Source organism: Melopsittacus undulatus, chromosome 15, assembly GCF_012275295.1.
Source record: "Melopsittacus undulatus isolate bMelUnd1 chromosome 15, bMelUnd1.mat.Z, whole genome shotgun sequence".
Taxonomy (NCBI): Eukaryota; Metazoa; Chordata; class Aves; order Psittaciformes; family Psittaculidae; genus Melopsittacus; species Melopsittacus undulatus.
The window spans coordinates 413,715-557,166 of NC_047541.1; the positions used below are offsets into that span (position 1 = coordinate 413,715).

Sequence of the window (143,452 nt, forward strand, 5' to 3'; positions counted from 1 at the left end):
ATAAAACAGAAACAATGGACTTGCACCACACTGTCTCCTTCAGCAGGGGTTTTCCCTCTTTTCCTAGGGTACAAAGGAATATGGTGTTGTGTGGAGACTCTTTTGCCATTTCTTTGGAGACCAATGCAGTCTGAAGGAGAAGAGAGGCAAAGAGAACCAAGGTATTCCTAAGCTTAACACAGGTGCTGACACAAGTCAAACTACTGCTTGAATTTATGCTTTTCTTGCTTTTTCCCTTTCTAAGGAGGGTTTTTCCTTTTCCTTCATTGGAAAGCACATTAAAACCCTTTGTGGCTGTGATTCAAAGCTGCACAAGGCAACTAGTTTCTCTGTAACACTGCAGTCTATATCTCTGCCTTCCTCTTCCTTATCAAAGCATCATCCCTCCAGCCACAGGCAGCACAGAAAACCACCTGCATCGTGTTCCCTGCCTCCTCTGGAAAAGGGCCCCTTATGTGTTTGAAGATCTGACCATATTTCACTTCTCATTTATATTCTTAGATCTGTCTGAACGTACACCAGGTGAAGGCTCCCAATCAAATCTACTTTAATTGCAGGCAGCATCCTGCTATTACAGGCAAGCAAATAGGGAAGTGTCTCATGGACTTTTCCTTGTTTTTTCTCCATGGTCAGTGATGTTGGGTTGATTCTAGGACGTCAGAGACCCTTGGATTTTCCAGCACCTCATCACCTTTCCAAACGGAGTGACCCAAGATGTGTTTGTCAGACTCCAAGTTTCCCCTGCCAAGGTGAATGTGTTGGTTGTGGCTTCAGTTCAGCTCAGAGCACACCCAATTTCCCACTCTGTGGTAAACAGAAAGTACCTTAAGGTATAGTGAGAGGAAAACAAGAGAGAGAAACACATTATCTGAACCAAGACACGTAGCACTCGAGTCCGTTGCTGTAAGGAAATGACTGGCTGAATTCCCTAGAGACTGGCAGAGGAAATGTGAATCCAAATTACTCTGAGAAGGGTTTCATCAGTCAAGACCAAAAGGATGGTACTGGAAAAGTTGTGTTTAATGCTCTAAGGCTGTGTCTGTAGTGCCTTGATCCTCTGGGAATGAGAGTGCTCCATGCACTAGCACGTATGAAAGCCATACTGGCCATTTCAGCTTGGCCAAGAAACACAGCAGTGCCCTTCATCCACACCGCATCCAGGCGAGCAGAGCCAGGTCACCTGGGTGATACAACAGCCTCTCAACCCAGTGTAGAACCACGTCCCAGCAGGAAACTACCTGCCCACATGGTGTGGCCATTTCCCACCTCAGAGACAATAACCTCGTCCTGTGACCAGCTACCATGCTGTCTCCACAAAGCACATAGTGGCAATGTGCACCAGGGAAGCAGGGGAAGAGGGAGGGATGGGTCTCCAAGGGTGTGCTGTATGCCATGCAGGGATCCATGCACATGGCATCATCCTCATGCAGTGCTATATTGCCTAACTGAAGTATGAACATCTCTCTTACATACAGATCTATTTATTAGCCTGCAGGGAATCCCTGAGGTAGTGTGAACACAGATGTGCTTCTCCATGGAGAAAGAGGGACAAGCAGGGTGAGTCTTGAGGCTGCTTTGGATGGTGGGAACACAGAAAGTGCATAGAACAACTATAGCTGTTTAGATTTAGAGATACAAAAATAAAATGGTGCCTCAGTCCATGTGGCACAGCAGGAGCTGGGCTGGAAGCATCCAGTGCAGTATTCATACCTCCTCTTATGGGGAGGGTTTCATCTTCTTGCTAGTTTCACTTCTTATTCGTGCAGGTAGCACTGACATGTTTATTGGTGTATAGGCAACAGGATAATGGTGTGGTTCCCATCTCTCCCTCCCACATGTACTTTGCTCAAACATCTTCATGGTTTCCAGAGTGATACTGAGTGTGCAATGTCTGCAGACTGCCAAACACCCAACCTGGACAAAGGAAAGTAAATGCCCATTCGCCAAGAAGGCATATCCCTTGTTCAGAACTGTCCCAGCTGTCATCTCTTCTATGCCATACCTGGGTGAAACAGATGAAAGCTATCCTTGAAGCCAAGCTCTCAGACAGGATGCTAATGCCTTTTTCTCCTCTTCTTTGCTTTTATACACATTTAAGTGTGCATCTATATTTATTTTTACTCTAATACAAGTGAACACAAATGTGATGTGGAGATGAGTTCCATTCTTTAAAACACTTTGTGGTCACAGGAATAGACACGTTTGCATTTACACACTCACACACATTCCAGTATCAAAAGAGTTGTAGTCCCAAGACCAAGATGCTTTAGAAAAAGTTAAAAGGCCAGATTCTGCTCTTGGCTTTTATCCTTCATTAACAGCAAGAGGATTACCTGAAATTGTGATTTATTCTTTATATTCTGCCTGAGTTCATTCTGAAATTCCAATCAACAGATGCAAGGAAGAGAGGGGGAAATGCTAGTGGGGGGTCACATTAGGCTTTGAAAAGGAAAATTAGAGAGAATGTTTTCCTTCCTATATTTTTTCCCTTTGGGTTTTGGGTTATAGGACGGTTATTTAAAGGATGCTTTCTCCAAATGTGTTGGTTTCAAAATATATCCCCATGCCATCTGGATTTAAAAGAGCCAATCCAAGATATTGGGAGTGGGAGCAGGAGGAAAAAGGGAGAGAAACAAAACCCCTAAACCAAGACCTTTTCTCTATTCTTAGGTTGGTTTTGAGCATCTTTCATTATAAGCATCTTACTATTTGGTTCAGCAATCTTGGCTGTCTAGCTCTTTGCAACAGGGATTTCCTATCCCCACTGCCAAGGGGGAAACAAATTCCTGCAAGGGAGGGGGAAAAGCCCTGCTACAGCCTCAGATCTAGCACTGGCTGTGCTGTAAAACTTCACATGGGCTGTGAAGAATCCACACCCAGCTACTCTGGTGCAAACAGTGCAGAGATTGGCACAAGGGAACCTACGAACATTTAATCAGGTTGGGCACATCCCATCCAACACAGGGCAGCTGTCACCCACATACACATGCACGCACAGAGCTAGCTTGATACAAGAGGGCCAGGATGAGAAAAGAAAGATGCAAGTACTGAATGAGATGTGGGCGATGGCAGAGTGGTCCCTTGAGCATAAGCAAGCCAGGCAGATAATTAACCTAACCATGTCAATTACAATCGCACCCCAATTTCCAATTCCATAAATAAAACAAGCAATGGCAAAGGAGGGATCTAAAAGGCCTTGGTTGTTGAGCAACTGGCCCAGGAGAAGTGAGAAACATTAGCTTCTTCATTTTGCAGTGTTGATGCTTTAAACATACTGTTCCTTAGGACAGATGTAAGGAGCCCGGGAGCCAGGAGGTGGGCAGCAGAAGGAGATGTTGGGATGATGAGGATAAAGATCTTGTGGAAGATCTGACATAGGGGTGTAAACGTGAGGGATCTTCTCCAGGTATCGATCTTCATGTGAGTAGCAGCGCGTCAGGTAATCACTCGCATTCGATACCTCTGAGTGACACTTTCCAAAGTTCTGGAAGTAGAGACAAAAGTCAATGGGTGAGAACTCTGGCATCAGTGGCCGTACAACACACAACTCTTCACTTGCTGAGACACATTGAACAAGAAGGATGGAAAGTTAAACAGTTCTGCTTACAGCTGCAGACAAACAGAAACCCAGGTGATAATTCCTCACATTCCAAAATCATCATCTCACTTCCTGAAATATCCATCCTGCTGATGAATATGGATAGTGTTTGTGTGGTTTGCCCCTTGTCTGTAAACGTACAAATGTCTCTGTACAAAGCAAGACTTGGCCAAGCAAGGACAGTTTCTTTTCAAGCTTCCTAACTCTTTCACAGCTGAGCTTTGAAAAAGCAGTGCTTGTATGCATCATTAATCTGATTCAGGTTCATGTTCTTTTATTTATAGGGCACATGTATCTGCCCAGGGACTTTGGAGGCAAAATAGGTTATAGTGTGTAATGTTTACCTAGTAGATAGGAGTGCATGTGCTAAGCTTTACCTGTGTGAGCAATCCCACTAAAAGCCTTGGGGCCAGTTTTGTAAGTCAAATCAACTACAGAGAATGCAAAGCGCTCTCAAGATTGAGACTGCTCTGTGGTCCCACGATCTTTGGTCTGATGGAGTGCATTCTTATGGATGCTTTGCAAAATCTGAGTCTTCTTAAAGTGCCGAATGAAATAAGCCCCTCTCGGAGTCCAGAATGCTTTGATTTCCATTGAGGTCATTTTGCAGAGGCAATACTGAAGAAAAGCTGCTTGTTCAAGTGCAAGTATTGCAGAGACCCTTTCTGTCCATGCAAACAGCAGCACCAGGACACAGACACCCCCTGCTACCCGCCTGTATAAGCTCAGAGGAGCGCAGAGCTTTCCCATAGCCCAGGACTCGGGCTCCCCAGAGGGTGGCAGCAGATGGGAAGGATTCCTCCCTGCTCCCAGCCCCTTCACTCCCGTTTGGAGCCCTACAAGATGACCCAAGCAGGAGGGACATCTAGCGAGGACAGCGCTTTTGGTCTTTAAAACAACCCACATTCAGTTGCTCTCACCAAGGGCTAATCTGTTCTCTAAGAGAGAGCAAATGCACTAGCAATCACCTTTTATGCCTGTGGTTTGACCAGGGGCTGGTTGAAGCAAGTAACTTGCCCTTGAGTCCTTCCTTGTTCTCTTTCAAAATCCCAGAAACAGTCAGTTCAGTGGATGTGATCCTCAGGAGGAAACGCCTGAAGGACCAGAACAATCTACCCTGCTCGTCTCCTGCCAGCTCCTGGATGAATACTTCACCAGGGTGCTTAAAAAATCGGGTAGAAAATGAAGTGTGGACAATAATTTATTGATGCTCCAGCCTGCTCGAAGAGGCTACAGGTGAGGCAGAGGGCTGCACGGCTAGAGCAACGTCAGGGACAGCCTCACTGAGAGCAATGAAGGCTGCTAAAGGATAGAAAGTTTGTCCAAGCACCAGGAAAACTGCAGCAATGCCAAGGCCAAACTGATGTTCATTTATTTCCCCTTTCCTCGGCAAAACTCTATGTTCCATCACTTAAGCTGTTAAAAGACAGTGATCTTGACCTGGCCACATAATGAAGGACAAAAGGCTCTTGGCCCCTTCTGTTTAGAATTGCTGCATGGGTATATGAAGTTTAGGTGGGCCATTCCCACAGGTACCTCATGAGGGTTTCATCCGCTTCTGGCTTTTAAATGCCAAGCGAACACGTGGAGAGGTGCTGTGCAGCATTACAGCTGTTAAACTGGAGGAACCCAAGCCAGGGGACACGAGGAAGCTTCACTAACTCCACCTTAACCCCTACAATCTCTTCCTGCTGCTTTAAGGTACCCTTCCAAGTGGCAGCTATACTTACAGAGGACGTTTAGGCCTCTACAGAGTCAGATTTACTCTGTACACATACAACCCCGTGGCTAGAAAGCTAGGTAGGCTGTAGCAACACATACTTCAAGCCTAGAGACCGTTATCTTCATACAAATTCTATAGCATTACCAGGGATTCATATCATAAGGGTAGCAGAGAACAAAGAACAGCTGTTTGCTATTCTTCTGGTTGAGCCAGCTGATAAAAAGGGATAAAGAGGTTAACAGGTTAGGGAGAGTGTTGGCTAGCAGAGAATGGATAAATGGTTTCTCCATGCTTAATCTACTCTTAAGGAGTCTCAAATATAACAGAGATTCCTTCCATGCCTCCAAGGGGGAGAAATTATTAGCAGTGCTCTCTTCCTGCATTATTATAGAGGTAAGTCATTAACTGATTGCTCAACCACCTGAATAGAGCTAACCTGAAAGGGAAGTTGTCTTAATGATTGAAACTTAGATGTAGCAGGCAAGAAGGGTCTTTTAGGAAGGCTAATAGTTTTTTATCAGTTAAACGATAAGGTGGGTTTGTGTGATTTTTGAGCATGCAACAGAAAAGCATAGGGCTTCATACTAGCATGTGCACTCAGAATGTCTAATAGACAGAAAGGTCCAACAGGAAAGATGAGTTAACGTAAGGAGATAACTTGTGTAAATTAAGTTGGGTAGTAGCATCTAACACTGAAAGAAGCAGAAGGGGTCATGAGATACTGTTTCATGGGCTGCCTATTGACAATATGCTGTATTAGTAAAGCATATTTCTTTCTGCTTATCTATCAGTTAATGTGGGCATGAAACAAGCATCTGTGAAGCAGGACTAGAGCAAATAAGTGACGTCTTGTCAGTACTTCTGTTTGGCCAGGTGAGTACATGAGCAGCTTCTTTCCTTTCTTCACTCTGCATGGGTTGGAGTGTGGCCAGAGCAGGGCAGCTGGAGAACATCAGCATCAGGGTCAAAGAAAGAGAGTTCCCTGTCTCTTTTCACCTTCCTGCAGCATGTGAAGCCAGGAGCCACATTGCTTCATTTGCTCCCTGATCTCATTTCTAACCGGCAAAAGTGAAGAGAGCGAGATCAGCCTGATGTTTTTTAACATATTTAGCAGCTGGTGCCCTTTGACTTCCCTCCCCATTCCCACTGTGACTTTTCCCAAATCTAATTTATCTTCAACAAAAGTTTGAAATTAAATTAGGGATAATGAACTAATTAAATCGAACTGGCACACAATTCTGCCACCTTCCCCCACCTGACTTCTCCCACTTGTCTGTGTTTCCTGCATGATTCCATACAATTCTTCATTATCTGGGTTACATCCTCCCCTCTCAGTTTTATTTTCAAGGGCTTGGTTAAAGGGGATGTCAGTCATCTATCCATTTCAGACGGCCTGGTAGATTAGCTTTAAACAGTCTTTATTTGATTGAATTAGCTTTTGTTTCTGCCACCCTCAACCCTTCTTCATCCCCTATACAACTTTTCTTCTCTATCTCTTTGGTAAGACCAGGTGTGCTGCAGGCAGCTTTCCCTGTGATCTGACCATATCCTATACCTTGAATCATCCCAAAATAACAAGTTCCTGCTGGTCCAAAAGTGAAAAAACTCCTTCTTGGGATCCTGAGGATTCCTTCAGGAGAACCTGAAGACTCTGCTAACATGGGAGAGTTGGAAAGATACCACTACAGGGAACTGGGTTTCTTTTATTGCTCAAAAGCTCAAGAGCCAATTAATATCCTCTCATGCAGTTTAAACTTGTCTTTAGTCTTGCAGCATGGCTCACAAACAGAAGTAGGCTGTTTTTATTCTGCTTGGCCAAAATCAGGCAAACACAGTGCATATTCATGCACTGATCTGATGTATCAGCTTGTTCCAAGGCTGGGAAAAATCCCTGCAGTTCAAAACTACTCAGACTTTGGGCTGCCACTATCCTGACCCTCTCTGAGTTGGGTTTGAATTCTGGGATGGACAGAAAGAAGCAGTTCTGTAGAGTGACAGCAACTGAAGACAGTTGTTGTAGTGTGGACCAGTCTGTGGAAAGGATGTGGATGTTGGAAGATAGAAAATATAATGGGGACCAAAAATAAGAAGCAGTTAAGTGTGGTGCTGGGAGCCTCACATCCTCCTTGAATAATCAGTGTCTGGAGTAAAGAATAAACATCAACGTATTGGGGATGAGCAGGAACCAGTGGCCCTGAGCTTGCTTTTGGGAATGTCCTCCTTTTTGACAGGACAAAACAGAGAGCAAGTGGGACAGAGGGGCTAGAGAAAAGGTGAGTGTGAGGAAGGCTGAATTTCCCACAATATAGGGCAAGGACCTATGATGAGCAATGCACCCACAGACACATGCAAGTGTTACTTACACAGAAAGCTTGCACTTAAAGTTGCATTCTTTCTTACAGCATGCTTTGAACATTCTCTTGCTGTCTACAGTACGTACCTGTTGTGCATTCCTATAGGATCTTAGACCAACAATAACCTTAAATGTTTCCCTCTTTGCTGTTTCTCTCCTGAGTCCTTCTGTCTACCCTTTTGGAATCAGAGCAGGGCTGTCATCCCCATGTACAAATGGGAAACTAGCAAGGAGCCACCTGAGTTCTTTGCTTTGTTTCTCCTGAAAGCTGAAAAGCGGGCTCCTGACCTGGGTGTTGCTCGGAAGGAAGTGTGTGAACTGGGAATTGAGTCAGGTCTGCTATGTTAGATGGTTAAGACATCATTGAAAAAGCATAAAACCATCTCCCTGCTCTATGGCGTCTGAGGAGGGAGGTTTTGTGGCGGTGAGATTACACCTTCAAAGCACCATATGACTGGCTTTATTTTTACTTCAGAGAAAGTGGGAGGATTTCCCAGTTTGGATTTGGAGGATTACTGTCCTTTTGCTGACAATAAAATCCCCCACCCCAGGGAGGACAAGGCAGGACCTCCCAAGATGGATTAGGGAGCGTTTGTCTTGTTACAGTAGGAGTGGTCCTCCAGTGTGGGCCAAGAAGCCGCTGGGAATTGGAGGTGCTGCTTCCAACCACATCTTGCTCTGGGCTGGCATCCCCATCCTCTCCCTGTATGCAAGAGGCTGGTGGTGCTGCTGCCTGGGAGCGATCAGCACCTGTCTCCAGTGACAAACACATCCCACAACCAGATGGAGAAAGACAAACCAAACCAATCCAGCACTTACTGTCCGCTCTCGCTCGTTACGTCTACGAAGACCTTGATCCTCATTCTGGGAGCAGGGGTGGGTGAGACACCGCAAGAGAAAGAGGTTACCGTTCTGGTCCGGGCCAGGCCTGCTGCAGACACTTACCTAGGAAGGCTTTTGCTACAGCAAGGGAACTACAGGGCTGCTTCTGACACAGGAACACCAGGGACCACAGGGATAAAGGCAGACTGAGCTAACCCACTGCACTTCATCTACCCTGGTCTTTGTGCTCCACCTTCACCCACCTCTTAGCATGGATGTTCCTAGCCTTCAAGGAGGCACTAATCAGCATGTGTCCAGTGGGACACCACTCTCCTGCACAGAGCTATTCCCCTCCTTCTTAAGGATGCAAGTCCCTTGCCCTTTACGTTTTCTAAACCACCTTTCTCCATTCCCAAGCTACTCTGTGCCCTCTATGATCTGCCCTATGTGAATGGGAGGGATTCAAAGAGCTGCAAAGCACCTTATCTCTTTCTTTGCTTTCTTCCTTGTCTCCCCATCTCCTCACTGAGTACCCCTGCGTGGCTGTAGCCCCATTAAATCTACAGCCTCTTCCTCCCATTTAAAAGGGAGTGAAATATAAGGGAAGGAGCTGCAGTTGCCAAACTCTGGGAATACCCAGGAGCAAGGGAGAGTTGTATCCAAGGAGGGGGCTGCTAATGAAATTTCCTTAGCCAACAGCTCTTCGTATCACCCAGCAAATATCTCCCAGGGGGTGGGAGAGGAAAGTTGCCTCCCTTTCAGATAGAAACCTGCTGGGTTTAATAACTGAGAAAAGGGTATGATTATGGGAAAAGGCAATAAGAAGCACTGAAGACATTGCAAACACTATTCCCTTTCAAAGGGTCACTGGTAGCTAGGGGTAGTCCAGAACAACCACTTGAAGGTTTATAGGCAAGCTGAGTCCTAATCAGCCCCTGCTGCAAGACCTGAGCTTGATGACACTTAAAGTGGTCAGAAAAGCATAAGAAAAGGGAACAGTGAGGTCTGGGATCCAATTTTGAGACAGAAAGCTCCAAAGAAAACAATCTTTCTCCCTCTCTTTCAGACATTGAAATGCGCTGTCTGCACCAACCCCGCACAATACAAGCTCTTTTATTTTAACATCCGTGGTTCCTCTCTGTCTGTCTCTTATTCACTGACTCTTTTAGATGCAGAAACCTTTATGTGTTCCCATATCCTCTCACATCCTCTCCCACCTTGTTCTTTCACACATGCACATATGCTCCATCTTATCTATAGTTGCTTCCATTCACACAAAGCTCCTTGTTTTGCTTTTCCTTTCAGTAAGGCCCCTTTCCTTTCTCTCCTCTTGTATTTGACTAGCTTGGGAAGGCCCTCTTAACATCCCCACGAGGTTTTAGGCTTCTGCACATCCTGATACTGCTGCTCTGCTTCGTGCTGTTGAGCCCCATAGAAATCCCTGAGACCAAATCCCACCCCAAGAGCTGTACCCCTCAAACCCACCTCATTCCTCCCTGTGTCTCCAGCCACACTGACTGCAGAGGCAGCAGACCCCTGCTCTGAAACAAAGCCATTAACCCTTTCCCCTTCCCACGTGCCTTGCCTCACCGTACAAAGCAAAGGAAAACACTGCAGAGCATGCACTGAAGCAAGACAAGGCAAAGGCATTCCTGTCAGTGCCCCCAGAAACAAGTGCAGCAAAGGGACCGGCCATTGTGGGCAGCGTGCAGGAGATGGAGGGAGGAGGATGAGGATGGACTCGATGCATATGAGCCACTCCACAGAAGGGAAGGAGATGCAGGGTGAGGGCACTGACTTTAAAGGGGGGCAGTGAGGGAGGCAGAGTGTGATCATGTACCTGGAGGCCAGAATCTGAGGGGGAAAGGGCCTAGAGTGACATGCGCTAGCGTAAGTTGGGCTGGATAGTTGCATACTCGACTAGGTCTCCGCCAGCATGGATGGAGGTCCGAGGACTGGGTGACGAGGCCAGAGCGGAAGTGTCCAGCTCTGCATAGTGGACATCACAGTCCTTGTTGCCAGAGTTCTGGAGAGAAGAGAGCAGCAAGGCGGTGGGGACACAAGAGGGAGGAGTCGGGGTTGAAGTGGGGAGGAATGGGGGTGAGAACACAGGAACCATGCAGAAGGTGGGGGGTGAGTGAAGGAGACAGGAGAGGGTGTGTGGAGGGAGAAAGAAGAAAAGGGGGAGAGGGGGGAGGAAGAAAAAAAAACCAGTTAAAAAGAGGGAGGTGAGGAGGTGATGAACAGTCAGTCAGGTAAAATCCCAATGGCACTGCTCCCTCCACCACTGAGCTGAGTAACACAGCCCAGCTTGGTCACATCTACCCCAAGCAGCATCTCGCTGCTCTTGTCCTCCCATGAACCTTGCTAGAATCAGCATTTTTCTTAGCTGGGGTGGTTCAGTGAATTCAAACCCTGTCAGATATCTGCGCTGTCAGGTTTGACCCAGGAATGTGGGGTTTGTTGCAGCACACTGGATGTAAATGCGGTGTTGGGGACATGAGTGAAAATCATGGCCTTTGGGTGTCAAGAAGGAGATTTCTAGAGGCAGTGGCATCAAAGACACAAGTGGGTTTGCAGATGCGTTACCATAGGGAAATGACACTGCTATGTAGTATGATATTGTCATTGTAATAATGTCTAATAGATGCTAAAAGCATCCTTCTTTGCCATGAAAATATTTATGGGTATTCCTTTACTAAGTGGGCTTATCAGCAAGAACTGATGAATGGAGTATTATCCAATTTGAGCAGGAATGATCAGACATCTTTCATGCCTTGCAAATAATAATGATTGGAGAACCCTGAAAGGCAGGATGCCCTGGAAACTTCACTGCTTAATGGGGAGAATTAGTCACCAGGAGGAGTCCTGGTGTCAGTATTGAAGGTGGGAGGGGATACCCTGGCTCCTTGCCCTATGGAGTTTCTTTAATAGTTGCTTTTGAGCCTGGTTTCTTCTTCCAGCATTAGCCAAGTATCTGCTAAACCTCTCTGAGAAGAGTTGTCTCTTCCAAATGAAAACACTTCCCAGTTTCTCCCTCCATTCTCCAAAATGGCTGCATCACTTGGCAATTATGCAAAAGGTGTTTAATTTGAAAATGGTTCTCTTCCCATTGTTGGGAAGCATCCTCAGCCACATACCAGCTGTGGCAGAGCCGTTCTCAGACGTTTATAGCCCTATAACGAGCTGTTTCAGTTCTTGTTGCTGGAAGGGGTTATTCAGTCAGTGATCATCTCTGCTGTGCTCTTCCCTGACAAGGTTTGGTTTCCTGACAGTGCCCCTCAGCCACAGGGATGAGGGGAAAGGGGAGCACTGCTGCAGTGGCATTTCCAGTGTCCAGTTCCCCTGTGGTGCTCAGCACGGCTGCGTGCTGGAGGATCCCAGGAGACTCCATTGGGGAGGTGACCAGACAGCAGTGACAAGATGCTGTGTATCCTATGGCCTTTCTGCTTCGTGTCTATGGATGTTTGGAAAAGGAAGCGATGCCAACTCCATTCCTAAACCTAAACCTATGTCCTGTAGAACTTTCCCCCTGAACTTTGTGTCTCAGTGCCTCTTCTAGTCCCAGAGAAAGGCAGACTAAGTCTTTACCTCCCACATTTGTATTCTGGCTGTTTTGCCTCACTTCTCTCCCAAAGAGTGCATCTTTCCTACTGGATGTGTTTTCTCCATGGACATCCCCTGCTTTCTGCCACTCTCAGGCTTGCTCCTGCTTTGTGCTGCTTGTTTGGAGCAAAAATTATAGCAATATCAATAATGTGACTTGTATACAAGGCCTAGCAGTGCCACATGCAAGTGCTCAGTGTAAATCATCAGCATCGGCACCCTGGTAATTGCCCTGTAAACCCATAGGTATTATTTTGCTGTCTATAGCAATGGGACTTTCCTTTCTACCTGTGCAAATGGGTACTGCTGACATGGACACCAATCATACTTCTGCTCCTACATGCACGAGTGCTTCCACGTCTCTCGCTCATGCTCCCTCTCACACACATACCCACAGGATCTACATGACACGCAGGCACTGCCATGCACACGCAGCACACTCGTTACTCTGTGCACTGACACACATGGGTACCAGCACTCTGGCATGCATGGTCTCTGTAGCTGTTACCTGAAACACGCACTTGCCTTTCCATCCCATTCACTCCTGCTTAGATGTCCCCACATAAATCACAGCTCAGAGACAAATGCTGCAAGCAACCCCATCACCCTTATGCTATCCTATACTATCCTTGTGTGTTTCTGTGCTGTTAGCCTCATGCTATGTTTCCCCCAGTTTACAACACACAAACACACGTATTCACTTACAGCCATTGAGCCCATCCCTGCTCCTTTGTGCAGTATCTTGTCCCTGCAGACATGCCCCAGCCTGTCCCCTTCCCCTGGTACCCTGCCAGCATGCATCTGCACATGTCCACATGTACCCGCACACCCTCTTTGTCCATTCCTCCTCCACTTGCCTTCATATCTCCTGGCACCTCTTCCATTTCCCCTTCCCTCGCTCTTTGCCACCTCTAATCACTTTCTGACTCCCATTCTAGTGCTGTGAAATAGTCAACCACAGGCAGTGGCTTTAATGCCGCCTTGTGATGAATCTGGTTTATCCCAAATTACAAGGGTTTGCACAATTCATTGAAAGCTAAATGCACCTGCCCCATTTTCCTGCAGAATCCATTCCCTTCAACTCTCATCTTCTTCACTACCCTCCCAAGCCAAATCTCCAGATGAAGTACATGCAGAACAAGAATAGCCTGCCTTTCTTTAGTGCCTTCCCCTCTAAAGGATCCCAGAACCACATATATAGCAGAGCAGCTGCCTACATCTGCATCTGAGCACAGTGAGAGAGGGGCTGTATCAAAGTGAGGTTGGCAGAGAACCAGTGAAGCTGAAGGATATGTTTCCCTCCTCATCCTCCAACTGATCTAGCTCTCGGGCAAAAAGGACTGAGCAGGTCTAGCTTGCATTGGTCAGTCCCTTAGCATGTTGTTGGAGTGTGATAACTGGGATTGAGCCAGGCATGCTGGTATTGGTTTTGGTAACCACCACTATCCCTGGTGGTTTCCATGCAAGCATTATCCCAGCCAGACACTCATCAGCATCCCCTCTGCATGGAAGAGAATGTGTGTGGTATGAACAAGAAGCCTCTGCCATGCTTTAGGGGTGATGCCTGTGAGTGGTCCTGCAGAGAGTAAGGCAAGAGCTGGCTCCCTGCACATGGGCAATGTGATGCACACCTGGTGCTGGCTGTGGCAGTGCATACTGCCTGTGTTATCTGGGCAGAATCCAGCAAAACCAGCGCTCTTTGGCAGCAAACCCACACCCTCCTTCCCCTTGCCAGTCACTAACCTGAATAGCCTGCTGTCTGCCCAAAGGATGCAGTGATTTAGCAAGAAATGGGAGCGAGCCTCATCTTGTTCCTGGGGCAAGAAGCCAAAGCGTGGTGTGTGGACGTGATGGGGGAGCCTGATGCCACTCGGAGGGACTGCCAGCCAAGCTGACCAGGGGACAGGTCCAATGCACAGCTGTGCTAGTCTTGTGCCAAGAGCGGGCAGAGCGGTGGCTGAGTCACCCAGACACCACATCCCTACTGCACAGGGAGTTCCTTCATGGGCCAAATGAAACGAGGGCTCCACAGTCCATCACCTCTTGGATAAAGCCATGGGTAAGGAGCAGCAAGTGCCAAGCATGGGACAGAGAAATGCATCTTCTCAGACCAGAACTGAGAGCAGCAAACTCGGTTCCCATGGTTACGGAGCAGCTACCCATCAGGCCCCATCTCACATCACTAACTCTGCCACTTAATTAACTGACTGCTCGTTATTTCCTGAAATGAGCTCCTCTATCCTCCTGCTTGCCTGGGTTTTGGCTCTCAGATGCTCCCCACAAAGCCGTCCATCTCAGTCTAGCATCCTGTGCCTCATTTAAAGCTCAGCTACCACTCAGCAAGGATTAGAAAGAGCTAGAGACAAGCCCCGGGACTGAGGGAGGACTCCAAAGGGAAGCTTTTCTTTAGGGACATCAGTCAGGTTCAGCTAGAGTGAAGTAAATAGGATCACATCAAGACAGCTCAGTACAGAGCTGTGCCTTTTTCTTTCCAGTACCCTCAGAATCTGCCTTGCTGCAGACTTCTTCTAGCTAAAGGTCACTGGGTCCTGTCCTTCTACTACCTGCACAGGAATATGCATTAAAGGGTCTCACCAGGATGAGCTGGAGGGAGGGTTATAATTACTTAGGTTCATAAAATATTACTCCACTGTGAGCTGATATTTATACTTGATATTCTGAGGCAAATGGATTCACATTGTTGAGACCTGGAAGCAGCACTCTTGGTGTGTAGCACTGTGAATCAGACCTCCTGGAGGAAGAATCTGAGAGAGACCTGCAGCATCTACATGGGGATCCCATGTTTCCCATGCAGGATGGGGGGAGCAGCCCTATGCTACAGGGTGAGGGAAGGAAAGGATATTGTCCAAGGTCTGGGAGGAGGAAGGTTTTCTGTTTTCTCCTCAGGGGAGGACTCTCTGCTTGTTTTCCTCTTCCCTTGACTTTGCCCTTTGAATGTAGTATTTCCTCCTTCAGCATCAGCCATTGAAAACCAGCCTATCCTGCATGGCTGCTAGTAACCCTCTGCTGCTGCTGCCTCACATTAGCATCTCCCTATCTGGGCCTGAGTAAATCCACACAGATAAAGGGGGTTTAAAGAAGTGGTTGTCAACTGAGAGTCAAACACAGGCATGCTCAGCCCTGTGGATAATTACAGGGTATTTTATAGAGGAATGACCCATAAGGCACAGCTCTAGGACCCATAGAAACCAACAGCAAAGGGGGCCAGTACTGAATTAGCATCAGTGGTGCTTGAGAGGTGGGCTCAGATCAGAGTGTGGAGGTTGCCTTGCTTCAGGGGGGGATACTCCTATATTGGGAAGGCTGTTTGTTCACCCCTGTGGATGGTGGGGCTCTTTTGCTGTTTAGGGTGAAAGGCAGCACTATTAGCACCCTGATCTCCTTACCAGTTTGTCAGTGTAGGGAGAGGGCTCAGTGGCTGCCATGTCATAGTATGGAGTCTGCAGAGGGAGTTTCTGGATCTCCTCCTCGTGTTTCATGTTGTCTAAGTGAACAACCTATAACAGAAGAGAGAGAAGAGGGATGAGAAGAGCAAGTACTGTTCTGTCACAGCTCAGGGCCACATCTGCACCACCACCAGGCATCACCATGGAAGGCAGTGCATCTTACCTTCTCCCTTCCTCCAACCATATGATTTGCCTCCCATTCTCTTTCATTCTCATACCCCTCACTACCCCCCATGACATTCAGAATGGTGGGCATGCTCAAAAGTCCTCTCACCTGAACACCACCTCATTTAGAACTCAATGCCCACAAAAGTAAGCCGGATCCCAATTATAGCTTCCAAATAGTGACAATCTTTGGGAATTCTGGGCAGACAACTCCTCACTTTCTGACCCCCAAACTTAGGCCATGGATGATTTTGCTCTTGCAAACCCAGTGTTCCAACTGCAGACACTGCAGTTTTCCTTGCCAGAGGAAGGAGCTTGCAGCTGGGGTAAGGAGCCATACCTGGATGTCTTCTGCAGTCAGGTGGCTTTTCACCTCCTGTTTCCTCTTTGGTGGAGGGGCAGGTTTGTGGGATGGAGGCAAGTCGATTCTGCAGATAAAGAAGTGGTTAGAGAGGAAAAGGGTCTGCTTGCTTTGGTGTATGTGACAAGCCTCATCCTGCATGCACCAAAGACTGGGTTGTGTTTGGCATCAAACTGCCAATAGAACCATATACATTGTTCTCTGTAACCCCTCTGTGCCCTCCTTCTCACCCCGATTAGAATTGTTAATAGAAATCAGCATTCTGTTCCTAACTCCAAGCAAATCCCCATGTCGGATGGCAGATCCTGAGGTGCAGCTGGGATACCTGTCTCCCAGCACTGTTTTGGGATGGCTCCAAACCATCCCATGGGAGGAGGATTATTCAGTTTATAGCTGTAGGGTACCAGGAAGTGTCTGGCAGTGGCCACTGCAAATCAACAGGGTAATGTCACCCCCAGTTCAGGAGCTGGAATGGCAACCCCTGCCACAGGCTTCCCAGTAGGACTTTGAGTCTTCCTTGTAGACGTGCTATGCCATGCAGGCATGTTTATCCCTGACCCCAGTCAGGGGATCAGCTTTTGCCCCAGAGCAGAAGGATTGGCAGCCATTATAATCCCAGCCTAGAGGCTGTCTCTGCACATTCTGTTCACATGCATAGATGTGTCTAATCCTTTTACAAAACTTATTAAAACCCATCCACTAATTGCCTGGCCCCCCTCCCTTCTCTCTACAATCTTCACCAGGATCTTCTGACAGAGATGGGTGACTTTCCTTGGCAACCCAAAGGATTCCAGCGTGGGATCAGAGTGTAGGGGTGAGTGGGAAGGTAAAATGGGTCCCCAAGGCTCTGCAAAGCATTGACGTGATGGCTTGAAAGGAAAGAAATGCTATTACCTTTTGGAGGCTTTGGAGCAGGCTCTGCAATAGAGGCAGCACCTCTGCAGACCAGGGCACCATTGTGTTTCTATTCTCAGTTAAAGTGGCTCTTCACTGTGCCTGTGTGGAGGGCCATTGTGGGAAGTGGATTGTCTGAATGCATCTCTAGCGTAGGGCTGATGCTGTTGATGCAATTTCACCTTGTGGTGCTACAGTTTTGTTTGTGTGCCTTTCTGTTCCTCATCCTGCTTTCCCTGTTCTCTTCCCTCCCCCTCTCCAGTTATCCTCCAATGCCCTCTCTCAAATGGGATTAAATGGAGCACAAAATGTGGCCAAGATGTATCAACAATGAGGATGGGTGTTGTGGAAGATAAAAGCAACTTCTGGCCTTTGGGCTTTCTGCGCCTCCCCTATGAAGTGGGGAGGAAGGGAGGGGATGCTCTTGTGAAAAGGCAGTTACAAGATAGAGCTTTTCAGGAAGAGGCCAGGATAAACAGTTCTGAAGAGGGCTCTGCTCATGCTGCATAGCCTGAGCTCCACATCACCGAATTCCCTGCCTGGCATCCGTGCTGCACAGCCTAGGGCAGAGCAAAGCAAGTACCTGCTAAAGAGGAGCCCTTTGCCCTGCCCTCATATTGCCAGAGGTCAGGTCTTCAGGCTGGCACTGCATGACCAAAACAGGCACGTGGAGTGCCTGTGGCTGGATTCCTTGGGATATCCAAGGTGCTCAGGCTCTATCAGAGGCCCGTCTCTGAGTCAAAGGAGTGAGCCAGGGGGTGGCAGAGAGGGAGAAACAGCAGGAAAGCCAGTTTGCTGACCAGCTTTTCTACATGCAGGTAGTGAAGGGCCCATGGTGCTCTCTGTAGCCCCATCCATCCTGTACCCCCAGCGTGCTGTACTTCAAGCATGGGGCTACTTACAGGTCATTGTCTGTTTCAGTGCGGTTCTTCTGCTGCCTCCTGTAGACGATAATTACGGTGACAGCCACGCCAATGATGAGGACTGCTGCGATGACACCTCCCACGATCCCAATAATGCCTCCTGGGGCACCCTGAGGTAGTGGCTTATCTGCAACACACAGGGAAGCACAGGAAAGAGGGTCAGGGTATCAGACAACACAAGCCTAAGGTGCTAAGAGCAAAGCTCATCCTGGAACGTAGTTCTTGGAGCTCAAAAGGAACAGAACCCTGTAGCTGCAATTGCAGCCCATGTGTTTCCAAGTGCTAAGCAGTTCCTTATTCCATTCTGCAATTCCCCGTTGAATTAGGTGGTTATTCCTGGGCCTGTTGTTCTGCTTTTGTGCTGTCCTCAAAGAAAGAAGGGCTTAGGGACTAAAGGTGCTTCCAAGATGATACCCCATGTGGTGCAGTGGGACTCATATGGACTTGCTGCTTGAGAGAATAATATCAATAACTATCCCAAAAGCCTTCTGCAGGGCCTTATCACAGTGCACTGCTGAAATGAAGGAGAGCTTTGCTAGGTTACCTTAGAATACCTGAGGACCAAAGCTCAGTTTATCGATGTGGAGTAGAGCTATGTACACCCCTAAACCATACCCAAAAGAAGACCTGCATGGAGGATTGAGGGGCGAGGGGAAGATGTATCACATCTTACATTTCATTTCCTCTTTGCCTCATGGCCAGAGAGCTCGGTGACTTGGGCCAGCTCCTCTGTGGCTAACACGGACCTCATTCAAAGGGAATCTATCCCATGGGCCTGACAGGAAAGAGCTTTGAAACATAGGATAAAAGGATTTAATTTGCTCTACCTTCTAACCTAATTAAACTTGAAAACTAGCTAATTGGTACTTTGTACTTACAGCTCCGGCAGTGATGAAAGAAGGAGATAATTGGAATGGAGGAAGAAGGAGGAGGAGGAGGAGGAGAAGGAAAAGGAATTCAGGGGAGGGGAGCGAGACAGGGATGAGGGAGCAAGGTGTTTTGTAGAACTTGTCTGTCACATCTAATTCTCGTGCTTAATGCCCTGGCTGCTGTTAGAGACTAGATACTGGACTATATGGACCTCATTCTGCAACAGTTGGCTTTGGGTATCATAGTGGTAGCCTGTACCTCCACTAAACCCAATGTCTCAAAATTACACCCACCTCACATGTGTGCATGGTTATAAAACACCCGCACACATTCCCAAATCACACAGGATAACTTACACAGGACATTTCAGGGTGAAAATCTGCCATGTACTCCCACCTCATATCCTTGGATTCATCGCTTGCTTAGCTTGAAGGCTGGGCTCCATGAAATCACATACACCAGGTGCAATTGCAGAGCTGTGCTGCTAAGAGCCTATTCCCAGATCTCACCTCTTCACCTTTCCTGTCATCCAGAAGTGAACTGAGATGTATAAACCTTTCCCAGGGAAAACCCCTCTCTGGTCAATACTGACAAATGGCACAGCAGAGAACTGGCATGTTTACTGCATTGGTACAAAACACTTGAACTGCCAGCACCATGCTGAGAACATTGCTACCACTGAGGTGTTTTTCCTTGGGAAGTGTCTTGACACAGATCCCTCATTCCTTTCCATGCAAACCTGGTTTTCTCTTGCCTCCATCAGTCAGCATCCCACACCCCACCTTTCCCTGTTCATTAAGAGCTTAGAGCTGCGTGTCTTCGAGTGATGCTGTAGCCATCAGCATGTGAGGCTCCGCTCCCCACCATCCTCAGCAGTGGCAGTCACTTTGCTTTCTCTTCCTTTCTCCATAAGCCACATTATCTTGTAAATAATATTTCAGCCTTGAGACAGCTCACTTAGAGCCATGCTCAGGCTGACGTGTTACAATCCAAACCCCAGGACAGCATTCGAGATAGGGGCAGGGACAGCGACTGTAAAGCATCTTCCAGTCACTTTTGCTGGGGCATTTCCATGATGAATTGGCCCCTAATGGCTCTCTGGATGGCAGGTAGTGAGCAGAGAACATCAGCCTCCTGCTGCAGCTGTAAATCAGCAATGTGTATATGTGTGTGGGGGAAAGGGATGGAAGGAGGAAGAGGGAAAGGGAAATAAATAAAGCTAAAATGAATCTCCAGGAACTTGAACAGGGCTGTGCACTAGTGGAAAAGGGCTAGGAAAATATAAAGAGGGGGAAATACAGCCATCAGTTTGCAGAAGAGAAATACAGGGCACTGGGTAAAGAAACTAAGGGGATGAGGAGATGGAAAGAACAAAGGAGCACTGTGAATGCTTTGGGGTGTCTAACAGTGTACTTCCTTCTTGCCAAGCTAAGGTATGGACATTCTGGTGCAGGTACCCATTACAGCTGCCTAAGATGGGGCTGTGTTGTTTCCACAGAATGGCAAATACCAAACAATGACACTATCCTACAGTAACAAGTCCTGCCCTTCATGTGCAGGTCTCTTTCCTGAGGACAGGCTGAGCCCGCCTGCAGAGGTGGTGGTGACATCTTTGCAGGAATCCAGCTAGGAAGCTGTGAAAGGCAATGGGATCATTGCTGTCAATGAGAGGAAACACCAAGAGACAAGGGAGATGAATGACAGATCATGAAAGTGCAGAGGAGGGGAAAAGAAATGGGAAAGGTAGAGAGAGACCTTCCTTTCTGCTGGCTCTTCCCTCTCTCCCCCCTTTTGTTTTGATTTTTTCCTATTCTAAACCTTCTTCCATCAGCATCCCTGCCTATTTCCTCAACCTCCCCTTCCTGGGGAAGAGATATGGCTAACATAGTTTGGAGGCATCACCTGCAACCCAGCCTATGCCCTTCCTTCCTTCCTCTGTGGGCACTGCCTCCTTGACAGGTGAAGTCAGAGGCACCAGCAGGGCTTGTCTGGAGGGCAGGGGGGCTGCTGTAAGTGAAGTAGGACACGAGGAAAGCCTCAGGAGAAGGTAAGAACGGGGAGATGAGGATTCAGTTACATTGACAGGGCTTTCGGGCAGCCCTGGGAAGGTGTTTGCAAGGCTTGCGGATCAGGATCGGAATACATTGACAGGGCAGCTCAGGGGCCTCCAGACTGGAGTGGGAAAAGGCTTTAGCAATTAAGAATGCAAAACCCCTTGCTCTGTGTCACGCTTGGATAAATTAAACTCTCCAAAAAGTTAGTGTGAAGCAGTTGGCAGTGAGCTTGGTACCAGAGAACCCAAAGGGGTTGAATGAAGAGCTCAGCCTTATCTGGATGCCTAAGGGCTGCTGGGAACTTCTCGCTCCTGCTGGAAACGGAATTAATTCAGTGTTACAATTAAGGAGAAAAGAAGGACACTCCACCCCCAGTCTCTTTCAGAGCAGTTTCCTTCATTACATTGTTCTCCCATGGCTGTTCTGGAGATGGAAGACACAGGAAAGGAAGACAAGTGGTTATCTATCCATAAAGCATCCTGCCCACTCACCCCATAGTGTGTGTGTCAAGGTTTCCAAAAGTAACTGGTAACAGATAAAGACCTTTCTATGTCAATTAAAACATGGTGTGAGGTGCTGATAGTGCAGTTCACCAGTCCCTGTGCTCAGTTAAATCACACCCAGAAGTTCAATGCTGTCTGTTGTTCCCATTTCCCAAACAAATGAAGAATGTCCACTGGACAAGAATGTCCTTCCTGGAGAGATGCATTGGCCACAATCACAGTGCTCAACTGATGCATAGCTTCATAGCACCGGCTGTGGAAAAACCCTTGTCCAAACAGCCGCAGGGCTCTGTCTGGATGGACAGAGCCATGGCTCAGATTTACTGCACGCAGCCATGGTAGCATTTCAAAGCACAGAGACAAACGGACAGGGCTGTCCACACGTGCTATGCCCACGGGGTGAAATAGTGCAGCTGCAGAGCACAGTAGTAAATAATAATAGAGGAACAATGAAGGCTTTGAAGAAGCAGCTTGCAGGAGAGCAAGAGAGATGTTCCCAAAGGGAACTTGAAGTGAGGCAAAGAGGGATAAACTGGAAAGCTTCCAGAGGAGGGTATTCCAGAGCAGAGGAAATGACTCAGTAGCTCTTGGTGGAGGGTGATGTGAAGGACTTTCCAAAAGGAAAGGAAGGAAGAGACAGAGGAGTGTCTGTCACTCTTTTGAAAGGAAGGTGTCTTTCCTTACAGCTACTCGTGTGGCTGGGCCATCTGCATCATGAAGCAGCCTGGCTGTCGCTGGGATCAAAGCATGTGAGTGGGATACATTACATCCCCACCAAGGGCCTGTGCCTCTATGGGACTGACTTTATGTAAAGCTGGGATTGGCCAGACAGTTCTGTGCTTGCTGCAGTTTGGGTTTCACACCTTTAATGTCTTCTTTCTATCCTGTCTGCCACGTATTCAGCTGCCCCAGGAGGGCCTAAGCCCCATCTAATTGCTGATGCACTAACCCGAATCTCCCAGGTAAATGTGGAAGCTGAGTCAGTCTCTGGGCCCAGCTCACTGCAGCTCTTTGAGCTCTGTGCTTTATTTGAGCACCACTTTGCTCAGATAGAGCTGCACACTCTTCTCCTGTCTTTGCCTCCTCCTAACTTCAACCTGATCCCTCAGTGCTTCGTAGAAAACCAGCACGACAACATACACCTCTTCTGATAAGCCATTTGCTCAAAGATCTGCCTGCATCTGTAACCAATTGCAAAGCAGGGTTCCCTTTCTGTTTATCACCTCCCCACACAAAACAAATCCCCATCTATTTCAAGGCTGGCTGGCCAAGGCACTCAGCAACGTGCTGCCTCGCTCACAGACAACTTGCAAATCAATAGGATGGAATCGTGATTCTTTTCTTTATGCTGGCAGCTTTGAAGCTCTTCTAACTGCCAGGCTTGCTGGAGTTAATGTTACCTTGGTACTCAACTGCATCCGTGTTCGCAGGCATGTACAGCTTGCAGATATAAAGCAGCCTGTCCTGGTACAACGCCAGCTCAAAGTAAGCCTGTCTGTGACCTGGATTGTCACCCTGCTCCAGTGGAAGGGGTTAGCACTTGCTGGACTCTTTCTGCTGCTGAACCTTTGAGCAAGGCGCTGAGATCAGATGATGCATATTTATAATGCACCCCACCTGACACATTCCAGGGAGCCTGAGACACGGCAAGTTCACAGTGCTAAATTAAACTGAGTTGAAAAGCTTGGCAGAACAAATACATCTCCAGTTTGGTTTAAAAGGCAAGAGCAGGACTGGCTAATTTGAGACACGCTCCAATAGCATACACATCCCCAGGCACAAACAGGTCCAGAGCTCCTGATGCTTTGTGTTTGTAAAGGGTTAATGAACTGCTGTTCTCAGGGGAGCGGAGATGTGAGCTGGTAGAGTTGATGGGCTAAAGGGTAAAACGAACAGCAGGGCTTGCAAGTCAGTGGAGGTTTTAAAGGGATCTGAAGTATGAGGGAGGAGAGATGAGGTAGGTTTCTCTGGGGGTAGTTCCCTTCACTGTGTATGTGAAGTGAATCCTTCGCAGGGACAGCTAAGCATCCAGAGGATAAAAGGGATTAAGAAGGAAAAGACGCTGAGCCAATGGCAGCAGACCATTAGCGTGAGGTTGCAATTCCATCCTACCCCCACCCAGCAGCAGCATTTGCTTCACCCATCCCAGCTGGGTCCCGAATCTTTGTGCCCTTTCCTTTTGTCCTGGCCTCAAATGGAGAGGAGAAGGGGAACACAACATCTCAGTATTCATCCAGAACCAGCTCTGCTACCAAGCCCTCTATGATATATCCTCCCTCTAATTCCGCTCTCTTGAAGTTCTGGGTATTCTCGGGGTCCCAAGTGCATTCGGAGCATGGGTATCCCACTGCCGAGGTACTAATAGCAGCATCCTTTTAAGATCCCTGCCCACTTTGCTTTCCCCTGTAATTTTTACCAGCCCAACTTTGCCCGTCTCTGATGAGGTTTGGGGAGAGTTTGGCAGTGTGGTGTGTGGATCCAGCCCTCTGGGGGTGCCTGCTTTGAAGAGCATGCCCAATTGCAAGTGGACACATGGATCTGCTTGATGTTAGTAGAGATTTCACACACATTCCAGCAAAGGCAATTGCTTTGCCATTCACCAAGGGTGGAGGCATCTCTGTTCTCTCCAGTAATGATCAGCTTTCCCCCTTTCCTGCAGGAGAAGCAGCAGAGTCATCCTTGGTTAAGTAGCATCTGGTTAAGTAGCTGCTGGCTGCAAAAACATGTCTGGAATGTGGCTTTAACCCCTGGTGACCTTCCCTTGCAATGCTTCCCAGTGGCCACTTAAGAGGCTGGGGTTTGGATAGCAGCAATAGGAGCAGTGTGTTAACCCCATGGGATCCAGCAGAGAGGAGGACTGACTCTTGCAGCTCCCCTGCAGACACCTCTTCCTGAGTTGGTTTTCCTTCCCCTCCTGGAGCAAAGGTGTTAAACAGCACCTGGAAACACGGTTTGGGAGCTTAGGAAGGAAGGCCTGTTCTCTATGTGAAAGGACAGAGCTTAGCAAGGACATCACTGTGCAACAGAAAGGCCAGATGTGCAGAGGGTGCAGCAGCAAGCAGCCATGTGCAGCAGTGTCCACCCTTAGAAACTGAGCTCTGTCTGTGCACATCCCTGTGCTTTCCACTTAGCCAATGTCTGCATTAGCTCCAGATTCTAGGATATCCCTGTCTCTCCATGCCACTGGAGAGGGGCCAGACACGACCTTGTCTCTAACCCATCTGTCCAAATCCCTGCCCTCTCTCCATCCTGCTTGTCCATCTCCTTGCTTTGCCAGAACCAGGGGTTTCACAGCTCAATGCAGCAATATGGAGAGTGCCCAAACCTGTTTTGGGGGAGAAGATGGGGCCTGGAGAAGATGGAAAATGTTATCTGACATTTCTTCTGCCTCCCAGCCCTTAATTTTAGTTCTGCTTCGTTTCCTTGCAACTCAGCAGAGTAATGAACAATCAAATCCCTTTAGCAGTTTATTTCTTCTGCTGTACAGTTTCAAGGAGGTGATGACACTTTAAATTGCCTCTCCTGGAGGAGGAAGGGGCCAGATCCTGAACCCCATTACACTGGAGCGTGTCTCTCTTGATCTTAGCAGGCTGCCCAGAGCACAGTGTGGTCCCAAATCCATGTTTAGTCAGAAATGCAGCCTCGCTCCCTTGATGAGTCCATTAAGGTCATGCTATTACAAGCAGCCACCAGATGAATTGTGTCAGATAGAAGGTACAGGCACTGCAGCTCAGACTCTCATCATTTGCGTTAATAGAGTTAATTTGCTCCACAATCTTCAGCAGGACTCCTGGGTACATCTCACTCTGCTTGGCCACGTGCCCTGGGTCTTATTTGTCTCCTGTTGCCTCCTGGATGCTTACAGCACAGGGCAGCTGTATCTTGGATGTCCCCAGAGGATGAGATCAGTTCCCTGTTTATGCAGAGAGAGGTGCAGACACAGGGCAAGGAGGAGCTGCTCTGCTTCTGTGTCATCAGGCCAAAAGGGCATGAACAGTTGTGCAAATGGAAAGGTGGACAGGGCTACAGTTCTCTCACCTCCCCTGATAACTGCTGCCTCCTCTCCTGCTCCTCACATGCATCTTCCTAACAGTGGTGCTGAGGGTGAGATCTGCTTCTCCCAAGCTGTAACTGTGCCTGTGCTGATTTAGTAATAACATCCCCAGCTGCTTCTATTCAATCCTGCTCCAGAGAGAGACAATGGGGCAGAAAGCAACTCAGACTTGATGCTTCTGACCCTTTTCCTGCTTTCTACCTTCTGTTAATAGCAATGGAAACTCCTAACACACCTTCCCTCCTAACTTCTCAAACACCTTGCAAGCTTTGCGGGACAGTGTCTGCCTTAGCGTGGAATTTAAATCAATGCTTAGCCATGTGGACTTAATTCAGCTGGGTGCTTCTTAGCTGGTGCATAGGGAACTTCCCTCAAGTCCAGTACAGATCAAATGCAAAAGCTGGGAAGAGCATGATGAGTCAGTATGAAAGAGAAGCTGTGAAGGACAGGCGATGGATACAAAAGTGAGGGTTACCCTGGGGAATACAACAGGAACAAACAGAATCTCTGCAGTGCTCTATAGTCACTTTACCAGATGGATATGGTCAAGAGGGCAGCAACGACTGGGAAAAGGCAGGAGATCTGAATAACTATTCAGGATCTCTCTCTGGAGACCAACATTTGTTTGTTGCTTCTAAGAGGACAAAACAATTGGCGCATGTTTGAGGATGACAAGAGCAAGGAGCTTGCTGGACACCATCTCCTTGGATACTCCACTTACTATAAGCAAACAGATAGGTTGAAAGTCTTAGCTGAGGAGATCCCTAACGGAGTCCTGTTAGTTTTTACTATATGTGAAAACAGTTGCATTCTAGAAGGTTAAATTCTAGCAGGCTGGAAGAGGACACAGAGAATGCTATAGGGTGAATTGTGGGCATCAAAGAGAAAAGCTCACAGAGATTCCAGTTAATAAAGAATTAATAAAAGGCAGGCATAAAATCAGTGCCAATCTACCTGGTTCACAGGAAATAGCTCTTGTCAGTCAAACACAATGTCATCTTTTGCCTCCTAAACCAGTCATCTCGTCAACGTAAGCATAGAGGTGGAATGGATAATAGATGAAGACTGGCTAGCTGACAGGTCTCAGAAGGAGTTGTCAAGAGGGAATCACTGTCAGCCGGCACATGTCTACATAGTCTGCAAGAAGGGGTGGTGGTTCTGATGCCACTCAATGCTTTCATAGGGCTGCTGGAAATAATGACCACCTCAGTGCCTTAGCAATCCCTGGAGGAGACAGAGGTTGGTGGAGTTGTATAAAGACCATTAATACACTCAGAACATTGTAATTCAGCCATTGCAATGCTCTGGGAAGAGGACCGAGAAGGGAAGCATGCAGAAGATGCTGGAGTATAGCTTTACAGTAAGTGTATTGAAACTGGACCTGAAGCAATGCTCCTTAACACCTCCCTGGCAAGAAAGGAACCGGTGCCAACCTGCAGCAGGGAAACAGGGAACAAGCAAGAGCTGAACATGGAATCACAGAGGCTGCCAGCACCTATCAGTCACAAGGCGATGCTGTAAACCACAGACAAACCTTCCCCATCTCTACATCTCTTTCTCCCCACCTAATCCTCTGCTGTGTGTCAGCCTTTTTGGCTCAGCAGTCAGCTGAATGCTGAGAGAGGGGAGGTGACCCCCTCTCTGACACAGGGAATGTTACTGGCTTTGAGGAAAGAGCTTCCTAGGGAGAGGAGAAGGGTCTCAAAGCCTCTGTGGATGGTGCAGAACTCCCTGCACGCATTCCTCCGTGCAGGGACCGGCTTCACACATCCTCCTCTTCATCTCCCCCTATTCTGTTGCTCAGGTAACACTTTCAATGCAGGTCCTCCAAGGAAATTTTTAGGTCAGTTATAATTGGGAAACCTCGTGTGGAGCTATAAAGCATCAGTTAATATGCTGGAACTATCCAGTTAAATGCCAATTATAAAACCCCATAAGCTCCTCAACTCAAATATATTAATAACATAATTAGACATTTATTGCTTATGCAAATTAAAAGTTAAGTTAATCGGACATCAACAAAACCCCAGGAAGTGACCATTTAAGTAAGTAATTTCTATTTAATTATGATTTCTTCCTATTATAAAGCCCCCATGCCATTATTTCTCGACTGCTCCGCAGTGTTTACCCATTCACACTTAGCATTCCCACTCTGGTATCCATTCATAATACCAGACAGCTGCAGCATTCATACCAACAGCCATAGACCTCGCACAGCTGGCAGCAGCTGGACTGGTTGCCCCTCCTACTTGTTGCTCCTTCTCCTACCTTTTCCTTGTCTAAGTTATTAGGAAGGACACAGCCAGTATTAAATGTCCTCCAGGTTCTGTAGATTAAGAGGGGGTAGAGGATGGGGTATGCACCAGACCCATGGAAAAGCACCTGCTGGGGACGGTGACAGTGAGCATATGTTTGTACACATCCCATAGGCAGAAGTGTGCTCTCATGAGCAAGATAAGGATTTAGCTCTCCTAAGTCCAACCCTGAGCCCTCTCCTCTGGTTCCCTGCACACCTTCACTGAATTCATTTCTCTTCTCTCTACCACCCCCCCAGGAAAAGGGGAAAAATGATGGACCTCAGGGGATGAGTGTTTCATGATCAGATCAGCTCCTTGGGCGGACAAAACTGTGTGCCAGCAGAAAGCTACTGTTCATTATGACTGTAAGGCAGTAATTGAAAGGGCTGGGAGCTACAGCAGGACAATAAGATGAGGCCGGGAGATGGAAAATGAAGCAGTTTGTTCCTTGAGGGATGGAGACATTTCCCTGGTGAGCCAAGGCCATATGGATGGACTCCCTCCCTCCAAGCAACAGGCAATCAGTTAAACCTGACAGGTGTGAAGTTGGCAATTTTCTTTTCAAAACAGTGAGATAAACAGGCTGCCAGGAGGAGCAGAGAGATAAGGGAGGAATGGAAACATCCAGGTGCCCTCTCCCCATGGGGCTAGCGGGGGCTCACAGGCAGATGGATGGAGGAAGGAGTTCACTTTGCAAAGGTCCTGATACACCAGGGGCACGGGTGCAAGGCTAGAAATAGGCTTGGCACAAATGAAAGAGAGAAACCTTTCCTCCCCCCCACAGCTCCTCAAAGGGCGCTTCCTTTGATCTGGTAACATTTGATCCCTATTAATCTCCAGGGATTAAGCCAGCACTGAACTGTTCCTCCTGATCTCCCTGGCAAACTATGGGACAATGCTCTCAGCAAAGAGCATTTAGTGCCTCTTTGCATGCATTTTCTTCCCGGTTCAGGCAGAAACCTCTGCCTGCTTCCTACAAGGATCTGGGTTTGGTTCAGCAGTTGTAAACCCACAGAGGAGGGATTGTCCCTAACTCACCTTGCGCTGGGCTTAGTCAGATGAGGTGAAGGGAGCAGCTCCAATGGCTGGTATCCATAAATCACTGCCTTTCAATAACTCAGCCCCTGAGGTGTGATACAACATTTTTAACCTACATTTTAATAGCGGACACAGTTATCTTGCTGTGCCCTTGCATGGCCATGCCTGTGCAACATGGATCCGGTTGGGTTTCAAACAGGCTGATCCTCATCCTGTTCATCATCTGGCAAATCCTACATAAGTGAGCGAGCCTTCATCTAAACACATCGGGAACGGCTGTGAAATGCATTGTTTGGAGGAGGAACAAAGCAGCTCCCCTTGCCTTCTGCCAGGCACCACTGAGAGCATCAACAGTGTCACAGGTCCCCCAGCTGGAGTACATTTGCATAAAGCAATTTCCTCTAACAAATACATTCATACAAATCGAACTCGGGATTGCAAACACTGAAACCATGAAAACAGCCTCATCATACATATTTGTTACTACAAGTGATTCACCCAGCGCTGCTCTAAACTGACAAGTTTCCCTTAGCTCCACTTTTCCAGCACTAACTCAAAGAGATTTAATGGTACGTGTGACCTTGAGTGCTTTGCCTTGAACTGAAGCACAGATTGCCTCTTACCTCACAATGAAGTTTGGACGGATGGTGACGTGTTTCTGGACTGGTCTCCTGTGGCCTGACCTGCCTCCAGTGCCCCTCAAGCTCCCACCCCTGCACATCCAGCCTGGTTTAACATCTCCCAGTTACACTGCCTTTCTCTCTGCCTGTTGCAGCCCTTTGTGCTTCCAGTTCTGAGTGTGCCATGAATGTGGTTTTGAGTGTTGTGCAAGACATTAATCCCAGTATGGGAGGGACATCTTCCCAGGAGCCAGTGCCCAAGGGTATTGGGCAGGTTGCCTTCTAATTCCCTGATTACACTGGACTGTATCTCACACTCACTATATATCTTGCTTAGGCCACATACATTTCCATGGGTGGAAATAAGCATAACTCCATTATAGGCAGAAAGGTTGAATATGCAGGAACCTGGCTCTGTCTCTCCACCATGGACATTTCAGCCCTGCATTCCATGCACATCTCCCAGGTCCAGGGAGGTAAATCTCGTGACATTTGCTCTGGTTCAGACTGGCTTTCTGCTGCAGCACCATGCTCAGCAGTGGGCAAACAGCCTATGAGCAAACACAAGCCTCTTGCTCATCTCCTCCTGCCCTGATCCAGCTCCTCCCCTGCCTCTGCTGGCACCTCTGCTGATTGTCAGGGCTCTGAAGTTGCTGTTGGGGCCAGCAGCGCTCGCCTGCAGAGATGTGGCTTTGAGAAGGGATCCAAGCCACGCTGCCATTTTTCCATGGGCTACATGCATTGCTGGCATTCCCAACCCCAACGTGTTTCTGTTTTGTTCCAGAGAAACACAATACTGAGGGGCACTGCATGGGAGTCCTTTCCCGCTGTGCTCAGCTCTCTGCAACCTGAGCTGCTAAGAAGAGGCCCCATGCAATGGGTTTTATCCATCATCGCTTAACTGTAAGACATGGCCTGGGAAACCAGCACAGCATTTCCCAGGGGCTCATCGCAGCAGGACCATGGGCAAAGATCGCCCCTCCTATCCCTCTTTCCATCCAACAGCCCCATCCCAGCTCCCCAGTGTTCCTCTTCTTTCTCCTTTATTTCCCTACCCCCAAACTTGGCTGATGCGGATGAGCCAGCTGCTGGGGATCCAGTTCTATAGATTCCTGCCTCTCTGCATCTGTCGTGGTTGGTCCTAGGGCTACTGACCTGAACCACTGCAGCTGAAGCAAAGCTACGCTCCCAGCATCTTGTCACGACTAAGAGGAGCTGCAGACAGGGGAAAATGAGGAGTAAAATATGTGGGCATATAGATACAGGCCAGATAGTGGTCACAACTGCCTTGGTCATGCTGAAGCCTGATAACAAGAGTGTTTCTGCCTATCACTCTCTTTGCATCTGAGGAGAGGCTTCCTAAGGCTTTAACTTCAGCCCCTTCCAAAGTGAGGTCCCCACTGTCCTTTATCAGCAGAATGGCTGAGCACCGGTCCCTTTAATGGCATGGGGTTTTGAGGGAGCCTGTTTGCTAAGCAGCACACAATGCACTGATCATCAAGCCTTGTATCAGAGACTCCTGCTGCTCTGGCTCCTGCTCCATGCCTGCTTTGCTGCTGACAGGGAATGAAGAGTCTGCACCAAACCACTCCTTTCCAGCCTAATCCTGAACACTTCCTGCTCCGTCCAACCCATCTCTTCACAATGGAGACCAGTTCAGTTCAGATCTGGGTCAGGATCCATCCCTCTGTGATGGGATGTGCTGGGGTTTGGCTCAGATCTCCAGCACATCATTCATGTGCTGAAGCTGGGTGCAAAATTCCTTTCCCAGGGAGTATTCCGCTCTCTAGGCCAGAGCCATGGCAAAATGCCTGTTGATTTCACTGCAAGGAAGAGCATGGACATTTTCTCTCATCTCTTGCTTGCTTTGTCTCTCCCTCCCTTGCAAAAGTCTGGGTCTTGCAGAGTTGTCTGCCTTGATCTTTGGGAACAAGGCTTTCTTTGTAGTGTATATTCACAGTCAGGAGGCTGAAAAGCAAGGGGAAAGACAAACTGTTCTTCCCGATGCAGAGATCAGTAATGGAGATGCAGGGATGCAGTTTGATCCTGCCTCTCAATGGACCTTTAGCATCCCTATAGCATTTAGATGCTTTCAATGCGCTATAGGAATACCCTACTGTGTCAAATCAAAGGTTGGCCCGGTATCCTGGCCCTGACTGCACCTAATTAACAGTGCCTAGAGAAAACGTAAGAAGAGAGCAAGTGTGTATTGACATATTTCCAATAGCCTGTCCCATCTGATAGAGCTAACAGCAACTGAAGAACTTCCTAAGCTAGAGACAGTGTCATAACTGTTAATAGCTTTTGATGGATTTTTCTTCCCTAGGTTCTTTTAGGGAAGAACTCTTTAGCTCAGGTTAACTTTAGACATCAGCAGCATCCTTTAACAAGGAATTTCACTGCTTACATTCATAAGGGGAAACACTCCCACCTCCTTTTGTCTATCTGTGAAGAATCTCATGTAATACAACCTACAGTCAGTGGCAAACCCAGTAATCCCCTGTCCACCTTCTCCAGGCCACCCATTGCTTGGCACATCTCTTAACCCTCACCCTTGAGCCTTCATCTGCAAGCAACTCCCATTACAACATACCACATATCATGGGAACAGCCCCAGGTCATTGGAAAGCAGATGTCATTCCTGCTACTGTGACTGCAAGGATGCAGCTTCAGTCCCAGGTTGTGAATCGACGCGGTCACAGATGCACAAAGAAAAGGCAAATGTCTCTTTTTCTTTTAAAATTCTTTATTTATAAAAAAGTACATTTTTTGTTTTTCCACAGCTGAGCCACTATTGGGTTTTATACAAGTAAAAGGAAGGGTGATGCAACACCCTGCCCACACAAATTATAACCATGAAAATGCCTCCCTGGACCCCAAACAAACAAATTACAAAGGATGGAAAACGAAACGAAACAAAACCCAAACAAAAAATCATAAAAGTCCATTACATTATTATTATTATTTTTATTTTTTATTTTTTACAAAAGCACAACACAGATTACAAAAAGAAAAAACCAAAAGAAAGAAAGAAAGAAGTGGGGTTGGGGTTGTTTGTCTGTCTCTAGTCTTTATTCCACAATTTCATTACAGCAAGAGGAGGAAGAAAGAGAGATCAAATCACTGAAGTTAAGGAATTATGCTTAAAAAACAGAAAGGCAAAAGAAAAGAAAAATGAGATCCTCAGTATGAGAGTACCTCCACCAATACCAGTTTATGCTAGCGGAGGATCGGACTCCATAGGCTTCTTACATTCACCTCCAGGTAAATGCCATATGAAAGTCACACTGGTCCAAAGTACAAACTCACTCCCTTCTCTAAGGCTTGGGTTTCCTGCCCTTGCTGGTGGACTGAATCCTCCCCTTAGCCCCATTGCAGAAGGCAGCACCCTCTGCTCCAGCACCCCAGCCCTGGCTGTGCTCTGCTATTGTAAGCCCAGCAGAATGAAGAACAGGCATCAGTACACATGATGCTGGCAGCATCACTTCTCACTGGGTCCTAGCAGAGCAAACAGACCCCAAAACTTCAATGGGCCTGGGATACCCCCCTTATTTCCACAGTATGAAACCCCCCAGCTTTGTGCAGCCAACAGGCACAACACAGTGGGCTGGGCAATGGGGTTTCCCTTCCACTCTTGAGCATGACTGGTGTCTGAAGCTCCAAAAAGCTGTGTGTGTGCGTCTGTGCTTGTGTGCTTATGCATGGGAAAGAGTCACAGCAAAGGAGAGCAGCAGCTCCTGTTCTAATTTCATTCCCTCCTCTAATTGCTTGAAGATCAATCTCTTGAATCTCTCTCTCTAACCCTCAGTGATTCCTGCTGAACAGTTGTTGTGTTCCCTTTTTGACTCAACATCAGGAAAATGGCTCCTTTGTCCCTTATGTCTTTGCAATCAATTTGGTGCTACCGTTTGGTTTGATTTTTTTATCTTTGCTCAGAAATCTTCAGGGTTTTGGGTTTTTTGTGTTTTTTTTATTCCTTTTCTTTTTTTTCCCCCTGGCTGAATGAAAATGTTTAACAACAGGGGTGGGGTGGAGGAATCTGGCAATTAAAGAAGGGAAAATAACATCACCAGGGTGAATGGCGATGAATAATCTCAGAGCTAAGCCCCAGCAGGAAAACAGCTGGGGTGTCTGTACATAAACTACAGGCTTGTTTTGGGTTGTGACATCGATGCGTCTGCATCAGTACCACTCCCTGAATGCACACAGGGGCTTGGCCCTAATTCAGCTGCATTTGCTTTGTTGAGATGTGGGTGAGACCCAGAGTGATGTACCACAGGGCTCAGGCTGACCCCCCCTCATCTGCCTGTTCAGCTTTTCCATAGGCACATCTTACATCTTGAGGTACCACAAGTTTTGCCTCAAGTTGCCATTCAGGATCAGGGCTTGGGAAGGGAAAAGCACCATGTTGATAGGTCTCTTCACTGGCAAGAACCCAGCAAAGGAATGTGGACAATGATACCTTCAAATGGAGGTAGGGCAACCGGCCATGCCTCCAAGGCAGCTTCCATCTCCCACATGGAAGCTCTTCTGCTTGTTCTTTGCAGCGTCCCACAGGGACATTTTACATCTCTTTAGCACCTCTGATGAAACGGGGGTAGAGAAGCAGGGGAGTTTTCACTTGAGGTAGCCTGAGGGTCCCTGGGAGAGGTGGCTCAGCTGGGCCAGCCTGTGGGAAGTGCATCACCACTGAAAACCAGCAGCTTGACTCCAGCCGGCCAGAATCTGGACCATTGCAAGAAACTGAGGCACAAAGGGACAAGTGACACAGTCCCCCAAGGTAAGAAGATTGCCCCTCTGCCTTCCCTCGCAGCCCTAGGGGCCATCAGGAGGCAGATTGTCCCTGCAGGATGAGTACTGCACGGTCCCCATCACTCTGCTCCCCTGCAGAACCTCCCAGGATACACATGGTCTCGGATTTGGCATCTCTACTGAGTTCACCCTTGCATTCGAATAGAAACAGGTACCACTTTCTTCCTGACGCTGCTGGAAAACCTGATCTAATTTCCTTCAATGGCCCCCTCAGAGCAATTCAACCCGGAGAAGGGAGTGATGCTATTACTGGATCAAAACAGCTCTCGGACGCAACATCAATCTGATTTCTTTTCCTGCACACTTCTTTTTTCTTCTACCTTGCTTCAGTTTAATGGCTAATCATTTGGCTAATTACCACCCCAAGAGTCCCTAGGCCAATTAGCTGACCTTGCAAGGGACAGCAAGAAGTGAATCACTGCACAGAGGTGGCATTTCCCTATGGCTGTGCGGATAATTGCACCAATGCAGGAATGCCGAAGGATGACGAGGAATGTGCTACTGAACCTTGAGCTACCTGAACCTTGCAGGGTACCTCACTGTTGTGCAATACTGTCTGAGGATCTTCCACTCCAGGCTTGCCCAGGTTCTGGATGAGGAATAAGCATCTGATCCCCTTTCTAAACCATTCTGATGAGCTAAATGGCTGAGCTCTTTGTTATGCTTCTGCTGGTGGGAAACAGAAAGTGGGATGTGGCAGAAAGAGAACTGTATATAGGCTTGTGGTGGTTTAACCCCAGCTGACAACTAAGCACCACACAACACCTGGAAGCACCATATTGCTTCACTATCTCCTCTCCTTTCTCTCAGTCCCACTGTTTTTCTGAGCTATGTGGACTGTGTATGAACGGGCAATGAAGAAGCCAAGGAGGCTACACATCACAGAATGACACCTCTAAGTGCAAGGCTAACAGCTACCAAAGCGTGTTTCTTAGAGCTCCTTGCTCATACTTCCTGCAAGCCACACGTTATCTCAGGAGCACTCACACTGGTCTGCTCCCTCCCAGGTCTGTCTGCTTTGTTTGCAAGGCTTTGTACCTTTGGTCTTCAGGAGACAGCTTCACTGTGGGCTGGGACCCTGGGGGATGTGGAGTCAGTGCAATGTGAATTTGCCAATGAGCTCAGTGGTCCCTGCCTGTGACTGGTGCAGAACATGAAAGAATCACTGCTGGACCCTGCGGGCTTTATAAAGGGTTGTTTTCCTCCAACTCCATTTCCTCGTGGAACGTATCTGTCCTGGGGGAAATGTGCAGAGGAGGGGCTGTGCCACTGATTCCCACTCCGCACTTGGTCATGGACCACCCGGAGTTTGATGTTGGTGATGTTGTCACAACCCTTTTTAGATCCCTGTTGTGAAAGTCAGATCTAAAGGATGATTCACTTGAGAAACAGACTTTGTGGAGAATCATCTCTGAACCACAAACAGCGCAGGCTCTGAAGCCCATCCCCTGTTACATTAAAGTAAGCTGTGGCTAAGGTACAGTGCTCAGCAATGCTGCTCTGTCCTGATCCAGATTATAGGTTCAATCCCAACAGATCCCGAGGGAATCTCTGTCTGCCCTGCTTTGAGTGGACATAAAGCAGCCTTCCTGTGGCATTTGGCTGTTCTGCCAGAAGCCAGGAAGCCTGAAGGGCTGGCAGGAACAACAGAAAGATTACAGGGTAACAATTGGATTTCCCATTCCCTTACACCGCTAACGCAATAAGAGCAAGCTACAAAGTGGGGATGGCTCAGGCTGAGCCTCAGTTGTCTGGACCAAGCACCACATGCAAAGGAAAGCATTGGAAGCTGCCTGGATGAGAGATCTGACCTTCACTCATCCGTGTGGGTCTCACTCTCCACCCTCCCTTTTGCAGCAGGATAGCTACTGGATGCTATGGAACAAAACCCAGTGGGTAAGGCAGGAGGAGAATTAGTCCTGCTATTTTTAGATGTGCATGATAACACAGCTCAGAAAACTGGGGATTTCTTTTCAAACAAAACATTTATTTGTACATCAACTTAAAAAAAAAAGAAAATGAAAACAACCCACAAGAAAGAAAATAAGCCCCAACCCAGTGAATCTGATCTGGATATGGTCAGTGTCAGAGGGGCCCTGAAGTCTGGAATCACACTTATCCACAGAGCAGCGATAGCAGCAATCCAAGCCTTCCCATCACAACACAGTGGCTCAAGGGAAGGAGGACAAGATCAATACCCCAGGCTCACTCAATCCTGCCCTGTCTACCAAGGCTCTGCTTAGAAGAGGGATGTGATATTGAAAAAGGGACAATCAATGCAGACTAATGGATATAAAGGCTGGGGTTGTTGCTAGGAGAGTTAAAGAGAAGTACCCCCATGCTCTGACACCCCCTCCTCGTGTAAACACATGACAATTAAGTCTTAGTGGTATAATAAAACTTAGGGGCCTGATCCTGTGCTGAAGCCCTCAAAGACACTGGATGGTACACTGGGAGAGCTGCCCTGCCAGGGCCGGGCAGTGGGCTTGTGGAAGAAGCAAAGTGGTATCAGTTAGTCCCCTTCCCCAGGTGTGTGCATGACCATAGTGCCAGAGTTAACTGCTCTGTGGCTGGTACGGGCAACAACAACAGCAACAAGAACAAAAAGAGCCAGTATTTCTCTGAGCCATCACAGGGGGGAAATGTCAGCAATAAATACTCCTTTCCTTTCTTTTAAAAGAACACTCAAACAAAGACAGAAAATGAAAAGCCAGGAAATAATAAATTGGAGGAGGAAAACGGCAGCTGTTTCCCTGCCCTGCTATCAGCCCATGCACCTGGGGTTTGGTCTAAGGGCTTTTTCTCCCCCCTTGCTTCTAATTCTCCTGGTTTGTTTTGGAGTCATTAGAAAGGAGGAGCGGATCTCCCCAGGCATGCAGTGGGCAATGGGATACCCAGACCCCACTGAAAACAAAGTGATTGGGGAAAAAGAGTCAATCAGTTCACCTTATAATGGCACCTACGTTTCCATTGCCATAATCATCCCTGGCCTCTGTCCTTCTATGGACAGCCCACAGGACCCCCTCCCAAGGTTAAAAAACAACAGAGAAGACAACATACAAACAAATTCCAGTGTTTCAGGGGTGCGGAAGTGGGAGGAGGAACCTCGGGGAGGGAAGTGGGGCCGAAGGGCACTCTGAGACATGAAGACACAAACAAGAGTGTAATATACAGGCTGGGCAACAGTCGTTAAAGCAAATAGTAACACCTAAGCCACCGACCAATACAAACACCACAGAAGGGGACGAAAATTCATCGAGGGAAATTAAAAAGCAAAAACCAAAAGAACGGAGAAAATAATTACCCAACCTCCCACCTCCCACCCGTCCCCCCCAAATGATCTGTAAGCAAAGCTGCCCTCCTGCCACTGCTGGCAGCATCCAAAGTCTCTGCTCGAGCGCCTGGGGCAGGCGTGCGTGTGCAGGGGGGTGAGCACTGTGCGTGCAAGTGTGTGTGTGAGCGGCCGCGCACGCTCGGCTCCGCTCGGCTGGGATGCGGGGCAGTGGGAGGGCATCACTCGTGGTGCGTGTGTATGGATGTGGATGTGTGTGGGTGTGATGTGGAGCGATGCGGTGCCGAGCTACACGTACCACTCCTTTTTGGAAATGAAGGATCCGTCGTTCTGTGAGACCATGTTCTCCGCGATGTCGAGCTGCTCCGGGTCGTATTGGAAGCCGAGTGTCCTTTCGTCATAAGGTTCGGGGTGCGCTTCCCCTTCGTCTACCGTGAAGTAAGGCCGCTTAGCATCCTCCTCGTATTTGTTGGGGCCACCCAGCTTGCGCTCGCCTCCTGCATCCTCATCCTCATCTTCATACGTGCTGCCGCCCAGCTGGCCCGGCTTCTTCTCGTCGTCCGAGTCATCGGGGTACTGGAGGTTTTGGGCCATGGGGGGGTGATGCTGCGGGATGCCGGCCTTGCTGTAGCCATTGCCGTACACGTGCTTCTTTGTGCTGTAGTCACCCTTGAAGGTGTGACGCCGGCGCCGGAGTACCACAAAGAGCACCACGGCCACCACCAGGACCAGCGAGACTCCTCCCACTATGCCCCCAATCACCGGTGTGGGGATGTTCGGCTGCACCATGGATTTGCGATCATCGATTGGAGACGGGGTGTAGGGAAATTCTGGGTAGGAAAAGACAGATGGAAGGGGGAACAGTGTCAAACCATGCGGAAACGCGCCCTCCCTCCATGCTTTCATTGCCATTTTTGTGGGGTGAGGGGGTGGGAAGATGAGGGTAAGGAACAGGGAAGGGAAAAAGTAGGGAAAGGGGAAGAGGGTGCATCCTCAGAGGGAACAGCGCACGGGAGCTCTGCTTAGCAAGGGGAACGCAGCGTGCTGTGCCAAGCTCGCCAAGCCTCATGCAGGAACAGGCTGGAAGCAGTGTTTCCCTTCCCACCCCACCTGGTTTCTCCAGACGAGCTCAGATCCCACAAGCCCAGTGCCTTGAGTCCAGACGCTTGCCATTTTACTGGGTGAATTTCAGGTCCAGTTTAGCAGAGCACACCGACAGCCCCGGAGTGCTCCTGCTGGGGAGCAAGACCCAGACCCCGTTCAACTGTGGCCAAGGAGCTTCCATGGCTGCTCCTATAGATGCCATCCTAGATCTGCCACCTCTGCAGCCCCCTTCTTGGCATCCCAGCTTGGCTGACCCCAACCAGTGCAGGGCAGGGCAGAAGGCAGCAGCACTTTGTGATCTGCCCTCCCATCCGCCCCACAAGTGATGTGCTCAAGGCCATGGCTGGCTCCTGGACCGGCTTCCTGCTGCAACACAGGGGTACAGCCCTCCCACTGTTTCTTCTGCTACCATGGTGGCCAGCTGAATGGCACTGCTCATGCTAATCTTGTTCCTACAGTTACCCTGACCTATTTAAAAGAGCCATAAATCACTCAGAGAAAGAAAAGACATCACAAAGAAACTCTTCTCTTTCAGTTCAACACCTACACTTTGGCACAGATAAAGTTTGATCCAGGACTTACATCAATCTTCCTAACACTCCCTGGGCACAGTTACAGCCCCTGGTCAAACTCAGCTTTCACACACTGCCTGTTGAGCATCTCTGTCCGTGAGGCATGAAGAACCAAATGGCTCTCTTGGTACTTTGACTGCCTCTGCATTTAGACAGCAGGCTCCTGGTTCATCCCCTTCCAGCCTTGCCCTCCCACACCATGCTCAGACCCCTCACACTGCTTTTTCCACCCCCACGGCCTGTCTGCAGTCCTTGTTTGCTGCTCTGGAGCCTCCTGGCCCTCATATTTTCACCTGGCAGCCAAGGAGAGGTGCAGAACAACCAGCAATCTCAGCACAGCCTCCCAGAACAGCAGCTGGGATAGGGTGATGGGGAAGGAAGGGCCCAAAGGCAGCACATGTAAAAGGGATATGAGGCAGAGTCTGCTTCTTGGCCCCTCTTCATGTACCTGTGGATCTGCCTGCTGCTGGAAGTCACTTCCCTGTGTTAGAACAAGGAGGAGCTGGGCAGGGAGTGGGTTTCCCTGCAGCACAGCTTAGCCCAGCTGCTAAAGGAAGAGGGTAGAACAGAGCATCCCCAGGGTAGAGGCAGCTCCTGAAACAGCTGCAGAGTTTGGACAAGGGAACTGAACTCGAGCAATTGCTGGCCTGATCCTTGTGGCATAAATGCTTTGCTTGTGCCTGAGAGCTGTTTCGTGCCTGCCTTTCCTGAGACATCATCCCAACAACAGCATCTTGGTTTCTGCAGTGCTGACTTGCCTCGAGCAGACCCTCACGAGCCCGAAACCACACAGAGAGCAGCACACTGAGCAAGAATGGGCTGGAACACAGGCAGATGGAGGGGCTCCTGCTGCAGGCAGAATGAGGAGCAAGACACTGTGCAGGCAGGAGCCAGCATCCCTGTCCAAAGCCAGCCTTCAGAGCAGGAGCGAGGGCATGTCTTTCAGCACGGGGCTGGTTTCTGGAAAGCCAAAGCCCCACATTGCATCAACAACACATGGCTTGTCATAGCCAGCTGGTTCATACCAAACCTCTCTGCAGAGACAGTAAGACATGTCACATCCACCCCCTGCTAACCCTGGCTGCTGAGGGCTCAGCTTCAACCACACAAGCATCCATACAGCTCTTTGTGCCCTCACCCATAGCACCTCCTCAGGCCTGCTCTTTGCCATCACAGCCTCATCCACCCCACAGCTCCAGTCTGAAGCCTCTTCCTACCCAGAGCAAGGCATGGGACCCAGACATGGTAAAGCCATCCTGATCCCCTCTGCCTACCAGTGCTGGAGCACAGACACATCTGAGAGCAGAAATCTGTGTCTGTGCACGATTTCCAAAGGAGTTTGGCCCACTTTTCTATTAAAAGCCTCATGAACATCCCAGGCTGGACGCAGGAAGCAAAAGGACGAATGTTTTTCTACCTATTTTTTCCCTGCCCTTTGTGCTGCCCACCCCTAAGATAGCACTCTCTCCTACATGCCACCCCCTGCCACTGCCAACGCCGTGGACACGAACGCTAACACGCTGCTGTGTTGGATTTCACACGTTGTGCAGGGAACAAACTATTTTCTGCTCTGATCCCATCCCCATCCTCCTCGCAGTGGCCCAGTTCCCATGCCAGGGAAAACCAAATCAAACTGTGGGAAGAGAGGGAGAAGAAAGACGGGAAGATCGCAAGCCAGCAGCCGACACCATCCCCTCCCTACCCACACAGCTCCACCCGCTCGTCCACCCACCGCACTCCCCCCGGAGCCTGGAAAACCGAGTGGGGATGCGGATGCGGAACGCGATGGACGGGTACAAGAGAGGAGGAGGAGGAGGGGGACCGGCTGCTCGGGAGCAGGGCAGGGCACAGGCCCCACACCGCCGCTGGATGGCGGTACAGACCGCGCTGCCTCCGCCGCCCATCACCGTGGCCGCTGGGCTGCAGCGAGAGGCCAGGCCGGGCTAAGCCGGTAAGGGATGGGGATCCGCGGGTTGGGGCAGTGTTTCTGCCTCGCAACAAGGTGCAGGCTCCTGCTATGGTTCAACACCCAGGTAACCTGTACTGATGGATGGTTGTTCCTTCATCAGTTACAGGTTACCCAGGTAACTAGAAATGCATGACCTGGGACAGGTCCGGTTCTCAGCGGGTGCTGCTGCACACACAGCCGCTGCTGTCAGCCCCACAAAGGCGGATTTACCCCTCTGCCCACCGAGCTTCGTGCCTGGGGTGCACAAGAGAGCCTGGGGAGAGAGGGCAAAGTGTGGGAAAAGGATCCCCCTTTTTGTGTCCAAGGGGGGCGTGAAATCTCTGGAAAGCCGTGCGATGCCTGAGCGTGCCGGGGGCCCCACGTGAGAAATCCATTAGGAAGAGTCTGCAGAGAATTAAAGCCGCTGTGAAAAGCGGACTGGAGAAACAGGAGACAGCAGAGCAGAGGGAGGGGGAACAAGCCAGGCTTTAATGCCAGCATAAAAAGCCTCCCCATCTCCTGCTTCCCCCCCCATAAAAGAGGGAGTGCTGTGTGAATAGGAATTAGAGCAGCAACACTATCTGCCCGCTGCCCAGCTCTGCCAGCTGTTGCATTCAGCCCTGCTTCCTGTCCCCGTGCCAGGAGCCGGACCTCTGGGGCGGCAGCTGGGAGCGCAGGGAGATGGCCCAAGCCCATAGGTTCTCCTTATCCCTCCATGCAAGGCTCCGAGCATCCCCCTGCCCCGGCTCCTGCCTGCTGCCATCAGTACCCAGTGACAAACCAGGCCTTCCCCATCACAAAATACATGGTTTAAAAACCACATCTTTCTTCTAATGGCTGGTTTCCAATGAAAATGAGACGCATGCAAATCATCCTGCCTGTCCATCATCCTGCCTTATCTACTGCTTTTTGAACCTGCTGGACAATTTCAGTGCTATCTGACAGAATGAGCCCAAATTATCCTATCATAAAGCTCTTGGAGAGAGCTGGAGTAGGATCCTTGGTAGAGGTGAGAGCTAAACCTCATTAGACATCAGAGAACCCACGGGGACAAGAGGCTGCTCCCAAGGGCAGGAAGGGCCCAGATCAGAAAAAGCTTATTTTTAGACATCAAGTAATTCTTCTAGGATATGCAGATCCACAGGAAACCAGCTTTCAAAAGCCCTTCTGCTTATCACACTGCTTAGATATTTGAAAAGATACCATTTCCTATGGTCACATTGCTTCTTGAAGTTACATTTCCATCCTTCTTCCTTCAATCGTAAGCGCCAAGGAAAGACCCAGCACCAGCCAAGGTTCTCACTGTAGCCATGGGCATTGAGGACAACGTCAAACTCCATAAGAAGTCACTTTCTTGACGTGTATCAGCCCAAGCTGCTCCTTGCGTGAAGCTCTTCCAGAGGACTCTGGATTGGATTTCCTCCTGCCTTGCAAAACCAAACACCCACCGCAATGAGAAGCAGAAGGGGGCATAGCCAGGGTGAACAGCAGCTCCGGGAACCTTAATGCCAATGGGGCTTCCCAGTTCCTAGCTGGTCGCAGCAAACACAGCAGGGATCCTGTGGGGCTTGTTAAGAGACAGCTTGCTGATGGCAAAGCTTCCCTTGCCACTCCAGTCCATGCCAAATTATCCCAGGGCTGCAATGTGAGAAACCTGTAGCACTATCTTCTTTCCTTCACAACAGCCCTTGCAGTGATGCATGCCCATCTCTGGCTTCAAGGGATCCTGCTTTTCCTTTCCCTACCAGGGATTTCTGTGCTCCTGTGGAGCAGAGTCACGGGGAGAGGAGGCAGTGGGGATGGAAAAACCACTGGCAGCTAATGCAGAAGTTCAGCAGCTGCCGCTGGCATTTCAGAGTGTGACGGCTTTCAGGCCAGATGCCAAACGTGTCTTAGGTTCTAATCTCTCTGTCAGGTCACCTATCGCTTGTCAATCAAGCACCGCTCCCCCAGGGGCCTGCTGGCACAGACACCATCAGACAGGATGCAGCAGGCACTCCTACCGCCATCCATGCATCCCGAAGATTAGCATCAGTCAGACCCCCAGGCTTGCTCCTCTGTAGCCCCTGGCCCTATGTCCCCCCATCTAAAGCAGCCATGAGCAAACACTCGCTGGTGCAGTATCTGGGCTTCAGGTGCACTTGCATTTAACTCTCCCCAGAACGAGCATCCTCTTCAGCTCTGAGCCTCTGAAAAGGGCTGGGGCTGCATGGCAGAGAGCTCCAGCGAGCCCCATGGGCTGTTTGCAGTGACCTTGCTGGGATGAGATCACTGGGGGTGTGCTAATAACTCCCTGATGCAAGCCAAGCAAATGGGGCGGCCATCAGCCCCTGCCTGCATGTTGCACATCCAAGGCCAAGTCTGCAAAGCTTGGCCCTGGGCAGGGAACAGCACAGAGTGTTCCTAAGCCTGCTGTATCCTGGAAGAAAGGACCCCTTCCTGGCCTTGGGAAGCAGGTGGGAGCCTGTTTTAACCTCTTTCTCCTTCTGCTTCCGCTGGCTAAAGCCAGAACACAAGCGCATGAACGTCCCCCTGCAGACACACAGATGTATATGTACACACATGCATTGCTGCACGCAAGCCCATAGAGCAAAACACACGTTCATTAACACATGCATATTCATACATGCCAATGTGATGCTCTTGCACCCTGCATGCATACATGACTGCAGGCATGGAGGACTGGGAGGCCCATTTGCATGCCATGATACAGACTGGGGTCACACATACGTGTATGTACATGACCAGCTCCCTGTGCATGTGTGTGCAGGCATGCAGGGGCACACACGCAGGTTATAACCACAGCCCTTCATAAGTCACCTAACTGCCTGCAATAAATAGTTACATGTCACACTACATGGCTTGGCCGCAACTGACAAAGGTCCTGCAAGGCAGGAGAAGCTATTATGGGAACAGATTGCTGGAATAAAATATTGAATTTCCCCTTATCAATCTCTTTAATGTGCTATAACTCTAATAGATGTGCTCAGCCTTCTCCCTGCGAACAAATCGCCCTCCCCAGGAAGGGGCTGAACTATCCCTGCACTCCTATCTGGAGCCAGGGCTGGGAGGAAGGATGCTGTGCGGCAGGAGGGGGAGGTCTGTACCCAGGGAGACAGGAGGGGGAAAAGCTGCTGCAGGGTTTTCTCTGCATCAGCCTTCTGTTTTTCCTCCTCCCAAGGCTGGCTGCTCCCTAGATTGAACTCCATTTATTGCATGCAGCTCTTGAAAGAGGTTTCGTGGTCCACTGACAATCCCTAAATTGCCTGCAAGACCCAAACAAATGTACCTGTAATAGCTGAGCGAGGACGGCTGAGCCCTCCCCAGCACTGGCCTAATCGGTCCTTAGGGAGAGCTGGATAAACATATTCAGATCCCATGAATTATTAAAGGCGTTTTTCTATGTGGTGGAGGCCTGGCTTGACAGATTGCCTGGTAATCCCTCCTAGCCAGGCAGCTGCAGGACTGCCCTTCCTTCCCTCTCATTTAACCTCAAACCCACTGCTTTGGGAATAAACTGAGATTACAGGCAGGCAGACATCAACCCGACATCATTCCCCTAAAACCTTGCCAGTCCCCACTTCCACATGAGAATGATGCTCTACCATTCTCCTAAAGAAACACCAGGAAGGGAGACACTTCCTAAAGCCCAGAGGGGGAACCCACAGGCTCCTGTCCCTAAAGAAGCCCGTGCCTATGAAGGCAAGTCAGGCTGCGATGCTATTGTGCTGAGACAGATAAGATGCTGGCAGGTGGCAGATGGAAATATGAGGACAAGGCTGTATCTGGTGTTTTGGATCCTGTGCCCTGACACTGACCCTGATGGAAAGAACGACAGCAAGAAATGGACAGTCTATGCAGAAATGGAAAACGAGTCATGGTGAAGAGAGCCCATTCCTCTAAGTCATCTGCAATATCCATCTCACCTCCTCCTCTGTGACTCTGGACTGAGATAGGAAGCTTGTTCCCCCCAGTTATTGTTTCCAGTGTGACTCCAGGTGCTTTTTACTGTGTGGGATTGTTTTCTGTTGCTGATGGGAAGCAAGTCTGATACCTTATACCAGGCACTTGCCTTCACTGTCCCAGAAACACAGCGCCTTTGGAGGCAACTGCCATTAAATGGCCAGTGGCTGAATGGATTTTGACCTTCCCCCCAGCTTCAGGTGGCTGGGCAGGGATGGAAAGGGTGCTGAGCCACATCTGTCCTGAACAAAGAGCTGTGCTCTTCTCGTGCCTTTCACTGGCTAATGAAATATCCCCCAGAGAAAAGCATACACCAGCAGGCAAGGATCCAGGACAGGAGGTGTGAATTAAAGGCTTGCTACAGTTGATAATGATCATAAATAAATACTTGGTAATTAGCATCTAATTAGCACATCCCATCCACTGACCTCCAAGCACTTGGATACAAGAAGATTAGCCTTATTTACCCATGTTGCGGAAGAGGTGGCGAGGGTGCCAAACACAGTGTTATTGCTGATTTCAGGGGGTCAGCTGCCCAGGCCCCCTCTTTATGCTTGCCCAGCACTTACCACTATAGGGAGTGGGTGAAGAGAGCAGCAGCTTGGCCCCCCGATAAACCCATTTCATCATTCCAAGGTCAGACCACTCCTCCAGGACTGGTGTGGCCTGCTACCAGGTCTGGTTTGCCTCAGGTAGGGGTAACATCAGGTAGGGGTAACAACCCCAGACACCTTTCCTGTATTTCCCATGCCTTGGGAAGACCCCAGTGCCCCTCATTCCCCATCCGGTTCACAGGCACCAATGCTGCCTGTGGTATCTGCAGGATGCAGGCTGCTCCAATACCGCATGGTCCTTGCTGTGAGCCCGGCTGGAAAAGTGGCCATGTGCCCTGGTTTGTGCTGCCTGCCCACCTTGTCTGCATCCTGGGATGTTACTCCTTTCTGCAGCCCAGACAATGCTACTCAAGTGCTACCCACAGCATCTTGGTCATGGGTGGCAGTCAGATGAGCCAGTGCACAGACCAACAGGGCCTTGGAAGGAGCATTGCCGAACATCAGGAACACCAAACATCATCCTGAACAACTGCCTCATCCATCTCATGCTTTACTGTCTCATCCTACTCCTTCTTCTACCTTCTAACAAGCATCTCCCCGTGGTGCCTTCTCTTCTAACTTATCCAATAAATTCTCTGAATCCAAAGCAGAAGACCAGGGGGAAACAAACTGAATGTATCTTGGTTTAAGAAAGGAAAAGACAACGAGCGGAAAGGAGAAAGACTCCAAGCCAAAACCAGTGCAAAACCAGGGCAAAGCAAAGAACTTCACTGCTCCCTTCCCATCATGAAACTTGCACCCCTGTGAGGGGACACTGGTGATTGAGGCAGTCATTACCAGACATAACTGGTAGCTGCCAACCACTTGTACCCTTCTCTCCCCACCTCCTCCTCCTCTTCTGTCTTTCAAAGCACACCAAGTGTTTTCCTACCTGTGACATTGACTTCCACCAACCCCGACCGGGTACCGATGGCGTTGGAGGCCTCACAGACATAGGTGCCAGCCACGCTGTAGGAGACGGGCCCTTTAAAGTAGATGGTGTTGTTCTGGATTTCCACGCTCCCTGGCAGAGTCCCATTTGGCCTAGAGGAAACAAAGAGGGTAAATCCATTGAATGATGAGAATCAGGTTCTTTATATGGATTGTTTGGGGTTTTTGTTCCCCTTTTCTCTGTGATTACAAGGGAGATTGGACATATCTGGGTCACCTCCAGCCCTGACTTTGCATTTGATGGAATACACAGGAATGGGACACCAGCCTGACCCTGTTTTACTCCAGTTTCCTGCCCATGGAAGCCTCCTGGGCAGCTTATCAGCCAGTGCTAACTGGAGCTCAGCTTGAGTAAAGCAGTGTTGATTTAGAGCCCTGCCACCTATGAGCTGCCCATGTCAGAAGAGGTGTGAAAGTGGCATAATGCAGAACTAGATCTAGAGATACCCAGAATAAATGAACAAAAGCAGGCAAAAAATAAACCCAAACCCCCTGTGTGTTAGGAAAAGACACACATGGCCTGGTTATTCTTAATTACTGAAGCAAAGGAAAGTAATTACTTCTCTTAGGCAATTAAAAATTACTCCAGTCATTTGTTCCCCTCCTCCCACCAAAAATGTGCACATATTGTCAGCAATTTGTAAGAAACAAAAGGGAATAATGGGGGTATAATTAGGTCTGTAAAGAAGTGCCTAAATGCACATGCACATATTTTGCATGTCTACATGTACACATAGGCACATATGTGTAGCAAACACTTCAAGTCTTTCTCAGCTACATCAGGCCAATGATCCCAAAGCTGTTAGAAGAACATGATAGCCTAACATTGATCCTCTGCCTATAGGGCCCTGAACAAAAGAGCGCATCTAAAATCTGTGGTGTGTGATGCTAAAGAAGGCTATTGCTTCCTCTAACAGCTCCCCTGACTGCTGCTCTTCAGGGATGGCTGGCTTTTACATTCCAAGCAGGAACCAAACATCCTTTCTTCCTTTGTTTCCCCAGTCTCACTTGCTTTCTCTGTTTTCCTCTTCTTCCACCTCCATTGTCCTTATCTTCAGCTGCGTTCCATCTTTCCTTTCCATCCTCTCAGGTCAATAATCCTATACTCTGTCCTAACAGCCCCATCAAGTGTGCAAGAGAGACTGGGGAATCAGGCTGAAGCACTGTCAGGCTTTGAAACCCATAACTCTGTAGCTCCTTGCCTTCTCTCTCCATTATTCTTCCCACAGTTCCTTCTCAAAGCAAAGTATTGATGCTCCCAGCTGTAAGTCAAGAAACCCTTGCAGGCTAAAGACAGACAAATGGACATATGCCCAGCTCACAGAGAATCCAATAGGAAAACAACTCTTCCCAGCGTTGAAAAAAAAGGCATCAATCAGATAAGCACATGGGGAACAACTCAGTGCCTGGCTCACAGAGATGCTGCTCCCAAGAATCCATTTCTGCCAGAGCTGACTTTATTACCCACACAGTGTATAAACCAGGTGTGCAAATGACACATAATAGTCATGCAGTTCCATGCTCAACCCTAACACCTGCATCCCCTGTTGCGTTTGAACCCCGTTGGTACCTAAACCTCTTTCTTGCCCAGGGCTGCAGAAACATCACCTGGCTGGGACGTTTGGCACCTGGTGATGCTGTGCTTCAGCATCACTATCATAGCAGGAGCAGACTGCTCCAACAGAGACCAGGGTCTGTGACAGAGCCCCTGCTGCAGAAAGCCTGATGCCCAGGAGCCCAGCATGCATTCAACCTCCAGCCTAGATGTGAGCAATAGCAGAACAAAGGGATGAAATGACTTGCCCAAAACCAGAGCAAACCCCTTCCTGTTGTCCCCAGCTCCATCTCACAAGGCTTGCTTCAGCTCATTTCATTGGTCTGGCTGGACAGAGATAGCCTAAACTGCCTTGGGTGCCACAAGGAGCATCTTTGCCTTTAATGCTTTCCTGGCAATGTTGTGAGAAACTCAGAGAGCCCCTTGGAGTTTAACTGGCAGAACCAACGGAGCAAGAGAAAGGAGAACAAGAAGTAGAAAGAAGGCAAGAAAAACAATCCTCTTCAGCCTTTCACTGTGAGCAGTTTGATCTGGGAAGCAGAGTAAGAGTGAATATGCCTAACTCCTTACAAAGCCATTTTGAGAGCCTCTTTCCTGATGACAAATGCCAGCTGAAAAGAAGAAAGGATCCATTTGATCTTTCTTTTTTAAAGCTACATGAGTGCCTCTAGAAAGGAAAGAGGGAGAGAAGAACCACATCAGGTTGCATCAATTCCCATACGAGTCCCCAGACACCCCTCACTCACTCTTCAAGCCCTTTAGTGTGTTCAGCCAAAGCTGAAACCCTGAAGGATAGGGAATTGTTTCTGTTTAATGTCAGTCACAGGAGGATGAGTGTTCCAAGGGGGAGCTCCTGCTCACTGCTGGGGCAGATTCCAGGGAAAGGCTTTTGGACATGGAGATAATTTTGGTGCTATTTGTGCCCCTTTAAGGAAGGGAAGTCTCGGGCTCTTTTTCAGCTCTCCTACTGACTCACTCAATTGGTGCTGGGCAAATTATTCACCTTGTCATATCTCAGCTGCTTCACAGCACCAGAGCAGAATGGGATTCCAGTGGAGTGAGAATAGGAAGTTATCCAGGGTATTGAGGCTGCAACTCTCCCCTCACATACACAGGTTTTGCCTTGGACATTATCACTGACAGTGATGTGACCAGGCCCTAACTGACCAGAGAGTGACTGAGGTTTCTATGGGTTTCCTTGTCCCTGTTTGAAGATCCTATGTGCTGCTGAGAGCAGTAGCACTGTAGACACTTACAGCTTCCATTCATAGGTGTGAGCTGGGGGGTTGGCATCAGATTTGCATATCAGCTTCACATCCTTCCGGTTGAGGAACCAGTTGCCATCAAAGCCCTCGATAGTGACTTCTGGCTCATCTGCAAGGGGGTGAAAAAGATAGAAGAGCAAGATGGAAAAGGAAAGAATTATGGAAAAAGAAAAGGGAGAACATTAAGTAGGAAGAGATGAGGGGGCAGAGGTGACAGAAGGAGACAGATTGGAAGGTGGGAAAGATGATGGGACAAGGAATGTGAGAGAGGATGAATGAAGAAGAGAGAGAGAAGGGGAGGAACAAAGGGACATGGCAGAGGCAGAGAGGGAAAGAAGAGAAAGCATATGATTATTCCAGGCATCACTTCATCTTTCACTCCCCAGAAGGAGAGAGCAGCCCCTACTTCAACCCTTGCATCAGGCCAGCATCTTGCATTCAGAACAATCCCTTTTTGGCCAGGTTTATCCCCATCCCAGGGCCTGTCCATGGATGGTTTATCCCCATCTCCAGCCCTGCCCATGCTCACTTACACTGCACGTTGAGGGTCATGCTGTCGGTAAAGCGGTCCAGCTGGTAATTGACCACACACATGAGCTGCTGGCGATGGGCTTCCCGGCTCGGCACCAGCCGGTACCGGCTGATCACGGTGATGGTGCCATTGCTATTCCGGATCTCCTCGAACTCCGCTTCCCCTTTGAGCTTGGTGTCCCAGGTGACAGTGCTGGGGGGCTTCCCATTAGAGGAGGTGCAGGTAGCTACCAAGATCTTTTCTGTCCTGCCAGACTTAGCAATAAGTGGCCGCTTGGTGCCCTCCATCCAATTTGTGGGCTTGGCTGCAAGGAATTGCAAAAAGGAGGAGAAGAAAAGGGTTAGGAAAGCAATGCTCCCCTCTTTATACAGCCCGAGGGATATCTAGCACCCCTGAGCCTGCTGCTGAAAACTGCCAGCAGCCTACTCTGCAGACAGAGTGCTGGAGGTCCCTTAGAGGCACAGATACACCATGGAAGGTCAGTCCTTTCCTGCCATAGGTTTTCAGCACTATGCTTGAATAAGAAACCAAAACTGGAGAGCAAATGAATCATGTACACTACGGATGGGGTCTATTCACTCACAACCCAAGCTCCATGGACAAGCTCTACTTGTGCCCAGGATCTTTCTGTTGTCTTTTCTCTGTCCACTTGACAGCCACTGGCTCGCTACAACTCAGCACTCCCTTAGGGAACGGGTCCCTGTTCCTGCTCCTGCATTTAAGAAACAGGCGAACTGAGGCCTGGAAAGAGGAAGAGGCATTCCTGTGAGAGCTCAGTGAACCACCTACCCTGAGTTCCCTGCTCTTCTCCTCTTTGCAGTCAACTTGAAAGATCATCATAGGTGTAATTCACACCCAAGATTCACCTTTGCCCTAAGCTCCCAGGAAATGAGTCTCAGGCTCCTCCAGATCTGTTTAACTGCAGGCAATGGTTCACACGACTCTTACCCAGCACAGTGAGGTTGAGCTGACTTTCCCGGTTGCCGGCTGGGAAGGTGGCAAACTCACAGATGTAAACTCCCTCATCGTCCAGCTCTAGCCGGGAGAGCTGAATGGTGCCGTCTTTGAAGGAAGGATTCCGGAAAGTCACCCGCTCTTTGTAGGGTGAGAGGATGGAGACCCCCATGGCAGGGTTGTAGATGGCCACATTCTGCTTGGTGCCATTGGTGGCTTTCTGCCATGTCACTTGCGTGATCTTCACATTGGGGAGTGGATTGGTGAAGCTGCAGTGCAGGACCACGTCTGTTCCGATAAAGCCCGAGACTGTGTCATTGACTAAGACAGTCTGAGCTTGCAGCCCTGCAATGAAATGGAAAGACATGAATGTGCTTCTCAGAGAAAGTGAGAAAAACAACAGTTCTTGGACATCACACCCATGAATTCCTTCATTTATTCATTTTTCTGATTCTTGGCATGGCTGATATGAGGCCAGTCTATGGCTACAGGCACCCATTATCTTCTGCAACTACCTGTGTCCACCCCATCTCCTGCGGCTTCATTCCTGTTCATAAACACCCTCCTGTCCACAATCGGTGTTTACACTTCACTACAACCAGCCCTAATGCTCTGCAGCCTAGGGTTCATGGTCACCAAAAGGCATGAGGTTGGATCAATAATAATTTCCTTCCTTTTGTCTTCAAATTTGGACGACATTTGATCAGTTGCTGTAAATATACAGAGCATGCGTACCTGGAGGCTCACAAACGCACTGATACTTATCAGCAAATCCTAACATATGCTAACACACATTCAGACGTCCAATTTAATCCTATTGCAAATGCATCAGTAATTAAGCGAGCTGCTAAGAGTCAGCCCTGATTTTGGAGTGGCAATAGCTCCCATCTAAGAACAGATTTACAGCAGCGCCCATACACCTTGCATGATCTAGCTGCATAATCTAGATTGTTTCTGTGGCCTTTTATTAACCCCAGAAGTGGCTGCATTTAGGAACCTCCCACCTTTATGGTGCGGAGTAAAGATGAAAGGTGCTTGGGCAAAGTGGTGGCTGGTGTTCATGAGTGCTATTCTGTTTCAGCTGATCCCTCCCCTACCAGCTGGAGCACAAGGTCTCCCATCAGACTGACCCTGAAATTCATCTTTGACTGCCACTGTGTCTTCCCCTAATCTGTATGTTTTAGAGATAATGCTCTGGTAATTATACAGCCGGTATTTATATGATAAACGCAATACAGAAGCAAGGTGGTAAGAACAAGAAAAGCGGGTTTTGCTCATTGCTTCTGGCAGAATCTGAAATTGGAGGTATTCTGGGAGACTGAGAGTAAAGGAAAAGAAAGGGGTAATAAAAAAGAAAGATGTGCAAAGAGTGAAGAACATGAAAGGGTAATGAAAGAGACAAAGTCTGGGCAAAGAAAAAAACTATAGCAAGAGAAACAGGGCAGCATCTCCTAAGTGAGGGGACAGAGCACTTCAGAATGCTCTGTTCTTCCAGGGGACAAACAGGTTCCTCATGTAAGTCCAAGATGAATTCCTCAGTCTTAACCCCCCCAGACTCCTGGTGGATGTACCCTGTGATGTACACATGAACCTGAGCAAGGTCTCCCTCCTGCACCTTCACACGCACACAAGTGCAGGCACACAAGTCTCACCCACAAGCATCACCTCTACCCTCCCCGCAGCATGCTCCCATGTTGTCCTCTCACACCATGCCTGTAGCACTCCGCCTCATCCCAGTCCCCACATCTCATCTCTAAGCCTCTTCTTTCTCCCCTTCTCCTTCCCATCACGCCAAGCCTATGACCCCGAGGACAAGCCTCAACAATCCATCCCGGCCATGAGACGCCATCAGCTGACCACAGGCATCAGCACTTAAGACCGAAACTCAGTCTCTAGAGCTTTGTGTGAACTTGCCCCCTTCCCTGAGTCAAGTGCTGGTTTGCCCCACACCCTAGCATCGAGGCTGGGTGCTCAGGAATGTCTTTCAGTGCTGCTTACAGCCACAGCAAAGCGCTGGTGCCCTCATGTGCCTGCATGCATGAAGACTATTCCAACACCAAACCATCCCATGACATATGGGACCCCAACACACATCAGCCTTCCTGATGGAATGAGAGCACTGGATGCAGATAACGCTGTGCTGGGATGCGAGGAAGATGGATGGTGAGAGGGGAGGTGTCTCCAACATGCTTTGCAGCATATGCTGCTCCTTCTCCCCTGCAGGTGAGAGTCTCTTGCAGAAGTGCCCACACCCGCGGAGGTGAGCAACACAATTTGCCAAGCAGTCTGGCTCGGAAGCCTTCAGAGCTTCACAAAGCGTGTGGGAGCTTGCCGGGGAGCAAAAGCAATCACGTAGCAAGGGCCCTGGGAACAACCTGCTGCTCATCTCATGCAGTAGGTGTGCTCAGCACTCCCTCTTTCTCCCAAGGCTGGAGCAGAGCGGATTCATCAGCACCGGTCCCCACCTCTTTCATGAAGGGCCCATGCCCTGGAGCAGGACCTGCCCACGGCTGGGGCGATGGCGCAGCTGGCTGCGCTCCCACACAAGCTGCCTGACCCCCCACAGGCCCCAGCGCTTCCCTTTGAACCCAGCTTTCCACATCCCAATAAGAGAGGCCCCGTTCGCGACAGCAGGAAGTCGTGGCCCGGTGCCTCCTCCCTTGCCAGCAAAGCAAGGGATGAGCCGAACCCCAGAGAGGATGGATAGGAAGCTACCAGCATCTCCCCAGAGCTCCCATGGAGGGCAGCAGCCTGGTCTCTCCCTAACAAGGGTTGTGGATAGGCACTGCATGCAGAAGACTATGGCAGGATGCAGGCTACTGCTGCCCAAGGATGGGTACCTAAGATGTGCCTCTTAAACAAGGATATTGCGATACACATCACAAGAGAGAGGCCAATCCAGCCCTGACTTATCATTACTATGTCCTTCCTTAAAGCAATGATTTCCCTGCAAATCAATGAATGATCCTTAAAAAAATCAAGTGACTTTTCTTGACTTTAAGCAGTGGAAACAATTCCCAGTCCTGCTCTCCCCCTTCTACCCTACCACTGCCATGGGGTGCATGCATCAGTGCAGACTGCTTGCACAGGAACTGGAGAACAAGCAGACTTTGGTGCTGACAAACCAGACCCCAGAACGGTCCTTGCAGAACCCTCTGCCCAGGTGTAGCAAACTTTTGGCTAGGGAAAAAGCTGGTGCCAGTTCAGGACTGCCTGCCAGCAACACCACACTGCCAAAGCTGGGAGTCAGGCTCCTACATGTAGCAGCCTTAACAAAAACACATTCCAAACTTTCTAAAGGCTGCAGGGGAAAACGGGAGAGAATAAAAACAGCACAGGAACAAAACAAATCAAACAAAAAATACCCCCAAAAAACCCCAAACACCGTGCGGAAATCGCGTTTCCTTTCCAGGTGACTGAACAACTCATGGCTCTTTTGCAAGAGAGGGTGAACTCTTTCTGTTGTGCTCCTCGAAGCCTCCCGTCAGGAAAACAGCTCACCCATTGTTCGGCTCCACACCAGGGCAACAATACGATGATGAGGAAAGGGGACTGGTGGAGTAAAGGGGTTTTCAAGTTGCTGGATTAGCCTTCCATGCTCCCAAACTAAAGCAGAAGCCAGAGGGCAAACTAGCGGCTGTCATGCTCTGGGGAGCAGTTGTTTGCAAGGTGACTGAGCTGGGACGGCAGGTCTTCCCTCGGCCCGTTACACACTCAATAATTCATCAGGGCAAAGGCATAGATAATTGATGGTAATGAGGGTGCAAGGCAGGGAGAGGAGGAGAAAATAAAATCACTAATCAACCTCTGCAGGGCCTTGAACATATTAAGCAGGATGTGCGCATGTGTGGATGTGCAGCACTGGGGGTTCGCCTTGCTGCTGCTTTGCTGAAGGATCTGTGTGGTCGGTGTGGCAGGGAAAAGGCTTGGATACACCCTGCCATTTGGGGTGCCTATGCCAGATCTCCCAGTGCCCACCAATCCACTCGGATACCTCCCAGGGGCAGCCAACACACATGGAAGCGTTAGGTGTATAGGTTGAAGCTTGCCGAGTTGTGTTTTACTCGTTGGTTTTTTGGTGTTAGCTTTTGTTCAGGACCAAAAGCAATAAAAAAGACCCAGCTGAGTGCCAAGGACATGTTGGTGCCAAGACCTCATTAGTGGAGACCTCTGGGATCCTACTCCTCCACCTTGGCCTCTGAAGTGGTTTGTGCTGATGCCTTTCCCCACGATCCCAAACCCAGATATTTACTGGGTCACACAAGGCCTTGGGGGCACCATGCAGAACCTCAAGGTGCCCTGCGGCACAGGCAGTGGGCTGGGAAGGGAGGTCTGAACTCTTTGGGTGTGAGGGGCGCTGGGGAGGGAGCAGATGAAGTGCCAGCTTGTGGCTCTTGAACCTGAAAACCCTTTCTCCTAAAAGCCCGCAAGGTGCTGGTATTACATCAAGGCTCCCACACTTGTAAATCTGGTTCTTGCTCCCCCATATAGAAAGCTCTGGAAATGATCTCCAGGCACTGGTGAGCTCTGTCACAACAGCGAGCCTCCAATCAATGCCTCTTTGTTAAGAACCATGTGAACTCCATGCTGCTTTGCACAACCTTGCCTCGGCTGAGCCTCTCACCAATTCCTCTCCCTCCTGTTCCCTGATACTCATCTCACCCCAAGGGCATTGAAACAGCCCTTGGCAGCAAATGTGATGAGCCACCCTTCAGTGTGGCAATATCATGGCTGATGCAAAACTCTGAGGGATCAGTACTGATAGTCTTTGCATCCCTTATATAACTAAACTGAAGGTCACGGCAGCTGGACCTTACAAAACCATTTATTGGCATTTCTGAATTCACCTTCCAAGTCTTCCTTACTCTTACGTGCAAACCAAGGTCTGAAACACAACCCTTGTGGAGCAGAACACAACCAGATTCCAACAGCCCAGAGGAATGCCACAGGTGTGTTAGGCAGGGTGGGAAATGGGAAAGAAGATCCTAAATCCCAGCAGGGGAATTTCAGGTGGCAAGAAGCAAAGGTTTGAGCTGGTGCTGCGCCAAGATGTTGGGGTTAACACCTGTCCTCTTGCCAGAGAGACTTTGTATTGATTGCCAGGCATTCAAATCAGCACTCTGCTGCTCTTCCAGAAGAGCACAGTGCTTGCCTCACCCTGCTTAGTCAATGCTTGCAGCCGACTGCAACAAAGGAGTGGTCTCCAGTGATTCACCAACATGCAGTTCCTGCAGCAGCAGACTTTCACTGGAGGTCTCACTGTCATGCACTGATTCAGTTCTGCCCCACTTACTGTGGAGCTTGTACACCAAAGGGATTAGAAGAGGAAGACTGAGTTTCCAACACAAGGGCCATAGAAGGAACATGAATGTAAAAGATGTGGCAAGCTTATAGCTCCAGGTGACATGGCTGCACATGAAAGTGAAAGGCCTGAGATAACACTGTGATCAGGTAGGGGCACACCAAGAGAAACTGCAAGCCCAAGCATCCCTTCCCCAAGCTGAGAGCTGGGAGCTTTATGGGAGCTGAATGGGAAATGGCAGTGTATACACTGGCCCGTCTGGCTTTCATCCAAATCCCTCTCAAAAAAGAACCAACGGGCTTGGCTTTGGCTTGCAAATGGGAAACACAGAGCCTTTTACTCTCGGTCACTGGTTCATATTCAGAACCAGCAGATAGTAGCAACAGCAGAGATGTTATTGTCTGAGGTCCGGTCAATGGCTTGTATTGAGTGAGGTCCCTAAGTCAGTCCTTCGTTGGCTGTCTGCTGGGACAGGGCAGCGGAGATGCCTTTGGGATACAGCAGGGTTGCCTTCTGCCTATGCGGTATTTCCTCTTAGGATAAATGGAGCACAAAGTAGCCTCAGGATCCTCTTCAATGAAAGATCTTCCCCAAAAGGCCTGATCCATTGATGCTCCACTTGTTCTCTGTTAAGGTGTGGAAGGTCTATTCATTGAGCCACCACTGGGATTCACACAAAGGCCCCAGATAACACCGAGGCCATGTTTGTCCCAGGCGTTCTTCACAGAAATAGATGAAAGAAAAGCAGACGCCAGGATGAGCCTGGCCACAGATCAAACACAGTGGAAGGCAGAGATGAACACCAGGCTGGACCATTAGTTCTTGCTGTCTGTGCTTCTGCTTTGCGAACAGTCTCAGTTGCAGCCAACCTTCTAGTTCTCTAGGAAAAGGGCTGCCAACCAGAGGAATGGGAAGGGAACAACGATGCCTGCCTTTGCTCCTGGCTTCCACTCTGTGCTGTACCTCTCCTGGCTTTCACACAGCTGCTTTGCTTCCCCCCCGCAAGTCAAGGAGGGGAACATGCCCCATGGCGAACACAGGAGGGCTGGCAGAGCAGGGCTGCTGCTGAAAGAGCTGACACAGCACTGGGAAAGGCCTTCCTGCAATAAAGCTGTGAAACCCCATGCTCAGCAACAAAGCACAAAGGCTCCTCAGTCACCACGGAGGAGCCGGCTCCGCTGCCCGCCCCACCCCGCAAGCATGTCGGCTAATCCTTGGGCAAGAGCTGCCAGTTCCCACACACCTGAGCAGCGAACCTGGCTGCCCCCAGCCTCCACCTGACGCGCACCAGCACTGGGACCACTTTCCCATCCATGCAGCCTTTCCCTTCAGCTCTTTTCCCACTGTGAGCTCTTACTCATACCTGTCCAGTGCCTGGCTTCACAAGACCGTCATCGCCTTTCCCCTGTGGCCTTGTGCAACTTAACTATAGCTAACTCACAGCTCCCTCTTCCCCTACTGCATGTCTCAGGTAGGGGATTGCCTCTCAGCTTGGTCTCCAATGCTTGTTTCTTTGACTTGCTTTCCTTTTTTACAACAGTTCCTACCCCTTTTTTGTCTCTCCAACATCACTTGCACCTTCTCATCCCTAGCCACTATTCCCTCTGGAAGGGCATCGGTGAATATGTCCAGGATCACAATTCTCCACTAGGAAAAGCAGGCAGCAGGCCACGAAAATACAAGGATGGACAAAGAACAAAACAAATCAAAGACCCTTCTCTCAAGAGCCTGCCAGCAAGGGAAAAGCCAGAGTCTTCTTGCTTACCCACTCTGAGCTGTAAACAAGAGGGAAGACTGGGAAAGAGGACCACAGTCAGAGCCAATGCTTATTTGGTGGTTGGGTGGGGAAGCAAAGGCAGGAAAAAACCGCACAGCTGGAAAATCAAGTGTGGAGGAGGGGGAATGCTGAAGCATTAAGCAGGGGTAAGCTAATTAAGCTGAGACTGTCCTGAGACCTTATCTTGATGGGCTGAGTCCCCACATGTACATGAGTATTTTCTCTGCCCTGCCTCCTTCTTGGACTTCCTTGTTGCCTTGGATGGCGTTCAAGGAGTCCTGGTCCAGGGCTATGTATTCTCCCTATTAGAGCTCTCCAGGTGCTAAGGAGGAGGGATTTAATGAAGAGCTGTGAAGAGGGGATCAAGATAGTAACCCATAGAGCATCTCATTTCGGAAAGGGAGGAACTTGAGACTGAAGAGATTCCACACAAACAAAAATGAACTCGATGGCACAGAAAGAGGGAATATCAGATCCTTCCTTCCCTCCCTGGGCTGACAGCGCAGAGCAGGAAGCTGGGGAGCTCTCAGGGCTCGGCCGGTCATGACTCATTCGCCTCCACAATGGGAACGCGACAAAGCCGAAACTCTGCTGACTCAGGCGTGACTTCAGCGCCAGGGTTAATAGCTGGCAGCCCTATGCTGGCTGCCCCCACCAGCCCCTGGTTCTCTCTGCCCTCACTCAAATCAGGCCTCTTTTATCAGGGGGGTGGATGCCAGGTCATGAGATACTACCAAAGGACACAAACCCTCTGGTCTTCTGTCTGAGACATGGTGAAAAACGCACCCCTGCCTGCCAAACCATGCTGGTGTCGACCAGACCTGCAATTTCTGTGAAGAAGATCAAAAGTCCCACTTTCCTATAGTTTAAAGGCATGCTAACCAGTCACGGCTTTGTGACTGTGGTCTTGCTTTCCTCCTGTCTTTCTTCCCATTATCCTTTTAGTCTATAATCTCCTTAAGTTAAAGGCAAATGTTTCCTACTCTTGCAAGTGGGAATGCTGCACTCTGTTCTACTATAATTTGTTTGGAGGCAGAAACAACACAATTTTTATGTGACCAGAAGAATGTGATCCATGTTCTGCAGGCTCATGACCCATCAGAGCTGACAATTAGGCAAAAGCTTTGCAAACAACATAAGTGCAAACATGGTACCAAACAGATGCAATGGACAGACCCCCTTTGCCAGCTGAGTGTCTCTCTCTTAGTGGGTGGAAGGTGTCCCTGCCCATAGCAGGGGGTCTGGAACAAGATGATCTTTATGGTCCCTTCTAACCCCAAACCATTCAATATTTCTATGATGATCTTGTGCTAAGAAAAGTGAAAGAGACTCAGACCTCCCAACTTTGACCTGTTTAAGGCCTCCTGCCCATGAATAACAGGCTGTAAAGAACAGTGTGTACATATAAACCCTATCTCAGTGCCCTGCCTTATTTCCAGCCTGCTGCTGTTCAGCTTTCTTATCACCAAGTCCTTGTGCAGGGAACTAATTTAACCTCTTCCCAGATCTATGATCTCCACAGTGCAGAGGGACAGACACCAGCTTTAGTCCTACCTGGGCCCCATCTGTAGGCACAATTCTGCATCTTTATGAAAAGCTTCGCATCTTCAAAAGGCTTTTCAAACAGTAACTAATTAATCTTCCAACATCCTGAGAGTCAGAAAGTATCATTACCCCTGCTTGCAGGGATGGGGAAATCAGAGGTGTTGAATGACAAAGGAGATGTGCCCAAGGCCACCCAGGCAATCACAGGCAATCTCACTTGAATAGCTCGGTTTAGATGTGGGTATCTGCATATTATGGTGACAGTTCTCACCTAAGGAAGCAGGTATGGAGGCATCTGTGGTGAGGCCTCACAGCCCCACCCACCGCTCATGCAAACAGAAGAGGTCACCCTCACTTTTATGGCTGAGGAAACCAACCAAGGCACAGGGAGATGAAGTGGAAAACTTCACTCTGCTGACAGCGCCTGGGAGCAAAACTTAAACATTATCCACATCAACAGAGAGACTAAAGGCTCCCAAAATGCAGCTCATGTTTTTCTCAACGAGCAGACTGGCTGCAACCAAATCCATGTCATTTTATGTAAGAACATGCCAGAAACTATGAGAGACATTGAGGCTGACGGTGAGTGTCCCGTTTAACCTCTGCGCAAAGCCAGCTCCATGATTCCATTCCCCACTGCCCCAAGGAGCACTCCAGATTTGCTCCATCTCTTGCTTGCTTAAAGTGGCTGCTGTGATCCTCCTAGCCCAGGTTTAGCCCTGGCACAGCCCGCTACAGCTCAGCAGCAATGCCACATCAGTGAGAAGAGACACGTGAACAGGACAGATTTGGGTGCATGGGAGTCCCGTTGACTCCAGACCTCGCAGCAGATGGTGGGGTTGAGTGGAGGGCGGCTGGCAGAGATACAGACTGTGCAGGATGGAGATGCATCACTCTATCTATTAAGGTCACAGCCTCCATCCAGCCTGTCTGGGGAGCGATTGCTGAGCTTCAGAACGCCTGCGCAGGTGGGGGCTTAGGGGAGCCTGCTGAGCTTGTAAGGCTCAGAACTGTAAACAAGTGACAAGACCACCCATTAAAGGCAGCCTGGTCTGGCCCCAGTGATGAGCATCAGGAGGGGGGGAGGAAGGCAGCGAGGAGGCCTCCCACAGGGGTTAATGCTCCTGCCTGCTACACAGCTCTGGGACATGGGGCAGCGGCTTTGCTCTTCTGGGAATGGCAAGGGAGAGCAACACGGTTTTATCCACTCTTGCCTGCACAGAGAGGTGAGGGCAGTCAGCAAGAGCTCACTGCACTGTGAAGACATTTAGCAGTTAGCCCAGAGCAGAGGGCAAGTTGGGAGGATGAGGAGTTTAAAGAGACTTCTGTAGAAAGAAGATGATTTGTCCTGCAGAGAGCTTATAAAATAGTGACCACACAGCATCTCCCTTTGGATACCTCAATGGGAGCAAGGCTTGGTCTTTCTGGTGGGGTAAGCAGGGGTACCTGGGGACTTCGAGTTAATGAGGGCTTCTTGGTGCCTTATTATCCCCTCCTCAAACAGCTTTGTGCTTCCAGGTAGCCCCAGGGAGGAGGTGGGTTGTGATATAACATTCAGGGGAATTTGATGACAAATGGCACTCAGAAGGAGGAATGACACCCTGTGCTGAGTGACTCATTGGGCCTCCTATGCCCAGGTATAGAGATGTCCTTTTATACACATCCTGTGAGACATTTCTGCTATGCAGCACCCAGAGTCTGATGGATGCATCAGCATCTATATTGGGTTTCTGCTGTTTGGGATGGTTTTTGGGGTCTCTCTCTGTATGTGTCACTTTTTCCCCCATGTGGGGATGCCTGACTAGGAATGCTGTGATACCAACAACTGTAATGGGAGCTGCAGGTCTGAATCCCAATAGTGGGCTCTAAACCTAACTGCTCCCTAACTCTAGATTCATGAGAAACAAGCCAGAACCAAAAAGCAATCAGCTCCCCACAAACATCTATTAACAGTAGACAGGATGGAGCAAGCCGAAAGTCAACATTCCATTTTCAGCCTCACACTGGAGAAACTAGCCCCATAGACTGAGGGTTAAATAGCTCGCTTGGCCTTAATTGCCATATTTCTTTGACTTTCATAGCTATTTTATTGACTTCTGTTGAAACTGCATCAGCACTAGGCTCCCTGTCTCCTTACAGAGCATCAAGCCATGATAAAGGCTGGCTATGTGGACAGGAACAGCAGGCTGCTTGGCTGCTCAGTGGGGCAGATGTGTTCTCCTCTATGCCACTGGGGAGAGTTCCAGTGAATCATCATGGTCTTCAAAGACCAGGAGGTCAACTGCTCTCTTGGGGCTCCTGTGTGCTTCATCCTAGCTGAAACCAGGGGCTGACAAAGTTGCCACAAAAATGGAGAGCATGTGGAAAAAAGCACTAGATCTAGTGGAAAATCTTCCAACATGGCATGTTTTTTCTGATGGAAAGTGCCATTTAGTCCAAGCCAAAACTGTTCTCTGGAACGTGCTGATTTTGGCAAAATTCAATTAAATAAATAAAAAGCCTTTTGATAAGGTTGCAGTGGCCAAACTTGGAACTGAATGTTTCCTTTTTTTGTGGTTTTAGCTTTTCCCATTGTCAAAAAAAGGGTTTTCTTGTTTTAAGTCTTATTAAATTCATTGTAGAACAACTTATTCTTTTGGACTCTCCTCCCCTTCAAATGGAATATGGTAAAACACTGACCAGAACTGCAACCAGAATGAAATGCTTTGGTTGTAATGCAATGGCACATTTTGGAGTAAGCCAGGCCAAAGCTTCCCTTCGAAATTTGATTTCCATGGACATTTTCAAACGCCAGTTTGTTTCAAAAGCAGAAGGAAAACTCATTCTGAAACACCCGACATCCCCACTTGCAAGCCCATTCTGTGTTCCAGCCATCTCCACAATCAACAGCTCTCACACCCAAAGAGAAAGCACCTCCTGCCTGCCTACAAATCTCCCCACCTTCATTTCCACAGCCCACTCTCAGCTCCAATCCATCTGGATTCATTCTGTAAGAGCCTCATCCCACCCTGTCCTTGGGTTAGGAGTCATCTGGGGACATGGGACAATGCACACAGCCCAGGATGGGACCGCACAGCCCCTCTCCACAGGGTGCCCGGTTCCAATGCTCATCCCTCTGGATTCCATTCCTTCTTCCTTCCTGACAGACGGATTTGCTCCCACCCTCCACCTGCCTGCTGTGCCCACCTCCTCCTCCGTCTGCTGTTTGTGTCTTCCCACTTGCTAACAACTACATGGGAGGCTATTTAAGAGAACTCATGTTCTTTTCACATTGGGGTGGGGAGGAAAGCAGGAGAGAGAACACAAACCAGACTATTGCGTTTCTTAGCAGACGTGACAATACGGACGCAGCTCCTGCAGAACATTGCACCTTTTTAAAGCCAAACCTTACCAAGGACAGATGCTCCCCAATACCACAGCACCACACAAGAGCAGCCCTGTTCCCCATCACAATGGGGAAATGGCTCTGGAGCCAAAGCGCTGTAAGCAGAAGCAGGGAGACTTGTAAGTCAGATGTGATGGAGTCTCCTGATCTACCATGCCAGGTCCTAGAACCACTGATAACCATCACACAAGGGAAGGAGGAGCTGTGTAGAATGAATCCACACCTCCTCTGGTGTCCTGATGCTCCACAGAAGGGTAGGATAAGGCTGGCCAGGGCTCCCCTTGGTGCTTCACCACCTCTGGGCATGGCAGCTGAGCTTGAATTGCTCACAGGCTGTCACTTGTTTGCCACCCCTGCTCTAGAGCAGGCATTGCTTGAGCTAACATCTGTTAAGAAACATCTTTACTTGTTGCTTAGGCACCAAGGTGACAGATAAAACACATCTGGACGCTTGACTACGCAAGAAGATAGATGGAAGCATATAAATAGCTAAGAGCAAAAGAGAAGAGGACAAAAAGTCCCATTTCCAATTCAGTAAAAAATGACCAGAATAGAACTGGAGAAAGACTTCCAGAAATATCCACATGGGTATTAAATGAATGCAACAAGAAGAAAAAAAAGAAAGAAACCAGGGAAAAGAGATTAAAGGAAGCTTCTTAACTTGTCTGAACATTAATTCTCCCATCCTGCAAAGAGTTGATGTCACCTGAGGGCCACAAACCAATACTGGCAGTAAGGTACCCAAGGTACGCAGATACTTCAGTGTGGGCAGGGGAAAAGAAAGGTAAGTATGTAGATAGATACCATGAACTCCTATTAGTGTGGGGGTTAGAGGGTCCAAAGGGTCAATCCAGTTAAGGGTAGAGGTTTCAGGGGCTGTGCTTGTCTGCAGAAACTCTGAGAGGAGGCAAAGGTGGGCAGAAACACATCAGTTTTAAGGCATGCTGTCACCTTGTGTGAAGACAGAGTAGAGCAGGACGTGTCCTCCTGGCACAGCATGGTGCCATGCAGAAATAGCTTAACCCGCTCATTAAATGTAAGCTCAGGTACTGGAAAATGGTACAGTCATTCTAGTAGAAGACTCTACTTGTGCTAAGCAGCACAGTTGGTTTAAGCAAGGGGAATACTGCTGCAAGGCACAGACTGGTGCCTTGCCAGTTACCCACCAGTTGGATGAAATGAAAGAATCATTAATTAAACCAAAAGCTAAGTTTCTTCCCAGTCCTGGAAAGGCACCAGACTCGAGAACTGACTGTTTCTGATGCTGTCACAGCACCAAATCCGACAGGCAGCAGGAACAGGTCTTTGGACTTGAGCTCTCAACAGATGAATAGTGTGGCGAGCAGATAGGTCCACACTGGAATTGCCCAAGCAAGAATGAGTGATGGGGTCTGCATCCTAAGTCACCCTGTGCCCAGACCCAGCAAAACACATGGGCAGAGATGGAGGAAACAGCGCAAGAGGGTAAGAATGATGTGCCCCAAAGGGAAGTGAAGAGACTTCATTTAGGGGAGAGACACACCTTCCTCAGCAGAGATCCCATCAGAAACAAATAACACCCCTCACATGGAAAACAACTGCCTCATTGCAGAGCTGAAGGCGACCTGAAAGGGCAGCCCAATCTTATCCCCAGGGCTGTTTTCAACCCTCTGGGCTATGACAAGCACTAAGAAAAGGACTGAGAGTATTAGCTGTGGATCTCCTCAAGGGAAGGACTCAGACAGGGAAGCAGCAGGAAGCCCAAGAGGAAGAGGAAGTTTACAGCTGTCCTCAGAAAAGTGCATGTGGCATTTTCTCTCTGAGCTTCCGTATCCCTTGGGAAAGTGTAACAGCTTACATGCAAGTCTGCACAGGACCCTTTGGGAGTCTGAACCTCAGGCCTGACAACCGACTGGCATAGTGTGAATCTAAAGTAATTGCATTGTTTGCTGTGGGAATACTCCTCATATGCTTGGCCTAACTGAGAAATAAGACTGCGAATGCTCCTACTGTAGGATCTACAAATCCTCTGCTCTTTCACATCCCTTGGACCTGTTTTTTCTCTTCTCTTGTGCCCTTTCTTTCCATTGCCCTGATCCAGGAGAAAGGTATCTGAGTTCTGCCTTCGCTCTCTCGCTATGTAATGAAATCCTTGTATCCTCCAAACCTGCCTTGCAGTTAAGGGGTTCTCTGGAGCAGACAATGAGGTAAGGGTCCCTTGGGCATAAAGACAAGTTATCTGCAGGCAGCTGTTTGGGCTGCAGGGTTAAGCCATTTTAATTACCTGTAAGCAGAGCACCGGCCAAAGAATGGTCAATGTGTAAAGCAAGCCCTGCTGTCCCAGTGGGGCTGGGATGTCTCAGGAAGGCTGCCTGCTGATCTTTAGCTAGATTAAATTCTTCTGTGAGCGCTGGCTTACAGTTTGATAGCAATGGGGATAACTTCTTTCCTGCACCCTGAGTCCGTTGTTTGGTTTGGGGCAATGCCTGTGATCCCAGAGCACTGCGACTGTAAACCTCCCATCCGGATTACAACACGCCCTGCAAAATCCCAGGAATCATGACTTCAGCAGTGTTTGGAGCTGTTGCTTTTCCATTCCTGCCATTGCAGAGAGGCAGATCCCACTGTCTGAGCCCTAGGGATTCAGGAGATCAGTGTATATTCCAGGATGTGTCACCCCCAGAAACAGTTCTCATATACACTTGTCCTCAAGCGAAGTGGTGCCAGGTCTACCACTCTCACCATGGATCAGGCTTGGACTAAACAGGCACATGGGACTGAGATGTGCAAGGGGACTCACTCTGTCATGATCCTATCTCACCCACCCAGCAGGCTGCTTGCACCTCTGGCCTCCATCTGCCTATCTGAGTCCATCTGTCCCAGTCCAACCTAGCCCTACCCAATTCCCAATAGTTACCCATGGCTTCTGGTCCCCTCGTATCCCTGCCATCTTCCTCAATGTCCACAGCATACCCATATGGAAGAAAATGGTGTTTGGGTGTGTTTGCATGTGGGCAGAGGGAAGGGAAGGAACAGCTCTTTCTCAAGAGACTAAGATGGGAGCCAGTGCTGAACAGCAGCTATTCCCAAAGCAGGGATGGCCGTTTGCCTGCTGGGTTGCCCTGTCCCTGTGTGAAGTCACCAGAGGCTCCAATAGCCCACAGTGCTTGGCAAGCTGTGCTGTGCCTCTATGGCACTCCTGCACATGCCTAACCCCCCTCTCTGCTCTTCCCCTGCCTCCTTCCCAAGGAGGGCTACTTAATCCCTTCAGATCCATGGAATACAGTGATGTTCCTCAGGGTAAACCCGTCCCCTCCCAGCTGGCAATGGCTCAGCTGCATGGACCCCACATGGAGCTGCTTTGCTGAGGGCAGCATGTCTTCTTGGCTCCTTGCCTCCTTCCCTTCTCCCTCCATCCTAGGAAAGTCATGGCTTGGTCCCACAGGACTCGGGGTCTCCAGTATGGCCCTGTCATGTGGGAAGCCGCACCCTGACCTCTTCGAGCTCTGACTTGCTTCCCCAAATTCGACTGGTTCTGGGTAGGACAAGCCAGAGCCTGCCCCCTCCTCCCCATCCCTTTGAACACAGACACGTAGGCAGTGAAACACGCTCAACGCAGCTGCAGGATCCAGCCCTCCGACTTTGGTGTGCAGAAACCACAGCTCCGTGAGTCACCTGCGTTCAGCAGAGACAGGGCCTGCAAACGTTCCCGTCCCCTTCCCTTGCTCAGTGGGACAGACGAGCTCCCAAGCCACCACATCTCCCTCTTCCCTCCCCAGTAACTGGTGGGAGCTCCCAGGGGGGGAATAGAGTGCTTTGAGAGGAGGATCCTGGTCCTTAGGATGGGTGAAGGGGAGGCTTTCACGCAACCTGATGTCCTGCTGTGAAAAAGGGGAAGGAGGGAAGAGCCAGGGATGCCTGGTGCTGAAGCAGATAACTACAGCAGGCGGCTCCCTGCAGAGCAAGCCACAAGTCACGGAGGGCTGATGGCTGCACCAAAGGAGCCTGCCTCAGCTGAAGCATCCATGCTCAGCATGGACCCCTTCCCTTTCCCCCTTCCTCAGCCAAGGGGAAGAAAGCGTGTAGAAAGCACGCTTTGGGAAGAGGAATCCATGCTCTACTCCCATGGATGCACTCCTCCTTTCAGGGCTTGGCACAAAGGCTTTTCAACTTCCGCAGCCCAGCTACAAATCCCCCACAAAGGCCATTTTCTCAGGCAGGGAGACAATAGAGATCTAATACAAACAACCTAGTACGGTTAGCACACGGGGAAGTAGCCTGCCCCCACTGCTGCCTCTCCTCTCCCTCCGTGGAGCTGATGCTAGCGCGACACAATGTGTAATTAGGTTAATGAGCTAAGCACAGATTTTAATTGGGATTCCCTGATTTACTGGTCTATCTCCTTCTTTTGTTTTACTGTTGGGGAAGGTTCCTAAAAGCTGCCCTTGCTAAAGGCCCTGATATCAGAAAGGTCTTACGGATCTTTAATTGTATTTAATCATCAAGGTAATTAATGATCCTTGAGCAAAATGGAGATTGCATCTAGAGTAGTTCCAGTCTTGCCCTTCAGCATCTGTTGTGTCTGGGCAGAGGCATTCTGCAGACACGTAGGAAGGGGGTTGAAACAGAGAAAGACAAAAGGATAGTGGATTCCTATGGCCCTGCCTGCGCTACCCAAGAGGACAGGAGGATACAAGCTGTTTAATTCCAGAGCCTGGAGCATTGGCTCATGGGGGATGGCTGCATCCCTATGCTTCCAACCATACAGCCTCAACAGGCGCTTGTGCTCACGCTCCAGCAAGTTTACTCCCATAAGACAGCATCACCTGCTCCTGCTGTTCCCCTTTTTCCGCCTTTGCTTCCGTTTGGCACCATTTCACACCTATTTTTGCAGGGACATTTCCAAAGTTCAAAACCCTGCGAGGGAACCGGGAAGAAGGGGAGCAATGGGCAGCAGGTCACAACACATCCCCTCCTCTCTCTCCCAGGCCACAACCATGCAGCTCCCATCCCAGGTGAAGCCTGCAGCCAAGCTCCCCGTTTCTCCCAGAGCACAAAGCCTGTCCAACAAGAAACTGAGCTGCCTGCTCCAACTTGCCCCATAGATGCAGCTGTAGTTAGAAACGTCAGTGGGAAAGCAGAAGGGACATGGAATCAGTCCCTGTCACTTGGGACCTATGTGCAAAGCAGGGAGAGGTGTGCGTGTCGACAGAGGGGGTCTGTGCTGGCTTGTTGAGGAATGTACTCTGGCTTCCAGCCTCAATGACAAGGGGTGGTTTAGTGCAGGGAAGCCATGGCCCTCCCCAATTCCAGCCTCAATAAGGGTGGAAGGCTAAATACAGCTTCTCTGGTGTGAGAATGGAGGACAATTGCAAATCCTGCTTATGATACAGGTGAAGGACCAGTGGAGCCTGGTAGTGGGGTGATACTTGCTATGAGTCTTCTGCAGAGGCAAACCCCAGCTGTCACAGCAGGACCCACCAAAAAGGTTCCTTTTCTCATTCCTATTCTGGTGGGCTCTCCATAGTTGAGCACAAGTGAAAGGTCCTGGCGTGCTGCTAGGCTGAGCCTGCTTTTATACTGTCATTGTAAATTAGCCCCAGCGTGGCTTCAGACAGGACCCAGATAAGCTCTGTGAACTGTGACTTGCACAGAAAGACACTGGGTTGGGCTTGCATTTCAAACGGGGTTCGCAGCCTTCCTCAAGCTTGGAGCAGCCTCAAGCCCAGGTTAAAGATTGGGGGCAGAATTCCCTTCCAGACACTGGGAGCCCAGCTTTTCCTGGAAACCTTGGGCTCCATTACCATGAGAAAGGGACTGCACAGAGCCAGTCCCGACTGGGAATCTGCCCCTTCCCACTCTGGAACAAGCCTCCTCACCTGGCAAGTTTCAGCTTGCTTGGGCCGTCAGCTTGGCGGATCTCATTTCTAGTGGTTTTTCTCTCCTTTATTGCCTACTTATCTGCCCTAGGGCTTGAGAAAAGGCTGCCTCCTTTATAGCATTAGCAAACATGCCAATTTTCCCCACTTGGAACATTTTATACACAGGCCCTTTTCTCCCACGCTCACTCCCTACCCACCTTCTCCATCCCACATTGGGCTATGGCTACTGCAGCAGCTTGTCATGTATGGCAGGCACAGGTGGGCAGGCAGTGTGCTTGCTCCCTGTGCCTTCCAACCATAGCACAACTGAGCAAACAGGAGCAGTAGGTGTGAGATATGGGGAGAGGCAGAGTGCCAGGAGCTGCGAGGAAGGAGTGCCACCCAGGACTATGGGACAAGGAGCAAGCCAGCACAAAGAGAACAGGAGGGGAAGGAGTTATGGGCTGGCTTGTGCCTGCCCACAGCAATGTGCATTGCAATGGGGAGAAAGGAGAGGGCTGTAAGACTGGGGAAGCAATGCTCCCACTAAAACCCCCTTCCCTGCAGGAAGAGCAGGATCTTGGGCTCCCTACCAAGGATGATCTCTACAGACCCCGATGCTGGGAATGTCTAAAGCTGATTGCAGCAGCAATGAAGATCTGGATCAATCCTCTCCTCCCTCCCAACACATAAGATCAGCCTGGCTGATTGTGTCACTTATTCCCCAGCAAACAAAGCAGCCAAAAGAGAAACCCAGCCCATAAATGAGAAATCCTGGAGACACAGCTCAGTGCGGAGCAGCTGGGCAGAGCAGGAGGAGAGCAGGGATGGTGCTTCCTGCCCTGACCTCATTTGTGCAGGAGCTGCCATGGGCTGGAATACAGCAGAAGGCACAGCACCTTCATCTGTACTTTATTAAGTCCTGTATTATTAAGCTCACACTATCCTGTTGGGATGCAGATGCTGCGCAGGGTGCCCTTGTGACTATCCCCCATTGACAACCAGCTCCAGCGCACATCCAGCCAGGGCTGTACTGCACCAAGGAAAGCCCGGGGCTCTCTTTGGAAGCGCTCAGCATAGCCGTTGTGCCAGGGCCTGCTGGCAGCATCCGTGCCTTCTCCCGGGGGATGGCGTGCAGGGGAGGCAAGCTGTGCTGGAACTGTTTGCCTTGGGGTCCCTGCCAGCACAGTGATTTCCCTCTCGCGTGTCAAGGGCAGCGGCACAGAGCTGGCTGCGAAGCTCCCCCTCTGTCTCTCAGCTTTGCCTTCATAGGAGGAAGGGAAGAGGAACGCCAGGCTCAGGACCATGCACAAATGCACCTGACTTGCACTTGCTCTCTCTTTCCCTTTCCTGCCACCCACCACATCGTCTCTTGCTCTGCCCTCCCGGCACCTCTGCACACAGCAGCATCGTGCTCCGCTGCCAGCAAGAGCATCCTGACAGATTTAGAGCCCTGCAATGGCGCACAGGGAGCCAAGTGTGTGGGAAGGGGAGAGCTGAGCAGGTTCACTTCACCCCAGCTCACTGCAGAAACATTCCCTGCCTTGAAACATCTGCACTTGGCACATGGATGCAAAGGCACCCAGCAACTGGAAGCACCACGATAGGAGTTTCTAGCCACAACTCAGCAAAGAGCCCGTGCTGCTCCTGCCTGCCAAGGAAGGATTGGGCCCGAGTGTGCAGCGTGCTTGTTTGAAAACTGAGCTTGATCCTTTGCCTTTGTTTTTCACAAAGAGGTAGAAATAGAGCACAAGATCTTGAGGGAGGCAGGGAAGCCGCTGACTGAATACACAGGCTATGAAACCTCACCAAGACACTGTGAAACCTCTGAACCATTGTTCAAACAGATCTCAAATAGAGTCCTAGGCCTTCAGCACTGAAGGTGATGAGGAAAAAAAAGATGAACCAACAGATTTTCAGTGTACACACTGAGGACAAATGGCTTTTTCATTGATAATGCCAGGGGATGAAGCCAGAGGATTCATCAGCATGTTCTGGCATCTCTCGGGACTGCGGGATTCTGCCCATAGCAATGTTAAATAACACATTAACAGGAGCAGAAGTGCAAGCAGGGGGCAAGGCCTCCCAGCAACTGAAAGTACCACATAAGCTGCTGCCAGACACACTCAGGAGACTTCAGCTTTCATAATCAAGCCCATAATCATCACTCTAAAGATGAGCAGAGAGTAACTCCTGCAGTGCAGATGCCAGCCAGGTCACTTGGCTTGGATTGTCCTCTGCTTCTGTCCCAGAGGAAATGCTGTGCTGGGAATTACCCCCAGAGAACACAAGCAGCTGAAAGGGAGCCTATGGCTTAGCTTCTGCACAGTCATTCCTGCCCTTATCCTCATCTTTCTGTGCACAACCAGACCGAGGGTCGGGATGCCACCATGCCGGGATGCCGCTATGCCCTGCCTGCATGGACTGATTCCATGCATTTCATTTCCCACACTTGTGTTTTCTCTTCCCATCACACAAACACTACTAAAAATGTTGGAAGGCACAAGGAGGGATTGAGAGCAGCAGGGAAGGGCAGCAGGAGGCTCCATCTCCCACTCTGCAACGCAGCTCAGCATCTCCAGAACATGATGCCAAGCTACTGAACTGGCTCCTACAGCTGCAGTGGCAGAAAGGTGAGAGGAGAAGAAACCCTGCCTGCACAAGCAGCCCCTCTCATGGAAAACACAGCTCATGCTGCTGATCATTCAGCAACCTACCAACAAAACACCTGCTCAGGGGACCTTGGCCCAGGTTTGCTGAAGGGATAAAAGAAAGGGTTTCTAACTGGGTCTTCCAAGCTGGAGACCCAGTTTCATCTGAGCCTGCTCTTCCCACAGTGACACATGAAGTGCTGGCCTCCTTAACAGGTCTTAACATGGGCAGCCCAAATCACAGGCCACAAGGGGAACATCAGCTGAACCCATCTCCTCCTCCAGAGCCTCCTTGGCAGTAGGAGCTTAGTTCTTGCCCACATTTCTAAGCAAAGCACTTGTCTTTTTTCCTCTCTGTTTGCAAAACATCCCTCTGTGAAAACTGACGCTGCCTGGGGATCACATTTCTGACTCATCACTTAAAGATGATGCGTTTTGGCCCAACGCTCAATCCAGCCTTTGTAAAATGATGCTTGACCTCTTCTCTCTCCCACCCCCTCCTGCCCTCCTGAACAGCCAGTCTATGAGACAGAGGCAGTGGTAACCCAGATGTATTTGTTGCACTGACAGTGTGATGATGCAATGACCTGTCCATCATGAGGGAAAGGAAAGGAAGGGAAGGGAAAGGAAGGAAGGGAAAGGGAGTGCTGGACCAGCAGTTCCCAGCCTGGAATGTGCACTGGACCCGGGTTTGCAGGGGGAGGGGGGTTGCTCACTGCTCCTGCCATGAGCAGGAACAAAGCGATGGGGCCAGGAATTCAGAGCAACCAACAGCATTTCTATGCTAATGAAAGCTCCGAGTTAGATCCTGCTGCCTGTGGCAAATTGGAGTGAAAATCCAGGCTTGAAAGGATGCAACTTTCATGTCCCACGAGCGTCGCTGGGCTCCAGCACCAGTCCTTCTCCCTCGGTTTATTTTTAATTGACTCCTACTAAGCCAGAGTACATATTCCTCTGTTCCAACGGGAACAGCTGTTGAAACTGAAAATCAGCATCAGAAAGTGCAGACGTATCTAGTTTGCGGTGTTCACTTCTTAGCACTCCATTTCCAAACCTCAACAGCCTGCCCAGAACAAAGGATGCTGTGGCAGAGCATTAACCCCATCCTGCAACCCTTGCATCCCCTTGGGCTTGCGCAGAAAGGGCTGCGGGCTGGATCCTGTGCTGAGCATCCCCTCTACACTGATGAATGTGGTGGTGCAAGGTGAGGCTGGAAAAGATCTGTCCCACAGCGAGCTCATAAAGCTAACTATGCTTCAGTCAGCCCCAGCGGGGAGTGTTTTGACCAAGGGGGGCAGAAGCAAGGCCTCCATCCTTTGCATAACTGTCCACCGAGAGGCCAGCACACAAAACCCTCAGAAACAAGACCTGACAAGGCACTGGCCCCTGGAGGTGAACTGATGGACTCCATGACCTAGTATGATCGCTGTGTTTTAGCAGGCGTGGTGTTCTGGCCATCAGGCAACAGAGCTGACATGCTGGTGCTTGGTCCTCCTCACAAATAAACCGTGCCCTCCTACACAATGAAAACACCAGCTGGCTAAGTCCTGGCCATCCCAGTGCTTAGTCTCAAGGGATAATCCAGAGACCAGGCACTGCAAAATATACTGGAGAACCCCACAGGTTGCCAAGTTCCTACAGCAGTCCCAAACCAACAGTTGGAGCAGTTGGGCTCCAGCTTGGGAGCTGTGCTCTGCAGAGGGATAGGAACCATCAAGCAGGGACTGAGCTCCCTGCTAACACAGTGTTGGTGGTCTGGCTGGCTCTGCGTACAGGCAGGGTTCACTCCTATCTCTCTGGAAAGATACCATGTACTTTGATGTGAAGAGGGGCTCAGCAAATTCCTAAGGCTGGTGTGCCAGTGTCTTTCCCAAAAGAAAGGATAAAAGGGGCCATAAAAACTCCATGGGGACCAGAAGAGGCAGGATGCTGCAGACCAGCCTCTGCCACTGCGGTAGGTTCCGGGGCTTGGGACAAGGAGCATTCCTGGTTCCTGCTCTATGAATGTCACAGCCACCATCTCCCAGGTTGGCAATAGCCCTCTTAAAAGCCCGTGCACCTCTTCTCTTCTCTTCTCTGAGCTCAACATGAAAGAATCAGAAGTGCTGCAATGCTCCAGACAGCCTGACCATGGAGTCAACTGTAGAAACATTTCTGGAGGCAGCAAGAATTGCTAATGGGAGAATCAAAGCACAGGCTTTCTCCCTTCGGAGTCTGCATCAGGGCTTCTACACTAAGAGTGGTAAAGGGCCTGGATCCCTAATACCTACAAAGCCAGAGGGAAGGCTTCCTAAGAAAGCTAGATCCTGCTTCAGGAAGGATATTCCTCTCACCCCCTCCCTGCATCCTCAGGAACAGAATCCAACCATGTGAAAAGACCTGGAGGAAAACCCCACAAAAGAACAGGCGAAGGAGGAGTGGATGAAAAGATAAGCCTTTGTTAGCATGCACCAGCAGGACTTTTCCTATACCTCATAATCCACACCAAGGGCACGCTGGGTGCCAGTCATTTCAGACATTTACCAGGGTGCTTTGCTGGGAGCTGAAGTGTTTAGGAAACCTGTCACTGACCAGTGTCAGCCTTAATCCTAAAGTAATCGATTGATTCAAAGCTGACCCTGAGCTTTCCCTAAAGCCTGCCCCTATCTGCTCAGCTCTAACAACAGAAAAAGCAGTTTCTGTGTTTTGCCAAGCAAACAAATGGAGCTCCAGACCTCTGATTAAATATTAACTACCCTGCACAGACCACAAGCAACGTCCACAGCTATTCCTCGCTCCAAAGGCAGCTGCAGCAAGGCACAAACCAAAGCACACAGAACCAGGCAGGAGCGAACGGTGCCATCCACATCAAGAAGCTTCCCATGTGTGCTTGAGTCAGCTTGAAGCCAGGAGGCATTTAAGAGCACATTTCACTGGGCTCAGCGCTCAGGGACCCGGTGCTGTCAGTGCAGGGCTCTCTAGGTCCCACATGCCTCCCAGCACCCTCCGCTCCTCCCTGCACCGCATGAGTGAGCAGGCTACAGCCCGATCCATCAGCTACTGACGTCAATGATCTTCGCTTTGGATCTCACTGCAAAACCTCTGTGATGCCTTTGGGAGGGTAAACTGGGGACTAACTCGTTTACCCCCTTTCACCCCCTTTTCAAAGCCCAGCTTGGGAGCAGCAGAGGCCAGACAATGACATTTAGAGACACAGAAGCCAGCCATGTGAGCCTGCAGCTGCAGAGGTCAATGAGGATGCTGTTGCTGCACTGGTCCTAGGGCACAAGTGTGGGGCACCGGTAGGAGCCAAGGTCAAAACAGTGTCCCCATACCAAACCCATTCATTTCTTGCAGCCCTGTTAAACACCTGATCACACCATGGCACAGATTTGTGTTTCCACAGATCTTCTGGATGGTACAGCCTTCACCTTCCTCCTCCTCCTCCTCCCAGATGCTTCTCCTTAGGGCTCCTCATGGGCTTGGAGTTAAGCAAGTGCTGAAGGGCTGCAGGCAGTGGAGCTGCCCTCCTTGCTGTGCAGATGCTGAGGCAGGTATCTGCAGCCTTCCATGACTGCAGGTCTCACTAAAGCTAGGCTGAGGTGAGGCAGCCTGCAGCATAGGCTGGGCTTTGCCCTATGAAGTGGCTAGGTAGTGCTACCACCACTTGTATGCCCCATGCATGGCTTTGAAGGCTTTCCCCCGGGGTTCCCAGTATCATCTGACACCCTGGAGCAACAGGACAAAAGGTGATTGTTCCCCATCTTATTCCTAATTATGATTGGAAATAAAAAAGCAGCTGTGCTCCTATTCGGGCCCTCAGCCAGCCCTGGTATCCCCCCCCCTCCTGATTTCACAGACATATGCTCAGGTTTCTGACGCACAGAGATCAAATAACCCATCACTCAGGGTAAGATATTATCCCCTATTACCAATTCAATGCAAACAGCTCTCATCTTCTCCAGATTAAAAGCCAATTAGAGAACCTTGCTTTTCAAGGGGAGAGGAAACCGAGCGAGGGTTTTTTGGTGGGGTTTTTGTTGGTCTCTGGCAATATCTCCCATAAGTGTTATCGACGAGTTCTTTTCAAACAGCATTGATTTTGCTCAGAACCCTTTGGGATTCACATCTCCAGAGGGAAACAAAGAGAAATGCAGGGAGGACGACAGCACAATCACAACAACCCACGTTCTAAAAAGGTAAAGGACATAAATTTCACTCGCTGGAGGATCAGCGGTGTTTGCTTAAGTCAGCAATTGGTGTTTTGGGTTTCAAAGCTTTCTCAGGGCAAGGGAGCCTTTCCTCTCAAGGTGAAGAGCAAGCTCATAAATCTGGGAGAAGCTTCAAGACCAGAATATGCTGATTCCCCACTGCAGGGAGGGCAGAGCCAACAGGAAAAGGGCATTTGCTCTGCAAACAAGAAGCAGGATGAGTACTTGTAAATCGCTAGTCACAAGGGAACAGGTGACATTCAGTCCTGCTGCACTCGGATCTGGGATACAAGGGGAACAGAAAGGTGACTTTAAGCCAGCTCTGCACTCACAAGGGCCGCAGGAGCCCCTGGTTTCTCCTCTCAGGTCAGATCTGATATTCCATTTCCTACAGCTCTCTCTGTGCAAGATTGATCTCCAAAGCAGCAGACTCAGCCCTGGCCCCAGATGCCTCCTCTTGCCCTGGGAGCAGACACGTCTAAAGAGACATGTCCGGCGCAGGGATAAAGCCGGAGATGGGAACATCTCCCTGCTGGGACTGCAGCCAGCACAGCAGGATCCAACACACAAGTATGCAGTGATTCTCCATCGATCCCGCTTCCCTCTGTTTAGTAGACACAAACAAAAAGCCTCATCATTGAAAACCCCAGACTGCCTTTCCAGCGAGGATCCTACCCAAAGGAGCTCTGTGCTTAGGCTTCCCCCACTTGCTACTGTTTTACCCACTGCCTGTTGACCCCCTGCCTCTCTTAGGGCACACATTGCTCAGAGCCCAGTACTATTAGTTCGCAACCAGTGCACAGCAACCACCCCAGGCTTCTGTCTGCCATAGCCCTGCAAAGCCCTGCTACCCAGGGCAGCCTTCTAGTGTGTGTGCTGCAAGGTGAAGGAGGATTGAGCTCTTGATGGAGGGCGTTTAGCACACCCCTCTGCTTCAGTCGGTAGGTGGATGACCTCCCGAGGTCCTCTGCAACCTGAATTACCTGCTGTTTCTATCGGGATGCTAAACGAGCACAAAAACATGTCTGTCTTTCTGTCAATCTGCCACTTCGCATTCATTTCATCTTCATCTGTCACGTGTTAGCTCAGGTCTTGCTGTCTATAAGCACAGTTATTGTTTCCTCTTTTGCTGTCCTTCTTAAACCCATCTCCACTTGAAATACACCGACACACACAGAGGGGCGTACACAAATGACAGTGCACCATTTTCACCAGGCTTACTCTTTGTTCCGGGCTTAGTGAGAAAGACTGGGAGTAACTTGGTCTGACAAGTGACTCTTTGCATTAACACCAACAGCCAAGCCGCCGCAGCCTCCTCCGGGTTGCACACACGCAGGCAGGGCGAGGGGATCTGCCCAGCTTCCCTGCATGGTGCTCAAGCAGAACAGGAGGCCAGGCTGTGTCTCCACCGCCAGCAGCAGATCTCAGCCCATTTCCAGTCCACACTTGCCCACCAGCCAACGTGTTCCCATGCAACCGCAAGTTTTGCATGGGGAGAGGAGGGGCCTGACCACAGCCCAGCAAGGAGGAACCCAAAATCTTGCTCCCACTGTCTGGGCTGAGCATGAGCCCAAAGCAAACCTCCCACAGCAGACGTCCTGAACGCCCTTGTGCTGCAGCATCACACCGGTCACCTCAGCCTGAGAAGCCACCAGGCAGAACGTGGGAAGTGGTGGGACACAGGCACGGTGTGGAGGGGACTACAACAGAGTCCCCCAGGGTTAGTAAACGTGCTCTAGTGATGGGCAATGGATGGGAACAGCATCAGGGCTGGGGGAGAAGCTGAAGAACAAAAGACACCTCCCAGCACACACCTGCACATCCCCAGCCCATCGTGCTGCTGCACACATGCATTGAGGCTCAGCAAGGGGAAGGGGGGCGAGCAGGAGGAGCCTGGGGACAGGCCGGCAGGGAGGAAGGAAGGAAGGGGGAGGATCCCTCCCTCTCCCCTTCATTTCCGCCCAGGAAGGAAAAAAACAAGGAAGACTTTTCCGTGCCTGGATAATTTTCCCATCGTCCCCGGCTGCCGCTGGTGAAACCCCATCTCAAGCCACCCTGTCGCCATGGCAACGGGCCGAAAGGAACAGATGGTCCTGGCCAGCCAAATCCCAGTTCGAGGGGAGCAGCACTGGGGCCCTGCGGGGCAAGGGGGGTCACCCCCATCGAGCTCCCATCTCTTGTCCTCCAGCCATAGCGGGACATTGGTGCCACATTGGGGTGGCCTCACATGGATGCTCAGGCATCTGGAGCATCTCCCTGCCTGCCTTTAGGAAACCTGACATCCCAGGATGGGGGATCACACAACAGGCAAGCGTGGGGTCCAGACCTGTCCATCTGTGAAGTGAGCAGACACAGGGCTCAACTGCCACAGCCTCGCTGTGTCTCCCAGATGGATTCATCCGAGCAGACCAGGGCTGAGGACCGGGGTGGGTGAAGATAAATCTCAGCCACTAATCTCCTTGTGGATTTAGCTCTCAAGCCTGGCCGTGTGGGGCCATGGTGTGGGGCTTTGGAGCAGACAAACAACATCTGAGCTCTGCTGGAGGCATCCATGACTCTGGAGCATTTGAGAGGAGGACCCAGAGAGAAGAAGGGATTTCGCAGGGGCACAGACCTCTTCTCTCATAGGGAGCTTGGTGTGGTCAGCCCCATAGCTGGTTGCACTATGGGGGAAAGCAGCAAGTGTGAAACCACACTTCAAAGACTACACGGCTGCCCGGACCTGTAAAGGCAAAGGACTCTCTATGGGGAAACACAGGTTAAAGATGCCAGGGAACATCACTGCAAGAAATTAAAAGCTAAAGAAGCGACTTTTCCTTTGGGAACCTCAGCTCCTAGCACAGGCTGTCTCAACTGCTCAGGCCCATTCTCTCCTGAAAACCCCAAAGCAACACTCATTGGAGTATTGGACTCAATGGTCCATTATAAACCCTCCAGAGCCAGTTTTGGAGCTGTTACCACCATTAACACAACTTGCTTTAGCTCCAGACAAGTTAAGGCTCTCTGGACCAGTCTTTGCAGCCGTTTTTCTCGCCCATGGGATTGGTTCATCCCATGTTTCAAGGGCTTAGGGACCAGAAGAAGCTGAGGACACAAAGCAGTTGTCCTAGGGTGAGAACTGAGCATGTGGGGCTCTAAACCCCATCCTTCTCCCTGCTCCAAGGAGCCAAGCTGCTCCCTTTCCCTGGCATGCTCACAGATACTGGCCTCGGGGGCCCAGCCCGGCCCAACCGGCTCCCAGCCCACACCCGTGAGAAGAGCCCATCCTGCCTCTCAGGTGTGGCCCTTCGCCTGCGGGCTCCCACTGGTGCCAGCTTGGATGCGGCCACTTGTGCTGGTGAGGGGAGGGAGGCAGGAGATGCTGGACCCGTGGGAAGCTGCTGAGCATCCTGGTGCGGATGCGGATGCAGGGGGTGTCCGCAGCACCCCTGTTCTGCACTTCCTCTCCTTCAGAGGGGGTTTCACAGATGTTCTCTGCTCACATCTGGGTTCAGCCCTTTCTTCCCCAGCCCTGGAAACCCACATCTCTTCTCTGCAGAACAGGTTGGGTGCCGGAGCCGTGCCTGCTTCCCACGCTCAACCCGGCCCACACCCTCCCCCTGCCCCAATAGCCCATCTCTTGCTTTCCCTCTGCTCTCTTTCCCGGATCAAAGCTGCCTCCCCTCCCTGTATTACCAACATTATTCAGCTCTAGATAAGAAGCTCTCCAGCAGCTCTTTATTAATCCCAGTGGAGGCAGAAAGGAGGCAGAGTGAAAGGACTCAGCATGGCCAGGACAGAGACTAATGTTCCACGGAGCACCTCTGCAAGAGAGAGGCACGTCTTTTTCCCAGCAAGTCCCATGGGAAGCTTGGGTAATAATTAACAATTATTGAACTTTAAACCCTCCATCTCTCACTCTGTTCTAACCAGGGTTTTGTAATAACTCATCCAGTCTAAAGCACTGCCAGCCCCATTTGCTGGGGCACAATGGGACAGGAGGGTGATGCAGACTCCAATGCAGGCAGTTGCTGAGTTGCTTTTACACTGAGCTACCATGTTCCAGCTCCAAGCTGCCAGAGAGCTTGGATAGGAACCTTCTTTCTCCTGTTCAATGCGTCTTGCATCTCTGGCCACAGAAATGACTTGTTGTGGGAACTTCCTAGGGAAGGTTCCCCCCACCCTTGGAATGCCATAGACTCTTGCATATGGCTAAAATTGTAATCTACCCGGGAGATAGACTAGAAAGCTTTTACAGCATGAAGACACTTGTTTAAATCCATCTGCTGTCTGAGGCAACTATAATCAATACCATGTGATGGCTCACACGTGGAACAAGTTGCATGGTTCATAGGGCCCGGGTTTGCATTGCTACCTGCCCCCTCTTACGGATGGACCACGGAGCTTGTGAAACGCTTGTTCATGCAACAGGCAGAGTATGTCTGTAATCTGCATCCTACAATGGGGCAACTCCGGTGTTACAACAGTTGCTCGCAGGATATTGGTGGCAAAAGCAAAACACCCTGCAGATACCTAAAGACTTCAATTACTGTCCCCAGCACGCTGCCATCCTGCCAGCCTCAGCATTTACAGCCTTGTCCTGCCTTTGAATTAAACCAGGCAGGGAAACCAGGGGACCATCACCTATTCCCATGATTTGCACCCACCCATCACCCACCCAGAGCAGGCAGAAACTGGGCCCAGTGTTTGCACTGACAGAATATGTGTGTGTGGATCTATGGAAAACAATTCCTTGTCTTCTGAACCAGCTGTTGGCTCCTGCCCGCTATGAAAAATGACAAAATAAAGGGGAGTCATCTTTCCCTATGCATTGCAAATGGGCTCCTGCCTGTATAAAGTAACGTCAGCAAGATCAGTTGTGCAAGGCGCCCCGCGGACACAGGGCAATATGAGCAGAGAAGGAGAGGGACTGCTTTTGACAAGGAAAGGCACACAGAGGTGAAGCGAGCTGGCCAAGGATATTCCAGGGAGCTTGTGGCAAAGCCAAGAAATGATGCCAGCCCTTCTGAGCTCAGCCTGCCTTTGCCATCACCTCCAGGCCATTCTTTCCCTTGAAGTAAAAGCTGATTCACTCCTGGTAGCAGTCAGTGTGAGGCAGCAGATATTCCCACTTCCAGGGAGGAGCTGTAGGGTACTCCACAGGCACGGCAGCGATCGGGATGTCAAGGATACAAAACCATCTATATACCTAAAAATAATTACTTAAGCCTTTCATTTCCAAAGTGAGCTCAGAGCTGGTGAAAGGTCTCAGATCAATAGCAGCAAACCTGCAAATTGGAGTCCTCCCCTTAGCCATGGAAAGGGTACAGCTGAGACAGCATCTGCACAAGCAGCCTGCCCATAGCCTCTGCCAGCCTGCCTCTGCTCTGACCTTGAGGAGCTGCCTTGAAGTGCAAGAGGGAAACTCCCCCTTCCTCCCTGCTTCCCATGCAGCCCTGGCCTTTTGTTCCCTAGCAGGGAGATCACCACTGGTTCACTTTACCTGGGTACCTTCTGTCTAGTGAGTCGTGACAAGCTCATTCCACGTGCACACCAAGACCTGCTTCAGCACTGCAGGTAGAAGTCCTAACGCGTTCAATGGGATTTTGCAGCCCAGATTTTGAGGCAAATCCAGCCTTAGAGAGAGCTTAGCTACCAGGCGGACTCTGGGATTTCAGATGGGGAGATGCAGTTGCCTGTTCATGTGGTCCATTATAAACAGGCCTTTCTTCTCTCCTGCCCCACTGCTGTACATGTGCTCGGCCCCATGCCCCAGGGACCTTTGAAAGCTGCATTATAGGTTCTCCCCATACAAAGTTTGGTTCAATACAGCCGTCAGGCTTTGGCCACATTACCCCTGCTAATTGGAATTACAATAGGCAGACTGCAGCTTTCACTCCATCTCTCTGTTGCTTGTCATAATGTAATCAAAATCCCTCTTGCTCTCTCTTTATCATGGAGCGTGACGGGAGCAGAGGCACTGGCAACCACATGGCTTGCAGAGACTATGGATTCCTGTGGATCACACTGGGGCTGGGACGCTTTGCCATAGGGTGGAAAAAGAGACCCCCACTGCCAAAACTCTCTGGAAGGCCTTTGACAAGCAGGTTAACAGATAGGATGGAGACTGACACAAAGATGGAGGCGGAGGGGTGCTGGTGGAGCACATCCTGTGGTTAGGAGGTGCAGAGACCAGAGGCAGGCACAGACTGACTGCACAGCTGGACGCTGGCTGGGTGTCTGGACAGGAATTGTGCTCACATAGGAAGCTGCCTACTTCTTGCTTAGCCCTAGCACAAGCAAAGCTGAGATAGCATCTAAAGGCTTCAGCTTGGTCAGGATCTCTGTGCTGTGCACAAGTCCCTGCCACAGTGAGCTCTCCAGCTGCTGACTCACAACCCCCTGCCCTCCTCATCCTCACTGCTCCCCGCCTGTTTGCAGCAGCTCTGCCAAGCAAGAGGCCGTGCACGTCCTGCTCACACCAGCTCCAAAGGCTCGGAGCTGGGGTGATACATAGCAGGTGATAGATACCGCATCTGTGATTTGTGGATCATTACCACAAGGCAGTAAGGCAGGGCTGAATTACCCAGGCGGAAGAAGGATCGCAGCCTGGACCTCCTCAGCTGCCCATAAACAAAACTCACATAATTCGAGTGCTTGGGTGGAAACGCAGCCTCTGAGGATTCGCAGGGCTCACGCAAATAAAGGACATCAATTGTTGGAAGGTGCCAGCCGGATGGGGCAGAGGGAGGCTCATTTTCCACATCCCTTGATAGCAGCCGTTACAAACCTCACTGAAAGATGCACCTCCCCAGGCCAGCACTATTTTTAAGCTCCAGGAGAGATGGGGGGAGCAAAACCACATTTTAGTATTTACACCACAGGCGAAATGGGTATTTAAAAACCAGGGTGCACTGTTCCTGCCATGCCCAGAAAGAAAGAAGGGGTTTTCTTTCCATAGCGGAATAGCTGGAAATACCAGCCCCATCGTTCTGGTGTGGGCTGGGAAACCAAACTCCCACAAGGACTGGGGGGAGACAAGGGATAAAGGTTCCTTCCCTGGCAAATTGCTAGTTCAGTTCCCAACTGAATCAGCAGCGAATGCAAAGCAGCTCCTCTGATTCCTGAGTGGGGACTTCTGCACTGTCCCTGCTTACTGGTGTCTGGGATAGCATCCCATAGGAGATGAGACAACAGCAGCACCCTCATGGGAACAGCAGTCTGGTCTGCTGGGTCAGGAGCCCGAGCTGGGAACCAGACACAGGAGGGATGGGACACCAGGGCATAGGATGTCAATGAAGGACGTGGCCCTGGACTTAGAGCCAGAGCAGAGCCTCACGTGTGCTTTGCCCTCTGGAGCAGCGTGTCCCTACCGTTCTGCATGGCAAGGGCACCTGGGCTTTGGGGTGGGGAAGTCCATGCACCAGGACAGTTTTCCTTCCTGATGCTCCATTGCTCCTGCAGCTGGTTCGTGCTCCCTTCCCTGTGCAGGGCAGGGAGTGGGGTGGGATATGGTTTTGACAGTCACCTACTGATGATCATTGACCGACCACAGGCTGATGGATGCTGCACAGCAACAGCCTGCCATAGGAGGTGTAATGATGTGAGAGTTCTCAGCCTTGCTCTCTAAGGGGTCCTAGGGGACCCACAGATAAACTGCCTTCCCCTAGAACCCCTGCAGCTTTCCTCCTGCTAAACTCCATCCTGCTCCTAACTCCCTCCCAGATCCTCACACACTGAGAACATTCCTCCTTTTACAAGCTGTGCTCTGTGCAAGCCTCTCCCCCTCCCATCCCTCCCACCCCTTACCAGGACTGCTGTTATCTTCCCAAAAGGATCCTATTCAGCTCGTATCAAAGGGATGCATGAGCACACCCATTAGGAATCAGAGCATCAAGCAAATCCCCAAACAAGCCGCCTCTAAAGATCAGAGCACACTGTAATCATTCCCTCTGCAAGGAGATCCCAGTAAGTCCTCCCCCACTTTCTCTGGGTTCTTTCTGAACCCAAGCACATGAGATAGGTTTGGTAAGCTCAGCTGCAGCACTAGTAAAAGTCTGTTCATTCAACTTGCACACAAAGCTCCTGGCCTCCCTCAAACCCTCTCCTCCATTTCAGCACACTGATGATGCTCAGAGGCTGCCCCAGCCGTTGAGCCCTGCAGTCAGAAGGCCATTGATGCTGCTCTGTGTCTTGCATCCTGGGTAAGAGGGGCTGCTGAAGATGCCACAAGCAATAGCAGCAGATCTCCTCATCCTCATCCTCCTCTCCCTGTTTCCCTATAGGAGACAGCAGGAAAGCAATACCAGCCCAGGGAGAGGGGAGCACTAGCAGCAGGGTGGGAATGCCTGCACAGGGCAAGCACCAGGACAGAAGTGGCTCTCCGGTACATACATGTTGATTCACGTGTTGGTGCACATGAGCATCTTTCATAACCATGGCCTCAAAGAGAAAAGCAAGGAGCCTTTTCTAAAGCCTTTCGTAAGACACCATGTGCTTCATCAACATGACACAAGCACAGCACTTGGCTTTGACACTGTGACAATAGATGTCCTGTAGCTGTGGATCCTGGGCTGCCCCTTTCTTCAGCACCTACCACCGAAGTCTCAGCCCCTTGGTACACATGAACGAACTCATCCTTCCCGAGTGAAATCCACAGAGCTCCAGTGCATCCAGCTGTGGGGTGCAGTGCACAGACAGCAGCACTGCCTGCAGAGCCAAGAGGGGTCCTGTATCCCATGGAAACTGTGGCAGCTGATACAAATTACAGCATGGCAAGGATGCTGCTATGCAACACATCCCTGATCCTAATGACCATACATGGGCACAGTTTTGGTTCTCCTCTGCAGCCAGGAGATACCCCTTCCTGTGGCTCGGTCCCCAGCCACTGCGATAGTGCAAGCTGATGAGGGAAGAGCATGAATAGGCTCAGTAATGAACAACTTGTGCAGCTGTCTCTGCTGTACATCACCAAATCACTACCTGCTGCCCTGCTCTGGCCCTTAAAACAACATTGCTTCCCAAATGGCTAAGTGACACAGGCAAGAGCAGCAAGGACACACTGTGTGCTGCAGCCTCCCTGGAACAGGGGTGATCCTCCTCTTTGTGCCTACTTCCAGCCCTCAAACTGACTTTGATTATCCATCCATTTCCTCCAGTTTTGGCACCCCCAGGCTAGGAAGGCCATCAGCACAACCGCTCTGGTGGGAATGTGACTCCGGGTTTGCCTACAAGGGGTCTCAGTGCTGATTATGAAGGCCAAGAAAAGTCAAAGAGTAAAGCCCATTAGATGCCTTTCCCTAAGAAAAAAGCAGCCATTGCTTGATGCAGCTTAGCTCTCCAGTGAAAACAACACAGACCTGACTGCAGGCTTTGTATGGATTTGAATGTGCTGCCAGCAGTGAACACCCTTGAGCTCCCCCAGCATTCACATTGATGGGCAATAGCACTCATCAGTCTCTGGTGCAGTGGGTGTAAGAAAGCTGAGGCTGTAGCAACAATGAGACACTGGGACAGTCTCTTTCTGGTCCCAGCCCAGTGGGAGGATGAAGAGATGTTTGAAGGCAGTGGAAGGCTCCATCAGGGCCACGGGTTTGGGTCAGGGGTTAAGTTATGAATCCACACTGTGCTGATAACTCACACAGCCCGAGAGTGTAGGCTCAGCTTGTTCATTTGCAAGGACAGGGCAAGGTTCATCATCTCTTGCTGCTCTCCTCTGCCCTGTGCCACAATGTCTCTCACAAGCCAGTATAACCATTGCGTATCAAGCTGCTCTACACAGAAACCTGAAGAAGACAGTGACAGAAACCCTGACCTTTCTCCTCAAACTATGCAGCCCTCTGATTGTGCCACCCAGTAAACCTTGTTCATCGTATTAAACTCTCCACTAGGTCTATGGCTTCTGTCCATCACGGACTGTTTGTAACCCCTGGCTTTGCTAGGATGCTCAGCACAACAGCCTTTAATTACAGACCTCTGCTTGAGTCCCACCAGCCTACTTTACATTAGACCCTGAGCCCATAGACAGAACTCTGCCCTCAGACTGATCCCTTGGGCTGCCCTTCCTAGAACAATGAAAATGCTAAAGGAAAAGCTTCTCCCCCTCAGTCCAGAGGGTATCAGAAATGAAACCTGGTTTTGCCACCTGTGGGATGCTCACTACAAAAAGCAGATATCTATAAGGGCAGATGAAATCCACTGTCCACCTAAGCATTCCCATGATACAGACTCTCCACTGCAGCAGCCTGTTCTGATCCATGTCTGTAGCCTCACACAGAGAACAAGGCTGGTTTTGCTCTCAGGTGGCCACACAGCGCTCAGCTCCAGCCCCCTCATCTCCCACACAGATGGGCCTTTGTGCTGGGAACGGCTCTCGCCTGTCACCAGAGCAGAAACGCTGGATGTTAGCCACTGGCTGTGAGCTGCATGGACCCTCTGTCACTCCTGGCCATGCCACTGAATGCCTTGATCTAGCAGAGAGAGAGGAATGGATCTTCCATGGGAAAAGGAAAATAGACTCCAGTTCGGTCTGATTATGGGGTTTTCCCAGGTAGGGAGAACCGCTGAGAAGAGAGACGGAGGCAGAGTCCTCTTGACTAACCAGGCTTGGAGTACCTGCTGTCACATAGCCAGGTGGTCCATCTGGTACCTGCCGCTGCTTCAAGGCAGTGATGTGATTTGCAGGTCCTTCTGTAGCATCCCTGCATGGCTGGGAGCAGATGGAGGCACTTTGCTACTTCCTGCAGTTAGAAAGGCAAACGGGCTGGGATGGGGGACGGAAGCCCCATCCCTGTGTTTTCTCTTTCAGGGAGGAGTCACATGGATCTTGTTGCTCCTCAAGCTCTCCTCACCTGTAGGTCAAATGAAGATGGAAAGCAGTGCTGCACACCAATCTCCAACTGGCTCAGAGAGGTTAGATGAATGGTGCTTAGAAAGTCTTTCCTCCTGCATCACACCAAATAATGTCAAAGGAGGATTATAAACCTCCTGCAGGGACAGCTTTATCTTGGGGGAATGAAGAGACAGTTCATCAAGGTGGGTCAGCTCCTCCTATCCATCCCATGGAGATGCCAAAGGGACAAGAGGCTGCTGGCCAGATTCCCCTTATCCCCCACTACTGCAGACCTGTATCATACAGGCACAAGCAGCCTCCCTAGCCTGGGACCCCCTGTCCTCCTGGGCTGGGCAAAGAGCAAGGGCCTGAAGCCCACTCTCCCCCTCTCATGCCCAGTAGCTGCTGTTTGTCTGCTTTGGGATTGCTGCAGAGCTGAGAGTTGCCGCAGCTTTCGTGATGCCAGCCTGCTGCACCAGCCCCAGGAACAGCGAATGGACAGCAAGGCATTGAACTCCCCACACTTCCTTGGGTGCCCGTGGAGACAGGGACACACAGAAATGACAGCATAGGGCATATAAAATAACAAGAGTGCTGGGAAGGGCAAGTTTCGCTTCCCATTTCTATGCGTGATATAGACAGGGTTGAAAAAGCAGGACTTTAAACCTCGCACGGTGACACGCTGGAAGGACACAGAGGTGCCTGTCTGGCTGCCACAGAGGGGAAACTGTCCTTCCTCCCATGGATGCCACTTCTGCATTTGAGCAGATTGGGCAATAGCTTCTCTTCTGCTGTGGAGCTGAGGGGTTCCCCTTGAAAACCAAGCTGGGAGGGTAGGTGCCTATGTGCTGAAAGGGTGAAGTGCATCCACCTAGCCTGGACTAAACCTTTACTGGAGAAGTGAAGAAAAGTGTAAGGCCAGGAGAATAACTGCATCTCGACAGCAGGCAGGAGGAAAAGAGAGGTGCGTCTCATGAGAGGTGTCATTCCTTAGTTAAACAGATTTTCACCTGGAACAATGATCTGGGTTAGGGAACCCTCACTGCAGAGCAATGAATTCTCTGCGCTGGGATGCCTGAGCTCTGGTAATTAACACAAGAGGTGTCTCAAATGCAAACTGGGTCCCAGCTCCAGTGGCTGCCGGCTCGAACTCACCCTGCATCAGAGCAGCCCTGATTTAATCTGACGTAGTTGAGAAAGCAAGAAGATCTCTTGGGGTTGCTCAGATGGGAGTACCTTTGTCCTTCCCTCATTTGTTTCTGCTTTTTGCACTGATATGCCTTGCTGATGGCCTGTTAAAAGGACTGAGCAAGAGCCATCACGACCTCGAGCAATGATGTTGCAAGATGCAAGCCTTTTCTGAGAGGATTGTGGCTGTTCTATCTGAGGTCTTACCAATGCATCCCTGCAGCATTCACAGGCATCATACATACGATGATGGGCTGTCCCTACCCTTAGCAGCGCTAGCAGAGGGCAAGGGGTGCCAGTGGAAACGCAGGCCTGGGAAGCAGGTCACGACAACCTGCTCTTCTGGTTCCCTTCGTGATTCAGCCGAGGTGTGAGTGGTGCCCAAAGCATCCTCCTGCTGCCTGCCTTTAAACTTAGCTTTGTGGCTGGTGCAGCTGCAGCCCAGAGGAGGGGTGATACGAGGAGAGAGATGTGCCAGGCTCCACCAGCACCAGCATCTTGTCAGCCACCGGCTAACGTTGAGCATTTGCCTCGCGCTAGAAGTGCTGCTGGATGTGGTAATGCCCCTGCTTCTTACATCCATTTGCAAATGGATCTGTGTGCACTGGCCTGGGAGCTCTTGCTTGATTAACGCTGCCGGTTCAGAGAGCAAACAGCATTAACCACAGCCGTCCCCTGGCTCTGGCCATGGGGCAGACACTCTCCTGCTTGTGGGCTGAGCTGGCTCTCGATACAGCCTGTCGCCTCACCCACACTGACACATACATGAGCTCATCAATTCGCACCAGGTTAGAACTCGGCGGGTTGGTTCCACTGCAACAAGGGAGGTTTAATGAGAAAACGCCAGCAGAAGGTGCACCTCTGCTTCCTGAAACAGCCCAATGCTGCTTCTGAGGCTTGGGAGGAGATAGGTGGGGGAAAGGAAAAATCACAACCAAGAACTTAACCCAACGGCTGAACACAACTCTGGCAGCTTTCTGGCTGCGTTAGGACATTAAAGCAGCTCCAGAGTACAAGATGGACCAGATCCCACAGTGACACACTGTGACTATTGCCAGCACTCCAGATTGCTGTTGTACCTCCCCAAAAAGGAGGCCCCCATCCAGCTGCAGCCAAGTTTGACCCAAGGCCTCCAGGTCACTTGGGCTCAGTCAATGCCGCTTTCAAGCACCGTGATGGAAAAACCCTGTGTCAAAGGCTCAGACACCTCTCCAGCTCTCCCCTGCTGGGGATCTCAAAGCCCTTTGCAAAACAAGACTCACAGGCCCCTCTCAGAGCCCAAGAGGTAGCCCAGTGACAGGAGACAGGAATTTGCCCACAGACGGAGCAGAAAGCTTGGAAACAGAGGCCCAGGTCTGCAGATGCAGGACCAAGCACAAGATGAATGCCTCTTCTCTGCCTGGTTGCATCTCAAGCTATACCGAGTTTCATGGCGGGGATAAACAGACAGATTGCGAAGACTTGGAAAGCATAAATTTAACTGCAAGTGTTCTCAACCTCTAAAGATCTGCCTTGGATCTCACATCAGTATCTTGAAGCCCTAATGCCGTAGCCTGAGTTGATACCTGGTTAATGGTTCCAAGCGGATAGGCAGGCAGATCTGCGTGGAAGGCTGCAGGAGCACTGAATTGAATCCGTTCTGGACGATTGAGCTGATCACATTAAAGACAATTTGTAAAGCAGATTTTTATAAGGGGCTCTTTTACAGCTTTTACAGCAAGGAAGTTTTATTTCCTTATCAGAAAAAAAAGCTAACATTGTCAGAAGGGGGAGGCGGCATACGTGGATGGGAACCAAATGAAATGGCATTGATCAGATGAGCATGAAGGGTTTTCCAGAAAGCAGGTAGTGTCTCCTGCCTTCCTCTCATCCTTCTTGGCTGCTAGGTACCAAATCACAGTTTCCAACAAAGTCCACAGCTACAGATTCAAAGCTTACATATGGCTCGTTATATATATATGTGTGTGTGTGTGTATATATATATGTGTGTGTATATATATCCTCAGCTGATTTGGGCCCAACGCATTGCAAACTTGAGGAACTACCTGCCTCAGTATGGTAGACCTGTGGTTTAGTAAGGACTATCAGGCTGCCGTGGCTTTGTGCAGCAGCTAGCACAGCATTGTGCTGGTCCTTCCCTGCAGCTCTGGGATGCAGCCACAGGACAACTAAGCGCACAAATGAACGAGTAAATATATAGCATGAGATCAGTCGTTCCTGCAAGTGTGGTGCATCCACCACTAAACTGGTCCAGCCACGTCTCACCCACACAGGCTGCGGGGTACTCGGTGAGCATGGATTGGGGTCGGGAAGGATTATCTTCCCGGAACATTGCAGAGCTGGCTGTACCCTTCGCTTGGCAAGGTACCACTAGATGCACCACTGGCTTATCCTGGCAGAGCTGTCAGCGGGACAGTGCAAGACAAACTACCAGGCTACTGCAGAGTGGCAGGAGATGAGTTTGCCTGACTGCTGGCAGCAAAGCCTTCAGAACAGCCAAAAATAGGAGAAGCAGGGGGGGAAAATGAGCCTTTCTTGGCAGCATAAGGTGAGATGCCGGGCTGCGCCAGGGTCAGTGCCTGCATGCCTCCTTGGTGAAAGCCATTCCTAGAGGGACTGAGGGAGCATAAACCCCTTTTGGTTTACCCAGCACAGTCACTTCAGCATTACTGCAGCTCTAATGCCCTTCACAGGGGTTGTAGGGAGGATTGCCTGCAGGAGGCTGCTTGGTGGAGGGATGAGAAGGAGAGAAGACCAGGTGAAGAATGGCATGGAAAGTTGTGAGACTCCTTGTGAGGAACCAGAACGCAGCCAGGCACCTGCCTGGAAGCAGAGGAGTGCAGAGAGCCTGAGGCTGTCCCTTCCATCACCTCTTTCTGTAATGCAGGGCAGATCCCTTTGTCCTAGGAATACAGAGGTATACCCAGACCTGTTTTCTCATCACTCAACCTTTTTCATCTCAGTCTCCCTGGTTTCAGGACTGACACCCCCTGCCATTTCACCTCTGTCCTCATCCATTTTAGCTGGACCATTGAGTCACTGTGCTCTGTTATCTCCCATGCACTGAATGCAACCACCTCTGTCTTTGCTAGCACCAGAGACCCGTGGGCCCTGGCATTAGCTCTGATGGTCGGTCCTTTGGCCCAGACCTTGTTAACTGCAGCCACATCTCAGTCACAGCCCAGCCAGCCTGGCTGCTCCTCGAGAATGCTGCCCCAGCCCAATGAGAGGGTGAGTGGAGGCAATTTCACCCTGCTTTCACTGCAGCTTCTCTCCAGCTGCACATCCCACTCCTTCTGCAGGCACAGGCTGCCTCGTATCCCTGCAGAAGGCTGGGTACCGACCCAGGGTGGCACATGTGTCAGCCACCAGCACTCCGGACCCAGCCACCACGAGCTCAGCCCCAACAAGGCAAACACCGGTCCTATTTGCATTTCCCAGCTCATTCACAAGCTCTGTAAACCCAGACTGAGGGTCCCCCTTCCATGTCTCCTACAGCCTATTCCGGAAAGCCCTCCAGGATGGCATTAACCCATTCTGCACTGGAGCAGAAGAGTCGCCCGTAGGGCACTTTACAAAGTGGGTCACTCTTCTACTTCAAAGAGGTGTTGCAGGACAGAACAAACGGGGCAGGACCGAGCCCTGGGGTAGGGACACAGGGGCTGCTCTGCAACCGCCCGTGTGGGTCAAATGAGCCGGGGAGAGGCGATCCAAACCTTTGCCCACCTCCTCCTTCCCAGGGATGGATCAGAATCAAAGGGCTGGCTCAGACACCACCAGACACCCGAGTGCAAAAGCAGTGAAAGGAAGGTCTAAAACCCGGTAGCAGCCCATCCCTTCCACAAAAGAGCCCGTGGGAAGTGTGTGTGTGCTGAGGGGAACGGGGGTTTTGGGGATGCTGGACAGCTAAACCCTTCCTTTCTCTGCTTCCGAAACATCTGTGCTCATTCCCCAGCCGGGTGGCTCCCTCTCCCTGGCTGCTATGCCTCGCTAGACGTTGCTCGATCCAAAAGCAAACAAACGGCCTCAGCTCCCAGGACTCCGGAGCCCACTGCCTGCAGCTGCTTCCAAAACAAACGATCGTGTTGTTCCTTTCCAAGCCAGCGATGGAACCGGCCCCGACTCCCTCCCGTCCTCCCGCAGATGCTTCCACACCTGCTCCAGACCAGGGCGCGCACCCCAAAAAGCCGATCCCACCCCTAACCCGCACCCCGTTCCCCACCACCACCACCACCGGCACCCCGCAGCGCCCCGGCAGAGCCCACCGCCTCCCGGGGGGACCGGCCGGCAGCGGCTCACCTGGTAGGAGCGCGGCCGCCAGGATGCAAACTCCGATAGTCCACCGAGATGCACGGCAACTTGTCTGCAGCCGTGAAGCCATGAGAGTTCCTTAGGAGGAATGGGCAGGGGTCGGTCTGGCAGCGTCGCTGGGCCTTCCCCCCCCACCCCAAAGCCCTTCCGGACCCCGGTGGTTTTAAGTTCAGGTCTGCTTAAAGGGAATCAGGATTGAAAAGCCGTAGGTGCGGGAGGACAAAGAGGTGCTGCGCCCGGCTGGGAACCGGCGGCCGGCGGAGAGCTTCGCACATCCGCAGGGGCCCTGGGGCTCGGTGGGACGCGGGGCCCCTCTCCTCGGGCTCCGAGGCAGCGCGGTGCCTTCCTCCGGGAAGCGAGCACGGCCGCAGAGCCGGGAGGGCGGAAAAATGCGGTGGGGGGGGGGGGGGGGGGGGGGGGGGGGGGGGTTGGAAAGGGAAGGGGGGGATAAAAAAAGGGAAGGAAAAAAGGAAAACGAAGAGGAAAGGGGCAGGAAAAACGAGTGGGGAAGAGCGAGGGGAGCCCTCCGTGGGCTGCTGCTGCTCCCGTGGCTCCAGCGGCGGGGCTCGGCAGCCCCCGCCCGCTGCCTGCCCTCCGCGTCCCGGGGTGCTCAGGCGGCGGCTGCGGGCCGGGTGCGGCGCTCCATGGCCGGGCCGGCCGCGGGGCGGGGGATGCGGGTGCCCGGGCTGCGAGGCACGGCCGGCGGCTCCGCTCGGCTCCACACGCACACACGGAGCCGGGCGGAGCGGGGAGGGGGGGGCGGCGGTGCTCGCCCTCCCCGGTGTGATGTCAGCGCTCAGCGGAAGGAGGGCGCAGCGTTAACCCTTCCTGCGCTCCCGCAGCTCGGCCTGCGGAGGGGTCGTGGGTACCGGCGTGCCCAGCCTCGCCTCCCCTTCCTACCGCCGCCTCCTGCTGTTGGCAGCTGGCCTTTGTTAGGCGAGGGTCCGGCGTGCTTGCGGGCGGCAGGCGGGGCCCGGGGCGCCGCTCTGTCGGTTTGCTAAGGTGCTGTGCGCCCGGGGTTTGTGGACTCGAGGCTTGGTTCCGAGTTCCCTAAAGGATGCTGGAACGCCTGGGCCGTGGTGGGGGTAGTGGCATTGATCCGGCTTGCAGAAACGCCTTACGTAAACCGCGAGTGGAATAGGCACAGCTATCACATAGCATCTAGGTTTGCACTCATAAATGCTTTGGGTGCAGACCCTAAATAATACAGTGTTTTCGTGGGGCCTGCTGAAAGAAGGATCTTGTTCTGGACACATTGTGTGTGCGCTGATAAGCGAGGGGATTCAGAAGCAGCACAAGGGCTGATGCACTGGAGGAGGGAGGCATTGGTTTGCTGTGCTTTGTAACAGCCCTTATTATGTGGACACAGACACAGCCTTTGTGGATCTTTTGCTAAGGAGGCATTTAGCCTGCTAATGCCAGCTCCTGAGCTGCCCTGGCCTCCACAAGGATGCTGAACCCCAAACAAAGATGTGAACAACAATGACAACAACCAACAACAAAGTCATGTTGATTTCAAGCTCCATTAGAACAACACAGGAACAAATCAATGCCTGGCAAGCAGAAAAGGACAGAATCAGTGGGGAAGGATACCACACATAGTGGGAGAGGGAAGGGGGGGGCAGGCAGCAGCTATAAAAAGATATCTCTAAGGACCCCTTCAGCAGTCTCCTCCTTCTTTTAATTCCTTTAGAAGTTAATTCCTGTTCGAGGGAAGGATGGGCAGCTCTGTAACAAAGCGGATTAGCCAGATACAAGGTTTGTTCCAAAATAACAAAAGTTGTTACGTAGTAATGAGGTTTAGTTAATAGATTCACAGACTTTAAGGCCACTGGGATTCCTCTGGACATCCTGCTTGTGGAGCTTGCCCTGATGACTTCTGCCTCTGGTGTAAAGCTGCAAGGCCGGAGCTAGGAGCATGACTCCCTGTCCTCGTGGACAGACAAGATATGGAGAGCCCCTGGCATCCTTGCAACAGGTTTTTCAGCGGTTGATTTTCCTGTCCTTGCAGTGTTTATCTGGCTGGTTTCACCTTTAAACCATAAAATCTCATTATTCCTTTTCCCGACTCCATTAAAGAGATATCTCCAATGAGACATTACTCCCCTGGGCAGGTCTCTCTAAGTTGCAATCGAGTCCCCCACATTGCACAATGCTCCAGCTTCATTTTTCCCAGTGTTATACCCTCCTATCTCCCTTTCAGTGTATTGCCACTGGCACCTGAGGTGCATGGGGCAGGCCACACCTCAGCACTATTGATACAAGCTCGATGTGAATCCGGTCAAAGGCATCTTGGATTGGGGCTTCACACATTCAGGGCCAGCAGCTAGAGGTTTTCCTCTGGGAAAGGGAAGAGGATAGCCAAAGCAGAGATCATGCAGTACACCAGGCAGGTCTGTTCTCACCCTTGGCAACCCTTTGGTGCTGCTTGGCCGAGGGGAGCAGTGATGGTTTGGCAAACACTGGAATTCATCGAGTCATTCGCTGTGATTGCTAGGAAGGGGAACACTGCGCCTGGGGGGTTGCAGGTGACACAGAACAGACGTGGCCAAAGCAGGGAATTCCCTCTTGGGTTGTTGCACACTCAGATCTGAAATCAATCACCAAAAGAAAAACTCGGGATTGATCACAGCTTGACCTGAGCAAGCTGACATTTCACTGCTGCATCTGGGGTACGAGTAAGATTTCCCTTCAAGAATATGGGGAGATTTGATAGAGCCTTGGGCTCCCAAATCACAGACCTCAAGAGTTTGAGACAAAAATGCCACTCCATTAGCAGCAGCAGCAGCAGAACATTAGCCTTGGTGCATCAGGCCTAACTGATTGAGCCAGAATGTATTATTTTCCTGATCCTGTGCAGAGCAAAACCCATCACATTTGGCACAGTTCTGGCTGTTAACTTCTAAGATTTATTACACAGTGCCATGGGGCCCCTGTTCTGCAGCTTTTGTGAGTCCAAAATTCCCGTGAAGCCCAAGGGGACTTGTGCATGAGCAGGAAAGGCAGGACCAGAATACTTCAGTTTGGCAGGTTGTTGTCATTTCCAGGGGAGGAAGAGCATAATATGTAACATATTTAATTGCATCACACTGATTTTTTTGGTTTAGGGAGGTCTCTGTGTGCGTGTCCTCTGATGAGGCTGCCTTCTGCTCTGCCATATCAGCTGGTTTAGCCGATTGCTTTGTGCCTTGTCTCACAGCAGTAGGTTTCTAAAGCGCGTCCCAGGCAGAGATGTGATGGAGGAGCCCTATCTACTTTATATACCACAGTGCCCACAATAGTAGGGCAGGTGTTCCAGAGGTTGCCCATCCTTTCCACTCTTAGTGTGGGGACACGTGAACCACTCTGATGCTCAGAAATCCCTTTCATTATTCTATAAACATATTCCACTATGAATAAGAAACAAAGAGGGACAAGAACAACCTACCTGATGCTTCAGGCAGTCTTAAGGACTGGCCTGTGAGGAATCCCCCTTCCACAATGTGCAAAGGGGGAAAATCATTCCTAATACTGTACAGAAGGGATATTTACCCACTCTTGATGTTTAGGGGTGGCAAAAGTCTTGTTTCAGATAGTGACAAGCCATCAGGAGAGAGATGCAAAAGTTATACCAGCCCCTTCCTCTTACACCCCTGTGAAATCTGTCTTAGGCACAGATACTAGAACTGGTGTAGTCGCTTGGCTAACACTTACATAAGTTGTCATGCTAATACGGCTCTTGAAAATTGCCATTAAAGCATGAAACAACATTTGGCTGGGAGAAAAACAAGGCTTGCTTGTAGCTGAGCACTGTTCTGTCCGCCCAGCGTTTTGGCTGTTCAGCCAGCACAAGTTTTCTGCTGATGCTGACATGTGAGGTAACGTCTCTGCAGCAACCTGCTGTCCTAGGACATCTCATGTGTGCCTCCCCAGTGGCTAACGTGGCTGCGAACAGTCTTCTGGCACTGTGCAGGAGGATGCAGGATGGGTTGGGTAAGGGTTCTGCAATGACACAATTCGTTTGGATGGGGTCTTTCCTGGCGAGATGATTCACATCCTTTCACCGGGGGCTGAGCTGTTGCTGGGCTGGAATCAGGGCAAATGGCTCATCCAGATCTTTGGAAATGCAGCTCCTATCTGCTCTGGGTTGAGCACAGCACATGCTCAGGAACAATGGGGCTGAGCTGATGGATTGCCCTCAGGGGACCACTTCGCTGCCTGCCATGGAGTAGGAAATGTCACCCAGGAATTCCCCCACACTGGTGGACTCCAGTTCCTCCCCTAATGTCTGGGGCTGTGCCTCTGCTCCCCTTCTGCAGCCATGGCCACTCTCCAGCTGCTCCCTGCACACACTGTCTGGCAGAGCTCTGCAACCTGAAAGGCTCTTGGACTTGAATGGACATCTTATATAATTGTATACAATGATTATTACCGGAGGGGAGGAAGGGGAGGAGGAAATGCTCTTGAAAACATTCCTCTATGGGGTTTTCAGCTGCTTCTGTTTGATCAGGAGCCCCCAGCAGAGGCCTGTCATTCTGAGCTGGGCGTGCAGTTGACACTTGTGTGTACCTGGTGTGTATTTGCTGCAGCGCTGATTGCATTGGGTCCTGTGTTTATAAACATTTTGAAGCCGTGCAGGAGGCTGTGCTGAAGGGAATGTTAAAGCCAGCATCGGTTTTATTTTTGCCTTTTCATCTGTAAACGCACATAATGTGTCTGCAGCGCAGTCAACAATGAGGGATCAGAGGAGCAAGGGGCTTCCTGAGCTGATTCTTTGCTTGGCTTCACTTGTGAGCTCTCCTGATACAGCCTGCTCCATGCTTACATGAACACACATACGTATGCACACGTAGACACTGTACAGACAGCAGACACTCCTTCAGATCTGAAAGCACCATCCTTTTGGAAGGCAGTTCAGTGCTGATAGTCACTCCTGTCCTGCTGTTCCCTGGATAGGGCCAGCGGCTGGAGAAGATATTAAATCTGAACTGGTGAGAAAATTGCCTCCCAGTTAAGGGAAGCTGATTGTAAGGTAAGGTTGTAAGCAGTCTGCAAACAGCAGCAGGGTTTTACTGTCCCCCTCTCTTGAAGGGTTTGTAATAGCCTTCCTGCAATGCTATCTGAGCGCCTTAACCCTCTCAATCCCCACAGCACCCCCTTGTGAGACAGGAATTAATCCATAATCCTCATTATACATGGAGAAAAGAAGCCCGGGGAGATTAGGAATACCAGCCTTGCAGGAAGCAGTATGAATTCTGCTATGGGCTTTCTGTGGAAAGTGCCTCTAAGTGCAAAGCTGCTGGGCTTGGAAGGACCCACGTTTGGAAATGCCCAACAGAAGCAGATCTGGGTGCCTCTCAACCCAAGCAGCCACAAACTGGGTGTGAATTTAGTCTGGAGTGCTCCTGCATGGGTAAGACTGCTGCGAGCAGCATCTCTTTGTGGCTTGGTCCACTCTTCTCGGCTTTCTGTGCCAACAAGCACCTTCCACTCCAGCCATTAACGCTGACGTTCCTGCTGGGAGATGGTTTTAGTTTGGAGCAGAGCTCGGCAGAGGACGGGTGGAGGCTCCATCTGTTGATAGGCAGAGAAAAAGGTCCCAAACGTCTCGAGTGCTGCGGGGGCATCTCCCGCTTTCCAGCTGCAAGGGGCAGGGTCCGTGCAAGCATCCCGCTGGAGCAGCAGGATGCGGCTGTGTCCATCCTGCCCGGCACAGGGACCACGGCCACGGGGAGGGGACCCTGTCTGGAGGAGCAACGGGCCGAACACCTTGCAAAGGAACACGTTAGGAGCCCGAGCGGCAGCCGCGGAGCCGCCGCACCGAGCACAACGGCCGAGCACCACCTAGTGTCAGCAGGATCGGCTCCGTCGGGCAGGGCATCACCGGTGCCGCGACGGGACGGCTGCGCACCCATGGGTCCAGGGGTCAAGGTTAGACAGAGCATGCAGAGGCACGATGGCACAGAGAAAGAAAATAGGGGTGGAAATACGACGTGATCTTAAAGTCCTCTCCAACCCAAAGCATTCTGTGTGTTCCTGGCATTGCTAATGCGGTCCAGCAAGGGGAATTCTCCCTCTTCTCTACACACTTGTCTCTCAGCTCCAACATCTGAACTGATACGCTCTCTAGCACTGACACAGCTCATTCAGAACATGCACAAGCCTCAGAGGTTATCGTATTAGAAAATGGGATGCATTATTGAACAGTGTCGTAGCCCTGCCTTCCTGAGTGCCTTGGCAGTGCCCATGCGTGGCAAGGAAGGCAGGACACAAAGTCCCAATACCCAGAATAGCCTTCTGTCTGAGGGGTTTAGAAGCTGCTGTGCAGTCATCCATGAGGGAAAAAGCCACAGAGAGGATTTCTTCCAAACTGGAAATTCACTGACATGTTCTGCTTTGGATTTGAATCGGGATCAGAACTTGCTGTAAATTTACAAGTGGAAATAAGCCCTTTGCTTTTAGCAGCTGGACAAATACTCTTCTTTTCTTGTCTAAGCTCTTCTGGAACCTGATCTCTGGATCAGAGGGCGAGAAGTCAAGAGGTTCGCAGGCCTGTCTCATTTTCAGGCTGTCAAGTCAATAGCACCAGAGTGTAAATTTGATGCTGCGGCAGCAGAGCTACTGCTGTAAATGGGGAGCAGTGCCCCTGCGGACACCACAGTGAGTCTGGAGGGGGACACTGCCATCAGCAGAGCACTGATTCCACTGTCACCCCACTGGAATCAACTCAAGGTCTGCCTCCGGAGCAACTCTAATACGAATCTGCAGCAAATCCAGACCAAACATGGGAGTTTCTGGTGTAAATCTGGACCAACATGAGCACAATTGATGGGGCAGCACAGCAGCTCAGTCTGTGCTGTTGTGGCTGGACACAGAAGGCAGCCCCAGCACTTCCCAGGCAGATGTGAGCTCTGTTTAAACCCACATCCAGGTGGGGACACGTTTCTGCTGCACAAGCACCTTCCCCATCCAGCGCCGTTTGCTTGTGACGCACATCCAGCCAAGTCTGTCCTCTCTCTCTCCCCCCTGCTCCCAGCCAGGCTATTCGTTTCTGGCTGTCACAAACGAGCTGTTCCTCTGTGAGCAGAGCCCTTTGCCCCTCTCCAGCAGGCGAGGCAGGCATCAGCCTTGTCAGCATCAGAATCAGCCACAGGAATCAACACATCCCAGTGATGCTGATTTATCGCCCTTTAGGTTGTCAGCATAAATACTTGATAAATACAGATATGAATAATACAGGCTGAATTTACCTCATTGGCATTAGTGAATCTCCTGTTGGAGAGGCAGGGAGAGGCTATCGCCAGGCTGTGCATGCAGTGGAGGTCTCCTGTGCTTGCTCCTCCACCATCCCAGGGAAGGTGAAAGGGTTGAATCCAAACAGTGCTTTTGCGAACGTGGAGGAATCCCCTTTGCAGCCTGCTTTTGGAAATACCAACCGGGCCTGGCTCTTGTCTACTGAAGGGATTTTTGCTGCAGTCTCAGGAGCTGGAGATGTGGATTTGGAGGGACTCCAAGGGAAACGTTTCTGTCAGCCTGGAGTAGCTGCAGAGGGGCCAGCGGAATGATGTTACTGTTCTCTCTCAGAGGACAAACCGCTCCTCATGGGCCAATTCCCTCCTCCTGTCCAACAGTGGGAGCAATTGTTCTCCCCCATCCATGAGCCTTTTTCTGCAGGTGTTGGAGGGAGGAGGTCACCTTCCTTATGCTGAGCTCCTAGGAGATTATGGGACCTTCCTTTCTGGAGATGCTGGATAGGGAGGCACTGCTCGTCTCCCTGGGAGAGCTGGAGGAGCATTTGTCCTCATGGCAAGTCTACCCAGGTTTTCACTCAGCTAAGCCAAATAGCCACCCAGCTAGCCAAATAGCCAGGCTATGGAAAATGATACTAGGAAAAATACGGTAGATCTATGGTACTTTACAGCCTTCCCATGGGAATCCATGGGAATTCCTGGATTCCTCCTCAACAGGAGACTTGGGGGAGTCAGGTTTATTTGCCCTACCTCCTAGTGTTTGGGGGTAATGTGGCTCTACTTCCAAGTGCTGTAAGAGCTCGCCGTGCTGGGCACACAGGAAGAGCTGGAGGCTGACTTCATGAATCATCCCTTTCCAAGCAGGGGGGGAAATGTCACATTACATTCTTGTTTGCAAATTCTCCACGTGTGCATCTGGAGCTCTCGACACAAATGAGCTCCCAGTGGAAGCTGTCTGCAGGGCTCCGTTTTCCATGCTTTTGGTGGAGCTTTGGTGATGGTTCTGGGTTCCAAGCCGCCCTCTCATAGAGGGACAGCCAAAAGAGCATCTACATGGAGTTTCATGGTAGTGGAGCTCAGTGTGTCTTATCCATGGCAAGAAGGCAGAAATCTTCCAGCAGCAGAAACAGGCTCCTGATGTAGGAGTCCCTGTTAGTCTGCATTTCTGACACGTTTTTCCCCATGTAATATTCTGTGTGGTGTTCAAGGCCAGGTAGGGCACAGTCATGTCGATTTTGCCCTGATATAAGCACCTGGGACTAGAATTCACTTTGCAGCACGGCTGCCAATGCCTGTCTGTAATACCAATGTCTGCTAGTGTACCTGAGCATCAAATCTGGGCCTGAGGCTTCATCATTTCATGCCTCAGTTTGCCACCAGGCAACATGTCACAGCTAACAGGAGAGTTTGGAGGCCAAAAGCCTTAAGTGGCTGGAGCATGCTCATCCAAGAGCTTAGGTAAATGAATAGATGGGTTCCATTTGGTGTATTGTGGGAATCTGACCCTCTTTGGAGGTGATGTATTGTGGGATGGATAATAGCAGGGACAAGCTGTTAAGAGCTTTCTGTCCTTCTGCAGGCAGCAGGGATTTCATCTTTCGAGAGAACCTGAGAGGAGCAGGGCTATGGGCTCACTCCATTTGTCAAGTGATTCTTTCTTTTTTCTTTAATGCCTTTAAATACTTTTACAGTGTCTGTTAATGAAACTTTGGTGACCCTGGGGCTCCTGAGGGAATCCATCTGCATCTAAGTGGTGGAAAATGAACTTGTTAATGGCTGGGCCCTGTGCAGTCAATATAGGAAATCGATTCTTCCTGATGAAGGGCTGTATGGGAAGGGGCTTGGCTAAGTGGCTTTATCTTGAGGATGAATAGGGATGGGTGGGTGGGCAGTGCAGAGCAGTGACTGATGAAGAGGATCAGATGGTGGCTGGGAAAATGCCTCATTTTTACTGCTAACTGCAGGGAATTAGGAGGGCTTGCCAAACTGAGGTACTTGTGCCTGAAGGACATGTGCAAAGCCTGTGTAAGATCTGATTGCAATCTCTCTACTTCTCTCTTCTGTGCTTGTTCTCCACCTAGCACCACAGGAGGTCTTCTTTCCCTTCATTCCCAGTCTTCCTTTAGGAAGGAGAGATGTCTCCCTCAAACCAACCATCCCTGCTCCTGCCAAACCTCATCTCCTCCTGTCACAGCATCGGGAGGGAGACTAGAGGTCCTGGAAGAGCTCACACTATGGATAACAGAGGATAAAGGCTGGCACTACCAGAAAGCCGTTGGAAAGCCTGGTGTCTGGGTCCTCTGGGAAGTGCTCTGGAGTCGTTTGGATATCTTCCCTGCATCTAACAGGAGTTACTTTGCCCTTTGCTAACCCTCCCTACTTCCAGCTCATTCCTTTCCTCTATGGCCTTTCTGCACTGCAACAGGGACACAGGTTTCCTGCCTCATGCTGAACTTGTACATGAGCAGGGACTTGCAACTCCAAGGGTATTAGCAGTGGTGGAGTTACATCAAGGAGGGGATGGTGTAAAGTGCATTAGGGTGCCCTTAACATATGAATGTGGGGGGGAGGATGACAAATTAGAGAGGTAAGAAAGGAACAGGAAGTGTATTTTTCTTCATTTGGGGATGCTGTGTGTGCTGTACACACCATCTGTGCACTGGTGAAACTGGGTTGGGTCTTTTAAGAGCACTGGTCTGCCCCTTCATCTCTCACACAGGGCAAAACCTGTACCGTAGAGCTGGGAACAGAGCCTCAGACAGTGTAAATTGGTCATGTTCTGCTGGTATCCACAGGGTGATGCTGATTTTCATTGCAGAGGCGGATGGCCCAGTGAGATCACAGCAGCAGGGCTGGCTGTGCTTCCAGTCAGGGTCCCTTTACACCCTCCTCCTCTGCTTTGGGGGGGATCGCCCTGGATTAGAGCAGCTGAACCTTCAGGGACTATATGGAAAAGGCAAGTTTGGAAATGGGCGGAAAACCTTTATGGCTCTAAAGCAGCTTTGGGCATCTGCAAAACGCTTTGAGGTCTGCAGCAGCCGGTTGCCAAAGAGGAGCAGTTTAATTATGATGTGATTGGTGCTATGCCCTTCAATGATTCGCACATCCCGTGGGTCACATCCTTGGCTGATAAAAGCTGGGAGAACCAAACTGATTTATGTCCACTGAAGATCAGCTGCAGTGAGCCCACATTCTGCCATTTGATGAAGTCTTCTCTCTCTCTTCTCTCTCCATTTGCCTTTAGTCACTAAAATCTGCTTCATTAACAAACTCTCCCTAATCACTGCTCCTGAGCAGTGGAGCACTTTGCCCAGTGGGGCTCTGCATGAAGCTTCTGCCCAAGGACTGTTAGTGAATGTAATGCACACTTTAATGACTTTGCTTCTCTGTAGCCAGTTGTTGGAGGATATGGAGCAGTGATTCCGCACCGCTCGCTGTGCTGGGAGTCTCTCATGGGTGGCTGGATGGTAGCTGTGAATCTGCTCACCTCCTGCACGATGAAACGTTTTCCTTCTCTAAACAGTCTGGTTTGAATCACAGTGTCTTGGCTAAAGGCATCTTTCTGCAGAGTCAGAAGGTGAAGGCTAGGAGGATGCTGAAGGTGATGCTTCAGGTTTTAGGCATGTCATGGAAAGAGGTTAGGGGTCTTTAAGGATTTTTCTGGCAGGATTTGGCTGGAGATTTTGGGGAAAATAAAAGAAGAGGTTTCCAGGAAATACAATTTCCTCATCTGGAAGTGATTAGATTTTGTCTACGCCATGAGGGGGGAAAGATGGGTATTGAACAGAGCATGATCCATCTCTGTGCTCAACAGTAGCTGCCAATCCTCTCAGCCCCACGTGCTCGCAGCCCCGCTCTGTCAGCACGGCTGATGGAGACCCACACCCAGCCCCACAAAGCGACGTGAAGGGTATAATTTAAGCTGTTCTATTCCTAGCCTGGCATAGATCCATTTGTCGGCGACGTAAGAGTCTCCCCCACACAACCCATCGCAGCAGCGTGTTGGCTGTGGGGAGCGCTGAGGAGCAGCCCAGCCAGCATTATCCTGTGGGCGGCTTGTTTTCCATCCTTCCCACCCTCTCAGTGGTGATGAGGCCGATTTTTTCTCTCCTTCTATGTGCAGAAATAGCTTGCGTTTGTCGTAAATCACCTCGGCTGCAGATGGTGAGTCACCGGTTTGATCAAAGGCGAGACCCTTCTCGAGGTCTGAGCGGAAGACTGGATGCTTCAATAAATCATTAGGGACCAGCAGTAAAGACACTTTCCTTGGGTTTAACAAGAAAACCTCACCACCCCCCTCCTTTGTCCCCCATGCCCCCTGGCTTGTGCACTGTAAATTGAAAATCTCGGTGACATCAATGGAATTACCTGATTTAGGATTCCTGTTTCCTAGGCTTCGGGCAGTAGTTTTCTGCCCCAGCCAACAAGTTTGGATGGCAGCATGGGGGAAAGTGCTATAGCGGAGGGGGATAAATGTGACTGAGCACAAGTGCTGGGAGCAGGGAATGAGAAAGGACACAGAGTGTTGGCATGTGCCATTCACCAGTAGGAAAGGATACAAGAAACACAGAGTCCAATGGTATCACCATCTGCTACGCATGAGTGTGACACGAGCTAGCATAGTGCTGACAGGAGCTGGGATGTAGGGTGAGATAAACCACAGGGTCCATGACATAACTGCATCCGGGTCCAGGATGCCACACTGTGTACCTATTGCAAGGTGGGGTGAGGTGGCACTGAGCAGGACTGCTCACTCAGATGAGACAAGGAGCATTAATATGGCCATGGGGAGAGGAGGAGAGACTTAACCCAAGCCATGCATCATCAATGATGGTGATATCCTGCCCAGTACTGGGCTATGGGGGAGCAGAGGATGGTGTGAGAGCTGTCAAGGGAAGACAGCAACACCTGAAAGTGTTCCTGTACACTACACATTCCTTTCCCCTCCTCATCCCTTGCATATCTCCAGCCAGCCTCCCTGGGAACTAAGAGATCAATGGCTCTTGAGTCAGAGACTCGCTGAAAGCTGAGCAGATGAAGGGTTTGCCATCTGTGAACAAGTTGTTCTGATTGAATTAGGGAACATTTAACATTTACAGATAATTAGAAACAGCCACCCATTACAAAGGGAGCAAAAGGCAGCAGAGAGAAGAGAAGCTTTTGAAAGGCGATTGGAAACTCCTTGACACATCAGCCAGGGGAGCTTTTCAGATGCAGCTTCTGAGCGTTTCTAAATGCTTTGTGCTCATTACATCCCACATCTTGGAAGCCATGTACCTTATCTCTGTCTCTCTTTTCTGTCCTCTCCATTGTGTTTCTTAACTCCCTTTTTCTCCCAGCCAGCTATCAGTCAGATGCCTGTCTGGTTGGTTTTGACAGGGTGTCCCCTTAGGTCTCATACTGGGCAAAAAGGGAAGGAAATTTGCTTTTCATCTCCGTCACAGTCTTCTTGGCCTGGCATTGGGCTGTGCAGCCATGGGGAGACAGCTCTGGATGTGGAGGCTCCTATGCTACCCTGACCTCTACAGGATAGACCTGCATGTAAAGTCGGTTAACATTACTTTCAAGCTAAATTTGTTACATAGAAAGATAAATACCCTTGGAAAAGAAAGAGGGAAAAAATTGAGGAAGAAAGTAAAATATGTAAAATGCTCTCTTTTCTACTCCAAGATAGCTTCTTTCTTACAAATTCCTCTTTTTCTTCCTCATGTTTCCTTAATCTGTTTTTACATCAACAGTGTTAAGCGAAGGCTGTTTCTCGTACTTTGCTTTTGAGAGAAAAAGAAGCGAGTGGAAATTTGAAATTCCTCAAAACACAAAAAGAGATGATTTCCTTCCCAAATTTCCCCTGAAAAAATAACCAGCATCTCTCAAGCAGCTTGAGCAGTAATTGTGCTTACATCAGTGACGGTAATTGCATTGCATCTGCTGCAGAGAGTAACCCAAGAGGTGAAACCATACCGCTGCAGCTGCCCTCTTGCTGGAAGAAGAAGCCTCAGTGATGGCTCTTAGGCAGCTCCTGGACTTGACCTGTGCTCCAGCACCATGGGTGGCTCCAGGAGCAGAGGCAGTTGCAGTTACAGCCCATCAATGGGCATCCCACCATCCAACAGAGCAGAACAGGTCCCCCGCGATAAGATGGTGATAAAGGCAGAATTAAAAGGCTGAAGAGGCAAGAGAGGGATGAGCCCAGAGATGTTTTTAGGAGGTCAGTTCAGGACACACTCACTGGAGAGTGGGATGGTGAAAAAGTGATGTAGATTTTGCAAGACATCCTCAGGTCTTCAAAGAACATGAGCTGCATGAATGTTTTGTCCTCATAGGATTGCTTTGGGGTGAGCAGTCCTACTAGGAAGGGCTTATTCAAGGCCTGCACAGCTGGGTTTGCTCTTGGCTGCTACTGGAACTGCATCTTCCTATTATCGACAGCAGGGTAAAGGTGGAGGCCTGCCTAAGCAGCCCTAATGGAGGTAGCTACATCGAGGCCATGTCCTAAGGAGACACTTTAAAACTTGCCTAAAAAGCACCTGCAATGAAACTGGAAAAGAGCTTGTGGTACACAGAGATAATACTCAGCTTCCCCGCATTTCTTAGAAGGAAATAAATGGGAAACTGAGATTTCTCCGCAGGTCCAATAATATCCAAAAGCCTGACTGGGATAATGAAGTGAGAAGCAGACAGCTTTGTGCACAGCTTGTACCCCAGCCTTGTTTAGCAGGGCTACCCCTAGCAGGCAGCGTGTAGGACCCTGACAGACATCTAGTGGCATTTTCCTATAACTACAAGCTAAGAAGGGGGTGCTGGGGTATGTACGGTGGTAAGGAGATGGTTCTGCTCTCTAAATAAGTGATCGGCTTTGGTCACTGGGAAATATAAGCCTCTGTCCCTTGCACTCACATCCATCTTATGGAAGAACAAAAGGGAAAGGCCGTGATGCAGCAGTGTTATGTCTTGGAGAGTCAGGCTGAACGCAAAGGAATCCCTGCAGACGGCTCACCCTACCCAACCCCATTGTGCTGGCTCCGCTATCTGTGCTGCTGTTGGTGGGGAAGGACAGGGTATGGAGGGGCAGCCCCTGCCATCAGAGACAATGCACGTGCCCACATCTTGGCTGGGAGCATGAGGAGATGCCTCCAAGGGGGTGTCAGACACACTTACAGTGAGCCACGATATTTATAACAAAGTGTGGGGGAAGGTGTCACATCACATTACACTGATGCTCCGGCGCCAGAGACACAGGGACGATGCTGCAGAGTGGGATGTGGTGGGGGCCAGGAGGCAATGAGATGAGTCTGCTCTGCAGATACCGGGTCTCTGTTGGGGTCCAGGCAGCATGGCTCACCAGAGCAGGGGTTTCCTGCAGGCCAGGGGAGGGCAAGCATCATGGATGCTAGCATCAGCTGGTGGTGGCACTTGGCTCTTAAATCCCTGTGCCCAACCCTGCCTTAAGGAACAGTAGAATTAGGGTGTAGGGTGGTAAAATGGGGGAATATAATCTGGGTATTCCCAATGTACTTAAACACTGGAGTCTGTTTTCTTTCCTGGATGGATATATCCCACTTGCTTTTGTGCCAGTGGGAGGACATTGGCCTAGGAGCATAACCTTGCTGACAGGCCTCCCTTCACCAAGCTATGATCTAAACGCTATTATCTTTGGAATAAACAGTTCTTTACAGAAAGCTAAGCGACGTCAATGCAAGCATCTGGGATTGCACAACTCCCTCCCTAAAGAAGGAGTCCCTGACAGCACCCAGCTCTTTGTTACTGCTGCAAAGAGTGGGCCAAGATGTAGAAAACTGTAGCCAAGGACAAGGTCTCAGAGCTGTGTTTTCCCTGTGCAGCAGGAGGAGGCCTGAGTCCCCATGCAGAAATACCCTTGTGCTCCTACACATACACAAGCATATCTCTGTGCATCCAGCTCCTGCTCCATCCTCCTGCCCTGGCAACAGTACAGTCAAACATGGATGCAGTGCAGCACAGCAATTGCAGCCTCTTGAGGCCAATTGCTTGGGAATAGCTTTTGTCAGCTGCTGTTTGTCCCTTACTGCAAACATGGGAGCATCTCTTGAGACAGCAGCCAGCACACGGGCAGGCAGAACCAGAGCCTGCTGCTTGGTGCTGTTCTGGTGGCAGGGAACCCCTCTCCCCACAGTGGTGAATAGAGCCTGGTTTCCACACGTCAGGCTTGGGTGGGCTTTGCACACCCTGCAGCAGACACCCATTCAGCAGAGGAGCCATCCACACTGCCCTGCAGTCCTTCATGGGCCAGTTCAGCCTCCATCCACTCCACACGAGCCTGCTTTTCTCCCTGCTACTCCCCCAAATAGACAGCCCTGCCATTTACCTCATAGGGATTCAGCTGCTCACTGCCTGCAGGGATTGATGCTCTTTATGCTCTTTCCCAGGGTGTTTTGAGTCCAGGTTGAGCATCCCAGCTCCATCCCGAAGCAGAGACCTCATCACTGTTGGTGCCAGCTTTTATTCTCATGGGGCTCTGCCTGACTGCCTTCACTGGAGCGCAAGCATGGGTATGGGTGACCTTGGCCCCTTTTCCTGCCCTTATGAGGCTGTTTCCAAGTGCCTGCAGCGCTGAAGCCGCAGTCCCTGAGTGGAGATGGCAGCAGTGGCTGCAGACAGGGAGGCAGGCTCTCCCACAGCCCCCTGGGGCAAGTGTTCCATGGAATGACATTGGCTCTTGCCTGCTTTGCAAAGCAGGCTTGTACGTGTCTGTTAGCTTCCATAGGGAAATGAACACTCTTGACCTCAGCCCTAGACCAAGCCAGCCCTGAGCTCTGATGGGCTCTGCTTGTCATTCGCTGTGTGTGGCAATAATAGCAGGTGGATGTGAGATACCCTCGTTAGGTTATCACAGGCCTGGGCTTGCTCCCTTGAGGCATGAGGATACCCACATGAGGAAAGAGGCAGGAGAAAGGAGGGACAAGAGCACAGGCTGGTAATAAGCAAAGGGCTGGAGCACCTTAACAGGTATGGTCCTTTGTTAGCAGGGCTGCTTTTGGAAGGTAAAGGTGCTGGAAGCATGCAGGTTGCTAAGTGAGAGCCATTAAGTAGGTTGTAGACTGTGTCTTTGTGTGATGGGGTGTTCTGGGTGTATTTTGTGCTGTATACATCTGTATGGTCTGTCTAACACAGACTGTTGTTGCATACCTGCTGTGACAGACCAGCACATGTACTGTGACTGATGCTCCAGTACGACTACATGGGGAAATACATCAGCAGAGAGTACACCTTCACTGTGCTCTGTTTGCAGTGGGATCAGAGAGGGACACAATATCCATATGAGGACAGAAAATGGCTGGATCCCTGCACCCCCCCTCCATGCATGGGTGATACATGTAAGCATCCTGCCTTGGACATATTTGTGCTGATGTCTGACTGCAGACGTCACATCCACGTGGCGTGTTGGGCTAAGGAATGACGGCATGTGTGTGGCTGTAAGGCATTACATCTCCCTGCATCCTGGTCTGCAGAGCTCTCTAATGTCATGTGTGAGTCAGCACGAAACCCAGGCATTTGGTTGGGATGTCCCTGTCTGTGTGTGTGGGTTACCCTGCTGGGTGTGCTCTGCAAGGCACGTTCTGCACTGTCTGTGTCCCGTGTGCCTGTTTGCTGCCTGAGGTCCTGCCAGCTCCGTGCCCACAGCAATGGCACAGCGCCACGAAGCAGCCAGCCCTCTAATGGGAGGGCTGCTCCTCTCACTACACAGGCAGTTTAAAGGAGGTCATCCTTGTCCCACTACAGCCAGTGACTAAGGCAGCCTGGCATTTACCCAGGGTTTATTTGGACACAGCTGCACACATTTTTTGGTTGTTTGGTTTTTGTCTGACTTCGTGCCCTTTTGGTGATTCCTCATAACCCCAGCTCAGAGAAGGGACAAATCCTCCCTGCTTTCAGGGGAGGGAGGATTGTGCAGCACCCACCGCATGCAGACAGACCATAAAAAGAAAGAGAAAGCCTCTTGCATTATCTGTCCTGGAAATGGCATTTTGTTCTGTGTACAATTCCCTTTGACTCTCTAGGCAAAGATTTATTCTCTCTTTTCTCATGACAGCAGAGTTTGCAGCCTTCCGGTAAGTTTGGACCAGCCCAAATTAACTGTGCATCCTCAGTGTCTGATTAGCTCTATTTGCTGTGTTTTTATTGACCTATGCAAGCGAAAAACTAGGTCAAGCCAGGCTGATGAGGCTAGATCTGGCTCTGTAATACAAATCAGTGCAAACGAGGCCATCCGTTCGCTGAGCCATCAAATCACGCTCAGGGGTGGGTGGCCTCCAAAGTATCCAGGGGACATAATTAGGAACTTTCCCAAGCTGTCAATCAGAAGTGGAGCGTGGTTTGGAGGTAGAGGGCGGATGGATTATTTTAGAAGCTGCTCTTTGTTTCTCTGGTGAGGGGCATTTCATCAGCAAGCGGATGAAGCACAGTCCCTGGAATGGCTGCAAATAGAAATGGCCCTTGCCCATCTGTGACTCCTGTGCAAAGCCTCTCCACGGAGAAGGGATGGAGGCAGTTATTAAGGCTGCAGGGCTGAGATGAGGTTTTGTTCTACAGAAGGGAGAACAGAATCTTTCACCCAGCTTCTTTGCTAGCAGACCATATTGATGGCTTTTGCCATGCAGAGCCAAGGGCGATACAGCCAGCCTCTGCTATGGAGAAGCCTTTGAGACCCCTCTGATGTTGCTGCTCCTGGTTTGGTCGGATCAGAGCAGGAATCAGCTGTGACCCAATCTGCTGCCGCTGAGTTAAGCACCCTGCTCTGGGGAGAAAGGAGGTGGTGAAGTCTGTGACAGGCTGAGTCCAGATGCATTAAAAGAATCCTTCCATCACCCTGGAAAAGCTCTTTGCAGGGAGACTTGTGTGTCTGGTGCTGGAAGCTTCCAGGACAGGAAGCAAGGAGCAGCCTCAGCTGGTCTCATCCTCAGTGTGTGATGTGCTGGGAGCACGATGTCACACAGCATTAGCTTCACTTGCGGTGGGCAGTCGTGCTGTGACAGCTCAGGGGCTCACAAAGCCACCCTGCAAGGGGGGCAAAGGAGCAACGTGGCAAAGCAGAGGGGGCCAGACCCCAAATAGCTTGTGCTGGTGTGGCAGGGCTCAAAGAGGGGGTACCGGGTGCAGGAGGCTCGTTGCTGTATGCACAGAGGGCATAGCAGGCTTTGCCTGCTCATCCTGATTACCCACAGGGCTGCCAGCAAGCCGCTGCTGGATTGGCCTCTGCTCTGTGGAGCAGCAGGGGGGGAAGCTCAGGTCAGCATCAGGTTGTGCTGCCAAGAGCCACACATGTGATGGCCAGCTGGAAGAAGGTCACCTGGATGTGAAATCCAGTCGGGATCTGCTGTTGAAGAAGCAAGGGGTCTGGGCAGACCCATGCAGGGTGAATTCAGCCGTGATAACAGAGCAGGATGCTTTCAGTGCGCAAGGGGAGGCAGGGTGCTCATGCATGTTCTATTGCTTAGATATCAGGCCACAAATGCCTCATGCTTCACCCCTGAGAATACCTGCAGTCCCTTCTCACTTGGTGGGACCTGAAGAGGTTTTGTGTGTTGCAGTATACAAGGCAGAAGCACTTTCAGTGGGAGTGCTAGGATGCAGAGGGTTACCTTTTATGAAGCGAAACAACATCTTTTATACTGCTATGCACCCAGCTCTGTACAGCAGGTGTCAAATGTGCAGTAAATGCTGTTCCTTTGGGGAAAATCTGGTCATGAAAATGAGAGGAATATCAGCTTTTACAGAGAGAGACAAGAGATGATGAAACCTGGCTGTTAAAAACCTGGAGTTAGCAGGTCTCTTCCACTGAACCCAAATACCCATTCAGCTAAGTCAGCTTCCAGGGAGATGTTTCCCATTTCCTTCTGCAAGATGCTGCCTTTGATGGATGGCTGGTGGGAATGCCAGAGGGTAGGAGCTAGCACGGGCATCTCTGCCTGTGCAGCTCTCAGACCTGCCTCTCCTGTCTGAGCTCAGCAGCAACCTGATGTGAGTGATGGCCCCGGCTTCCCGGATGCATTTACATTCCCTTTGCATGCTCTTGTTGCCTTCCCGTCTTTATGGTTGTGATTTACTGACGTCACAGGCGCAGCATCACGGAATTGAGTTTACGGGAGGCTGAATTTATGATTAGAGAGATGAACCCTCCATCACTTTGTGCTGCTCCCCCTTCTGCACACACATGCGGGAGCGCAGCACCTCGCTCTGCTCTGCAAAGGGGCAAGAGAGGCCATGGAAGACCCTGGTTTATGGAGGACAAACTGCAGCCATCCTTGTATCCTGGACTCATGGGTCTTACATGTGTGGCTGAGAGCAGGAGTGGGTTGCAGCCCCTGAGGCAGGGCTCCTGACTGCTTTGTTTCATATTAACCGTCCTCTTCCCAATGATGCATTCCTACTTTTGGGTGGTTTCCAAAGCGTTCCCAGCAGGCATTTCACAGCCTTGGCACCTTCTTGTCCCTCCCCTCCAGATTTTTCCCTCTCTCCCACTGAACTTCTGGATAAACTGCAAGGTCAGGAAGCCAAGCAAAGAAGGAAAGGGAGAGAAAATGTACAGGTTGCAAGCCAAACTCAATAGGATGCAGCTCTGTGCATGGCTCAGTTTGTGTCTGGGTGTGTTGGAATAACTCCATTCTCGGGAGCTAATTTAGGATGTCCTCTGCTCTCTGCCTGGAGAGGAAACAGCTTCCATACAGAAGGCACTTGTCTGTGACAGATCTCTTGTAAACACCATAATAGCTTGATGTCAGACACACTCAAGACATCTTTATCAGGTGCTCTGCCAAAGCCCCCAGGGGGAAGCTGTGGGACAGACCTTGGTCAGCAGAGCTTTTCCAGGCACAGGCTGGCTGAGATTCAGAGCCAGGCTGCGTGGAGCCCTCGCTAACCCAAAGGCTTGGGTAAACCACCAGCTATTGATAGAAAAGGAGGTCTGTATTGTACCATGCTGCATCCCAGAGCCAGCTGTCTCTCAGCAGAGGAGCTTTGCTGAGAGATTCTAGGCAGAGGCACTAAAGAAAAGATGATATCCAAAATGGAGCGAGATAGAAGAGCAGGTTGGGTAGAGGATGTCCTGCTCCGTGGGGAGGTCAGAGCCTGCTTTTCCAAAATGAGAATCTGGTGGTTTTCATCACTCATCAAGACCCGGTTTTTGTCTGTGTTTAATCACAATGATTTACGTCGGCCTTCTTATATTTTGTTTTGCCTACTCCAGTACCTGTATTGAGTGCTTTCCCAGTGAAATATCCCTTCAGACCAACATCCCCAAAACCTTGGCTTCAAAAACATTGCTGTGCTGCTTTCTCTCTAGGGTGTTTAATAAGGGATGGGAATCAGTCTTGCTTTTACATGGACAATTGAGGGGTTTGTAGGAAGCTGAAAGCAGAATGATTTTAATGGGTATCGGTGATGCGCTTGTTTCTTCCCAGCTTCTGAAACCCAGCACCCCTGTGCCTGCTGCTAGCCCATCCGTTCATCCATCCATCCACCCATTCCCATCCCTCCCTGCATGCCAGAATACCCTTTAGCTATGCTGAAACATACTGAGCTGCAGAGCTTGCGCTTGAGGTGGAGAAACTGCAGAAGCAGAAGGAGCCTTCACAGCAAACAGTCTATTTATTGATATTTTATTATGCTGTTTAGCAGGACCCTGGTGCCTGTAATAAAGCATTAAGGAAGTGTAGCAGCACTTTCCCATTGATCCCATTCAGTGCTGTGGTATTAGTGTGACGGCCAGCGACAAAGAGAAGAAATCGTTTTATTTCCCTCCCCTGTGCTGAATTGCTGATGGCAAAATGCCCTGTAAGCCTGAAGATTAGTTAGTTGGACTGTGATGCCCGGCTGAATGATCACGAACCGCATGCAGAAAGGGAAAGGCAAACTCCTTTTGTTTGCTCTGTACAGCTGCACAGTGAGGGATCTGCAGAAATCCCTGATGACTCAGGAGGGCTCAGATCTATCAAACCTGGTATTTGATGACTGGAGATGGAAGTGGGCTGAGCTAGTCCTGAAGGGCGGGAAGGGAAGGGGATGGTCTGAAGGATTCCTTGGGGGACAGAGGTACTGCAGGTTTTCTGGTTGCAGCATCTAGTCTGAATTGCAGCACAAGGAACAAGCCACATAAGCTCACAGATCTGGCTGGTATGTCTCTCTCTGTCCCTTATGATGACTCCACAGCCACATACGACACCAGTGAAGAGGTGAGCCCATCCATAAGAGACCACAGTGAATGTGCTACACGTAGCCTTAATAGGAACCCTTCAAGAGTTTAGACCATAAATACAAAACAAGTGTGAACAGCAGCAATCTGGTGAAGCAGTCTTTCAGCGTGACAGTGGCAGAATGGACACAAACTCTGCTTGGTCACTATATGGCAAGCCAGAGACTCAAACACTTCCCACTGAGCAATAGAATACCCTTTGCTTCTTCCTCCCTGGTCTTTCCAGGGCGTTCAGTGGTGAAGCCATGGCCAGGCTGGGGCACAGAGCCCCATGCCCCAGAGCCTGCCCTGTGCCCCGGAGCCCTGCAAGCAGAGCAGCATCACCATCAGTGCAAGGGGCTGGAACCTCTCCTCTGGGGTCTCCAGATGCTGCTGGTACCCTGGGGATGGAGGGATGTGCTCCTGCTTTCCCCTTTATTCCTCCAGAGAGCCCACAAGCGCTGCTCCTGGGTGAACCCCATCTCCTGCGCACCTCCATCTGCTCAGCCCTTGCCCCGGAGTGGGTGGTTCAGCGTCATCCTGCTCCAGATTAACATGTGCAAACAGTGCATTAGCCAAATGGCCTTTCCAGAGGGAGGAGGTGCCTGGGTGTTTGAGGAGGGATTTAGCTCTATAATTACCTGGGCACCTGGTGTTCGGGCCCAGCGTGGCTAAATATTTACAGTCGAGCAGAGTGGTTTGGGAATACTGCCCAAGGAGTATGCCCAATACTATCCCAAGCTCCTACTGCTGCCCTTGCACACTGCTGCTGCTCATCCTGAGGTCTGCTTTCTAACCCTCTCCGCTACCACATCCCTACATGGGCTCTTCATCTTCTGATGCTCTTTTCCATCCTCCCTGTGAAGATTAGGGTAATAATAATAGTAGCCCCTGGGATCACTGGAAAGGGATGAATCATTAGCTCAATTAATGTTTCCAAGGGCCTAAACCTCTCATTTTGTGTGTGGTGGGGTTCACATCCACATGAACATGCTTCCTTTTACCTTAGCAATCTCCACACTCCCCCGCTGTGACTGTGGGGACAATTAGGAGCTGTAATCTTCTGAACGTTGTGTAAGGAAGGAAAGAATCCCATAATACCTGGCTGGGATTTTGTGTGGATTAATTAGCTACTGTTTGCACAGCTCTTTTGAAGCTTCGAACCTATTCAAGTGCTGAGTATTATCATTAAATAGTGATCCATTAGTTCTGATCGTTGGCCACAGCTTCTCTGGTGACATTTTCTACAGCATCATGTATTTGTCTTTGCTATTCCAAATACATTTATTAAGGAGATGGGGCAGCAAAAGAGTCCATCTGCAGTTTTGGTTTAAGTCTGGTTTTGGTAATGATACGATGGCTGGGTTATAACTGCGCTTAGCAGTAGCAAGTGTATTAAAGCCTGTCCTTTCCTGGTTCTGGGTCACTTACTGAGTACCAGGTGAGGTAAACACAAACAGGCTGTGTCCTTCACAGTGGCAGTACAATGCCTTCAACCCCCTTTCTAGTTTGGCAACTGTAATTTTAACTGGCAGCACAATTGTGAAAGAACTGTGTTAGCTCAGAGGTCAATGGAAGCTCTGATGCATCCAACCTGACATTTGGGACGTGTCCAGCTGGTTGCCATGTTTCAGCTGGGCTGTGAAGCAATGGGGATTTGAATCCTGCTCTAAATCACCTTGTGCCTGTAGAGCTATGGCTGTTGTTGGTGCATCTATGCAATAGGGACCTATTTCTGCTGCAGGAACATTGCCTCTGTGCCATCGTACTCTTTCTGTGCTGTGTTGTAAGAGATACCTAACTTCCAGCTGAGCCCCACCGAGTTGGTTTAGTGCTAGCAGTCTTCTCCCAGCTTGCATCCCTCTAGGGCCTGTTGGCCTGTTTCCAGCACTGCTGCCTTCATGTGTGCTGGTGCCAGGGTCTTCAAGCAGGGACCGGCAGCTCTATGATGCTGCTGCTCACCTGAGCATCACCTCAAAAGACCCTTCTTTCAAGGAGCACTGTGACAAGTGGCACATGGCAGCTGTTGGCCTCCCAGGCGTGTGACCCATGTGCCATGTAGTGCCCTGGACGTGACAAGTCCCTCGTGCAAGCAGGAGCCTCCCTCCTCCTCACACAGGAGCATTCCTCTGCGGGGGTGAGCTGTACCATAGCAGGGACAGGTCTGTGGAGCTCCCTGCCAGCCAAGACCAGCTGTTTCAACCCTCTGAGGATGATGTGCATCTGTGAGCTTACTCCTGATACTTACCAATGGGAAGAGATCGGAGCCCCCGGCACTGACATACATATGAGGGTGCATATTTCTATCCGGAATTGAGGTTTTATTCTTGTAAACATTGTATTTATTATTGAAGAAAAAATACAGGCTGCCAAATTCATATTGCACAAAAAGCCATAAACCTCCTACTAAAGAGCCAGAAAAATGCTATGGGGAGAACAAAGCAGACATATATCACTGTATTTGGCCAATCTTAAACCTAGTCACAGCATTGCAAATAAAATACACAGTGTTCCTTTCACTACAAATGTATTCTTAATCAGGAAAAAAATACATATATAATTCAGGATCTAATATGCTCTGAATCTAGCTGTGACTTATGCTCAGGAATCACAAAGATACACAATCTGGGCGATTTTTACATCCTTCAGGTCTCCAAATGCTCGTTCTTCAACCGATGTTTAAGGGAGAAACTTTGGGACCAAGCAAAGATTAGTAAGTGGGATAACTGATTTGGAAAGCCTCAAATCCTGAGACTGATCCCCAGCTTTCGTAAACTCCAGCATCACACCAGTGAAAGGGGCTCAATATTGCTCATTGCTTTGGAACACATTTAAGCTGTTTTCCACACATAAAATCCTATCTTTATGGGATGGTTTAACTCTTGCTCTGCTTGATGCAGGCTAAAAGTTTCAAGCAGGATGCAAGCCAAGAGTTTTATGCCTAAGATCCTGACTGCTGTGATATCAGTCCTTTTACCCCTTATTATTGCAGGTTAGTCTATGGACTGGGCAATACTTTCCCATGTGGAAATGGAAGGTGAAATCTACATAGACACTGTGGCAGCAACTGCTTCCCAATAGAGGTATTAGCAGCCTGTAGAATAACAGAGACCTATCAGGCTTGGGGAATTTAAGCCCTATCTTAGTATATAGATAAGCATCATGACAGAACCTGGACCTCTTTGCCAGAATCTCCAAATGGTGCCGCAATGCAGAACAATTTTGTACTTGAATGTGTCTGATACTGTTTCAGAGTTATTTAAGTCTAGTTTAACTTGTTCCTGATCCCTTAATTATACCATTTGGATCATTTCCAAACTAGTTCTCTAATATATCTGACTCTTGAGTCTGAAGAGAGCTGTTACCCAATTCTTGATCCATTTTCCTTGTAAGGCTTATGAGATGGGTTTCAATGTGATACTACTTTCTCTTGATGCTGAAGAGGCCAGATTTACAAGCAAGAGAGCCTGTGCATTGGGGTCATGACCACTTCAAATCACATTTGTGTGTTGGCCTATGGTAAACTCTATGCTGATATTTTGATGGCTCTACCAGTGTGGTGGATCTAACCCAGCATGTGGCTGCTGTGGGGTTTTTGTCTGAATTGCAACCTGGGGCTTATGGTGTGGGGCGCCTTGGGGAACCTCATCGAAGGAGGAAGGCAAAAGATGTGCAGAAAGGAGTGTTATTCCCCCTGTTGTACAGCTGGGGGCTCTGAGGCACAGCAGGATTAAGTGCTCTCCCCATAGTCCTTCTGTCCAGTGCTTCACTCCTTTTCCATGCTGAGAGCCCTGCAGGGCCCTGAGGGTTTTCCTTGTCCCAGTCACATAAGGGGTTAGGTCTTCAGCAGGCATAAATCTGCACAGCATCAATGGGCAATGCTTGCTCCCACCCACTGCCTCTGTGGTCCTTTGGCCTTTGTTTCTTAGCATGGGTTATGTTCATCTGTTAGCATGTATGGGAGCTCTTCCTTCACAGATTCATCTATGCTTCTGGTTGCAGGGTCATTTATTAAACACACAGTTGGAAATGAGGCTGCATTTTGTCTCCTTAGGCTTGGAGACCCTGCCCGCACACTTGTGGCTTCAATATAAATACAGAATGCTGTGAAACTCTTATCTTAGGAGAAGGTAAATCTTTGCAGGATATGCATCCTCCATCAGTAAGGGAGAATGACTTCGCTTCTGGCTCTTAATCACTGCCTATGTGAGCTTTAATCATTCCGCTCTTTGTGCTAAGTGAAGCCCTTATGATACATCAGAACCTTGAAGTTCTGCTATAAAAATGTAAATGAAATGTGTTTCTAAATGAAGCTTTTCTTTTGCCTCTGCATTCTTCGCCGTGCACAACAGTGCTGATAACGGCGGTCGCTTGGCTGGGCCATTAGAGCACAGAGGTGTACGTGTGCCTTGTTGCTCCCACTCTTCTCCCTGCTTCCACTCTTCCCCTTACAAAAGAAGGAAGGAAAAGAGGAGCAAAGCTGCCCCTGTGCATTTGCAGACGTTCTGATCTGATTGGGAGACAAAATGTTCTTCTGATTAAGCTCTAAAAATAAAGATGGGGCTTGTAGGGGAAATATTGCACTACTGGTTGCTTCTCCTTAGGAAGTTAAGCCTGACTCCCGAGGGAAGCAAGGTGTATGCAACCTGCTGGCTGTCTGCCTGCGTGTCTGCCACACTCCACTAATAACTTCTGTTGTCATTGGCCCCTTTGGCTGTCACAGCAAGAGAGATGTCTCTGAGGCATGAAGTTCCCATAAGCCTCCAAAAATCCTGTCTGTCCTGTTTTGATCCAGTATCTGAGACTTAGCAAACTAAATCAGCACCTCAAGCTCCATTCTTGATAGGACTGGCCCTGGTGATGTGCAGCTATCAACCATCTGGCCACAGTCCTCAGCACAGCACTTCCCAAGGGTTTTGGCCAGGATCTGATCAGGGAAGGGAACAGTTCTGGTGGATCTCTGCTACCCAGGTGGAAGGTGGAGCAGAAATGTCTAGTGCTTAATTTCAAGCTGTTTCCTCAAATTCCACTTTCATGCCACCCTTAGCAACTTCCAGAGCAGCGGAGCCAGCCAAGTCTGGCAGACACCTAGGGAAAAGACAGCTCTCTCATGCCCTAAATGCTTGTTCTGGGCATGTGGGTGGAAGCTTTGTTTCCAGTCTATGATGTGGTGAAACCTCACAGAAACCCCTGCTTCTCCAGGGATTGCTGCGAACCCCTCACTCAGGACATCAGTGTGCTGCCATTCACAAGGGCCACACAACTGGGATGTGGCCAGCTGGGTCCAAGTCTCCTATTGTTTCCTATTGGAATGCAGTGTTAGAAGCAGGTGGATGAAGATGTCCTTCTCTTTGCACTCACCACATTTTTCTTCTATTTATTTATATCATCTGGCTGATCCCTTTGCTTGTGTGTTCCATGGACCTCCTAGGCCATAGCTGTGCTATGCTCAACTCACCTGCAAAGCACTCCAGTGCTCAAGTGCTCACCTACACTCACACAGTGGTGATGCGAGGCCGTCTGTTCCTTTTTGTGCATCCCTTTCCAATCTCCCTCTCTCAAGGCAAGCCAGAGTGCCTTCACAGAGCCAAGAGTGATTGCAGTTGTTGCAGGAGCCCAGAGGCAAGGGGAAGAGCAATGCCAATTTCTTCTCCCTGTTTTTCCCTTGCTATAGCACTTTTGCAAGGAGCTAATGTGATTTTGAGCAGCTGCTTGGGTCCGTGAATGGCTGGAGCCCAGAGCAAGGTCCAGCCTTTTTGTAATGCACATGGCATCCCTCTCCTATCACTGAGTGCAGGCTGCCTCACCTATCCACAAGGCAGTTTGGGAGCCTAATTGTGCACGTAAAAGTGCTGATGGGGGCAAACCTCTGTCCCTTCACTTCTAATTGGTATTGACATGGTATTCCCCAGGCCTGGGGTGCTCCACGGCTAAACATAGGTGGGTTATAGGGTTTCAGTCTGGGAGGTCTGCTTAGTAAAGACTTTCTTGAGTGTAAGGGGGTATAACACTTTTCATAGACGTGCATACAGATTTTGGTTGTATGTTCTATTTGTTCTTTACTACAGTCAAACTTGGCAGTGGTTTCTAGTCCAGCTCTCTCTATCTCTATCTGTGTGCCAGTCCCATTCCTAATCAGTTTGAACTATTGGCTGATTTCAGCAGATCCCTGGTGAAGTTCTGATGGGTTTTTCTAGCTGGGAGAATGAGCCTGGAATTACTTCCCCAGCTAAAGGAAGAGCTGTGGTGTGAGCAATAAGGACCAGAGCATCCACATAGGCCAGGGGCATGCTGATTGCTCAGCCCTGAGAAAAACTCCAGTCAGAACCTGCCACACATTTGTTACAGGAGATCTGTGTGGCCCTGAGCCTCAGGAAACAACCAAAGGCTGATCCAATCTGTTATCTGAGTCAGACATCAAGCTTTAGAGGGGGTTGTGATTTTAGTTCCAATCCGGTGCAGATCTGTTGGTGCAAATGCCCACAGATAATAAACTCCAGGCTGGAGAGGCTCTAGATGCTAATTGGGACACTGTAGGAATTCGATAGCACAGCACCCTTTCTCTGAGAGAGTATTTTACAGGGGATTAGATTTATGCCATTGACAACTTCATAGATAAGAGTCACTGTGTTCTAAACCAGTGATGTACCAGGGAATGGGGAACGGACTGGTTTAATGGCTTCTGAATTTGATTGCTTGGAGGGCAGTTTACTTCTAGCCTGGGGAGACTGTTCTAAGTTACACAGCTAGTGCTTTTCTGAATTGATTAAGCAGGGCTAGTGGCATCCTGTCTTTCGGGATGAGTGGCTGAGGTCAATTTCAGTTCATTACACTGCGAGGAGTTTATGATTCCTTTGTTATGGAGGTTCAATACGGATTGATTTTAAACTAAACTTTTTTGGACCAATTTAATAAATTCACTTTATTGTTGAGGCTTTGAAGTTGTTTTCCATGCGATCAGCATAAAGCATTTCCCTTGCTACCACTATTACTCTGAATGTTATTTAGACCTTGCGGCTCTTCTTTCTTTCCTTCTCTCCAAAGCTTGATCAAAGATTGGTTTCAGCTGAAGCTCATTTAAAGCTTGGGTCTAGGTGCCAGCTTTGCAGATGGAACTCAGCCAGTACCACACAGTGAGAGACACTTTTTGCTCAAGCCACTGTTTTCCCAGGTATTTTTGTTGGAACTAAGGAATTTCAAGTCTTTTCAATAAATAGCACAGCTTCTTCAATGTCTAATGGTCTCATGCTTCAGCTCTTCCTTGAGTACAGGCAGTGCTAGCAATAGTTTCTCCCTCCAGACCTGAGGTGTATCAGAACCTCACTCTCACACACTGTCTTGTCTCCTGTAAACAGAGTGAAACTGGGATTTCAGGAGTTCTGTAGGATAAACGTGAAACCAGCAGAAACAGCATGATTATTTCATAGAGCATCAGTAAAAGTAATAGACATAGTCCTAAGCCACACTTGAGAACACAGCTGATTCAGTAACTGGGACAATAAAGTTTTCTCCTTGGGAAAACATTTTCTCCCATAGTCATGTATCAGTTTCTTCAGTCTATTAAAAATCACCTATAGATGCTACCTTCCACCTGCAACCTACACCTGGCATGGAGCAAGCTGCTGTGATTGGGAACAAACCACGTTTCAGGCACTCTTGTGTTTCTCATCAGGCCATGATGAGCACCATCAATCAGCACCATCACCTGGGGGCACCGCCTTTGCAGGTGAAGTATTCATTGAGGAGCACAGCCCCTTTCCTGGTTGTTGTGTTGCAGATGCAGGGTTACTTCTCGTCCTGTGCCCTGCTTGAGCTTTTAGCTGCTTCTTTTTGTAGCTGCACCTCACTGCGCTGTAGGTACAAGGTGATTTTCCCGTTTGCTCTACTCGCCTCCCTGAACCCTGGAGCTGCATTGATGATAAGGTAGGAAAACTTTCCGTTACTTCTGGTTTTCGGCCTCGTGTTCCTTCCTCCAGCCTGGAGTGCCAGGGGAGGTAATGGAAGGATGCAGCAGATCTGTCAGCGCGATAAGTGCGTTTTAAAGAGCAGTGATATCTGTCAATGAGACAGCAGCTGCACAGTAATTCATTTCCATCTCTGCCTCCTCGTCTGCCCAGAAACGTCGACACAGCACTTTTTTTCCCCTCTTTTTCCTGGATTTATTTATTTATTACTGCTTTCAGGGCATCCAGGGGCTGTATCAAGGAGAGGACAAAGAAACCTAGAGACAGCTCTGCTGACTGTGTAGTCCAGCCCCAAATCTCTCCCTGGACTCCCTTCCTGAGTGTGCAGTGGTGGGTGAATGGGAGTTTGCTTAGGCTGTGCCTCAGGAGGTCTTGTAGAGTATGAAGAGTATCAAACTAATGTCCATCTGTTGGCTTTGCCTTTCCAGTCTGTCCCTCTGTTCCTCCCTCTTTGCTGCTCAGTAAGGCCAGCTGGGCTGGAGGGCACTGAGCATGGCTCAGTATCCTTTGAGGCAGAATAGAGGTGCTGCAAGCAGCAGCCAAGCTGTTCCCATAGAAGGGCTGTGTGAGGCAGGGAATAAGTCGGTGGTGTTGTTAGGATGCAAAATAGGGAAGGGGAGCTCTGTTGTTGCTGAGACCAAGTTTCTCTGTGAGTCAGTCTACCTAACCCTATGGAATTCCTAATGCACTACTCAAAGTGTCCTGTCCGTTTGCATCTGCTGGCCTTTGTCTTGACTGGGCTGGAGAGATGCATTAACACATCGTGTTACTTGGTTTCCATCATGTTTGTGTGGGGCACTAGCAGAAGCCCTGGTCCCCTGTGAAAACCCACATTTTCCCCTGAATTTGGGATGGTTTTACTAAAACCAGGAACTTTGTCTTGATGTAAGACCATTTGCAGTCACATTCTGCAGAAGATTAGTAAGGGGACCCCTGCTTTTGAAGGCAAATGTAAGTTGGCAAGTATGCTTTGCATCTCTAGATACCCCCATGAGTGATTTGCCTATGAAAGGCTCGGTGATTGCTCTGTAGTTGCCACAGCTTCTCCACTTGGGCTCCCTTGGGCTGCAGTCTCCAGTATCTCTTGGCTCTGCACACCCTGGGTTATGCTCCTGGGAGACTGGTAAAAGTTACTTACACACTGTCCTTACAAAGAAAGAGGGAGAGAATACAGCATGTATAACTAACACAGGCAACAGTGATGAAAAGCAGCAGGCCCACTTTGCTGTTACCTACCCTTTTCTACTGATGCTTGTTGCTGAGGCTGAAGGTTCATTGTTTCACATCTTTGGTGGAGAAGATTTAAAAGGCATTTTTGCTGGCCCTGCTGGGGTGTGGGGTGAAATAAGATCTGAATGCATCTGTGTACTGGAAATGGACTTGGTGTTTCTGTGCTTATTTGCAAGTCTTGTTTTTAAGGACCTTTCCTTCGGCCTTTGCACAGTCAATCATGCCCATGCTCTCCGCAATGCAAACAGCATCTATTGCCTGGCAGAGGAACTTACATGAGCACTTTGTTACCTGTTCACATTATCTGCAATGCACAGTAATAGTTGGGATGCTGATAAATATGCTGAAGAGCTGAAGTGTAAGCAGTGTAGGTTTACCCAGGTGTTCAGCTGGGATGGTTACAAACGTTTGTTGCTTTAAGTTGGGAATGTGTCACTCCTAAAGTCTATTGTTTGTGTGTGTGGGATGGTAGAGAGCCAAATGATTACCTGCTCTAAGTTGGGATAGCTTCCGTGGAGCTGCATTGTGCGCATTTGGGCTTCAAAGTCTGTTGTTTCAGTGGAGCTAGGCTGATTTATGCCAGCTGAAGATGGCTTTCTAAAACTGTTTCAAGCTTAGTATTCCTGTCTGCGCATCCCGGCGAGATAAGGATTTACTGCAGCTGTTTGGAAAATGCAAATTTGGGTTCAGAAAATATGCTTTTCTTCATAAAAATGCTTCTCCAGCGAGTGAAAACATTTCATGAGCATCTTTAAGGTTTTGATGGGATCCCAGGAAGCAAAACATTTGGCGTCTTCTTTTTGAGAAGGACGCGTTTGCTTGTGGTCCCGATTATTTGTGTTACCTTTGTGATGAAAATGGTGATCAATGAATATAGGGAAGTTTTTCATGTGCAGAAAAGAGGCATTTTGAGGGAGCCTCTTTTCAGTGAAAGAATTGCATTGTATTTAGTGCTCCAGCCAGCCCTGATGAGCTTAAGGCTTAAAGTAAGGAAATCCTGGGTTCAGTTTTCATTTGGCAGGTTTCTTTTCTCTTCTATAGGCAGCCCGTGCTTCCCCTCCTTCTTAAAGAGCAAATTCAATACCCAAGGAGGGTTAACTAGCTTACAATTCATTACATGTATGCATTTCTAACTGACAATGCAATTCTTGTTTCTCATTTTTCATGTCAACTGTTTCTCTGGAAAAAAACAATGAAATAAAGTGGGAAAAGACAAAAAGAGGCAGATTTACCCAAGTCATCAAATGAAATGAGAGCTGACAGGTTCTCTAGTGTTACATGCCCAGAACAAAAAGGATTCCTTGCTCTGCTCCTGTGTAATGTTTGAGAACCCTTTGTGTGTAACTGTGCTATTCACTGGGAACCTCAGCTCCAGGATTCCCCAGTAATTCCTTTAGAAATGTACCCAAGATGCTCCTTGGCCTCACAAGAATTATTCAGCAGATCAAAGGCAAGCAGCAGTGAATTGTTTGGATCTCTTCCCATCTTTGTCACTGAATGTGCCCAAGTTCCCCCAGGCACAATCCTTTTTTCCTCTCAAGTTTCTTTCCTTGTGTGGTAAGAATAGAAGCAACTTTGGGAATGGTAAAGATTGAAAACTTCAGGAAAAATCCCTGTTGGGAAGGGGGGTGGGGAGGAAACTCCTCTGCTGATTCGAATAGGACAAACATCTGCCACCATTGTGACGTTTTAATCTAATTCAGAACGTTGGCATGTTTGGATGTGCTGCAAGTGCATTTGAAGATCACAACCACCTCCACTCATGTATAGTCAGAAGCTGTAAATCCAGGGGCAAAGTCTTGGATTGTGGTTCGTGCTTCAGCAGATGGAGGCAGTTTTCCTGCTGATGGGACAATAGAGATGCTCTGGAGCATCATACTGCAAGTCAGCATTGTCTGGGTGCTCACAGCCTTGCCCATCATGGGGGAAAGGAACTGGGTTATTGTCAGCTGCTTTGTTGAGGAACAGAAGAACTGGGGAGATGTTTTGCAGTGCTAATGATAGAGGGGGCTTTGCATCTTCTAAGTGGGTGAGAGAAGGCCAAGAGTGAATCTGGCTGCTTTTGCCCTGTACTATGTGAAGCTCCTTATCAGAGCTTCTGGTACTGGTCTGCAAGGAGCAGGAGGAATTCATACCATCAATCTGCCTCCTTTTGTTCCATCTTTAACTTCTGGATTGCTGTTTTTTGCCTCTCCTGGATTATCAGAGATTGGGGCAGAATGGTAGAAATCCCAAGTATTTATAACCCTGAGTTAAGAGTCCCAGTAGCCCATTGCTGTGTCACCGAGCCACAAACACAGCTGTGACTCACTGTGCTACAGAGCATCTTGCTTTGGCAGGGGAATGGACCAACCAGTGTAAACAGCCTTTTCCCCATCTGGCTTTTGACACAAAACGTGTTTCCCAGTTGGAGTCAAGCTGTGGGGTTGGATCTGCTCACACAGCCTGCCCAGCTCATGGCCCCTTGAAGCTGACACCTGCAGGACCAATGCAATTGAGTCCTCTTGCCAGTCAAAGCTTGATGGAAGGCCAGGGAAATCAATAGTATTCCTTATCCCAGGAAATGCTGGGGCAGGTCCTGTGCCTTACTCTTTCCCCAGGTCTTTCTGCAGTTAGATATAATCCCTGTCAGGGGTTATAGCTAAAGCTGACAGCTTCAGCTTTCCATATTAGTGGAAAAAATATGCAGAAATAAACTACTCATGCATCTTCATAGACTAGCATGACTTTCCTGTCATGTTTTCTGTGTTTTCTCCTAGCACTTAATGTTTGCAAGTCACTTTGCTTTAAGCCATGTCTGCTACAGGCCCAGAACATGCAATAGCTACATCTTTCACTCTCTCCCCCTCTATCTCTGCTCAGCTTCAGTGTTTAATTTGCTCCAGACTCTGCTTGAGCAATTTTTGGCGAGGACAGTTTATATTTGTGTATGCAAATAAGCTGAGCAAATATGCTAAGGAGCTCCAAAGATAGACTGGGAGGTTTAAGTACATGCTAGCCCAAAGCAGAATCATCCCAGGACATTCTGGTCTCAGTTTAACCCTTCTGCCTTATTCAGTTTAGAGTCTGGCAAGTACTGAGAGATACCCTCCCACTTCTTGTATTGCTGTAAACACATGAGCATCACTGGTACTGTTCTGCACCATGAGCTGGGCGACAGGGCGCAGGGCTTTGCCCATGGTTACACATAATTGTGTATACAAATAGTACTTGTCTTTCATGTCCTTTGTGTTGCTAAACAAGCAGTTCCAGGAGCTGCAGGAGTAATGCAGCCAGCTTTCCTTCAGACCTGGGATTTATGTTGGAGTCTCCGGTGTCTCATAAAATGTGAGCTTCTGAAGCTTTGTGCATGGTTGGGGAGTTCATAAAAACACTCTTCCCTGTGGATGCTCTGATAGCTGATAACATAACTGAGTGTAATCATTGCCTTTTCTTTAGAAGCAGGGAAAGAATTTGACCTTTTTCCTCTCATTCCTGCCAGTGGTTACAAAACTAAGAAAAAAGCCCCTAAACCATAATTCCCTTAAACTGGTGATCTGTCAAAATAGTTTAAATTCATTCAAACGTCTTGTGATGAGCAGCAGCTTTGCTAATGTGCTTTCCCTCGCTAAAAGGATCCCTATGGCATCTGCACTGCAGCATACTGCTGTCCTGATAAAACATCACAGCACCTGCATACTGGAATGGCCAAACCATCTCCCCATCAGAGGGAAAGCTCTCCACTGGAGGCTAATACCTTCCCAAATGGCAAAGCCCATCAATGCCGGATCCACGGGACTGATTCCTTGTGTCTGTAGACTTTGATTCTTAATGTTAGGTGGTTGAAATCTTCAGCTGCTCCCTAAGCTTCCCAAACTGCTCTCTGAAATGCTGCAATGTAGCCAGCTCTATGGAGGTAGAGGTGTTACCTGTTTTCCCTGTTCTACGCTGCTGTCGCAGCCTGACTCGCAATTCAGGCTGCCTGTGAGAGCCAGAACGTTTTCCTTGCAGTCCTCCCACTTCGGATTGTTTTCTTGCCTATCTGCAAAAGGGGGACTCTGCAGCAAACCTCCCTAAATGGAGTCAGATGGCATCTCAGGGTGGTGTAGCAGTGTTGCAAATGCATTGCTCTGCTTGCAGCCAAAAGCAATCTCACTACAAGGCCTTGCTAGACAGTGTAATCTAAATCCTTCCCCCTCAGGTCTGCAGAACTGCAGTATATATGAAGGGCTGGGGAGGAAGTCCTGGTTTGCAGGGCCCTGCTTCCCATTGCCAAAACAAGCATTTTGGTTGGGATGGTTTTTCCTCGCACCACTGCATTGGGAAGGCAGCACCTACAATCTGTGCATCTGATCTGTACACCTGTATTGTCTTAGTCAATGAAAAGAGGAGTAGATGAGATAAGTCCTTCTACCTGATATTAGGAGTCCACTTGGGGACCTGGATGGGACCCATTGCTCTTTAGAACACCTATTTCTCTTGGGGAACTGAAGCTCAAATGAAGACCTTCTCCTGGTCAGTGTCTACACTGAGACAAATAGATCCCTCTTTCTGCAGCCTGTTCAACCACACTAGATCCCCAGCATGGTGAGGTGACTTCAACAGTGAGCAACCACCATCAAAATGCAGCTTACCTGGAGTAGGTGGAGCTGGGAATCTACTGCAGGAGGTGGAATGCTCCAGGGAAGATTTGGGCTGGGAAGAGTTTTAGCACTTAAAGGCAGCTTAAAACTACCCCATTAGGTAGATGCCTGTATCTGCATCTTCTGAGGGGGAATATGGTCTCCAGATGGAGTCTTCAAATGGGACAAACTGGAGTTGCTGGAATGTGAGTATTGGGACTTCCAAGTGAGTTATTTCTGAGCAGAACATGGATCCTTATGCAGTGACTCTGAAGAATAACTGAATGAGGTGAGGGAGCAGTTAATGACATGGGAAAGGAGACCATGCCGGGAGGGTGTCACAGCCATATAAGTGATACAGCAAGAAGGATACAGTCTGATAAGCTGCTGAGGCATGGGGACCAGTTCTCTGTGTCATGTAGACCCAGAGTGCAGTGGTCTGGGGACAAAGGAGCTGCTGTTTGTGTCCCATCATATCCCTTTAGATCATCTGAGCAGGGATGAGAAATCAGCACAGCTCAGGCAGTGCTGGGAGAGGTTGTGGATGGGAGGCAGCAATGGGGTCAGCTTTTATCAGGTGCCTGCCCTTGTGGTGAGTGGGAAACCAGCTCTGCTCTTGAGTTGTGCTATGGAAGTCAGTGCAGAGGACCTGATTTTGCCTGTGTTCCAGCTCCATAGCCCTGACTCCAGCAAGAGTGGGATAGGAGAACCCCCTTGGCCCATGCCAGCCCCTGTCCTGCCCCACGCAGGCCATAGAAAAGGGCTGTTTCAGATGCTTAAAGTGAAGCTGCCTGTGACTCTGCAGAGCTCATCCCCTCTGTGTGCCCTGGTTCCTGCTGGCGAATGGTGACAAGCAAGTGCCTGCTGGAAGGGCTGGCGCCTTCCATGCGCTCTGGGATGCGTTCCCAGATTTGGGCATAGCAGGGATTTGTTTGCATGTCTCAACATTAGAAAGCAAAAGGCAGACACGGGGAAATATTGAAGCGTCTCTTGCCCAGCACAGCTTTTGTGTGCTTATTTGTCAACACTTAGTTTTGTTTCCTGACACAAACTGGAGACATTTGGTCAGTGTTTTGGCTAGTGCTGTTAGTCAGCTGCGGTGTCACTTGCAATGATGCTCATGGCTTTTCTAGCCCTTTAGATCTGCAGGCACTGACTCCTAATGAGGTTGTAAAATGCTTGTTGCAGCCTCTACTCTATTGGGGGGGTAATAGGATTCTACTGACAGGAGCTGTTTTGCTAGCTCAAGCAGCAAAGGGCTGGCCTTTGATGGAAGGAATGTTATCAAACCCTTCTGCAGAGCTGCTAAATTTCTGATCATTTAGCTTAGTAAATGAGCTGATAGTGCACTGAGTTGAAGAGAAGCAAAAATAATTTGGCTAAGCTTATGTTCAATGGTCCAAGTCCTAGTTTTGAGTCTTAGTAATTTTTAATGCAATTACACTCAGTATTATGGTATGATAAATCAATGTTCAAAGAGATCAGGGAAGACTTGGATATGTTTGCTCTGTTCTTTTCTTGTTCCTGCATCTGGCCACTGTATAAAACAGGATGGTGGATTAGAGGGAACATGGGTCACAGCCTGGTGAGCCTGCAATGAAGACATTGAATTTGCTCTTTCTCACCTATTGGGTTCATAAACATAACCTCCTTGTTTTGTCCTTATGAGAGTAAATCAAGCCTACTTTGCTGTCACTTGCCACCATTGCTACTGTGCTCATTTCAACTCCTTTATCTGAGCATTTTAAGAGAGGTCAGAGTGCCTCCTCGCTGTATTAAGCAGTACCTCTCAGTAACCAGAACACAGTTGGCATTTGAACTTTGTTGCCCAGGTGCTTTGCTGGCTTTAGTTTGGGTCAAATGTTCTGCTGCTGTTGTGTCATCCTTTGCACCTTTGTGATATGTCAGTAACAAGGCAAAAAGGTTGGTTTGCAAAGACAGGTCTGATCCTGTGTGTGAAATCAAGTGCCTGCTGCTTTTGCTGTACACACATACAGAGACTTGGTTCAGTCTGTAGCACCAAAGGCTTGTCCCATGTGTTGAGTTGTGCCATCTCTTCTGTTTCCACTTTTAACACAGGCATATTTTGACCCTGAGCAAACATTGACTTCCCTGCACTTCAGTTTCTCCATCCTGGAATGGGATGTGTGGATCCCTCTACACCTGTCGGAGCACAGGGTTCAGCCTCCTTCATTGAAGTTCACAGCACACTTTGGGTAGCAATTGACATTATATTATTATTTAATATATATTATATATAATAGTATTTGACATTATATTATTATTTAATGTATATATTATATATAACAATTGACATATTATTGACATTATTATACAAACTGTATAATGTTATATCTGCTTCTCTGAAAGGACATGGAGGCAACAGCCAACTACAACACTGGATTTCCACAAGGGCTTTGCCATGACACAGCTGCCAAATTGAGTGCCCTGTATTCTATGATTCTATGATTTCTATTTGTAGAGCCCTGTATCTATTTTTTAACTATTTTACTTCAATGGACTCAAGTTTTCTAATGAGTCTCTATGTATCAGTATGGAGACCATTGCAAAAATGCAGCCGTAGTGTTTGTTTCTTATAGGTAAGGTACATGGGTTTTCCAATGAAAACCACTGCCTTTCTTCTTGGAAATAGCAAACTTACCCCAAAAGAAACTCCCTGTCAGACTTTGTCTAGCAGACAAGCCAATGGCATAGGGACTTTTAGCTCAACTGATTAGCACATCACAAAGTCATAGCTGAATTTAAGGTTGTGGGCAACCTACCTGCATTGCCTATAGTAAACCTCACAGTGGAAGGCTGGAACTAGGTCTGGACTGAAACTAAAATGAGAAATGATGGTTGGAGGTGAAATCTCCTTCAGGCCCATGGTCAATGGCTAGAACACACCGAAGCAACAGAGTACATGTTTATACATCAACAAATGCTTAAAGAATTGATTCCTTCCGGCAGGCTGTTGTGAAAGGCAGGCAGCCCATGTGGGCTGAAGCTGTCAAGGGAAATTGGAAGCTCACTGTTGTTTGACAGGTATATTATTCCAGCTGCCCTGAACTTATTTACAAAACAAGGAGTTAAGATCCAGGACATGGTGCAATGCTGTTTGCTGCAAGAGGACTGTTTTTTTAGCCCTTCAGAACTGGCTTCAGTTTGCTTGACATTTGGAATGGATGGAAGAGGAAGGAAACGACATTCCCTCTTCACAGCCTGTTCTGTTAAGGAGGCAGATGTCATATTCTAGGAGTGAAAGCATTAAGGTTAATTTTTCTGGGCTGTGCCAGCAGGGATTGGGACTGTGATGATCTCTTGCATCTTCCATACATCCATGTGCCTCCATCAACTGTTGTGGCACTGACACTAGCACAAGTGCTCCTTCTCTTGGGCTCACTGGTGTTAGCTGGGAGAAGTAGGACACAAGAACCTGTTGGGGCCAAGCAGGGCTGGGAGTGACTCCAACAAAGGCAGGGCAGCCTGTCATTGGTGTCCTGCTCTTCCCAGGTTCCCTTGGCTGCACATCTGGCAAATCCTTTGTTGGGAGCTTGGATTTATAGGTTTAGCCTCATCCTTGTCAGGCTCAAGGGCCTTCATTTCCCTTTCCAAGGTCTTCAATTTCAGTTCCCAATCTCCTTTACTTTTAGCTCTGGTCCTTTGTCCATCTGAGGTTTTCTAAATCACACCCTGTAGAGAGCTTCTCTTCCCTGGCCACCACCAAGAGGGGCTAGAACTGTTAGCCTGCAGTGTCTGAGTGCGTGATGTGAATGCCTGTACTTGTTCCTGCTTCATGCTTGTTTTCAGACAGTTGAAGCTTAAGGAATTGGTTTTGAACAGTGGCTTGGAGCCTGCCTGCTGGAGGGAACTTCACTGTACCCTTGAAGAAGTATCTAATGTAGTGAGATGCAGTTGTCTGGTTATCTAAGCTTTTCTTTCTTGCATTTCCAGAGAGGAATTGCTGACTTCTATTAATGTTTGACATGACATCCTACCTCCTAAAAGCTACACCTCTCCACCCTGTCTTTCCAAATGCCAGAGCTCCACTAGAGCAGAGGAGGCGATAAAAAGGCCACTCAGTTAAGGTTTTCATCTACATTGAGTTGGTAAAAACCCCATCCCTGACACAAAACTTTGTGTATGACATGTGTATTCTTTCCCTCTTTGTAGAGAACAAATGCAATTATCTTTGCTTGTCTATCTGCTTAGTAACAAAGCACTTGAGAGCAGCTGTGTATCTGGGTATTGTCTCCATCCAGTGCAACCAGGCTTCAGTTAAAAGTAGGTGATGTAGGTGCTACAACAGTACAGATACTGAGGCTTTTCTCTTTGTTTCTTCTCTGGCATGGGTGCATATCCCTCTCTCCCTACTCCTTTCTGAAAGGCAAAGAGCAGAGCCTTAGTACACAGAGCTTTCTTCTACCCAGAAAGCTTCCTGCAAGCTCTATGCAGTGGAGTTTTCTCCTTGGGTAAGGATATTGAAGATGCTGCAGCAAAATCATAAGTCATCATTGTCTTGACATGGGGCCCCAGGGAGTTTTCTTGTTCTTCAGGATGCTTTGAACCTGGTTGTTCAGGATGCAAATGGGGCTCTGCACTGTACATGTATGGCAGTGTCTGTGGTAGCAGACATGCTCTAGCAGATGTTTATCTCTGTGCTTCTGCTGAAGGTGATTTTTCCTATTAAAAGTGTGTTTGCATGCACAGGAACCCTCCTCAGACAATGGAGAGAGAGGCAGGGTCCTTGGAGAATATGGGATGATGAAATGAAATGTACACTTGTAGGTTCCTGGAGAATTGAAATGGGAATCGGCTCTGACTTTGTAGCATATTCAGCTCATGTCTCCTGCCTTCAAACTCCTTTGCAAAATTCAACAGGTGTCAGGCTATGGAAAACTGCTGGGAAACGCAGAGGTTGTGCTGTCCTGAGAGGTGAGGCACAAACAGACCTGGGAAGGATGTCTGAAGATGAGCTCTCATTTTATGGTAGCATTGCAGGTACTCAACTGTGCCTCAATGAGCTTTTCCCATGGGTTTTGAATCTGAGGGCATGCCCTTGGGACATGGAGGCAGCGTGTCCTGGGATGAAGACATTGCCAGTAACCTTTCATAGATGAGAAAGCAGAGCATGCAAGTGACTGGCTCAAAGGTGCTCTGGAATTCTGGCTGTAGCTCATGTCAGTGGATTGCCTGCCCTTGAAGGCAAGGGGAGATAAAGAGATACCCTGTTGGCCAGCCACACACTGTGTTGTTTCATTAAAGTGTGTGAAAAGCCTTGCTGTTTTTCAGCAGTGATTAGATGAAAATATATATGTGCACACAGAGACCTGATCTCAACCCTGCAGGCAACACAGCCTGAGATGAGAGACTGCAGAAGTATGAAATTGTCACTGATGCTCTGAATTCACTGTGCCCCCAGGTTTGAGGGCTTTCCTCTACTTGATGACAGTTTTTAATACAGTATATTGAAATCACTTTAAAGACAAGAATATATATAGCAAAAGAGGGGATTTGCCATGCAGAAGCCTCTGCAGGCTCATGCGCTCTTGTCTCCTGTGATATCGTTTGAAAGCTGATAGATATCTCATGGTATCAGGACGAATACCTCTCCGAAGAGCCCTGTGGCTCCGGGTTGGAAAGCTGCAAAGTGAAGCACTCACATGCTTCATGTTCAGCCCAGCTGATCTTATTGCGGAAACCCTCATTTTGTATTGTCAAAAGGGAACCAGTTATGCTCTCAAATGATGAGGAGCCTCTCTGGAAGGAGGGGTACCATGAACCTCTCTGCTTCTCCTTTGGAGTCAATAGGTATTGCTATTGTTAATTACCCCTTAGGGTCAGGTTCTATGGGAACATGGCTGTGCTGTGGATTAGAAGCAAAGGGGCTCCTGCTTTTCTGTTTGACAAAATGGAGGTATTCCTTTTAGACAAGTATTAAGAGTAAGCTGGGAGGAACCTGAAAGTGGGAGCCAGGACTTGTGGATTCTTCCTGCTTCTGGTGCTGAACACACCTCACCATGCTGACCATAATGCCTGGGGATGTGGGATAGACACAGGTGCTCAGTTCTGGGCTTGGGGCTGCTGAGGATCAGGAAGGCTGCTGAGACCCAAAGCTTTTCAGGGCAGCAGGAAGCTAGAATTGTCTTCTCACCTCCGGAGATGTTACAGCCTCAACCCCTTTGCTGCCCTCTGCATGTGAATCCAAGGTGCTCAACAAGTGCCTTGTGAGATATTGTCTCAAAAGTATTCACTGGTATCAAAATACAAGCCATCCCCCAGGTGGGAAGCAGGCTCTCAACCTGCTCTTATCACTGATACTTACTGGAGCTTTTTAGGCCAACACATTACTTTCCCCCCCTCCCTTTCTCCCTGTTTTATAGCTCACCTTTAAATTCTCCTTACAGAACAGGCACAAAGGCAGCACAGAAGGGCAGAAGACATCGTTGTCAAAATCCTTGGTGTCAAAAATAGCTGCCTGAGAAATTCTTTCTCCTGCTGCTTAAAGCTAAATGATGATCATAAGTTGCTGTCCTCTAATGGTACAACACAGTGCCCTTTTCTCCACAGCTTCTCCCAACCCTTACCAGCTTCAGAGCCCAATCCGTTCCTCTCATGTCAGACATCACAAGCAGCAAGTGCCAAGGCTGCAGAGTCCAGGAATGGCATACCAAAAACCCCTTAATGAATGTGAAACCAGTGGCTTCATTAGTCACAGCCATATGTGTCTGTATAAAGCTGTGTTACATCAGGGAAGCAGTGGGGGAAGAGGGACCATAGGGGTCACAGCTGATGGAAGAAAGAGGAGAGGTTGGTAAAACCAGTTCCTGCTGCAAATGCATCTTGGTTTTAGTTGGTCATTGGGCTGTTTTAGGGCTTAGCTGTAGTTGCCTTTAGGCTAGGGCTGAGTGCATCCCTCCCTTGCTTTCTCTTCTGGCATTCCTCTTTAAATCTTCAAGGCAAGTTCTGCCCAAACTTGATCATGTTGTGTCCCCTCCTTACAGAGTCTGAACCAAAAGCTGGATTTGCAAAGAGACTCGGGTGTTGAAAGAGACAGGCCTTTATTTTGGACAAGTCTGTTCATGCTGACTTGCACAGAGAGCATCCCAGGTCCTGGGATAGCAGAGCTATGTGATGTGTCTGGCCATGCAGTGTGGAGAGGATACAGGGAAAGGTTACTTGGCTTATCCTTTGGTGTGCTGATGTTGTGAAAGATGTCAAAGCCAGGCTGCAGGAGTCTGCTCCATGTGCCTTAGCAATGAGTGGAGTTGTGCCTCTGTTCTTGCAGGTAGAGCAATGCTGTCAGGCAGACCAAAGCATCTCTGCAGCTTGGATGCCCTGGGGTATAATAGGGACTGACTAGCACTAATCTAGTTTGAGATGGTGAATGCTGCAGGCTGATCAATACTTTAATCAACATCCCTATGGCTTTGTCACTCACCTAAACTGGGAAGAAAAGAATACAAGAGATTAACTAGAGTACTAGAGCTCCACTTGATGAATAATTAAATCAGTTTGAGCAAGGGAGGGGCTTGGAACGAAAAGCAGGGATAGAGAAGAGAGCAGTGGGAAATGGGACCAAGTCTATTAAGCTCAAAAGGACCATAGCTTTCGTGTTGGAGGGTTTGCTTCAGTGCTTCTGCTTGGAGGAAGAGAGCTGGGATACAAACTTCAGCTGATTGGGGCAAGTTGTGACCCCTGGATTATTTGTGTCACCTCCCACCTTTGGCTGAGCTTCTTTTTAAGTGGTGTTAGAGGCTTCCTCTGCTGCCCACAGCCATTGCAGGCAGCTCTTCCTTTGAATCACAATGAGAGTGCTGTGGCTTACTACCTGCTATTGCCTTTTTCTGCAGATAAGAAGGACTTAGTGCACAGTGTTCCAGACAGATGAGAGGAAATGGGGAGCATGAGGTTCATATGGTCCCAGGGCTTCTGGAAATGAGTGTGCCAAACTTGAGGTGCCCAACAGCAAGACCGTTCTTGAAGTGTCCATAGATTTACATAGACACATCCATAGAAGAAATGCTTTTGAGATTGTGATGTTCACAGAAGGGAAGGGAGCTTTTGGGCTCAGGCCCTGGGGAGACACGTGGTTTGTTGAGACAGGATTACATGGGTGAGAACTCTGTTGGGGATAAGGATGGTCTACCTGTATTTGGGAAAAAGTGTTCTTCTGGAGTGGTTTAGGAATCTTCATATGAAATCTAAACATTAAGGGCAAAAGCAGCCTGTTAGTGTTAGTATTTTAATAAGGCAACAGGTTAAATCTGTCAGCTTGGAGCTAGAAGGACCATATTATATACTCCAGACTGATAGACCATCAAATTCCCTTCCTCAAGACACGTTCAGCTCTATTTGTCTTCAATTGTACATCTTATTTCTGTGTAGCCCTTAATCAATATGTTTTCCTCTGCCCCAGAATAAATTAGTCTCAAATGGAGTTCTTAAGTTTCTGGAGAGCATCCAGATGAAATTGCTCCACTTCCTGTTTTACTTGTCAGAGAGAAAGGATGAAGACTTCCAAGAGCCTCATGCAAATGTTCAGCTTTTGGTGCTGTTCAATAAAGTTGATCATTTTACTCGGGAAGTATCAATGCAATTTTCCACGCCAGTAACTTAAAGATTGTACCGCAGTAAATGCATCCATTCCTTTCCTTTGTGTTATGAACAAACAAAAGGAAAAAGAGGAGAAATGTCTGATGCTGTCTCCCTGACAAACATATTAGAATCTCATATAAATTGCTGAAAGCCTGTCCAGAATAGACACCACCAATGCATTTCTGTAAGTCCCTGTTCCATCTGTGTCTCAGCTAGAATAGTTATTGCGGAGCTAAGGAATGTCTTTCCACCCCATTACATTTCCCAGGGAAATGTGTGAGAATTACCTCTGATGTTAGTAGGAAACCATCAGGACATAAACCACAGAAAATGAAATATTAACTTTGCTATCCAGCCCAGTAATTGTCGCTATGTATTGCATTATAACACAATAAAGTGAAGCTCCTGAATCAGAAATCAAGATCCCAGGTTCCCATCTAGACAGCATTGCACATTGACACACTGATGGTAGATGACAAAATTGGAAAGATGGGGGGAATATAATATATTCACAGTTTAGATGACAGTGAATATGAAGACAGACTGAGCTTAAGTGGAAGTTGCAAAATATCCTTGAGAAGTCTTATTCCCTCCAGATTGCCACAAGTTATACTGGTAGGTATAAATTCAAAACAGAAGGAAAGCAAAACCTTATGGATCCATGAACTAAAAGCACCTCTGTGTAATGCTGTTTAGTTCCTAAGGTTTACAGAAAGGTTTGATATTTGCCATTATTCTTAGGAACCTTCTCATCTTGTTTTTATCTTGAGCTGGTCTCTGCCTCAATGGGGTGGCTGAGCACACACGTGGGATGTGGGAGCAGTTGCATGGCGAGGGCAGGCCACTTGTGTTTTGATGGGTTTAGGGCCAGGTTGCCTCTTGTGGTAGGATTTGCTCTGAGCTGGACGCTGCAGAAAACAAAAAGCATCTTGAGAGGCCAAGAATCCAGACTAGACAGGATGGATGTACAATGCTTTCATTCACTGCTTTTCTTTCACTGAGTTCTTTATTACAAGTTTCCACCAAGAAATTCCTTTCAATGCTTAGGATGAAAGAAAGCTGGGAAGTCACCATCCAATCCTTTTCATGCTCTGCCCCTCCAAAGCCTAAATAAACCTTCACCATAGTGCTGCTCATCTCAGTGAGCTTCAGTGAAAGGGATGAATGCTGGCTCATTACTCTAATTGCCTCATCCTGTTGCTTAGTCTAAGGTTGTTTGTCTGGATAGCAAGGACCTAGTTTGCTTGGGGTTCTTGGCTATTACAGCAATTTTCTTGGTAGATAGCTCCTGTTTTCTGTCTCTGAAACATAAGGTTTGAGGCCAGATTTGCAAAGGTGCTATGGTCCTCTGATCTCAATAGAGACATAAAGGAATTGCATGCTCAAGTGCCTTTAAGTAACTGGTTCTTCCTATAGGTCTGCTAATTAAACAGTCTGGAGATTTCAGGGGCCAGGGAGGGAAAGAGGTGATAAATGCAACGCTAAATGATAATGTTTAGGATTCAAAATGGTCTTCAATTAGAAACTAACTGAAAATACAAGTGAGAAGTAGTTAATAGCATCACAAGGCATATCTTCCTGTTTTCTAAGACTGGAGCTTTGCCCTAGAGCAAGAGATTTGTCTTGGAGCACATTTCCAGTAAGGAGTTAGAGGCTGGATTGGCTGCTTTAGTGGAAATATTCTTAGTGATTTCTCACCTGCATCAGGCCTAGAATTTATTCCTGGTTTAGTTATTATATAGTAACTTAATCACTGTGAAGGCTGCGTTTCACACACCCCCAGGTGACAGAAAACACTTGTACATTTTCATGTTTGAAGGGGTTTTCTGCAGATTTGGAGAAGATCATCTTAGACTTGTCTTCCAGTGTGGTTCTTAGACTCTGGCAGCTCTGCAGAAGTTAGAGATCATGTGGGGTTTGACTTGGGATACAGAACTCCTGTGTCACAGAACTATCATCTATCCTGCCTCCTTGGACTCAAATTACCTCTATCAGCTTTTAGTAATGGAGGGGCCTGCTAAGATAAGAAGTTCATGCTGTAGGTGAATGGGGGGAGAACACTTTCTAGCTCATTTGTCATGAATTCAGACTAGCCTTCTGCATGTTCTCTGGAGCTGTTACCTTTGTCTCATCTCTCCCTGCTGGAACAAGGCATGAGCATCACTGGGCTCTGTGCTGGAGCACCACAGCGCATCTTTTGGTACCAGCTATTTGCTTGTCTCTGGCCAGACAGTAAACAAATCTCAGCTCATGGCATGGATGGTGTAATAGGCAGCTGTTTCTCCACTGGAGCTGAGGGAACTCACTGCTTTGGCCTTTCATCTAAGTGCTTTTGACAGATAGTGCTTGGAAAATTGTGGGTACCTCCTGCTGCAAGGTAGCCTAGGAGCTATCAGCCTTGTAGGCTGGTGGGAGGGAGAGAGCTAGTGTCAGCTTAGTGTGTAGAATGACAGGTAAGAGGTATTCTAAAGTATAAGGTATTCTTAGTATAAGGAATGAAAGGCTCTCTTGGGGCCACAAACCAGAATATAATGAAATAGGCCCTAGTAAATATTTGCATGAGAGAATGGGGTGGGGGGGTGTATTTCAGACAGCAGAAGCCTGACAAAGGGAAAGGAAAAGCACTGATGTACTATTGGCTTTCTGTTTCTGGAAGTTAGTAATGGGCACCTTGCTGGTTTTTTGCTCTTTAGCAGGGCAAGGTGCTCTGCTGGTGTACCCTGCTCTCTTTGCAAGTATGTAGCCCCTATGGGACTCTAACCTGGAAAGAAAGAAGGGTGCCACTCACCTTGTTCTGCTTCATTTTAACCTGCCTGCATAGTCATCCTTGCCTCTGTCTTGGATGACACACAAAAAGCATGCTGAGATTTGTCACGTAGCATACAGGCATCATTGCTGCATTCAGCCATTGATGCAGCTCTGGGCCCATGGTCCCAATGTTACTCCTTTGCTGGCAGCCCTCAGGTGACCCTTCTGCATATATGACTGCCAACAGAATGGCAAGGTGTCCCTCTCCTTCAGACATACTTTCTTGTAGAGGAACTGTCCTTACCTCCCTGAGCTGGGTTTGGGTCATCAACAGTGAGAAGCAGAGGAAGGATGAACACAAGAATTTGTCCAGATCTCCTGTTTCTCAGGGTTCAGTGTTGTTCTTCTTAATGGATCTGTCTGCATCTCAATGAGCATCTTTGCCCTCACCTAACCAGTGCAGGTGTCTGTTGTCTCTGAGAGTAGGTTATGAGGATTTCTGGGATGAGCAGACAGTTATTCTTGGGAAAGCTTAGACTGATGGAGAGCCCAAGTGCTGGGGCAGCTGCTCTGTCATCTCTCTCCCTTTCAGAGTGATGTTCTGCTCCCAGCCAGATGCTGAGAAATTAGTCTGGTAAAAGCAGCCGTGAAGATGCTGTTTAAGAGCATCATCCATAATTTCAATTGAGGCCTTTCTAGGGCATGCTTTGTTTGCAGTACACTATGAAATTAGTTTTTATTTGGAAGCTTGTAGAGGGGAGAACAGTAAGAAGCAAATACAGAAAAGTGCAGACAAAAGCTACATTACAAACCATTGTTAAAGGCAGTGCTGGGTCTTCCAGATTAGTCAGTGACTGAAACCTTCTAGGTAATGAGTCCCACACAGTGATAGCCCTGATATAGTATGTGTTGGAAGAAAGCAATCAATGGATAATAAATGAGAAACTATTTCACAAGCGTTTTATCTGCTGTTAAGGACATATAAGCAGAGGAGGAGGTAACTACTCCTATTAATAATGATTAGTCCACTTTAACCTGAAAAATGCATTATAGTTTGTGGTGCTCATTTCCCCAAAGGAGACAATTGAGTCCTGAAGTCATTGCAATTGTAAAGTGGTAATTTATAATAGAACTTGGAGGTTTAGCTGAAAACAAATTGCAAGAGTCTGCCAGAGATGGAGTTTTGGCAAATAGCTTTTAAATGTGATGGTCTTTGGTGTTCTTCCCACTCTCGTGATGCTTCTGCATCATTTCTGGTTGGGATTTATGGCCAGGTGACTTTGTGAGCAAGAGGCTGTAACTTTGCTGGGGCTCAAGGTTCTGGTTCAGAGCTTGAGCTGTTTGTGTGAGCAGGTTGCTGGCTTTGTTGGATGAATGGATGTTTGTTGCAGCTTTATCTTTCTTTCCCTTTATTACATTGCACATATAGAGAACTGTGTATGGAGACAGAGGGGAGAAAGTGTGTTTTCATTTCAGTTAGTGGATGGAAGGAACTAGGAAACAGTTACCAAGTGATAACTAAAGAATGCAAGGTATTCATCAGGGCTGTAACTGAATGCATCTGGACAGTTACTTAAATGGTTCACTCAGTGTTGCACTACTGTATCCCAAAGAATACTAAGAGTGACTTTTCCTATAGATTTTCATTGGCATCCTCCACCAGACTAGGCAACAGTTTTCCTTCTCTTATCACTCTGAAGGCTTCCCATGAGAGGTGGCACATAAGAGGGGGCTGTGTGTGCTTTAAGTCAGGAACACCTGATGGCTTTTGCATGAGAATCTGTTTCTGTTTCACTGGCCATTCAGAGTTTAACTGGTCAATGACTGTGGTGGTGAGTGGAGCGCATCATACCTAGACAGATGAGTTAAATGGGCAGGATCGTATGCACAGCTTGGTGCTGAGAGGATTCATCTATCACTGATGTCTGAAGCCACTGGGCACATCATCTTTAAATCTTGTCTGTTGTGAATGGAGTGAGAAAATGCTTATAAAAGAAAGTGCTGAGAATAACTTCCTATTTATCAGCATCATCTCCTCACTGGGATTATCACTTGTCCCCAAAACCATTGAGAAAGAGTATGCAGGGGAAGGAGGAGAGGAAGGAAAACACATGCTTGTGTTTTGCGTGATCTGAATTGAAGGTTTCTTTAAAAGCTGTGCAAGCAGCCCCAGAAGTGCTGTGGAGGTGAGCAAGGCAGTGTAGTGGTGGGGAGGTAGCACTGACACACTCTGTCTGTCCGTCTGTCATACATGTCTGTCCATTTACGCTTCAGATGCTCTCAGCTTTTGAAACCTCACCCTTGGTTGCTGGAGGCTGGGTTCTAAGCTTTGCTTTTGCTTGAGTGGCCCCATGTTACACACAGCATGCTGTTTGCTTCAATGTCTCTGAAGTGCACCAGGCAAGGGTTTGTAGCTGTCTGTGTGATAAGGTGAAAAGAAGGGGTTTGCTAATGAGCTTGAGGGAAGAGTAGAATGGCACAGTTCTTGGGCTGTAAATATGGATCTGCTTGCTCCTCTGGGTGTGAGCCTTCCTTGCCAGCAATGTGCCTAGGCATCTAATAATGATCTATAGAGAAGACCAAGACAAATAAGGCAACATGTTTGGAGGCAGATCTGGTACAAGGCTGCCTTCTAAAAATGGCCATAGGCTTATTCTCTTTTTGGGTCTAAAATTACTATGTAAATGACTACTCCCCACCCCCAGCGCCTGCCTGCTACATCTCTGAAATGTGATTCAGAAGTGACAGAGATGGAGATCTATGGTTTTATTGGCAGCAGTGCAGGGAAAAGAGATCCGAAGGAAACAGCTCTTCTTCCCAGCCCAGAACCCTTGAAATAGTAAGTGATCATTGATTTGAGGAAGGCTGCTGCTGGAGTCAGGGCATGGGAGCCGGGGGGAGCACAGCAGTGGGAGCTGGAATGCTGCTGATTATGTGCTAACATGTTATCAGCTCTGAATTTTGAGTAGGCTTGCGGTGCACTTAACAAGAGTTTGACTTCGCTCCTCGTTTTCCTTTTTCCATTCCTGGTAATGCTTTTTGTGGAGTATATTGATTCCATTTGCTGGAGTATTCCTTCCTTAAATATTTTTCACAGAATGTGTATTGTACACGTTTATAATGGCTTTTACAATCCTTGTCTTTCAGTGGCACCAATAAAGCAATTTGGTTTAAATTGAATTGAACTCAGTAAAACAGAGAATGGAAATTGAGAAAGGGAAAAGAAATGTAGGCTGCCATTGGGCAAGGGGAAGGAAAGCGAAGGAGAAAGTGGGCAAGGAGAGGTTAAAGAGAAAACAAAACCCCAATAGCGGAGGAATGTTAATGGTGGCTCACAGCTGTTGAGAATCCAGCATGCTGGGGTCAGCGTTTGGAATAGGATACACGGAGATGATGATGCTGGGGGCAATAGAAGTGCCCTGTGTTTATCAAACAGCAGTTTTGCTTTGGAATTGATTATAAGGTGGAATTTCCACCAGGATGGGCACAGAGCACTAGGTTGCTGATTCAAGAGAAGGGATAAGGGGCATGGTGGCAGGTGACAACTATAGGGCCCTGTGTGAGGTACATAAAGTCTCATTGTCCAATGGAGATGATTCCAAGTCAGAGGCAACTGATGACCATGTTCCTATTGTTATACAAGTTCCTGGCTATCCTTTTACACAGTAGGATACAATTCAGTCTCAGGATAGGTCAGGCCCAGAGTGCTCCAGACCACTCAACAATACATTTGCTTTCATTGTCTGTTCCTCTTATCTTTTTTATCTATTGTTACAGGGATCTTATTGTAAGTTTCATCTGATCTTTCTAATTGACAGAGGTTCAATTATCCCCCTGAATACAACTGCCACGTTCTCAACAACAGGAAATGTCAGGTGTCATTTGGGGGGGAATGAATGTCACACTTCCATCCTCCCCTTCCCCCTCTTCCATTCTCTTTTGTTTGCTTCCACTCTCAGGTTTGTTTTATTGTGGATTCAATCTGAAAACAGTACAATACAACAAGGAAGCTTCAGATAATGAGACAGCAGGGAAGGCTGAGCTGCAGTACAGCTTACCCTAATGGACTCCCTTTGGCAAGGGCTACTGCTGTCTGTCACAGCTGCACCCTGAGCCCTCAGACTGGGGCCATGTCATTCTTTCCTGAGCCCTTTCTGGAAGATCACTAGAAGATGCTGTCGCTACCAGGAAGGGTCTTTTCAGTGCACTAGGAGTGCCTAAAACATCCAGAAGATATTTGCATCTTGGCCATAGGTTATGTGCTTTGGCACATTAAGAAATATGTTGGCTAAAGGCATCAGTCATCCAGCCTTTCCTGGTCCTGGGTACTTTAAAGCCTGTGCCTTTCTGCTTTAGAGTGGAGCCCCTGGAGAGCAGAGTCTTTCTCCCCATGGGCATCTGAAGAGGAGGAAGACGAGAGACAGATGCAAAGAGCCCAGGAATAGCCGTTGTTCCTCCCATTTACTTCCTAGAGGGCAATGAGCACAGCTAATGGCATCTTGATATTTAAAAGCAGGCAGGAGTTAAAGCCTCTCAATTTTTACTAGGTCTCTGACATTTCAGAGAGCTGTTGTTGAATAAATGCTTGGGTGATTAGCTGATGAGGTCTAAGTACCTCCAGCTATGCTAAGATCATTGCCCAAACTAACTAGTCTGTGACAGCTGAGGGATGTCTATCTGAGCTGCTTGTTTTAGCAAGGCAGTGCTGGTGAACTGCTTGGGATGGGGATCAGCTGTCACCAGAAAAGCCTCTGTTCCTTGCCCTGTAGTACTGGAAATGCAGAAGATGGTTTGCTTGCTTCTTCTTCCCCCATACTGCATTCACACCAAGACAGGAGCTCACCCCAGCATAGCTTGCAAAGGGATCCCTGTTCTGAGTGCTGTTGGGGAGATGCTGGTTTAGTACTTGAGTCTTGGGAAAGGAAAGAAGGGTGCTTTGGAGGCGAAAGAATGAGCACTGAAGTCTATGCAAGGGCCTTGGCTCCAGT

The 143,452-nt window shown here is 49.3% G+C and overlaps 1 protein-coding gene across 1 annotated transcript; it reads right to left on the reverse strand.

The window, feature by feature from the left end:
* Positions 1 to 36,126: 36,126 nt before the first annotated feature.
* Positions 36,127 to 92,282, reverse strand: LOC101870925 (nectin-1). Its single transcript, XM_005142639.3, has 6 exons — positions 91,877 to 92,282; positions 50,884 to 51,234; positions 49,937 to 50,239; positions 49,395 to 49,512; positions 46,525 to 46,676; positions 36,127 to 38,282 (listed from the first exon to the last, which is right to left on the reverse strand). Exons 1-6 carry the CDS (start codon positions 91,956 to 91,958, stop codon positions 37,741 to 37,743), a joined length of 1,548 nt encoding a protein of 515 aa, XP_005142696.1. The 5' UTR covers positions 91,959 to 92,282; the 3' UTR covers positions 36,127 to 37,740.
* Positions 92,283 to 143,452: the final 51,170 nt, after the last annotated feature.

Excerpts from the sequence above, each read along its gene's own strand:
- LOC101870925 (XM_005142639.3), bottom strand. The coding sequence starts at position 91,958 with ATGGCTTCACGGCTGCAGACAAGTTGCCGTGCATCTCGGTGGACTATC. Across the intron at positions 51,235-91,876 it reads GGCGGCCGCGCTCCTACCAG|GGCTGCAAGCTCAGACTGTC; the intron begins GTGAGCCGCTGC and ends ATTTCATTGCAG. Across the intron at positions 38,283-46,524 it reads GGTGGAAGTCAATGTCACAG|AATTTCCCTACACCCCGTCT; the intron begins GTAGGAAAACAC and ends TTTCCTACCCAG.